Source organism: Pagrus major, chromosome 3, assembly GCF_040436345.1.
Source record: "Pagrus major chromosome 3, Pma_NU_1.0".
Taxonomy (NCBI): Eukaryota; Metazoa; Chordata; class Actinopteri; order Spariformes; family Sparidae; genus Pagrus; species Pagrus major.
In genome coordinates this window covers 10,879,388-10,991,059 of record NC_133217.1, presented here as the reverse complement: position 1 = coordinate 10,991,059, position 111,672 = coordinate 10,879,388, and the positions used below count along the sequence as shown (strand labels likewise).

Here is a 111,672-nt window from a genome sequence, read left to right as displayed (position 1 = left end):
AATAACACAACTTTAAAATCGCACGAAGCACTTACGCCAAAGGCCAATTTTGCACGCAGGTGATAAGCCGCTCCTTCCCATTAAATTCTGTGGAAAACAGCTGGATCCAAAAAGCACAAATTAAAAAAACTTAAAAGGTGACGTATAAAGAGGGAGAAAACAAAGACAGGACTTTCACCCAGAGGACCGGTGTTTGTGTGAAACCAGATGTCAGCACTGATTTGTTTTCCATACATTAACACACGTAACGTATGGAACTTAAGAAACATCATATTTCTCAAAACCTAATTGAATTGGAGTCGGTGTATTCACTGCACACAAAAAGGGTATGAACACAGATTGCACACAGATTTATGAGGCCAGGTTGGTTTTGTCTCCTGTTTGAACTATAGTTTGTGCAGTTGTTTACCCCTGCAATGAGGGATTATTACTGACATTTTCCCTCCAAAACAAGTGGTGTAGATATGCCTGCTGAACTGTTGGCTTGTTTACAAACTGCATGTTCCTCAAGCACTCATGTTTGTAGCCCCATCACCCCGTTCCCAAATCTCTGACTGAAGACTTTGCTGAGTGCAACCCATAGGAATGATGACAAAACTATGAAATTCAAGTTGTAGTTCATCTGAATTATCCTTTAATGTCCCATTTTGCTCTAGCAACAATCAAACAGGGCACAATGCGGGGGAATAGGTGTTGAACACATTAGCATTCATTGTGTTGTGTGCACCATACAGCATATATCGTCTATGTTATGTAGTGCACTATAGAATACATTACAAGTATATAGTATGCATTTCTATCTCTCCTTCTCAGATCCTCTTTAACACACACACTTACATGCTGTCAGTCGGGGGGGCAGAGCGAAGACAGTGTGTAATTGCCATTTAAAGAAAAGCTGTCACGGTTTGAGGTTAGCTCAGGTCCTGTTAAACCTTCATTCTGACTTATTTAAACTCCCTGATCCACAGCCCATAGCTTTCCTCTGAGTAATGAGAAACAGGGAAAGGCAAGAGGAGCATGCTGGGCCCTATGATAACCAAAATGATTGAAATGGAAGGTACAGTATACAGATGCATTACTAAAAGCAATGCGGAGGAGCCTTTGACAAATTGCTGTGTGAAATATTGGTCTATATGGTGATGGAGGTCGTGAAACGCATTTTCCACAGAAGACAGAGCATGTGAGCAGATCTGCTTTCTCCCCGTGTGATGTATTGCTCTCATTATTTCACCATCCTGTAAAAATGACAATACTGTAATCATTTCTGGGTCACTGTTTGGACCTTCTCCTGTCAGCAGGATCGTTTTTACATTGGCAACGTTGCTGCTATTTGATTACATTTGATTTTTCTTTTAATGCAATTAAAGTTGCAGACATCCTTTACCAAACATTTTCTGATGTAAATATGAATGCAATGTTAATCTCATTTAATGTGCAGTAATGGTCGGTCTGTCTGTTTCAGCCTTGAGGTCAAACATGTGTCATGATCACACACAGCAGACTGTTTGTCTAAATTATGAAAAATACGAAAAATCCAGATTGCTAATATTGTCTTAAAGTCTCTCACAAAAGAAACATGTAAGGTAGTCTGAGGACAGTGGTCAGTGTTTGCATAAAGTCGGCGATACACTTGAGTTCACACACATCCCTCTGTGAACACGATTAGATGTGTGAGATACTGTAACTGATGAAAAACAGACTCTCTCATTTGTTATCGGTATCACAACGCAAAAGTCGTCACTCTGTTTTGCGGTATGTCAAAGGGAATGAGATACATACATAAGAGGCCAAGACCCATGAAATTATGTGGAATAATCTTTTCTCACCCTCTTCGTTTGTTTACCAGTATTAATATAAGCCTGCTAGTGTGATTCACACTCTTCCACTGTGTGTTTATAGACCTCATTCATGGCCAACTTATTAGATCTTGTGGATGTCAGTTGTTTGTCAGCAGGAGTGTGAAATTATGCCCATGCAAGAATATTAAATTCCAATGAATACTCTGTTTTGGAAAATGGCCTCGGGGCACTTATCTGTGGCCATTAGACAAATAAATGAAAAAGGAGGAATAACAAGGACACACACTGTCACTGATGCCAAGCAACTGGAATAATTGTTTAAGTGCAGAGATGCAGTACCATCAGTCATCGCTGGAGTTAGATGGGAAGGCTGCCAAGCCAGTGACCACTGTTCGAGACTGAGTTTCAACATGTGTAGGTGTGAAACCACTGGGTAATTTTAAGGACACCTCAGGAATTTGGAATATACATCTCCAGTCCTGTTTGTGGCGACCAAAGAAGATATTTTGAGCCAAAAAATGATCATTTCCAAACCCTAACCAAGTGGTTTTTGTGCCTTAACCTAACCAGACCATAAGCACAGTGCTGTCACAACATAGAATTGAAAATTTACCCCGAAGAAATGTAAAAAAAAAAAAAAGTCTAGCACTGTTCATTTGGGAGGAGAGGAGGGCTCATAACACATTTTATTCATCCACAGGAAAATGGAAAACATTAAGGTGGTGTTACACAGTCCTCATAATGTAGGCTGACCAGTATATTTCCAGGTACAGTTTGCAAAAAATTAAAATTACTCCCCAGCAGGGTGAAGTCATCTTTTTGAGTGCCTAAACACAGAGGCAGTGACCATTTAGATATGTCATTCTTCAGCGCCCTCTGAATGAAAATGTCACAGCAGCCATCATTGCAAACACTGCATTAACAGGCCAGTGGCTCAGGACCGAGATTATGAAACACAGATAAGCACAGAAAGTTTTTCCTGCCGCCAGCAAACTGGAATGAAACAGTATTTTCATCAAAGTCAAACTTGAACACCTCTGTGGAAAAAATTAAGCCTTGACCTCTTTGAAATGAGCGTTCCAAGATACACATCCCCTTTTTGAAACTGTGAAAAACAGTAATTTACACCAAAACACATGTCCAGAGGAGAAAAAACAATATCCATTCCTCAAAGATGGGAATATACTTTGTGTTTTTTATTTGAGGATATTTCTAAGCACCTGGAAGTTCTGCTGATAAGACATACATGAGGCAAACTGGATGAAAGGTTCAATATGGAAGAATTGGCCACCTGTCGAGTACATACTCAAAACAAATAAGGGGCAACATATCACCAGACAAAAACACACCAGCTTCAGTGGAAAAAGCAGATTCTAATGTGATAATGTACGTATTTTGGGGGGAGATGCCCTCAGGTCACCCTAGTTAACTTTCCTATTTACTTCTACTTCACCTGAAACCAATTTAACTTCAAGTTGCACTTTGAATCAATACCTTTTTGCAGGGTAACAGCCGCTAATCCATTCACTCTGCTTTGGAGCCCTAATGTTTCTTGAGAGGTTTCCCTGCCCCGCTCATGTTTACGACCACACACAACATTTGTTTCGGCTCAAGCGCAGCTAGTCAAGCAACAAATTGGCAGCGACGGGTGGAACAAGATTCTCAGACGGCCGTCGTGAAAGTTTATGCAGCGAGGTCTGACATCCAATTAGCTGCTTCAATCTGTAATGCCAGTCTGTAAAAAAAAAAGAAGAGAATTCTGGCATTATGTTTATTAAATACTGGAAAATAACTGTGCTTATTGAATTATTGCGGGGTTTGAATGAAATGTAAATGATCCCTTTAATGCTTTTTGCAAGACATAAAGCTATTTCCGCACACTAAAAAGCTCATATTTGCAATTGGCCTGATGTCATTTTATATTTTGGTGGCTTCAGTTATGACCTGGCTGAACACTTTTGTTAGCATTACCAATTTGAGCTGCATGCCACAAACATTAATGAACTCCTTCCTCTGCACAGACACATCTGCCATTTCTTAATGGAAACAGACCTCTCTCATTCCCTCGCAGGTTTGTTTGGTGATAGCGCTAAATCAATAAGCCCGCTTTAATGAAAAGCTCTGTGAATACACTTTGCTGTCATTATGAGGGAGGGAATAGGTTTGTCTAAACAGTGCACAGTTCCCTGGTTACAGTTTTCGATTTTCTGCTCTTACAGAGTGAGACGCAAGAGATTAAAAGGTCTTCATGTGTGTATGTGGAAAACACCTCGAATGTGTTTTCTACCCCGGATGTCTCTCGAGATGATCCCTCTATCTTTTCCTCTCTTCTCTGTCAGATACGTGACAGCCGACCTGACAGGGAGGAAAAGCTAATCAGCCTTTTTCCCCCCAGCGGGGTCTTCATCTTCTTTTTACTCTTGTTTATGGCTGTAACAATTGAGAGGTCCAGTGTGGAGGATTAAAGAGAGATCTATTGGCAGGAAGGGATTTTAATCATCATATGAATAATAATTCAAACGTGGGTTAATTGTTTGCATGTATAATCACCTGAAGAATAAGAATTGCTGTGTTTTCGCTACTTTAGAATGAGCCTTTTATCTCTACAGAGGAAACAGGTTGTCATGTTGCACCGCCATGCGCCTACACTGGCTTTAGCTATTTCACCTGATGTTTCAGGTAGTTGCAGCTTTAATGCATACATGGAGTTTAATCTCTGTAAATTCTCAGCCTACCTCTCATTTCTGAATTTCTCCTTAAGTAAGAAATTTAACATACAAGTCCAAATCGACTTTGGCTCTTAGATAAGTTTTACATAAGTTGAGGAGATTTTTAATTAGTATTTCAAAGCTCAGTATATCAAAGACTATCCCGTGCCTGAGACAAAAAACCCAGAACTTTTTCTTGGTTGACAACCGCTGATAAAAAGCAGCTTCAACTGATCTTTTTTTAAAAATTAAATAAATACTGACTGCACTTCATGTGGGCATTTCCTACTCAAGTAACAATTTTCTCTCTCAACAGAATCTCCCCTAGTTGCCACATTTACTTTTAATCTTCCCCCATCCACTATCACAGTTTGCCTTGTCAGTCATCCTGCGAAGTAAACATTACTAATAGGCTCCGCCAGCAATTGTTCTCAGTTTCATATTTATGAATAGACATGAATAAAGTGTGTGTCAGAGCTTATCAGCGGACAGTGAGAGAATAGAGGCCATGTAGGTCAGTGATAGTGATTTTAATGGGCTTGGCTCGTGAAATTTGGCAGAAGAGCAGACATGCGGGAGCAGAGAGCGCCTGGTCTTTTATCTGACGGGTAACTGGGCCACGGCATCACAGAAGGGGTCTGATCCAGCTGGGCGACCAAATATGTCACGTAAGGACAGCGGGAACAGTGGTGTTGGGATCGGGAGTGTTTGAGGAACAGCTCTGCAGGAGAAGGTGACACCCAGGGGTCGAACGTTCGAATACTGCCACACAAACTGCTGACCAAACTGTGACTGTGCCATCATGGATACTTGTAATCAAAGAAGACATAAATATCAAGTCTGTTTTATTTTATTTTACACCCTCTGTCCTTACACACTGATTTGCTTTTTTGCGCTGTTTTGTTTCGCTCCCTCGAGGTGTCATTTAAACTGGCAACATAAACCCCCTCAGTGGTGAACCATGAGGGAATGGAGCCCACAGTTGGAGGCTTTGATTGGACCTGTTTGAAGATGATAGCAGCAAATGGCAACAGCAGAGAAAGAAACCATCCATTTATGTAGACCAATGAGCAAACAAATAACTACGAATGATCATCCAGGACATGACGCCACTCGACCTCTGATCTTCTGGCTGAATGAGCTCATTGTCCTCGCTTCATTTACAAAACATTTCATGTGTTTATCTTCTTTAGCGTGGATTGCAAAGTACTTTAAGAAGCAATTATGAGACTATGAGATTATGAGAAAAAGTGTAAAGATAGTAGCAGTTGAATAATGCCAAAAAGTAAGTCTTTAAAATAAGTTTTAGCAAGTCAGGTCACAGTTTTTTTTGGAAGCCCTGAGGGGCAAGTGAGCACACTTTTTTTTCCTAGTGATCCATTTTCTAAGTCTCATTGAAACTGTTTTCTCTGCTGTGTTTATGACTTGAGAACTGGTGAAAAAAAGGTTTTGCCAGGATAATCTTTCTAAACTCTGTATATATATATATATATATATATATATATATATATATATATATATATACATTTCCAGCAGTGTTCAACTCAGAGTTCCAGTGTGGATCGAGTCTTATATTTAAGCTGTCATCGATGAAACATACAAAAACGGGATATTGAGGTAGAGGCTGTTTTGTTTAATGGTTGATTTACATTTTATTGCAAATGTGTAAAAGACCCAGAAGCAGTACATCCTCACTCAGGGTCCCTACGGAAGCCCTGAAGGGCAAGTGACAGAATTATTTTCTCTGGTGATCCATTTTATAAGTCTGAAAATTGTTTTTCTTGTGTGGAACAGTGAAGGAAAAAAAAACCTTACAATTTCTTTTTCTCCTGTCAAAACTTTTTTTTCCACTTTGTTTAAAAAATGGGAGTAGAATTAATAGGTTTCATGAATGAAATTTTTCTTTTTCCACTTGGTTTCACACAAGAAAAACAATGTTGAAACTGAGAAAGAAACGGGAGAGAAAAACAATTTCAATCAGACTTATAAAATGGATCACCAGAGAAAGGAATTTTGTCACTTGCCCCTCAGGGCTTCTGTAGGGACCCTGAGTGAGGATGTACTACTTCTGGGTCTTTTACACATTTGCAATAAAATGTTACTCAACCATTTAACACAACAGCCTCTACCTCAATATCCCATTTGTGTATGTTTCATCGATGAAAGATGGCTTTAAACATAAGACTCGAGCCACACTGGAACCCCGAGTTGAACACTGCTGGAGATGTTTGGTAGCTCAGTCCAAAAAAAAGTTTTGTGTATATTTTTTTCTAGAACAGAAAACAGTGAGTCATCAAAGTTTTGAGTCCTACAGAGCTCTCTCAGTTCAACCTGATCAGTAGGCTCCTCCTAAATAGGAAGGCTGAGGGCTTGTAACCACATAGGGGGCCACATTAATTGCTCTGACAGCATCCTGCTCCTGGCCGAGGAAAGCATCATTAGGATGGACGGCAGCGCTGCTGAAAGCCAACATTTGTGTATTCTGATGACCTCAGGTTAAAGATTTTAAAGGTTGGATATGATTTATAGATTATGCAGTTTGTTTATGGCACTGTTAGAAGAAAACTGACAGTACAGTAGGAGTCCATTATTAGTGTGTTTATTATGTTAGAATCATTTTGGTTCAATCTACAGTTCCAACACTGATTACTGATTTTCACTATAGTGCACTTGACCCTTAACATAACTGGACAATGTTTAAATATTTGCTATTAGCTTCAGTAGATAAGTTACAAGATACTGAGAGGTGATAAATGACAGCACACACCCTGCAATTATCATATAAAAACCCAAAAACAAGACACAAAGCAAGAAATAAATACAGACGTTGTTCAAAACATTCACATTTACAGTATTCTTCTTGGAATAGATGCACACAAAATATGAAACTGTATGAAAACTGTTTTACTTCATTGTTTTTTTTCCCCTTTAACAGTAAATCAATCTGCGCTCTTGGCAGGTCTGGTCAAGTTAAACTAATGGAGATGAATGGAGGGGGAGCTTTAAAGCTTTGGGGGAAAGCTCTTATAGTTGACACAGTTCAACTACTAACTCATGAGACATCACACAATCAGTGCCCGACTGCACGAAACAGAAAAAATAAACCAACATATCCCTACTCAAGAGAATCACAGAGTCTTTCAAAACCTCACCCAGGCACAGTAAAATCATTTCCTCCTCAGATATGACAAATGGCCAACAATCAAATGTAGCTGGTGCAGATTTACTACATTTTAACGCCAACAACAACAATTTATATTATTTTCAGATGATCATTATATTAGATTTATGTCATTAATGGAACAAACAAACAAAACAAAGAAGCAGAACATCCAGTCAGGCACTGCAAATACCCTGAAGTGAAATAATATACAGAAAACACACGGGCTGGAATGATTTATAATGGTGTGACAAATAAACCAAATCTTATCAGGGGGCACATTCAATCATGTGACGAAGTTTAAACCACTACAGACTGTTCTTGGATCTGTATTTAGGACGTATTTACCACAAAACTTAACATACCTATCAAATTTAGCAGCTCATTAATGTTCACTCATTTGCTTTCTTTTTATAATCCCAAGGAGGAAGTCGTATCGGACTCTGACCACATGGTCATGCTACACTTTACACATTACAGTGAGTTCTTGTATCTGAAGTCTGAAAATCATACTCAAGATCTGTCCCTCATGGTCGCTGAAGCTACTGAAACTGTTGTGGTTGTGGAAATTTTGCAGGAAAACTTCATAAGCGGCAAGTTTGTCCAATGAAAATGTGACATGCATTACATCTACTGTATGCATCGAGTAACTGCAGCATGCTCGCGTGAATGTTTTAGTATTTATGTCCATCAGCACGACACAAGGTGCAGTTTGTGTTTCTGACCACATAAGGATAGTAGATTAACAGATAATTAGCATTTGGCTAACATATTTGCTTTAAACTCATGTATACAGTTGCTCTACTTCTGTATGTACTGTACAGCTCCATGAACACACCACAACATGAACGCTGTAAACTGGAAATGAAGACATTCTAACGCTGAGCTCCACTGTGGGAGTTTCCTCTGTTGGGAGTGTCTGTTTCTGTGGCTGGTTGATAGGTTCAGGGTCTGCTCCGGTCATCAGTCTATCTCTTGGGTCTGTCAATGTCGTCGATGGCCGCCAGAAGTTTCTGACGAGCCTTCTTGTTTATATGAGAGCCCAGACAAACATTCACCAAGTTGGCTAGCTGCTTCATGGAGTACTCCTGCACAAAGACACGAGTCGGTCAGCAAAAGAAGAAATGCAGACGGAAAACAAAATGACTGATTAAATAAAACTTTATTTTCAGTGCTTCCTTGTCTCACCCTGTGATTCTTGATAAACTGCTCCATGTCATTCTCCGTCAGGTAATAGGCCTTGATGTAAGTCTCGACGAACTCTTTATCAGGGATGGGTCGCAGGTCGGTCAGCTTCTCCAGCTTCATGAGGAACTGTTGGAAGTCCAGCTGCATCAGGGCCCGGCCCTCGTTGCTGCATTTCTTCACGTTAGCATAGCTACAGTAGAGGACAAAACAGTAGAGGGGAACAGAGGAGATTAGCGTTGCGCAAATTATTCATGTTAGGACATTACTGGAAAGTATGGAGGCAAATTGCTGCCATGCCAGAGAAAGAAAAAGGTGGTGAGTTTGTATTTCGTAATAACATCCTGCATGGTATGTTTTTAAAAACAAGTGTCAAATCTTTTTATTGATAAAAATCACAAGAGTTATATTTCAATAAATGTACTATTTGTATGTATGATACCTATAATAGTTAAATTTGCATGTCACACATTTCATTTAAGCCTATAATGTAGCATAGACAGAGCAGTCTACATTAACTTTATGTGTTTTCCTTTGTATTTTATGTATGATACCTTGTTTGTGTTACATGTTATTTATGGTTTTATATTTTTGGTCCCTGCATGTGTTGGACTAAATGTGTGTTTTTTATGGTTTGTTTTACCTGCCTTTCCTTTTGTCTTATTTCGTGAATATTAAAGTAAATAACGTGTTTATGAGAGAATCAATAAAAGGTTTAGGAGAAGGACATTTTACTACACACACATTCCATTCAAACATCACATACTATCTTTTCCTGGAGTAAATAAAGTGCTTGTATCTTAACATATGCCTTACAATGAACTATTCATATTATTTTGTTTTTGTTTGTTTGTTTTAATGTGATGTCTTTAACATATTCATATATTCTGGAGAGGACATTTGTTGTTTTTAATGTGTACAAATAGGTTATATTATAAAAAAACATACAACTAAAAATGAAAGAAGAAAATGTATGTAAGATATTTATTTTAGACCTTATGTGTGTGTCTGTGTGTGTCCTCTATTAAACATGGTGTCGTAATGGTCCACACAGCTGTCAGTAAACGTGTGTGTGGGCCAGAGTACACATATATTTCAGTGTGTGTTTGTGTTTGTTATGAGTGTGTTTGTGTTTGTTATGAATGTGTTTGGCAGAGGGAACCGTTGTCCACTGGCGGGGTCAGTGTGTGTGTGTGTGTGTGACATCTCTCGTGCATTAACACACCACACAGACAGGTCTGCTCTCTGCAAACTCTGTCTCACACTTCAGCTTTTCTCTCCTCTGTTTCCATTTTCTGCCTCACACTCTCTCTCTCTTTCATCACCTCTGTCATCCACTCCCTCTCTTTTTTGCCTGTCGGGCCTGCCAGAGTTCGGTGCTGAGTGTTTGAGCTTCGCCTCAAAATGCTAACGGAGCCATTTCTGCGACTCTCTAAGGGGAGACGAGCGCTGGACAGAGAAATTGAATAACAGGCTGAGCGAGTCGGAGTACAAACAAACAAATATGACCACTACATCTTGGCGCGCCAGAGGGGTGGGAGATTTGTGTGTGTGTGTGTGTGTGTGTGTGTGTTCGGAGGGAGAGCAAAGAAGAAAGGCTGCAACAGCGGCTTAAATTTGCACAGCATTGCAGTCGTAAAGGGCAATTTGTGCGTTGGAAAGAGTTCAAAAGTTCTCTTACGCAACGGGAAGAAAAGTGCTCAGCAAATGTGTTGGGAGCTAAATACGCTCCCTTTTCTCAGTGGGTAAGGGGCAGGTCTTCCACCTATGCTAAATGTCCAGTGTTCTCGTTACTTCTTAAAACACAAGCAAAAAACCCACTTAACAAACTTTTGTTTTTGACCTTAACCATTTCCTGCGCTTTTACAACCCCACCTACACTCTCACTTGCCTTCAACAGGGAGACAATTTCTTGTTCCCAATCAAATCTGTGTTACCTCACGATAATCGGCAGCTGTTAGCGTCTCCCTTCATCACTGACCGTCTGATCAGATTTTATTTTATTTTTTTAAATCACACCTTCCTTCTAAAAACCCATTTCGCACATTCACTCAACACACTGAGTGAGGAAACGGCAGGGATGCAGGTGCTGAGAAAAAAAAAAACGCTCTGTCGCTCTGTCACTTATCACAACCCACATCTCCGGCTTACAAGGGAGAAAGTGGAAAAATGCATTACAATTGATGTGTCAAGAGCGTTTTACGGTTTGCACAAGGACTGTGTCATGTGATTCCCTGATGGGCGTTTGGTGAAGCTGGAGAGATGCGACACCGATGGTTTGCCAGCGTGAGGAGGGATGGAGATGGCAGGAATTTAGAGTGGTTTTCTGAGGGGATTACTCCAGAACTTGGCAACAGAGTCCTCAGATTTCTCATGTATTGTAGGTTCGTCATGCTCAGGGAAGAATCTTTCTTTTATGAATTTATGATGTGCAGATGTTCACACTGAGGGATAAAGAGACCCAAAAGAGGTGAAAAGATTCCACTTGGCCTTGATCAGTGTCTTCCCTGAAAGGATGCAATGGATGAGAGTGGAGGGGGGGGGTGCCTCAGATCCCTGTGATGCAGTAACTCACGCATGCTGTTGGTACGTGTACACAACACAAGCTTAGGGACGGCATTTACAACTCTGGGAGATCTTTTCAAGCCAAAATACACCATCCCACAGGTCAGCACTGTATTTAGCATGGTTATGTTACTGTTGGAAATAATTCATGATTCTAATCTGATTCATTTCAGCAGTCTTTGTGTTTTGTGCACATTTCCTTCCTCCTTGCAGCACAATATCAGGCAGTATCAACTTGAGTAGTGTTAAATTGCTTCCTGAATAGCTGCTAAAAGATATCCTAAATAAATATTTTATACACAAAAGCTTACTGCTGACAGAGGATTTTACTATACTGAAAAACTATCAATAATTTATAGTTGTATTCAATGGTTTTGGGTCTATATTTAAGAAAAAAAAGTATGTAATCAGGTAGGGGCTGCTATCCACCATGATTAAAATATATTTCAACACTGTACAAATGCATTTATAACAAAGATGTTTACAATACATTTGACCCTCAGACCTTTTACTGCTTGAATTTGTGACAACAGTCCTGCTCAAACATGAATATGTACATGTATTTGTAGATATAAAGAGATGGATGTTACTTGCGTGGGCCAGCCTGGTGTGACAAAATCAACCAAGGGCAAACTGCAGTCTGGACTATCCAGTCTGACACTTTAAGTGCTCTTAGCCGGAAACAAAAAGAAATGCACAAAGTGTCCTAAACAAAACTGACACAAAGTGTGCAGTCCATCTTGCTCAGGTAAAGTTACAGGAACTGCAGTCAAACTTGTTCCAACTCCTTCTGCTTCTAAATCTTACTAAAATCTATAAAAAATAAATAAAAAATCCATTTACTATACAGGTAAAACACATTATTCCCCTTTTCTCAATATTAATATTGATATTTGATTTTGTTGCCTAGTCCTAGCATTTACTATGAAGTGCTATTGTTGTCTTTTTCTGGTTTTAAAGGCTGCATTACAGTAAAGTGATAAAGTTTTCTGAACTTATCAGACTGTGTGTGTGTGTGTGTGTGTGTGTGTGTGTGTGTGTGTGTGCGTGTATATATATATATATATATATATATATATTCAATATTATATTGAGGCCATATCACCCAGCCTTAGGCTGCACACATCCCCTTGATGCTGAAGGGGTTTTATATGACTCCTTACCCTTCTACAAGAGTCCTGTTAGCCAGGCGGATGCAGTGCTCCCACAGGACGTTGGACACAGGCAGAGGGATGCGCACATGTCTGGAAACATCTCCCAGCCGCTTGTTAAATTGCTCAAACTCCTGGGAAGGTGGAAGACAAAGCACAGGAGAACCCATTCATGAGTTAACTAGAGGATAACAAAAAAGTGGCAGAAATAAATGATGTTCAGGAGGTGGACTTTTTCAAATTGGTTTCTTTGAAACTTGTTTTATTAAGACATATCCATAATATCTAAAGGTAAACACATTTATCAGCCGCAGGCAAAAACAGGAAACAAGCCACGATGGGACCAGTGCAACTTTGGTTTTCCCAAGTGGAAGATAAACAACATGAAAGTCTTTATGTAAAACAACATTAATGTATTTCCTCTGACTTGCTCTCAGCTACTCTGTGTTGCTGGATGATGCCCAACATCCCCAAATCTGCATGGAGAAGCTGAGTTAGGAGTTAGAAAAATACCTTATACTGTGAACTGCACAACCCAATTATTTACAGTCTGCAGAACAAACTGCACCCGGTATCTTTATCAATCTCTTTTTATACATACTTTGGTATGTATAGTGGTGGTATAAGTAAATCAGATCAATGAGGCTAAATGATTTTTTCCCTGGAGTAAGCAGCACAGTAAGACATACTGTTATTGTAATGCAACTCTACTTTAACTAAACAAGTTCAATGATTTTACAGTCTGGAATGATGGACACAACATCCTGATGGACTCAACAGACAGGGGAAGGAAATATGAATCCACCAAACCACAAATCATGAGTTACAACAAATCAATTGAACGCTGCTGAATACTTCACTGAGAACATCCAAACCAGATTCTTTCATTTACTTCTTCAGCTCTCACAGTCATCCATACAGCCTATGGGTTCCTTTAATTTATGGCTTTTGACACCTTTTGTAATGAATAATAGATTCATTGTCAACCATGAAATTAATTGACCACTATTTTAATAATCGATCGATCCATTTGAACACTTTTTTAAGAAAACAGAATTAGCTGATTCTGGATCTCAAATGTCGTAGTAGTAGAAGAGGAAGACGAAGAAGGAAAAAAAGAAGAAGAGGAAGTAGTAGAAGAAGAAGAAGAAGAAGAAGAAGAAGAAGAAGAAGACGAAGACGAAGACGAAGACGAAGAAGAGGACAAAGAAGAAGACGAAAAAAGACGAAGACGGCGTAGAAGAAGAACAAGAACAAGAACAAGTCAGCTCTGCTGTGCAGATTGATGCAACTTGCTTGTAGCCATTAAATCTCAAGAAGGGGTTTGAGTTCTGCCAAACATCTGAAATGCACTCACTGCACTCTGTTCAATTATGGATGATATTATACAATTATGATATTATGTTGCTGTGTATAGGGAACAAATTGAACTACATAAGGACTGTACATAAATATGATGGATGTATCTCAGGAGGTGTGTTTGCAAATATATGCCTGACGTCTTTAATTCACACTGCATCTCCTTAAAAAATGAACCTGGATTTTAAGGCGTACACAACTGCCATTCATTTTGCAGCCAAGAATGAAATGGCATTCATTCACAAACAAGTCCCACAATAGTTTCTGACTCTAGCATTTTGTCAATGAAGTCATTCTAAGGGCTGCCGCATTTCCTTGCCACTTTATATGCAAATCAATGCCATTGTTGAATGCCAGTGATCAACTGAATTCATGAATAAAATATTCTCCTGACTGCAGTGCACAATATGTAGCACAGTATTTTAAATCAATGCACATATGCATTATGAGTGTCTGACAAGTTGGCAGAGGAGGCTATTAGAGCCTGATGGGGAAAAGTACATGGAAGTTGTAATTTGCATCATGTCAGTCCATCAGCTGGGACATTTTGACACGGTTCGGCATTTAAACCAGGCCAGTGAGACGCACATTTTCAACTTAGGGAGTTTAGCTCATAAGCTAAATTAGTTAGAATAAACTGTCGAGCTGCAAACAAAGATCAAGTCTTTTCAGGAATTCCAAAGGTGAGTTTCGTTTTTCAGAAGCAGATAACTTTGAGCTATGACTGGATGTGTAGAAATGTATCAATCTAATCCAACAACATCTGTGTTTTAAAGTGTGATGTAATTAACAGCTTTCTAAGACATGCTGATGCATACATGGGGATTTGTTTTGCTTTGCTCCTCGTCTGTTCAGGATTTCACACCGCAGCAAGCACCTGAGACCTCTCTGCCTCTGTCTAGTGCTGCGTGTCCTTCCAGCCCATGCAAAATGTATGACTGGATAAGTGGCCAGCGTGCATAAAGAGACACACTTAGTGGAAAACTTCCACTTCCAAAAATATGTCTGCAACCAGCGGGCGCACGACTTTAACAAAGCTGAAACTTCAGGAGAGATCTGCATTCAACTCTTGACAGCTCAACTATGTTCTAAATTATTCAGCTCATCCCAAATAATTGATATTGAATCATGAATTTAAACTCAAGAGAGGCAAAAAAAGAACTTTAAGTGGGATAAAGGGTAATGTTTTATGTAGATGGCACGGATGTTAAAACAATGTATTTCACAAGTACAACAAAAAAAAAACGTGAGGAAAATCTGTGCTAGATTAAAGTAAGTCTATTTCAGCTGCTTTCTGTGTGTACTACTTTTTAATAATGTGGATATTACATGCCATGAGAGGGCTGCGGTGGACAGGATAGTTAGTATTTGATTGGTACAATTCTGAACTTATCCTCAATGTATAATACACTGCAACAGCAAAAAGGGATACCAATCGTCTTGGTATTATCATTTATATTCAACTGACAAAGAGTTTTAGTGGCATAGATGATGCAACAGTCTAAATGACGGGATGTTTGCATATTATCTCTACAAAATGTGAGGAAAAAATGTCACAGTGAAGTCTCCATCCTTGTCTTAATGCAACACAAATTAGGATTAAATATGCAGCACTGCACACTTATTACAACCCTGGATAATACATTAGCTATAAACATTAAAAAACTTGATAATATTTCACTGCCCCAGAGATGAAAAAAATGCAATTAATGTTGCTTCACTGACTCCATTTCCATCGTCTTCAAAATCAAAAGAGTGGCAAATCAGTTTCTAACTATCAATAAACCACACAGCTCCAGAACAGCACATCACATGTTGCATGGAAAGTCACCAATACATTTCTATGCAGCGTTACCTTTAACAGGACGTCCACATAAACATTATGCTGCGACATTATCTCCCTTATGTCCCATTTGACTCCAGCCATCAGGAGCAACATTTGTTCGTAGTCGATGGCCTTGGCTGCAACAATCCAGTATATTGGTTTTCGAAGCTCACTGGCTGTAGACACCGTCTGAGAGAACAAAGGGAGAATAAATGTTTGTATGTTCTGGAACGTTACATAAGCAGTGAACAGCCATGAAGCAGACAAGAAGTCAGGTTCTCTTCTGAGATAAACATGCTGTGCAGGTAACATGACGTCATCGCTTGCACAATATTTCCTGGAGTGAAATTGTAGGACGTGACATTCATTTAATGTTTGGGGAAAACAGACCTGTCTGTGTACCTAACATTTCAAATGTCAAGCAAAAAAAAAGAAAGAAAAGAAAATACTGGGAGAGAGCTGCCTGCGTAGTTATGAGTGACAGACAATTTTCTGAACAGTTAGGAGAGAGAGTTTTAAAAAGAAAAGTAAACGGCAGAGTGATGGTTACCAAGTACGGAGTGGATGCAACGGGAGTATTTTTTCAGAGCACTTCAAATAAAAGATACTTTGCTCGTCTCACTGGATGTTTTAATTAATGCACAATGACTTCGAAAGATATGCGGATATTCGATTAAAATTAAGCTTCAGAAGTACATAACAAGCTTGCAAAGTAATCGACTCATACATTGGTAATTATACTCAACTGGGCTCTTACACAATACATGTGGTAGTAGGTTATACACAGATTATTAACAGCGATTCGTACAAATTTTGATTGTATGACACACTGACCATAGTCAGATGTTTGGTACAACCCTGCCTTTAGCTGACAGTGATGGCATGATTATCAGATCCTGTAATTGCATAGACTTTAGAGAGAAGGTGCAAGAATACCTGGGAATAAAACTGTTGCAGGAAGGGCTTCTTGGCTGCTGGCATCATCGTGTCCAGGTGGGACTGGAGGGATTCAAACTGCTCAGCCAGAAACACACTGAAAAAAAAAAACCCAGAAACAGCCATTTAATACAGGGCGGTGGGAGCATGTGGTCTGGCGCTGCACACGGCAATTAAAGTAACATCAGCTTTAGTTAATAATCACTACAAAAACGAGACATGATAATTTTGTCTTTGAGATTCTGCGTGAGGGCTTTGAATTGGAACAACTAACAATTAGAGATTGTCTTCATCACAAAACAACACCTTACATCTTTATGCCAGACAGATTACTTGATCCGTTAAGCTTCTAATATTAAAGCAACATACTTGACAGGAAAGAGAAACCACGAGGTGAAGTCTTTGATTCCTTTAGATGTTACCTATGTTAATTTGATCATGTGAATGGAGAAGAAATGCTGCACAACCTGGAGGCATGTATGTACATTCATTACCCTCTGGGCATTTTCTGTTGCACTTGTCCATTCTCCACAGTTGCTGCCATCTAATTTCTCCCTTGTGGGCATTACAGATTAATGCAATAAATAATTAATATGAACCGACTCCAGTGCTGTCACAACATAAATTGTCCCTCGACTCTTTGGACATGGCGCACTTTGTCAAAACCAGTTTGAAATCTTCATTTCTCACCTCACAAGGCAAATTATCATTCATGTCCAATGAATCAGGCAGCAGTTTTCAAAAAACACAGTCTTTGAAAAACACAGAGGCCAAGTCAAAATAGCAGAAAAATAAATACAAAACAAAAAAAAATCAATGCTGACAGAAGTAATACCCTGATTCCTCTGTGAATCGAGCTCTGACTAAATAAAGACCTTCTGACTCGGGCTGATCGATGGCTCTCAAGTGTCACACTAAATTACGAAATAAAGGGAGCAAGTCTGAGTGGACTGAAGTTCAGGGTTGTGTCCGGAGTTTAACAAAGCATGACTGCTGCAATACAGCACGGCTCACAAACTGACTTCTTTACAGATCCAGGTCGAAAACAACACAAATGATGAGACGGTTGACTTTGAGAGAAGAAAACGAGTTAACAGGACCAAACCTTGTGCTCCATGAGTGCCCACCACATTCTGTACAGCCCCTTGAAACCAAATTTTGTTTGAAGTCAACAATAGAGTCACTGGGAGTGAAAACGACACCATCGCTCTGAGCATCTATCCTCCTGTTCCTCTATCAGCCGATACGATCTGGGAGTCATGATGGTATGGTAACATTTTTGATAAAGAGTAGTTTTCACAAGGACATTTCACACTTGTCTTTTCTGGACAAACAATATAATGGCGACCCTGTTTCTACACTACTATAACATATATCTTTTGTATTCCCTTACGAGTTATTGGCTGACATAACCCTTTCATGATTACAATTTCACATGTGAATTCAATATTTTCATATGTGTTTGTCTACTTTGACATGTGAACTAAAATTTTAACATGTAGAAAAAAACTGTCAACTGTATAGTTTCATAAGTTTCACACGTGAAATTACAGTACAATCAAATGTGATTAGCTTTCTTTCACATGTGGATTTAGAATTTCCACATGTGGAAACAAAACATGGCACTTGAAATCAGAGGATATTTGCTCCTTCCCATGTGAATTCTACATTTTCACATCAACCCGGTATTTTCACTTGTGAACTGAAATTGTAACCTATGAAAATAAAATAACAAATTTTTACATATATAAATGAAAATATAGTTCCTCATGTGAATTACATACTCATGAGCAACATTTTATAATAACCATGACTAATAAATGGTTAACTTATAGTTAATTAAACTAATAAATGAAATGTTTTATAAATAATTTATTAACCAACTGTTTATTGTTAAGTAATGCTTTGTTAATGGTTAGTTAGTACCATGCAAGTCATCTATAAACATTATTTGGACACTTATGACTGATGCTTATAAACCTTTACAAATGCTTGAAAAATGGTTTATAAAGCAAGTCATTCTTTATTAACAGTGAAATAACTATTAACTAAAGTTTAATTACCTAAACATTTACCATTCATTCATGATGTTTGTTATACACGGGTACCAAAATAATACATCTTAATTGATATTTTATAGTCAGTTTTTATTCAAATTAGAAAATATATGTTCATTATGAATTTTAAAAGGGAGGATTATATGATTATAAAGAATGTAAGTAACAGTTATAGCTTAATCAATCAACAGCTGTTTTCTCCACATTTCTTTTCCCACTATTTATGACCATAAAAAGCTGAAGTCAGTATTTTTTAAAACTACAATCTAAAAAGACTAAAAATCTGAAAATCATGAGCTGTAGGTAAGGTGTAAGCAATTTTCAATCCCAGCATGGCTGATTTACCTAATACCAGTAATTAAGATATTTGAGTTCAAGAGCTGGCTACGCTGATGCTCCACAAACAGACCATCTGTAATGATGCTGCATGGCAGTGAAAACTGGAAACTCCAGCAGAAATCTTAATATTAAAAGCAGGACTGAATATTAATAAGAGCTGTCCGGTTAACACAGAAAGTGAGAGCTCTGCACTGAACACAGCCAGCACCCCGTACATGAGCCCAGTGGACATTTGTTCTTTTCGTGGAGCAGAGAAAATCACATTAAGGTTAGCTGGAACAGCTTGTGTTTACCTCGGCAACATAGTGCAGTACTGGGGATAAGAGCACATCCTGCAGTTCACACTTATCTGATCACACTTCTATAAATAAGAAAGCTGAACAACAGCGAGAGAGGTAAACAACAGCGAGAGGGGCATCTTAAACAGCTCTAATCTTTCCTCTTTTTGATCGGATGATGTTTAAAAACGGCATATGCTGAAGATGTCAGAAGTTCTCACAATACACAGTAAGGTGAGCTGCCTTTTCTAATAACATCTTTTCAAACGGAAAATCTTTTCATGCTGTTCTGACCTGAATAAAGTCTGTCTCCTTTCACCCCAGGGAATCTTTTCCTTTCAAACTTTACCCAAGAAACATCTTCACCTCCACACTTTAGCTCTTTCACTTTCATTATTCTTCGGAGCTTGTTCCCTGCCCATGATACATGAAAAATCTTTGTGTGAGAGAGTGTGAGCCTATTCAGCATCTTTGCAGCAGTGTCATCTGCGCCTTTCGGTTCCAGACTTTATTCATAAGGCTGTTGTACACTGCAGACTTTACGGGGACCAAGAGTTGTCAGCACTGACAATAGTTGGGCTTCATTATGTAATTATGGATGTATGTAACAGACAAAGATAGAGTGGAAGAATAACCACACAGACAAAGAAAGAAATTCTATTTAGGGCTAAAAGTCTCACTTTCTATTTCAATAATCCTTTTTTTTTATCTTTCTTAATTTAAGCTTTATTGATGTGAACGTTGAAAACAATGATGCCACACAAACACATGCTGCACGTAGCACAAATCTTTGATGGCCAGACTGTGTATCAATGCCTGATGAGATTATGAGCACCTTGAGGCGAGGCAGTGAGCCAGAACCAGCTCCTTAACTTGATCAGAGAAAACGCTTTGATGAACATAACTGCCAAGTTACATCACGCTGCCTGGACACACAAGTGACGACATGAAACAAGCCATGCTGTCATAATCTTTTCCCCCCATATCACACTGATAAATACCAATACCACTGTGTAAGTACTTTTATTATTGCATACTTTATGATTATGTATCAAGACAAAGTTATTTGTTTTTATTTAGTTTTTTACTGGAGTGTAGAGAGTACTCACAGAGACTCAGTCGCCACCACCCTCTGTGCCAGCCCGTAGAGAGTCCCACTGTTGGTGAGGACCACCATTTGGCTGAGATGGGGGCTGGGCACCTTCTCCTTCCTGTCCTCTGCTGGGCCGTGGACACCTGCGTTCTCCCCCACTGCCTCCTGAAAGACAAAGAGGAAGACGGGCAAGTCATCAAGCAGACTGAAAAACGTACATTCAGTTCATTTTTGCCTTTTCAGTTTTCAGAGACAGTTAGTAATTTGGGAATGAAGCATGAAATGGTTCAACTTTGATACCTGATTGCGTGGGTTGCTCAATCTGTTTCCAAGTTAATTTACTTTACTTTAATTTTATTTTAATTTAATTTCCAAGTTCCAATGATTATTATCATTAGAAGCATTAGAGACGTGCAATAACCAGGGATCAGAGGTAGCAATGGATAAAAAACTGAATTCTCTATATTCTTCTTTATTATATATAAAACTGCTGCTGTGGAAGAACTTTGTCCATCTGCTACTGTAACAGTTAACCTGACATAACAAATGTTTCACTTGCAAAACGAAGACAAAATGTAGATGTATGCTGGAAGGTAAGCCTAATCTGAAATTCAATCAACCTTGTGGAACTCGGGTTACATCCAAAGCACACACACTCTCAAATTCTGCTGACCGAACACTCCTCAACAGCAAGCATTTATCTTCCTTTTCATATTTTCCACTACACCTCTCCATCCAGCGGCCCTTTTATCCCTTCATTTGAAAAACAATTGAAATAGAAAAAGAAAGATTTCAACCTGAACCCCCTCGCATCAATCACAGTAATCTATATCATATACATAGAGAGCCATTGAGATTCGAAACAGGAGGGCAGATCATATTAGTTTCTATAAGGCGTGTCTAGATGACATGATGTATCACATTGGCATGTAGAGCTCTGTGGCTGTAAAGCCCCCTGAAACAGCCTCTGGCAGATCAATAGCAATCACACAGGTAATGAACGAATGGGAGCTGTTAATGTTGTACCACATCATCCACTTATATGCTGCACTCCTGTGCAATCTGGGTCTAATATCATGTACGCGCACCATTATTCCACACCACCAGTGGACCGCTTTTAGTGCTGGGACTGCACCAAGTACAGATGAGCTATTTTAGAATAAGAAAGTATGTAAATCAAAGCAAATGGTTACATCACTTCTAATTAATCTGAAAAACTGACAAGAACATTCATACAACATCAAAACTAGTGTGATAAAGGGCCTTTATGTCATCCGTTTATCATCACAGAAAACTAGAGAGAAAGCTAAAAATTGGCAAAGTCTGCTGTAAAACAGGCAGTGATGTTGTGAGAGGATGACTTCTTATGCTGCTCCAACACCAATCTATCCACTAAAATAAGAAATATAAACAGCAAACAGAACAAAAATGCACAGTTTGCAGCCCCGCTGACAATTTATGGTTCGGACCTGCTCGACTGATAGCGCCTCCTCCCATGTGAAAACTGCAACCTTTCCAAATCCGCCAAGTTATCTCTCTGCATTCGATCAAACCTTCACTGTTGCAGAAACCATTATCAGTCTGAAATAAAATTTTATCACATTTAGAAGATTAACGCTTGAATTATATTACGTTGACTGTACAGCAGAGGGAATCTAATGGCTTCCCTATGCAGGGTGTAATTTATCTCTCCCAGGAATGGCTCTCAGTAAATATAAACCCTGTTACTATTTAAATAATTATCATGAATAAAATAAACTATTGGATGGAATGAAACTCCACAGCACAGACGGTAAAATCAAATATCATGAGCCTTAATTAATAAGTGTTGTTTTTTTTTTTTTTTACATCTTAAACCAGAATTCATATCCGAACACAGTCTGAATCAATAGCAGCAAACTTCAAGAACTGAACTGAAAGGACAGGACGAAGAGTATAAATTGATCTTTTGTCCACGGCAGACTTTCTCTCCTCTGGCACGAGGTTGCAGAGTCCTTATCTGCGCTAAAACATCCACACTCTGAGCTTTATATAGACGAGTCTCCTGGAAGTGCAGTAATTCTAAACTCAGGGAGAACAATTGAAGCTCCAAATCAAAAAAATGCATTTTGTTGGTTTAAAAACATATTTATGTAACGATTAAAATGATAAACAAGGACAGTCCTCAACACTTCACCGCACATAAACATGACAAACATGCAGCGGTTATGGACTCAATCCAGAAAGGCCATTACTACCCACATTCAATTGTGACAAATGATTTAAGATTTGGATCATGATAAAAAAAAAACAATTGTTTAACTGCAGCGGCTGGTAGCAATTTGTTGACCGACCGAAACAGACACAAAAGCACAAAAAATACACAATGTAAGCAGGAAATTCTTGCATTTTTTCTTGTTTGTGTAATTCTAGTAATAATAGTTTAATTCAACATATGAAAAGAGTGGTGCTACAACTTTGGTCAAAACATGCAGCTGCACTCACAAATATATCATTCTTTTTACTTTCTGGTATTTAGCCATTCAAAATTCAAGTCTTTGACTGGTTTCTCCTCTTTGCTGCTGCTCGGGGACAATATGTTTGCAGGGGGTAGAAAAAGAAGCATGCAGAGAAATGCCTCTTCATTTGCAAGTGCACCCCGAGGAAGAGTTTTAATATGCCATTAATATGTACATGGTTGCTTTGAGTATTCTGTATTTGAACATGGCTTACAAGTTATGAAAAAGTCATCTTCAACAACCACCAGCACTGCTGCTGAGCTCTCATTTACATGTCTGCTCTATCTAACATTACACTGTGTAAGCTTTAAGTCTGCTGTATCAAACTGACTTATCATTTCTGCATTATGAAAGTCATGCTTGTAGCTGTATATTCTGCTTCGACTTAATCAAAACAATTAAACTTTGGTTGCGTCGGTCTGACATTACAACAAAGTCGGGTTTGGTCTATTTTTAATCACTCCACATGAGGCGTGACCTTTCATTGACTGCGGCCCTGCAGCATAAACACTCTATGCAAAAAAAGAAGGGAAAAAAAGGAAAAGGAGGCTTCTGTCGGGAGAAAAGTCGAGTTTCTTTTCCAACTGTGTACAACTCTGCAGGGATTCTTCAGGTAAAAGCAATGGCTGCTTGAAGAAAAAACATCCATGACATTTAGGATTTTATGTAATCGCTTTTCCAACTCCGAGGTGGGGAGGTGAGTGCAAGAACAATTTTAGACGTGCTACAAGCTTTGGCAGTTTGTAACATCCTGAACAGAATTCATCACCCGTTTGTGGTGACACGCACACGTAATGTGTTTAGGGCAGCAACTAATGAATATTTTCATTGTCAATTAATCTTTCGATCAGTTTCTCTATTTATCGCTTGGTTGTTTGGTCTAAAAATGTCAGAAAATGGTGAGAAATATTGATCACTTTTGTTCAAAACCAAGATGACGTCATACACTGTCTACAGTTGTCCACAACCCAAAGATATTCAGTTTATTGCCATAGTAGAAAATATTCACACTCATGAAGCTGAAATCAGAGAATATGGAAATTTTTCTTTAAGAAAAATTACTCAAAATAATTAATCAAGTATCAAAATAGTCGGCCATTAATTCAAAATGACTAATCGATGAGTCGACTAATTGTTGCAGCTCTAATGTGATACAGCATCAGCCTTGAGCCATAACCTCATGTTTATTAGTTTATTAGATGCTTGATCTACTTACATACTCAAAATGGCAAACACGATTTTGATGGAATCACATTAACATAATTTCCCGTTGTTGTTGCCCTTTGGTGCCCCTGAATATTTAAATGATGTTTGGAGATAGGCATGCAAATCACATTTGATACAGGAGGCGTCTAACGTGTCAATGGATACAAATAGAATTTGAATGCTTCTGTCTGTTCTAATCTGCAAATAAACCTACAAAAGGCTCAAATTAGAAATGATTTAATTCCCACAAATGAGCGACTGAACTTCTCAGCTCAATTGTTTTCTTAACCCTGCGACAGTTATGACACAAGCACAGTAATCGTAGTGGTTGTTGGCAGACGTGCAGCAAAATGCAGCTGCTGGAAACCTCAGATTTATCAGGAAAAACAGGTAAGAATTTAACCTCATGTTTCTAAATATATCTTCACCTATAAAGATGACAGCTCTTCAATCATCAGTACAGTATCAACCTACTGTAATCAGTTGCATTGTAACATGTTGCTTATTTGACATCCTCAAAGATACGACTGCGAAAACAATTATGATTTCACTTTTATGACGACGCTCGATCAAAATGACGAACGACTCCAGGGAGATAAAAGAAGACTGACTCCATGCGGCTGCTGCGGTGCCAAGTACGTGCAAAAGAATGCCATATTGGACAAATTAAGCATCAGTGATAGATTTTTCAAAGTCATACAAGAGCCTGAAAAACTTTCCATATAGAATGACTTATAGTGAAGAGCTCATACATCTTTTGATTTACATCCTGCAGCTGCTGAAGATATTTAGAAGAGGCTCAAACCTCAACAGCAGTTTCTCTGCTGTCCCACTGAGATAAATAGTGAAATAGCTTTTCCATAGTGGAGTGTAGTAGATTTGTCATATAGACTGATGATTATTGTTCCGTGGTGATTTTGCAACATTTGTGACAATATGGCAACTGTTAGAACGACTACTGAACAATATCTGGCTGGCTGAGGGCATGCAATATTTAAAAATGCCTATATGTTTGTACATACAGTATCAATCTGTAATTACACTGTGTACTGTAGTAGCGCATACAAATATTCTAGTAAATTAAAGAATATAACTCACAGGAGTTTTGGAATTAGGAATATTGGAGCTAAAACTTTCTTTTCAGTCACTCTGAGACAAAAATTGTGAAAATTAAATCCACATTCTCGAGTTTCATCTTAATCAATGAGAGGATTTCCTGCTCTTCTCTTATAACTTTGGTTGAAGTAAGGAGACATTTGAAGACAACATCTTGAGGTCTGTTTTAAACCACATTTCACAAACAAAAACAAAGAAAATAAAAGATAATGTGGATCAATTCATAAAAGAAATAACTGTTTGTTGCAGTCCAAGAAAAATATCTGCCAACTGCTTTAAAGGCACTAAATCCTTCATACACCACCTACAATCATGCTCTAGTAAATACTCATTAGTTTAGGATTGACAAGCTGACATTAACATGTGACATTAAGTCCCTTATGGAGTCGATTCATTGTTAATGGTTTCCTGTTCACGACGTGGAAAAGAAAATAGAGGGAAAGAAATCAAATTTTAGACAAACGCAAAATGAACATGAATCCTGTATTAGCAGCTGTGAGACACTGCATTTAGTTTATTATTACAAGCATATGAATGATGTCCTGTGTTGAGAAAAAAAACAAGGTGTGTGCATTCAAGCATGGTAAAACAGTTCGACAATGAAATTCTCTCAGATTGCATTTGTTGCATTCCCCAGAGCCGTCTCAAAGTCAGAGCCAAAGGCTGAGCGGACACACTCTTCACTCAGCAGATATTCATAACACACAGTCAGAGGTGGCTTCCTTTCTATACGCCAGACATCAATTTGGCAGGTTATGGGTCGGAAAATATTCTTGTTTTTATTTCTCACTGTGAAGAGATTCACCTCAGAGTACTTATGTAAATGATCATCAACTCCTGACAGAGTTTAACACACACAGAGAACCTCAGACAGGGAGTGACCTCTGCAAAAATACATGAAATGAAGATAAAAAGGAATCATCATGTGTAAGCAGTGGAGTGAGCCATGGCAAACAATGAGAGAAAAATGACTGTATGGAAAGTAAGAATATTCCCATAATAGGTTGACAGGACCACTTGGTCTCTATAACTACATTAAGCACATCATCTACTATTAGGCTTAGAATAGAATAGAATGGAATAGATATACTTTATTGATCCCAAGCTGGGAAATTAAGGACGACGGGAGCTGCGGCTACACGCTGCCACCTGGAGCGGCGCCATCTCAGCTTATTAATATCACTAACTCATGTCTCACAAACAGTGTTGACTGCATGTTGGTATATGATAATAGTGAATCACATGATTAACATAAATTAAAGGTTAACTAAATTTAAACTTAAAACTAAAACTAGGTATGAAAAAACATTTCAGTCAAAAACTAGACTTCAGAATATGATACAGTGTGCTTATACAACCAAAATGAAATAAAAATATACTGGAAATGGTTTTAGTTTTTAGTCTGTGTCAATTTGGTACAACAAACATGAGGAGGCATTGTTGCGTATGTTTATTGAGACTGGGATGTCTCAAGGACTGTGAGGCCTTCAAAAAGTGTTGAACTAAAACTGAACCTTTTGAAAGAATAAAAACTATGAGCAAAACATAACCGAATAAAAAAAAATAATAATAATAATTAAAAACTAATGAAAAATACAAAACTATAATAGATCTGGCCCCATTTACAATAATTAAACATGCTATTACCGTGAACTGGCCGTTATTTTGAAATGTGATCAGCTTACTAAGATTCAGTAGCAACAGCTGATGAGGCTTATTTCATTCTGTGCTTTCAGTAGCACAATTTTAATCTATTTAGTTAAAAAATAACCAAAAATGTGAACCACATGTTTTGGTTTTGAAAAGGCTGATTATTCTAAAGACCAGCAGCACTGTTAGCAATTGAGGCCAAAAGTTAATTTCAAGCCCTGCAGGTAATAAACAAGGTTGGCATCCTCTAAGGAGGATTCACCGTAGGGAACACATTTGTTGAGAGGAACAGCAACAGTCCACTGATAAAAGATCCCAAATCAAGTTACTGACTGAAAAGAAGCCAGCAGGCCCGCTGAAAGCTGTGAAATGTCAGTGGTGCTTAAAAAATGGCCCTCAATTACAAAAATGTGGTTGCAATTTTATCCGCATTCTCTTCTAATTGCTTTACAGGAGAATAATTCAAGAGGCCTTATTCAAACAAGCTCCTTTAAATGAACTCACTGTACAGGAGCACATTGACGTTTAATTAGTGAATGTGAAGTATTTTCATCAAACAGTTTAAAAGTAATCTGCACAATTATGTCAATTATTTAATCAGGAAGGAGGTAGTAGGAGGTCGTCAGTGATAACAATAATTAAGATTTCTGTTGCACCGTTAGTTGAAGCAAATCTGCCCTCATTTATATTATTTGTTTGAGACAAAAGTAATGACATATTAATGTGTTATGTGTATTAATATAATATCAACACTATAATGTAGTAAATCTATTTAAAGATTGAAAGATTTACTTTTACTGACATTACTGTAACATTTTAATATTTTAGCCAATACAGCCTCCCAGACCAGCTTCAAATATAAGAAGTAACAGTGAAAGCACACACTTATTATCTACTGAAATACAGACATTAGTTACAACTTTACAACCCTAGCCAAGGAGCAGAGACAGCTACATTTTATGTAATATATGTAATATTCATTGCATGAATGATAATGCTAGTATTTTGTCTCCCATTTACTTACTGAGCAACGTGCTGTGTAGATAATCTTGTTTTTTAGTAATATGTAGATATTTGGGGCGTTAATTAGCCAGTAAAACTGCCCATAGCCCTTTAGCCTGTCTGAATGCTATTTTTAGTTATTTAATTGTTATTCATTTAAAAAATAGTGTTGACAAACAACAGTTTATCCATTCATCTAGTCAGGTTTTTACTTTTTTTAATTTTTATTTTTATTTCTTTTACATTTTTGTTTGTGTCCCAGTTAAAGGGGCTCTGAGAAACTTCTGTGTTGTGCTGGAAGCTGGTTGTTAGCTTATGTTAGCAGACTCTGTTTAAAAACTAACACTAGCTACTGTTGCTGTCTGTTAGCAGAGCGGAGAGAGGCACTGGGATGTGCTAAGCCAAGCTAGGCTAACCACATCCTGACTCCAGCTCCATCTTAATGCAGAGACATGAGCTTGGTAACCACCTGTTGTTTTCCAGCCTGGCTGCTATGTTAGCCATTAGCCCTTTATTAGCGTGGTCAAGTAGCAGCTAATAAGCCTCGCATGCTAAGGACTATGAGGGAGTCCATATCAAATCCATTCTCCCATCTCCCCGAACCATTTCAATCGCCAATGTCCTCAATTTCATTACACTTTGAATGCTTGATACGAAAAATGATCTTCAAAAAATAAACTTCACTCATGAGGTTTAAACAAGAATCTACTTCTGCTCCATTGTGTTAGAAAAAAGGAACATCTGTGTGGGTGTCTTAAATGCTCAGTATAATCTGAACTGAACTAACAAAACGTGGGCCAAAAAGCATGACTGGAGGGAAAGAACAATCCTTTTCTTTGTGAGCTCACCGTGTTTTAATTATCCGTCTGCTGCTGGTGCTCACATTGAAGTGGCCCTTGAGTTAATGAACCATTTTGAGACCTTTTTACCAAATGATGAGTCAAATCGAGACTAAAACTTCTCGGTGACAGACAGTTTTAGCGTTGTGTTATTCTTTAGAGACATCTCTTCTAACACTTAAAGTAATTCAAACTTTGACACACAAGATGTTTATACACATCCGTAAGGGCACTTTAATGACTTTACTTACACTTCAGTGTACCGAGCTGAAGAAGAAGACACCTACTCAAAGATTTGTCTCTTTCTATACTGACATATTAACAATGCTGCACTGAACCTCCATGGCTGACATTATGCTGTGAGAAGATTTTGGCACTCATTAAAGACATTAAGTTTGACTCTCACTTTTGTTCATGAACTCTCTTTCTCTTGGTGTGAGTGACAGCAGAAGTTAAACCATCGAGAAAGAAAAGCAGTTAGGATTTACACCGAGTTTAAAATGTTGAAGAAAAAGAAATATGCTTCTCTGAGGCAACTATATTACAAGAAAAGGAAACAAATGGATGGAAAACCGATGAATCACATCAACAGGTCACATAATTTCATGCTTTATTACCTTTTTGGACTTCGGCTTAAGCTCATATTATTTAAACATAATACATTGATACATACTTAAAGCCCTTGACCAAAGTTTGGCCTGTGTTGTTATTAATATTGGCAATAAACCATCATTACAAACCAAATGCCTCTGTCCTAATACTTCAATATATTTGAGAAGTTTATTTGTGCTTCTGTTCTGCTTTTCATTTTTGACCCAAAACATTTTTCTTTCTGTCAGTTAAGGTCAAACTATTCTGATCCAGTCTTTGTTCTCTTGTCATCATTTCTGGCACTTGTAGTCCAGATACATCTGACTTCTTCAATGATCAGTAATTCATTTGAATGGTATAAAAGAGAAGAGTGAGTCAGAATGTGGGAGTAATGGCACCTTTCAGCGAGAGCTATATGCATATATATACATAGCTATATATATTTATATATATATATAGCTATATAAAAAGATATTCCTGGTGTTTATCTGAAATAAAAATGTAATGCCAAAAGAAAAACACAGCTTTAAGAAAACCTAAATGGAAATGCCAGCGCTTCAGGAGACATCTCCTCGCAACTGCATGTATCTGAAGCCAAACTATAATTTGATTAGGTATTTTGGAGAGCAGCATCATCCCAAAGCCTTTGCTAAGAGTTTCTATACTTGATTCTGTCAGCTTCACTCACAGGCAGTCATTGAGAAAGAACAGCTTGCCTAACAGTGCAAACATCCACTCCAATGTCTTTGAGGACGGCTGTATTGGGAAAACAAGCTTCGTTTCTGTGTCTAAGGTATTAACGCCAAAATGGTTTCCAGCGTTGTTAAGTATGAAGACATCAAGCATCAAAGCCAGGGAGCTTATTGACCCTTGTGTAATGATTAGAAATTAATCCCAGGAATTCCCAATGAATAGAAAACGTATAAAAATGTGCACCGAGGGAGGGATTTGATAACAGATAAGAGCAAAGCTTTGAATAAGACTGAAAAACAGGGATATAGTTGAAGCTTGATGAAATGAATCCCTGCTGTTTTTACTCAGATCAAAGACAAGATGCTGTCATATAAACAGTTTTTCTTAATGAGGATAGACAGATGTATGTTATGTATGTACAATTATTGTGTGTGTTAAGACTCTATAATGAGATTATGCTATGCTTCACGGTATTCATATGGGACATGCAGTCTCCATCCCAGCCTTAAGGAGACAGTGGCACTTAGGTTCTGTATCAATCAGAATGAAGAATGCAGGATTTTAGGTCCACAGGGACCAGCTTCCACTCCCAAGTCTCATCTCTCTGTAGTGTATTATAGATCTTGTATACTTGCTTGTCCAACTTAACATAACTTTCTTGTTATTTAGATGAACACAAAACCACCCAACAGCTCAGATCCAGCATTCCCTGCACAACACTCCTGCACAAGCAAAGCAAACTAAAGTTTCTGGCCTCCTCATTCCACTTAAGTGGCCACAGTCTGCATTGCGGGCCATCGGTTTCAATGCCTCGGACAAACTCTGTTTTTCTAAAGTGCTGAGTCAGAGCCACATCTGCTGGAGAATCTATTTTATCATTGGGTTTTCCCCACACGTCTGCTGGGTGATTTGTTGTGTGCAGCTCAAATTTAAGCAAGAGCCTGAGGTGGTTTTGAGGTGATTGTGGGAGGCCCTGTCAGCAGCAGAAGATACCTGAGGAGCGACGGGAGCACCCTCTCTGTATCAAATCTGTCGGATCCATCATTTGAACTGCGTGAATTAAGGTGATATGCACCTGGGGGACAGCAAGAGCTTTCTGTGTTGAGTTTTTGTCTCAACACAGGATTTAGCATCAAAATGTGATGACAGGTTAATGCCAACATGGTAATTTTGTTTGTAATGATGGTCACTGTGTTAGATCAGGCAATTCATTTTCAGGAGTCATTAATTATTGCTGCGACTCGGCCGAGAGACATGTTGGTCCACGACCAAGCGTAGTTTCCTGTCTTTCATAACGTGCAAGATCTCGTCTGGAAGGGAAAGCGCGGGACCGACTTACGGGATCATGAAAGCTCCTGTTGTACCCCGCTGTAGCCATCGGTCACCGAAACGTGAAAGAACTGGTTTGAGAGTACGCATTGGCTCTGAACCAGCCCTCGAATTGCTTTGGTCGAAAAGCCTAGAAAAGACAGAAAGGCAACTGTGACCTTTTCTCTGTTGTCAGCCACAGCATCACCATTCTTCAACTTTAGTTTGCAATTTTTACAGTTGTGCATGGAGAGCTCTGTGCTCCTATTTCACTGTGGAGGGCAAAACATATCCAACATGCTGGTCTTTGCAAGATGCACCATTGGTTGTCCACTATAATACACCAGATAAAATGATCAATCGTCATGCCCCAAACCCATTTTTTTTCCCTGAAACCCCAAACTTTAACTTTGACTGTTGTAATGAACATCTCATGTTGCAAAGAAAGATAACAGCAGGAGAGCTTTAACATCTGAATCAGAGTCTTTTTAAAAGCCAGAATGTGCAGGCAACGCTTTAAAAAAGCTTTCAACTGTTATTCCCTAGTAAAATAGAACTACAATTACCCCCTGATGGCTGTATGCTTCCACGCACCAGTCATGTTGCTGTTCCTGAGCTATGGTGTTGAATAATGGCCAGAAAATCGTTTGCAGAATATTATGATTATGATGATTATGAATAAAATGTCGTAACTTCATCATTTTATCCTAGTGGACATTTCTGTAAAATGTTGTCATTATTAGATATGAAGTGAATTCTTGAGTTAATGCCAAAAATGTCTTTTCAGAGACATCACAGTGACCTTGACTTTGACTACCACAATCTAATCAGTTCATCCTTGAGTCCAATTAAATGTTTGTGGTAAAATTTAAGAAGTTCCCTCAAGTCTTTCCTGAGATATCGCGTTCACAAGAATGGGATGCCATGAGGTCGCAGTGATCTCGATCTTTGACCTTTGACCACCAAACTTCAATCAGATCCATCGTTGAGACCAAGTGGGTCTTCCCTCAAGGCATTCTTCAGATATCGCACTCACAAGAAGTGGGCGGACAGACGGATGGATGAACGACCTGAAACTATCGCTGGTGCGGAGGCATGAAAATAAAGATCCTTAATTTGAAATCTTCAGTAAACTCTGAGAGCTTGATAATTCTGTAATCACCCATGTCATGAAGCGAGCGTCCAGCTGGGGGAGTTGAAAAGTGATCTCTCAGCTGAAGTGTCTCAATCTATCGTGATTGACTGCTTACTCCTCTCCAGTCCATTCCATAGAGATTTATGGCCAAGTTGAGTGGACTGGCTGCCAGGCAATTACCATCAAGTGGATCCTATTGCACCTCTTTGTCACTCTAATACTAGAAATTTGGTTCTCATTAGATAAATGTCAGACGGAATTAGGGTTTTCATTTATTTTGTGTGACACCAACTGACACCTCTATGTCTATCACTGGCAACTTCTTTTCCCCATGAGTGCTTGTCCGCTCACCTGCTTTGGCTTGACAAACCATGCCAAGATACAAGGAAGAAAAGGGAGTTAGGAAAGCTGAACACGAATAAACCAATCTCAAGTGCACAGAGGAGAATGCAGAATACAAAATGAAAGGATTTCAATTAAAAGTGCATAATTTTGCCACGCTCTGCTCGTCACACTGGGAGATGTGATGAGTCATCGGCAGGAATTGATGAGAAGCTGCAGACAGGAAGCAGGAGTTACTGAGTCCACGGGGATCAACTGTCTCCTCAACACAGCTGAGGAGCATGACCCACAGCTGGGCCTATCAATGAAAGTTTGTGCGCGTGTTCACCGACACCCCCAAGAAAACGTCAATACTTGTGATATCCTGACGACTGCAGTATAAACAGCCACACGATGGAGCTTAATTATGATCTATAATCGCTGTCAAATGGCTGCTCCCTCTGGTTGGTAGCACCATTCACAGAGAGGCCACAACAGAGAACCAAGTCTGGACAGTGATGTGCCCTCGTGAGAGATGCAGAACTAATGACTTAGTTCAGTGTGGAAGAAAATGTAGTGTGTGTGACACTAGTCAGTGCCTCTCATAGGAGGCAGCTCGAGTAAGTGTGTGTGTGTGTTTGTGTGTGTGTGTGTGTGTGTGTGTGTGTGTGGGTGTGTGTGTGTGGGTGTTTGTTAGCTGTGCCAAGCCAGTGTGGCAGACCACAACCACAACACATGTTTAGAGATTATCACTCTGCTACTGGGAGGGAGACAGGAAGAGAGCATTAAAAGTGTGTTGGAGAGCAAGTGTTAAATGCATTCAACTACAATTCTGCATGTCTTCATTTTAGTAAATATGTGTGTTTTCCTGTCCGTCAGTGTGTGTATTTGCGTATGTCTCTGCAAGCACCATCCACTGCCAGTTTACTGGTGCCAACACGGAAAATATCCTCCTTCTCATTCTTGTTTCAATGCCATGTCTAAGAATGCCCCACTGAGTCCTACGCTACACTAAAGCAGACGTATGGTATGCACACACACACAAACACACATCTTATCAGCTCATAACACAATTGTCGGTTGATTTCAGAATTGTAAGGCTCAAATCAAGAATCAGAATCATGCCTGGGCAAATGGTGAACACTGAAAAAAATACACGTAGAAGCACACCACGGTGAGCACTGTCGGAAGGACCAATAAACTGGGAGAAAGGACACAAGCTGCTGTTTGTGCCGAGAGTTGAGAGGCATATAATCACTTGCACACAGCTGCTACAGAGAGGGAGGCGATAGGACAAACGGAAAGAGGGAAGAAATGTGAGGAATGAGAGAGAAAGTGTCAGAAAAAACAAGTGAGAAAAATGTGCTGACCGATTGAAGGAGTAAATACTGCTGGTTTCAGTATTGAGAGGAGTAAAAGGACAGTGAAGCAGAGGTGGCCTTGCAACTGCTTCTCTTCACAATGTTGCCGCAGCAAAGGCTCACAACAGCTGTCACAGTTGAACTTTATGGCAGCGACAATATGGCAACAGACGAGGTTCATGGCATTATTTTGATAGGGTGCTGTCATCTAACCTGCCCCGAGCAATACCACCAGAGGATTAGAACTTTTTCAAGCAAAGGACTGTAAGCCAATCCTAATTTAACATGACAGCAGATTCCTTTTAAGTAAAACAATTCAGTTCAGAGCCTCACATTCGGCGTCGCATTTGAACTTGGGAGCTGCCGTTGATGACAGCGTGTATGATTAAACATGATGTAAGTGTTTTGTAGAAAAATCTTGAAGGCAATTACGTCTCTGCCACTCTCAGAAGTTTTTTTTCCCCAACCTCACAACCTTCCAAACACTCTTGATGAAATATTCAGAGTCAAAAGTAAGTGAACTTGGAATGGAGGCCGTCAAACCCAGACGAACGGCAGGGGTTTCGGAGAGGTAATCAAGAATAACGGAGGCAGAGAAACAGAAAATAAACGAGCGGATGATCTTTTACTTTTATTCCCCAGTGGAGCTCCCAATTTGAGCTGAAGCCACTCGGCACCTGAGACGAGATGAGATGGAATCTCGCCGCCGTTCATATGGGACTCGGAGTCATTAGCAGCACATTGGTTTCAGGATCAAACAGTTGTGACGGCAAATCAGGGGAACAAAACCGCAAGGATTCGGTGGCTCAATTGAAATGCAGTGTGCAATTAACTTTATAATCTGTTTACAAATGAGGTCTACCCTGCTGCAATCTCTGGAGTGTGTGGGTGTGCATATTTGTATGCAGGTGGAGGGAGTCCATTTGTGTACTCGACATGAATGCATGCGCATTCTTGCTTTGGAGTGAAGTCACCTATATTAAAAAAAAGGGGGGGTTCATAAGCCATATGCCTCCACATTTAATCAAATCCTGGAAACTGCATATAAATTGTTCTAAATATCCAAACAGCAAATTCTTCCTTTACATATTCAATATGTATCAACACTTTTAATGGAAGAGTGCGTTTCGGTGAGATTTATCTGCACAGATCATGATGCGAAACACAGAGGAGCAGAAAGAGAGCGAGACAGAGAGGGGGGAAAAAAGTGGGAGTGCTGTATTAGTTTGGAAAAGAGGGCATTTTTCCAACATTGAATGATTTATCGAGATGAGCTAAAATAGTTTTGCATATGAGAAAGGGCAGACTAAAAGCATTTGCCAATACATTAGAGACAGGATGTGTGTAGCTACGAAGCCAGAGTGTGAGGACACAGCCTGTGATGGCCACAAAGTGATATAATTATGCTTGTGTGTGTGAGCATGCACATGTTAAAGGTTTCACACACATCGCAGTGCATTGCACTCTTCCGTTCGCCATCTCCGTCCATTTGTCCGTCTGTGCCCATCTGAACAGTTCAGAGGATATAGACATAATTTTCCTCAGACGGTAGCCGAGCACCGAGCTTCTCTGACATTTGAAAATGGCTCACAACTTAGCCAGAAAATCACCGTGGTGTAAATAGTTTCTATAGTGCCCCCCTGAGGGAAGAAAACATGTCGCTGTATCACACTGCTTAATACAATTTAAAGTTTGGATCATTTATTATTCTTTTATGGGTTTTCAAACTTCTATCTGTTTCCGTCTCTCTGCCTTCCTGCTTTATTTTGCTTTAGTTTTTCTCCTTCTCCTCAGTCCGACCCATAAACATCACATCTAAGTAGTCAGCCTCACAGTCAAAATGCCATTATGCTGTCATATAAAGTTTTGTTTTTAAAAGGTGCTTCAGGTCAGTGTGAAAACAACCAATTATATCTGTGTGCAAAGGTGATGCTGGTTGGAAAACAATTCACTCCATTAACATTCTGATGAGATATACATTAAAGGTGACACTGGTGTTGATGGCTAAATTGGCCGCTTGTCATTGGATTATTAGCCTTGACAGTCACTTAAAGGGGACCTTCTAGAACTCCACTAGAGAAGCTTTGTATGATTCAAACTTTTAAAATAAAATGCTTGTTTATCTTATACTGACCATTCATGCAGCCCCTCAGTTCATCCTCTGTCTGAAACAAGCAGTTTCGGCTCCCATCTGTCTCTCTCCCAAAAAGCCTAATTTTTCATGAAAAGTCAACCTTCCAGAAGCCTGCTAAGGGGCAGCAAACAGTGCTTGTGAGCAGAGGGAAACCAGAAAATATTTTCTCTATAACAATATGATCCAGATCAGAGTCTTGGTCTGAACTACTGTAAATCACTTTAGTATGAAGAGACGGACTCAGCAGGTGGACAGGCGCTTCCCTGTACTTTGGGGGCATGCTGTGCCTGGAGCAGATGACCAATAAAAGAAAGATTTTGGAGTTCACAGGGCTTCCTTTTATATACAAAAATGTCATTATGTGAAACTTTGGTTCAATGTACAAATCTAAGATTGTGACATTAAATATATATGACAGAAAATAAGGGACACATCAGTCATCAAGTGACTGCGAGCTCTTTTCTTAAAGTTTAGAAACTTTTCAGACCCAAAAAGAAAAACACTAAATGGCACATTTAATAGTTGTAGCCTGGTCTGTGGTGTTATGTGAGTGTACAGATGAAATTAGCAATGATATTTGAGTTTGACGTACAGAAAGCCCTACAGATTCTCAGAAAATGAAAAATGGAATACATTACTCAGGAACTCACTGTGGGAAAAGAATACATTTTCTTTTTCATTTTCACAGCTGATGGAGTATTGTGAGTCACATTTTGTGACATATGATAAAAATCTAATTTAGCTACGCATAGGCAATATTTGCCTCTTTGTTTTCCAATACAGCAGCTCCGGGCTTAATATTAGTCCGAAATCAAAGCTGAACTACTGTTGTTTGGTTTATGGATCTTCAGGACCAGCCACTTCTGAATAATAATGTACACGACAGACATACAGTATAGTATGTAAATTACATTTTTGAATTAATAAAAGTTGAGTTTCCATATTTGAATTCAAGGCAGAATGACTCAAATTCAGCAAGCATTCACTCACACGTCTACCATAATTAGACTCAAGAGACACAACTCTTTTTTTTTCTCACTAAACAAGCCAAAAACATCAACAGAATTTCATATTCGCCTGCAGGGGAGCCAAACTTCTGTGGCGTTGCAGATTAGGGCTGCATTAAAGTCCAAGCATGGCTTCTTTGAGCACACAGGCCAAAGACAGGCTGTCTGATATGGAGACAAATGAAAGGCAGAAGCGAGAGATGGCACTTGTATTACCACGCAACAGACTGGGGACAGATACACTATCAGACAAAAGAGCAGAGTGTGTGGCCTGCACCGGACTAATTGTCACTATGTAGTATTACAGCAGAGAGTAGTGATTGAGGCTAATGGAATAACACACATCCAGCCTGGTGTGGCCACTTAAACAGAGGGAGGTGTGTGTACGTGTGAGTGACCGCCGGCCAGATAATGATGACCCATAATGCATTTTGTGGTGACACGGGCCGTGGGCACACATATGGTGGGGATGGATAAAGTGGATGGACAAAAAAATACAGAGGCATAAAGAGGAGAGAGGCACATAAGGATGGAGGGGTTGGAGGAGAGTGAGCATGTTTGTGTCAGGGAATGAGACAGGTGATGAGGTAACGAGCGATGGTTAAAGAGAAAGAAAAAGTGCGAGGAGAAGAAAAAAGTGAGACAGATGAGGAGAGAGAGAGTTTCAGTCTTACCATGTCAATGAGACTCTCCTGGATCCGGTTCAGTGTGGTTCTCAGTCTGCTGCTGATAAGGCCCAGACCCGATGACTCATACTGTAGAATACACACACACATACACATACACAGTTAAGTGTCTGCACCGTGCACAAACCGTTTCCTTTATAAGAACACACACTTCAGAGGAGTGTGAGAGCAAGCACACGCATACACACGGCAAACATCTGCTCCCGTCTCACGTAGTCAGAGACGGGAGGATTTTTACTTTACTGCTTCTAGTCAGTCGACTCTAATCCAAAAAAGGAGGAGGAACTGGGAGGAACAGACATCAAATATCAGACAATCACGCCGGCTACAGCTGATGACAGATGAGAGGTAAAAGAGGAGGGCGGGGAGGGTGAAGGCACAGCAAACTCAACATCGAAATTATTCTGAAATCGCTTTCAGATGTGCTTGATGTCACTTGAAAGAGCATATCACACACACCTTGAAGGCTTCAAATCAACCACACCACAACAAGCGCTGACTATATTTTGGTCTCACAAGGTGGGGACAACCTTGCATGTTAGTCATATTAATTCCAGAGATCTACTCTTACCAGGCAAGCAGGGCCAACCACCCTGGTAGTGCCCGCCTCTCTGCCACCATGAGCTGGCAAAGATGGGCTTGGGACGGGCTATGGATGACAGATGGACAGCAGAAAGGAAAAACAGGAAGCAAAAGTGAAATACAAGACAGTGTAAAGAAAGAAGCAAACAAACAGAATTAGATTTAATGGAGGTAGTGGGTGGGATTACTCTTGTACTCTACACTACGATTGCCTCACATTTAAATGGTCTTTAATTTGGGAACACTGCTCATCAGCCAGGTAAAGTGAGGAAATATCTGATTATTGGTGTATCCTTGTAACCAGGATACGTTAAAGCTTCCTTCTTTGTGTCCACGCAAAAACTTGCACTTTTCCTGAAGTTGAAACACGCTTCAATGTCACTTTTACATCTCTCACATGTGATACTAAACTCGAGATGTTTGAAAATGAAGTGTCACTAGTGTGTTTGTCCTGATTGCCTGCGTTTCAGAGCCTCAAACAGTAAAAAGCAAAGAGTTCAAAGCTCCTCAAAACTCAACTTCAAACATGTTCCAAAGCTTTCTAGTTGGACTGACTATTTTTAGAAACATCCAAATTAGCTCTTGAAACCTTTGATATAAATGGGGTCACACTCAACTCAATGCATCTTAAGCAGTGAAGGCCATTCAAATTGACATCAGTATATACAAAAGGAAACAATACAATAGCTGTTCTGTCTACCACAATAGTACAGTTGCCATGGAGAAGTTCACTTATGTGCACTGTACAGATGTGCACATGGTAAAATGGTAAGACAATTGTTAACAAATGAACACATTAAAGAGGCATCCCACAGATTCTGCACACAAAGTTCAGTTTAATCATCGCCATTACTACTTGACAGCCTTTGAAATAAGCTGTATAATTTATTCTGTGTCTAAGAAGGGAGTTTTGTAAGGTTTGGAAAAATTAGCACAACAATGTCATCAAGGATAACCCTGCTGATGACATCAGGTTAATCTGAGCAACAAAATGTAACGTCCTGGAGAGAGATTGTTTCTGTCCAGTCTCATCTCCAGGCTGTCAAATACTGATGCTTTGAGCTGGTGTCCGAACTGATCTGCCAACCCAAAGCGTCAGTATTTGATGACCTGGGGGATGAGACTTTAAGACTGAAAACAAGCAACATGTGAGATGTGCCTCATATGAGTTAATGCAAGCCAAACTGAAGGAGTCTGTGTCAAAATCTGCTGATATGAGTGGTAGCTTCCTCGGATTTTGTATTGGTGGGGATCAATGGATAGCATTATTTAATAGAAAGTCTTAAGACTGTGGATGTCACGTAGATTGTTGTGTGTTGTGGGGAAGGGGAGATGCTGTAACATATCAAGCTTTTGTGTTTACTTTCAGTTTTTGCTTTTGTTCTCACTGATATTGTACGTACTGTATAGACTGCCACCCCAAAAGTAAGTTTTATACTGTAATGCCACAGGGTGTTTGAAAAAAAAAAAAGGTTGGACAGGTTGGAGGAAGGAAGCGTCTAATGAAAGATGCCACTGAGCTGCATTATGGGAGATGTAGGATTAAGGGGTTTTCGGGTATTTTACCTTGTACTAGAGACGAAAATTTAAAATATCTCCACCTCTGCTGCTTCAATTTTGACGACTCACTTTTAAATCTGTTTCTTTTATGTTTGCAAACTTTAGGCAAGTGCAAGACTAAATACTGAATTGCTGGAGCACCCCTTTAATTGCCCTCATCCTAAAGGGCATTTAAATTTGAATCTCTCTCTCTGTCTTGCTCTCTTTTTCTTACAAAATCCTTCTTCTGTCTATTTATCACTTTTCCAAAAAACTGTTAAAAAAACTGTCCGAGGAGCAAAAAAGCCTGGTTATTAATGGTGATGGACAATCCGTTAGCATGGCACATAACGCATCTTTAGCACGTGCGTGACAGAGTCAATAGTGCAGCTTGACTTGACAGGGCCAATATACACAGATAATGGGGTATTTACCCTTTTGAATATTAATGTCACCCATTACTGTTCAAGCGTATAAGTTGTGCAGCTCTATCTCGATTCCAGCGGTGTAAAGAGAGCAGATCCTAGGTCAAAATACCAGCATATGTGCATAGTAATTTCCATCAGCTATTTAAAGATTCATAGGGACATTAGCATTTTTCCTGTAGGTGCCTCTTTGAGCGAGACTGTTCATGAAATGGGCGGGTTCATGAAATTACACTTAATGAGGACTGGTGGAAAAAAGAGAAAGCGAGAGTTTAAGAGAGATGCAGACAGACAGATAAAGAGTGGCAGGGGAGTAATGAGAGGAGAGAAGCAGGAGGGATGAAAGACAAGCAGCGCTGCATGAAAAGAGCAGTAAGATTAGGGATACTGTAGAGCACAAAGGATGAGGAAAAAAAAAAGGTTAAAGAGCAGGCTTGACTGAGAAAAATGACACACGATATATGTGTAATGTAGACGGTGATATAGACAAAACAGTGATATGAATGATGTGATAGAAACACACACTCATACTGTACATGGACCCACGGTAGGCAGATTGAGATGAGAAAAGTGACCACTTGACAAGTTGTCAACTCACCAGTGTGTCACCTTCTCCCATCTCCCCATGACACACACACACACACACACACACCTATTATGTGTAGTGTAGCGGCCCCCGCGGAGCGTTCAACCTCTCTATCTCTTCCACCTTGATGGGACAGAAGTCATTTTGCTGCTATCATTACCACTTCCCCGAGGGCGATACTGACACAAATGCTGTTTTTTTTTCTTTTGTGAGGCGCAGTATAAATGACATGATAGTCTTCAGATGGAGTGGGGGCGACTGGGCTCGCTAACTGTAACCTATCGTTCAACTGAAATCTTTACTGAGGCAGACAGCAATGAGAAAAGATGGAAGCAGCTGTGAATCTCCGTCTCACTGTATATCATCTAATAAACATAAATAATTCAGAACTCCAGATTTAGAAATAAACGCAGGCAGTTTAAAAGCACCAGAAGTAATATTATGTAACTGCAGCATTGCAATGACAAAAAAACAAAAACAAAGACAAAAGTTATGATGACTTGTGGGGTATGGCTGTCTCACTTCTTTATTTTTAGTCACACTGTACGGGACAACACACACTGACTTTTATTTTTTGTTTTGTTTATCATATTTTTGTTCAATATTTTATGGCTTTACTTAAAAAAATACAGCACAGATATGATCCAAAATGAGTGGACAGAGAGATGTGAAAAGCTGGACCCTGGTGGCACCTTAAACCTGTAGGTCACCAAAGCACTCCAGCTGTTTCCTATGTCAGCCCACACAAAGGCAGCATCTCGACGCCTGTGGACATGACGACATCAGGATATGCCAATGTCCTGTTTCCCGACATCAATGTGTCAACTCTCCAGAAAAGCAACAATTTTATCACCTTCGCTGGTACACATTTATTAAGCAAGTGTACAGGTTTATAAACATGAATTGCAACTTTACAATAAATAATTGCTTAATAAGTGTTTATAAAGCATTCCATTGTTTAATAAAGTGAAATAACTAAAGTGTTTCCCATTTACCTCCCAACCACCTCTGTCTATACAATGTACTGTATGCGTTGGTGTATTTTATAAATGTCAACAGATGCTTGTGAAATAACATGAAACTGTTGTATTTATGGTGGTCGGTATGGTTATGAGTTCTGTCTGTTTTACAGTTTGATGAAATGCAGCTGGTCGCAAATGTCAAAACTGACAATAACATTTGAACAGTTGCAACAGAAATAGCAAAACCTGATTCAGTCACAAGGAGCGAATTTGACTCTAAAGAGTAACTACAAACAGTCTAAAAAATCTGATTATGCCTTGCCAGCCATTGTTTCTTGTGTAGAGTTATTTGTTTTATAATCTCTAAATTTTGCATAAATTGCATTTTCCTCTCCCATTGATTCAGTGTGATTTTGATTTGTATTTATTTTATTTAGGAGGATTAAGGACTACTCTGTAGAAGCTTATGGGGATCCTATTAAACAATAAAGAATAAAGCTAGAAGTGACAATACGCTTTTTTGTCCAGCAGTGATGTACCACAGCACTATAGCAATAAGATAGATGCAGCTACTTGTGGTCACGCTCAAGAGACACGTACCATCATCACGAACAGGCCAGTGCAGCTGTGTTTTTCTCTATATAAAATCTAATGGAGAGTTATTCTTAATCACACTATGCTTTTGTGTGTGGTAAGCTGTCTGTGTTTAACTCATTGGTCTTCAACATAAATATACACTGTGCAATCAAACGGAAGCGTAGCGATTCAAAAATACTGTACCATGTCATTGCGTCCAAAGAAGGTGTAGACGGCGTACAGGTAGTAGTCGAAGAGCTGTGACACACAGTGGATGACGTCGAAGGCGATGGGCTTCAGAATGTTCATCATCTGCATGTACTTCCCTGTGTGGAGATGAGAAAAAATATACAGCCACCAAGAAGTTGAGAGATGGCCGAGTGGTTATATATACTACTAATATGCATGCAACAGTTAATGGTTAATATGTGTACCCCAATATAAAGTGTTAGCAACTACATTGATATAATAATAATAATAATCATAATATAATGTAAGGCAGGCAGAAGTTATTGTTCTTTTTTCCAAGTTTGATAAACGAGGGAAACTGGTCCTGTCAAAAGTATTTCTGCGACAAAGATAGGGAGTTTGAGGAAAGGGAATTTTTCGCCCCCATTTTAATCACATCACATCTGTTCTTAAGTACATCTGGTAGGAGATTAAAAGAGTTAAACTACAGTTACTTAATCACGGTGGAGCCACATGCTTTAGGGAGGAACTTTCACAGGAACACATTGCATTTGCATACACTTGAGGGCAAGGATTTAATTTAGCAGCAAGGTAATAAAAGCAATGAGGAGAGAGGTACAGGGCTGTAATAAGGTTATCATTGACTCAGAACTGATGAATGGAGGCAAGAAAAGGAGAAATAAACTCAATCTAGCTGGCTTTGCCACTGAGACAGCACTATTTCTCTCACACTCTCATTTTTCACGCCCCTTCGCTTGAATTCTGCACCATGAACTTGGGGAGCAATCTAATTCCATCAAAGAGCTGCAGAGAGTGAATTAGAAGTGATTGCTTCGAATCAAACTTTGGCTTTTCACACAGTTTTGCCACATGGCTATAAATCAATATTACCAATGGTGTGAAAAAAGAACAAGGATTCTTCTTTATCCTGTACGAGCAGGAAAGTTTTAAAGTATGACAAGAAAATGCTGGGAACAGGTTTTTTTTTTTTTAGTGTTTGAAATCTTAAGAATAGTAGCAGATCTGTATTAGCCTGGCTTATAAAACCAATCCATGCAGCATAAGATTTATTCAGCCATACAACCCACACAGGAGAGATAACTGCCTTGTCTAATTCCTTTTCACACATCAAATCACATCATAAGGGCCACATTGCCAAAGGGCACACCATGCCAAGGAAGGGCCACGACATTTTCATAGACTCGTCAAAGAGATGTGTAAGCACCCCTCGGGAAGCGAAAGGTCAGAGCAAAAGGCGAAAGGCTAACCATTATAAGTGTGGCTCAGTCACACAGGTAGCAGTGGACACCTGAGCGTGCTGATTGTGACTACCTGCTTGCGTCACGTGAATAAATTGAATTCTCAGCAGGCTAGAGACACCCCCACTGAGGCTGCCTCTCAAGGAGAGCTAAGTGGTGGAGGTGTGTATGTGTGCGTGTGCAGGACTCACCGACAAGCCGGATGACGTTGAGGGTGGTGTTGGTGAGGATTGGTGCGTTGGTCTTGTTTAAGTTGTAGTCAGACTTTTTCTTGCTTCTTATGGTCTCGCGGGACACGCTGGAGAGAGAAAATGGGGCAGAGTCATGAGAAATGAAGAGACTCAGTAATATATGTTAACATCACTAATCCTCAGCAACGATCGGCCAGGTTCAAAACCTTAGTGCGGGTCAGAGGCTTGTAATTGATCAATCAGAACCCATTACACAATGCAGGAGACAAAGAAGGACCCAGGTGGTGATGTCTCTGAACTGGTGATCCTGGAGCGCCAGACAGCCTGACTCTGATCGTCGAGCCATATTAGCCAGCAATCATTACATGGGCCTTCTAATTTCTGGATGTGACCATGAGACCCATTCAATAATTATCCATGAGTGATACCTGCTTATAAGAATGGGAAATTAGCATTTAAGTGACTATAGGCTAATGTCAGGTTAATATAAATGGCGAGCAGGAAGGTGAATGCGATGAGAGTAAGAACAAAAACATCAAGTACGTCAGACCGGTGAAATGATGAGGCTCGACACTGAACATAAAGATCACAATACCAGTAATAAGACACTGGATGACAGGAAGTGATTATTTTAACAATGCCTCTGTAATGAGGAGCTACTGAATAAGTAATATTACTGTATGTGTTGTTTTGAGGGCAAATCTTCAGATATGCACTAATACAAGCACACGCACAATCCTAGGTTCTTCATAATTCAGTACAGCACACACACACACACTGTCACTTTGCTGAAAAAAAACAAGAAACTGAACAAGGAGGGTTATAAAATTCAAAAATCCACCATGCTGCATCAAAAGCATTCATGTTTATGGTTATTTGTAATGCACAATATATCTATTTGAGAGCAGGGTGTTAATAATTACAGCCACTGATAACCCACTTACCCGATGAACCTAGTGACTTAATTCAAAAAGGCAGCGGCACAATGAAATGGAAGGTTCCAGAGGCCTTCTTTCATTCACTCTATGAATGATTCTTATGTCGCAGTAGTGTGTAAAATGTGTAAACTGCATATTTCTTTGACAAATGTGTGTTTTTCATATTTATTTATTTTTCTTTAATTTATTTGGTTTATTTATTCATTTATTTATTTTACTTTCTCCCTTTTATTGATTTACTCTGTATCTGTTTATTAATCTGCCAAGCTCAGGCCTGTAACAAAAGATAGCAAAAATGATGAAAATGGTAAAAATATATTTATTTAAAAAAAAACTAAAAACTAAATTACAGCTTTAACATGTTAATTGTTAGCTTTAATTATACGATCAACTACTAAAAAAAAAAATACAACACTTTCCCCAACTGTATTCAAATTTCTGTTTCAACTGAAAATGAATCCTTTTGCACAAGGTGCAGAGGAGCATCGCCTTTATTAAACTGCAACTAACCTTCATTAGTCACCCATTATGTAGGCGGAGGTGGGAAGAAAGAGAATTTTTCATTGGTAGATAAAAAGCTTTATACAAGCTTTCTGCCTGCTTTGCAAGATGAGGCAGAGGTGAGCTAAAATTATTAATGCAGATAATATTATTTTGTGTCTGTGATTTACATGAGCTACGTCATTTCTGTGTCTTTTCATGTTATGTTTTATAAAAGAGTGAAGGTGCAGTAACGAGGGACACTTGGACAAACTATGTAGCTGTGTGTCTTCCGCATTTCGTAAAACAATTTGACCTGGTACTGACCTCTTGAGGGGGACATCGCCCGTCTGCTCATCAACGAAGTCCTGCTTGAGCTCCTCGGGGACATCGCTGTCGCTGTCGTAATCTTGATACACACTCTTCTCCAGTTCATCTGACTCGTACTTGAGAAACGGGCAAGAGAAAGATCAGATGAATGTCACGGGAGAGAGAGGCCAATGCAGGATACAGCACGCATGAATTGAGTAAAAGGGATAAAACAAAGTCAAAGTCTCCCCAGTTCTGAAAGGAAAGTGTGGAAAATTGATGCTGTGGGGAAATCGTGTCACTGTTGTTAATCAGATAACACCCTTTAATGAAAGGTCCATGAAGGTTTTAAAATAACGGGAAATACAAACCAGAAAACCAAATTGTGTTGAATAGCTGAGATTAAATCATTTTATTAACATTTTACTGAAAAGGAAGTGTCACATCTCAATCTTTTATCACCAGTGGGCGCATTAACCATGAAACAACTTTCTTCAGGAGGAAAAACAGAGTTTGGTTAAACCTCCCCCGGAAGACAATATTTTCTTTGTCCTTAACTTCAAGCTCAACATAACAGCCATATAGAGAGGATTACAAGCTTAAGAGTGATCCAGGCTAGGGCTCCTGCATGCCTAATAGGTTAGATATGTTAGATGCAATATTGCGTTTCATGTTGAGCCTGAAAGGAAAACATACAGATAGAAAAAAAAGAGAGGGCAGTGTGTTGCACCACCTTTATTATTTATTTATTATTAAGAGTAATACTGTTTCAAAAAACAGGCCTTGCAGGAAAACCTAACGGATTTGGGACTTTTCATTGGTTTTCTTCTCTCTCTTTTATTTGTGGTGTGACAACATGTCAGAGCTGAGGAGTGCCATATGAGACTTACAAGCATTCATACAGAAGTTGTTATTTCATGTCGACCCTCGACTCAAGACCATGAAGCCAGAGTAGTTAGTGCAACAGTTTCCCGTCAACGAGGCGAGACATTTGTGTGTGTGATGACGAAGACTCGAAATCTCCTCAAGGAACAAGAGGACCCTGACTTTAGACAATCGTAGCTGCCAACAGGGCCTTGCTAACGCACAGACTGGGATGTTTGTAATTCTCCTCAAGACAGCAGCCACTGTTGGTGTGTTGTTTAGTATAATGGTTGCCCATTATGTTTTCACACATAGATTTTGTCAGGCAAGCAAAAGTGCTTGTTTTTCAGGTGTTGGACAAGACAAGAGGCTTACACTCCCTCCCCAAATCAAGCTCATCTGGTCTCTTCTTGGTCTGAAGATGAAGTTGCACAAAGTATACTGATTAATGTGCAATGAAACCGGCTCTCGGAGACGGAGAATAGCGATTTCTCTTCTCTGTCAATTATGTATGGTGCTAAAGTGGCAGGCCGGGTAGTTTTACTGGACAACATAGACTGCCGGGAGAAGGGAACGGCAGTAAACGTTTCTTTTCAGGTCAACTGCTGCCTTTTTATATTTAACTCGTAACAGAGTAGAAAATGTGCTTCTAAGAAATAAAAAAATATTCCAATACTGGAGTGATGGATTATAAATGCTCCACAAAAAGAGCATACTAGGGAGTGATTCTTTGGTGAGAAAAATGACTTAATGACATCGATGCTTTGTTATTACATACAACTCTACTCTTAAGTTATAATTCATCCAGCTGCTTGATCTACCCACACAGGTTACATTTGCTATATAACAGCTTTTATTGCACGTCAGACAATGTGTCAAACTGCTATAATAATCATGGCAGGTTCTGCACTGCTGGCCCTACAAGTTGTTACGGCCCTGGTGGGGACAGCTTGAAGGCTCCTGTAAACCACTTAATGACCCACAGTTATCATGTCTCAATTGATCAACTTGTCTCTTTGGAAACTCGTTTGGGGACAACAGGCACCATGTAGCCTTGATAATTAGAAGTACTTGTGTATGATGACGTGATCTGTACACAGTCCACATTGTATTTGATGAACAATAATAAATCAACACAAATCCCACTGTGCTTGAGCTTTAATACGCTTTTGCAGCTGTTTGAGTGACTGGGCAACACACATCTCACACTAACACAAGTAATTACACATTTTTAAGCAGGAATCAATTGGAAACATGGTTCTTCGTCACTTACCCCGTTAGATGCCAGCACGTCCTCCGTTTCCTCCTCTCTGTGCTCGGCGGGCATCTCAAAGGGGTTTCCCTCCTGAAGGTACTGCTGGAACAGAGACAGCTCCTCCTGAGCCGGGCCGGTCGAGGACGTGGCCTGTCTGCTCGGGGAAACGGACGGAGAACGACACTGACCCATGAACTTAAATTCCTGGATTGGAGAGGATGGGAACAAAAATTTGCAAATTATTAATGGCTGCACCTGCAAATTAGCAATCCTGAATGGGCAGAAAACATGTTTTGCTTTGGGCTAAAAGGCAACAAACACAAGCAAACTGTCTGCTTGCAATGCCAATTGCTTGTTCTCATAATTTTTCTGTTTGTTCCCTTTCAAGTCATTGACCTTCAACAATGGGCTGTCCTTGAGGCTGTTGATGTGTAGCTGTATCAAACCACCCTGTATATTTTATTATTCATTGGGAAATGCTCCAAGTTCATTAACTGAAAACACTTCAAATGGATCGTCCCTGCACTGGGATGTAGTTTTGAGAAGAAACTGACAGAGCAACAACATTGATAGGAGACAGACTCAGCAATCAAAATCTGGGCATGACTCCCAATTTAGAATATAACGACAACCAAATAATAAGAATTTCAAAGTGGTAAGAATAGTATTGCTCTGATATCAGCACATTTTAATCCATTTTCAGTTGTATTTTGTACATGGTAAATGTTATTTTCAAGAGAGGTCATTCTTTTTTAAAAATGATGAGTCCAATCCAATGACTACATGTACTACATATCTATGTATGTCTCATAGTACTAGCAGCATGTTAAAATCCTATACAATGTCAGTGCCCAGTGGGATTTAAAGGGTTAAAGTCCCAAAAAAGCAATGTCTCAGCTGGATATCTGAAAAAAGCATGCATTCAAAAAAGCAGGCTTTAATGTTTTTTTGTTTTTACATCAGCCAGGCCTTTATGCACAGCGCCTATTTACCATCAAGTAATGCAGACCTACAAACTTCTCATGGCGGTGGGTTTTATTATGAAGATTCTTTGGCATGTGTGTTTGCTGCAAAATGTTCCCAAGCATGAAGGGAAAAACAAGACGTGTGAGAAAATGAAAAATCAGACTTTGAATTAACTCCATTTATCTTTCTGACATCTCTTCCTTTCCATTCATCATTTCTGCTTCTAGGTGAACTGAGCATGAACATGTGGTGAGCACAATGATCTTTCCTTTGAGCTGTTATAGTACATATCCAAGGGACACCTACAATGATTTGGCTTGGATGTACTGTATATTATCTATTTTAGGTTGTGATGTTCAGGGTTTTATTTTTAACTGCTGCTCATCCGTGTGTGAAATAAAATCCTCTAACATACACACCACATGGGAAAAGAGCTGTTTTATCGTCTTCAGTGTTATATAACTTTCTATGAACTTCCCTCCTCCTATGTTGATACGCAGGTTTGCACACACACACCCACATACACAGAAATCATTGATTAGGATTCCCTGCGCTTCATATCCTTATGCAAATTTCACAGTGGCGGGGTGGGTGATGAGTGACAGTGTAGAATAAATTAATGTTAGGGTCGCTTCACTCTCTCGCCTCAGTGATAGGATTCTTACTCACATGAAGCTGGGCGATGTTAAAGTTAGACTTAACCGGGCACAGCTCCCATGTCTCGTTTTCCAGAAACATCCTCAGCTCTTCCAGTCGGGCCCTGAGAGGTCGAGAAGAGATGAAAGGGAATGGGGATGACGGAGAAGAGTAAAGAGTTAGAACCCAGAACATTAGTCCATTCCTGACCTGGTGCCATTTCGTATATTCGGCATCTCCTGTGTTCTGAGAGCCCTGATTAAATGTGCTGTAAAGGTCACTGATGCGCAGTGAAAAGGAAGAAGTGTCTATGTGTGGTGTGAGTGTGAGATGTATCACAGCTCAAGACAGCCAACCTGGTCATATATTGGGCCTTTTTCTGTGTGAAATGTCTGGGGGTGTGTTGACGTCAAACACAGTGGTACTTTGTCTTACTTGTCTTAAAGGTGCTTGAAAAATGAGGAGTGACAGAATGTGAAACAACATTGAGAGACAGAGCAGTGTTGTGGTGCAGAAATAAAGAAGGGATATCAAATGACTGACTTCAACGTTGTACATTAGGCTCAGTGAACTTTATTCAAGCAGTCCATTTTGCGTCAATTCTCAGGAGTTATGTTGCTCCAATGTGATGCATCAACAATTAAAGGGACATTAAAACTTTGAAAACATTTCAATCGCTCAGAGAAAATGAGCACTGATGGCACAGCTCTTAGATATTTATCATATCTGAACCCTGACAATGTCATTATGTCCTTTGCACCCGCAGGCCAACAATACACCCACTGCGATGACTGAGTGTGTAACTGCTGGCAGATGACAGACAAAGTTCACTGATGGGTAATCTCTTTGGGTGTGACACCCGGGTGGAAAATGAATCAAACGTAATGTAAAGATGATGCACACTGGAAGCCTCCTGGCCAACAGTGTGGATGTGTATGTGTGAGCCTTCATTATGTTATCTGGTGTCAACCCCCTCCTCTCCTCTCTTTCTGTCACCTCTTACCCTCTCTTTCAGTTCTGATAACTATCTCACACAGAGATCACCTTTAATCTAAATATGTATCCCATCACGCCTCTGTGCCCGCCTCCTTTGCAATTTTGTGTCACAGGAATAAAGCTTGTCAGGACTGTGATATTTAAGAATCTTATCAAAGATTTTTGACAGGCAGTCACAACGGTGATCAAGGCAAATCACCTCAGATGATGTGTCTGTGTGGGAGCATATGAATACATATTCATGTGCTTGGCAGGGGGTTATGTAATCAAGAAGTCATGTGCTCCCAGTTCAGTGAGTGTTACAGTATAATTATACGTCTACTCAAAGCGGGTTATGCTGTGATCAGGGTACAATCAAGGCAGCCAGTGGTTGTGACTGTGTGACAACCTGCTGTCCAAGAATCAGCTTCATCTACCATATGTCAGATCCATGTACTTGACATGTCAACCCTATCAGCGTAGTGAAAGAACAGCAATGACATTTAATTGTCACATGACCTAGGTAATGATCCAGAAGCGATAGAAACATTTTACCTGTGATAGTTTTTAAAGTAGTTGACACTCTGCCGTTTGATGGACTCCTGCAGGACCTCTGACTTACTGCCACAGAACTCCTCACCCACCTGCATTAACCTGGAAGAGAGAGCGAACACAACATGACAGAGACACATTGAATCAAAGTAATTTTTTTAGCCAATTACGCAAGCATACAAAGAATGTGTCTTGGCATTTGCTGCACAAGCACAACATGAAAAAATACAAATAGAAACAGCATAATAAATAGCTAAATTTAACTGCAAAAACATTAAAATTACATAAAAATTGGTGGTCACTATAATCAAAGTGTGACGTTTAAATGAGTTTAGTTTGAGCGTGCATGTGCTGTAAACAAAATCAATGAAAATTGTCTTTTTGGACAGGAGAATGTGTGTATGTGTCTGTCTAAGTGCGTTTGCATAATTTGAGTCAGCGAGTAAATGACTGAGTGAGAGTGTATTGTGAGAAACAAGAGGGGCATAAAAAGAGAGCCTGCATGTGAAAGTAGATCAATCTGAAAATGAAAAGACAAGAAGGAAAGAGAGACAGCAAAGATAATGAAGATCAATTAACGGAGAAGAGGATGAGCTGGCTGCCCGGGTCCTGTGGCGTACCTGCTGATGACATCCAGCACCACTATGAAATCGTCGTATTTGAAGTTGGACATGTCTGTGCCCAGGATGTAGGCTTTCACTTTCAACTGGACATCCTGAGGAGAGAATGGTGAGGTAGAGGGGGATTTAGGAGGAGAAATTGTGATTGAGCAACTCTAAGTTGAACAGGAAACTAAAAAAAAAAAAAAAACTGGCAAAGGAAGGCAGAAGAGACATGCTCAGACTAGGGAAGTGTGTGATACGCTGACTAGTTGATTATAGATTACACTGTGCTCAGTTTTGACTGTTTTTTCAGTTTAAGCTTATGTTTAAACAGCAGGACAGTTACTTGTTAGGAACATCCCTGACTCAGACAGTGCAGAGACAGACAGAGAGAATTCTTTCTGACCTGCCAGATCCGCGTCAGTCCGTGCTCTAGCTTCTTTTTCACGTAGCTGCGGTCCACCACCGACTCATCAGACTCAGCGGCTGCTGCTTCATCTAGGGAGACAGAAGGATTAAAATCTAACAAGAAGAGTGGAGCCCAACAGATATATCGGTCTGCTGATATGCCCTTTCACAGATATATCCCTATATATATATCAGTATTGTGTCCGGTATTGTGATATGAAAACTATTTTCACAGATTATAATGTTGGAATTGCGTGTTTTTCAAAAATTGTCTGACAAAACAAAAAATTATATGTAAAAAATGTCAAATACAATGATTTCACAGGCTTTAAATATTAATATATGCTGTATAAAGGATATCAGCCAATACATCAATATCAGAATTTTTACAATTCCTTAATAGTTAGTATTAATTAATTAGTATCAGCCCCAAACATCCAGTATCGTCAGGCACTAAACAAGACTGATAAAATTCTATTTCGCCTTATCCATTTTATTCCTCTATTGTTTGACAGTGGCCATTTCAGCATGAACGGAATGATTTAATCTACCCATTTCAATGGATATATGCACAATGATGCATGAGCCGACTGGATCCGAATATGTACCAAAGTCAAAAAAGACCATTCTTATGTTTGATGAGGAAGCAAATGAAAAATATCCCTTTGATAATGGTAAAATGTGATTCCTCAGGTGTATTTTAATACGAACAGGGGAATGTGGTGTAGTTGATCTGCAGATTTAAAACGTTTGAATATTGTCAGAGACCAGCATTGTTGATTGGACCATATAGACAGGCTGAGTTTAGCTGGAGTCTCTATGAGACTTTCTGCACAGAAGTGGGTGTCAACCAGCTCCTGATGGGAGAAAGACTCTTTCAAGTGAGGAAAGACTGACAGCGACCTGGATCACAATAGGACAATACTGGAAGCCACTTAAATAAGGTATTATGGTCCTGTTCACGGTCAGGCAGCCAGAAAATGAAACCAACATCTCCAAGTGAACGCAGTTCCTCCTCTAACATCAACTCACTGTCCTCTCTTCTCTTAGTTTTGTTTTTTTTCTTGTCACCGGACAGACAGAATACCTGACAGTACAGACGCTGCAGAGGCTGTAATGTCATAGCAGCTGCAATACTTTCCCTTGGCTGAAAATTGCTTCAATCAGTCTCAGGCTGCTCGCTCCGTTTGAAGTGAATCTCTAGGAAAGCCGGCAGCAGTGAGTCGCAAGTAAACTAGCAGGTGGCTTTCAATCCCATAATAAATTCCTTCAATGTATTGGGAAGAAAGATATGGGGACTCAGCTTGGTCATGTATTACCTCACTGGTTAATCTTGGTTTGTCTTTTGTTATTTGGCATAATATACCAAGAAAACCCCTTTTTTTAAATGAGTAAGTGCCACAATTTTTACATTAACAGCAACACTATGTAACTTTCTGCAGAAAGATTTGAGTTTCTTTCCATCTATCCATCCATCATCTGTAACCACTTATTCTTGGAGGGTCGCAGGGGCCTGAGTCAATCCAAGCTAATATTAGGCGAGCGGCAGGCTACACCAGTCTTGTGCCCAGGTCATCAAGCAATCAAATTCAAATACCGAACTGGGTCTTTGGCATAGGTCCTGAACCATTAACCCAAAGCACTGGTATTCAGATCTGGGAATTAGACTCAATAATTAGCTATCTTTCTCCAGAATTACTTTAAAAGTTACATAGTGTTGCTTTAAATATATGCTCTATATACTTTTTCCTTGTTTATTTTCCTACAGGATATCAATAACATCTTAGATGTAAAAATTAAATTACTTGTTCCATGAAAAAAATACTGACTCTTGTATAACGTGATGTTAATTTTGTTGTTTGTGTTCAGGAAATGAAATTATTTTCAATTTCTCCACTCTACAACAGGGCAAGCTGCCAGGGTCAGCTGCAGGGCAACTGTCCTCTAAGGGATTTAGTGTCTCATGGAGTGTTAAAAGGATGGATGCTTGCAGATATGACCTTAATCCTGGCTCTCTCTTTAGGAAGAAAGGCCTTCCTACCAAATGCAGCACCCTGATAACTACCTAAAACTTTACTGAACGACATTCACCGCAGTTCCTTGCATAATACCCCAAATGTCAAGTCAAAGTTAGGGCTAAATATTAAAAACAAAGGATTTAAATTGATTATTTTTTGACAGATATTGCGAAATGAGTCACAATTTTAGTGAGTCATTTTCACTGGAAAAATGAAAAATGATGGCAATGTTACTTTTCCTGCAGTTTATATCAAACAAGCATGTTCCCTTACGTCTGGAGAATGTGAGTTGTAGGCTAGGGCATCTCTGCAGCACCACAATTCTACATTTATATTGATATGCTAGGACACATTTGACCTTTATCAAAGCACTGCAGCGGCTGCGATTTGGTTATGCACTTGACCATATTGCAATTTCGATAATATTTTTGATAAACTGCTGTGATCAAAATACATAATCATGCCTTTGTAAGCAGGAGGAAAAACATATAACTCTGGTCAAGTCTGTATAGACAGAAGCCAGAGTAACAAAATGCTTAAATTCTGCTGCAGTATCTGTTATTCAAGTTCCTCTTCACTTCTGGTGAAAAGGCATTCTCTTCAAGTATTGGACAAGAATGTATATTTACAGGCAAACAAAACAATTTGTCGAATTCATCTCCATGTGCGCAAATCACGGACAGGAGCACAGATTACTGATGAGAAAGACATTCAAGAGGCAAAAATTTCCAGGATTCAGTCTTCAGCACGAAACATAAATGTGTCACTGACAGAATACGTGTGGATCTCGTTGTGTTTGAGATCACACACACTGCCCGTCATTAACCATTAAACCAGATGATGGTTAGACACATTAGTCAGAGAAAACAAGAGAGACGGGCATGAATCACGGGTAGTGTTTTTCTTACTCCGAAGCAGCGGGATGGTTGAAAGACCAAAAATCTTAAACACACAAACACATAATTTAACTCAGCTTGTCCCAGACATCCCCAAGCTGTAGTCAAAACAGAGTCAGTGTACACAGATCCTGCTGGGCGAGACGTTGGTCTTATGAGCGTTAGCCATTTTGTCTGTTTTTAAAGCAAGTAAACTATTCAAATATGCCACATTTTTCAGAAAAAGGAATGATATTCAATCACAAGACTGCATATCAAATATTTAAATTCTTGGAACCGACAATCGATGGCAATAGGGGTGTTCTCATAGTCGCACACCGCAGAGCAAAAAGCACACCCATTAAAAAAAGTACAAACATAAATTGTGTTACACCCACACACTATGTACTGCATATCTAATTACATAAACATAATGAGAGAGAGCAAGGGAAAGAGCAGGACCAGTTAATGAAAGTTTCCAAAACCAAGATGCTGTGAGTGAGGAGTTAGTGAGCCCAGAGAAAACCAAAAAAATAACAGAAAATGAACAAAAATGCTGTATAGAGACCTGAAATAAAGAATTTTTAAAAAGAAATAAATAAAAGAAAAATCCACACCCCAAGACTTAAGAAGTGCTGTATTCGTGTTCAGTGGGGATCAGTGAACCAGCATCAATCAAAGCTCCTCTGAAACCTTTGAGTCTGCGCAGGGATTACTTTATAGTGATACAGGCGAAAAAAAGGACAAAAAGAGAAGCTGTAAAAAGCAGCGGGGTGTTCAGGTGTGACACAAATATACGGAAGGGGGAGCACACAAGGAGGTGTTTGAGCCGATATTTCCGGAGGAACTACAACCCTGATTCCCAAAAAGTTGGGACGCTGCGTAAAACATTAATAAAAACAGAACCAACCCAAGCACATGTAGCATTATCCTTTATACAATCATGTGTTTTACAGTGGTAAATCTCATCCCATCCTTGCTTGCTAATGACTGAGCCATTCGAGGTTGCCCCTTTCATAACCCAATCATGATACTATCACCTGTTACCAATGAACCTGTATACCTGTGGAATGTTCCAAACAGGTGTTTTTTGAGCAATTCATAACTTCACAGTCTTTTGTTTCTGGAATCAAATTCAGAATAAGCATATAGGTATTTACAAAAAGCTGATGCGGTGAAACATTAGATAAATTGTCTTTGTACTTTTTCCAATCGAGTGTGTGTCAAAAAGGATTAGCAAATTATCACATTCTGTCTTTTCTATGTTTTACACAGCGTCCCAACTTTTTAGGAATCAGGGTTGCACATGACGTTCTTGACATATGACACATCTTTCACGCCATGCTCACAACACAGGCTCCTACGACTGTTTACATTTTAACAGTGCAATTACATCGACTGTATTCTATACAGGTGATAGATGGAACAGACAGAAGTGTTGGAGCCAATATCCATGGGTTGCTACCTTCATGTATTATCAAATATACCTGTGTTCAATTGCATTCTCAAAGGGCTCCTAAACCCATTTAAGTGGATCCAACAATGTTAAAAGATGGCAATAATAACTTTGGTGAGTAGGGAGTACTGCTGAGTACTGTGCTCCACAGGGAAGGCCATATCCACTGTCTTCACACACCTTGAGAATAAAAACAACTACAGCTACATCAGCATGCTGTTTGTTGACTTCAGCTCAACATTCAATACAATCTCATCCATTAAGTGAGAGATCTGCACAGAGCCTGAAGGATACTGAAAGGCAACACCCATACCACCAGACTGCAGAGCAGCTTCTTTTCTCAGCCTGTGAGACACCTAAATACATCCTCTGCACTCCACTGTACAAAATAGTGTGTTTTCCCTTTTTTTCTCTGTCATGTTGCATAAAGGGACACCACCCTGGTGTCGCAAAATTACAACAAAACGAACATTTACTTTTACCTTCATATGTGAAAAAAGTTGTATAACACCTATTAAGGCTCCAAAGGGAGCTGCACGAAATCTGATAAATTGCCTCAATTGATATCACTTGAGTCACAGTTTGAAGACTGAAGACTACAAGTTTGAAAAATCTAGGGCTTACCTGGGTTTACCAGAACTCGGCAGTCCGCTTCATCTCAGCTTGAGGCTAGCGTTACATTTGCCGCTAATAGCATAAAACACTGCACTTGCATTGTGGGCAATGTAGGTGCCAAGAATGTATGGAAAACAAAGACTATGTCTGGTTCTGTTACATTGATTTTGATTGTTTCATTTTTAAATGTCCATTCGATGTCCAGCAATGTTAAGCAAGTGTGGTAATAAATTGCTGGAACACTTTTAGCCGTGGTTCATCAATCATCATTTAAACGTTTACCTCACTCGTAGCTGATCACCTCTGTGAAAAAGTCCTCTGCAGCATAGCACATCTTACTAGGTTTATCTAATCTGTTGTTCTTTTTTTAATACACTCTGCATGTCGGACAGCACTTTACCCACAGGGTTTGTGCTAATCATACTGCGAGACAGACAATTAGAAGCAGAGAGGATCTGCTCAGCCTTACCACGGATCCTAACAGATGGCTCAATACACCAAACAAGAGAAAAATCCTCAAGAGGAATTCATGTCAAGTTTTATTTGCTGCAACAGCTCGGAACAATGGGTTTCCCTTCCACATCATTAATGGGTAACCCCATGCTTCAGATGGTCCACCATAATTATTGTCCCTCTTAACAATAAGTCTAGCCTAGCATGAGTTCAAACAATGTATCCTATTGAAGTGAAAAGAAAACTGCTGACTGGGTTATTAAATCATCTGTTTCAAGTCAACTTGCTTAAGATGTTTTCTAGAATCAAGTACATTTTGAAGCAATTTTCTCACTGAATTTGCATTATTTATTTTAAAACCATATTAATCATATATGTTGAATATGAAATTACGTTTAAAGACTAGTGTCAAACAGTTTTACGCCAACTTCAACGATACAGATTCATATATTAAGTTGAGATGGTCAAGTGTGTCTTATCCCCAGGGAGGGGGACAGCTTCTCCTGTCCAAGAATGGATAGTGGTCGTTTAGAGCACCAGACCGGTAAGATTATATGGCGGACAAGGAGATACCACTTTCATAACAGTGGATCGAATTTAAATTCTGGCCAGCACGAATATCTCTGAACCAAGCCTTGTCAAGGACGTTTATCTTCTCCTCCTACCAACTGATTGTAATCATCACACTCAGAAATGGATGTGACCCTGAATGATACACCTCAGGCTTTTCCTTGGTGTTTCGATTTGAAATATATGGTGTTCTCATTCATCTCAGATTCCTCCCTTCACAGGGCTCGTCCTCATGACGCATTTTAAATCCTAGCTCTTCCCATCTTTGCAATTTACCTCCACAGCCACTTATGTCATATTATAGTCATTACTAGCCATGAGCAATAATTACATGGTGGAAGGGTTTAATCAAACATGTGTGGGAATTTCACTTGAAGTTTTAAACTGGTGTATTTCAAAAACTGTCCTTGAAACCCCCGTAACACTGGTTGTAATTTGAATCATTAATTGGGACGGAACTGGTGCATATAATTGCATCATTCGCTAAAAGACAAAAGAACAGAGGGTTTGAGAAACATTGTGACATGGTGACTTGACATATCTTTGTTCCATTTAATGAGCACTAGGGTAGCGAGAGTTAGGGGGTGGGTGGACGAGTGAACAAATAAATTTAGCGAAGACCAAGTCAAACGGAGCTTGAGAAGCCTGGGAGCCCTGACAAAGGTGAGACAGTAATGATTGTGACCGCTGAATGGCTATGTAAACAGAAAGTCAAAGAAGATCAACAACTAACTGAATAGTTTCTTCCTGTCGCTTCTGCAGTTAGCAATCCCCTCCCTCCTCTCTACCTCACAACACTTGCACGACTATTTTCTTTTTTCGAGGCAGCTCTTTGCCTCTTTCTTTTCCTTATGCATTTTTCATCACCTGGCCTGTTTGGTAGTATAAGCTGTCACCGGGAGCGCTGGAATTTGTAACTTTACCTATTCTGCTATTGCCGTGTAGGTACCAGAACAAGAGGATCCTGCTCTCTTAGCGTTCCCCGAGCACACAGGTCTCTTTATGGAGTTCTCTGTCCTGATTGGATAAAGTGAGCACGGACACCACAATTTTTTTTTCACCATTTGTCCTCTTTAGCACCAAATTTTGAAATGTTGAAATTAATTCCCTGATACTCTGCAGCTGTTGTCAGTGCAGTTTGTGTAACTGCCAACTCCCACTGTTGAACCAGTGAGGGTGTAGACAGCCTCCCCAGGTTAAACCCATCCTCGATAATGGTTATTAAAAAAGTGGTACTACAGAGAGGGAGGAAAAGAAAAATGATAGGGAAAGTCAACCCCTGCCATCCGTAGGTGGTAACCAGTGTTGACCTTTGGTGGCATTGTATGTAACAGCCGTCTCAGTGACTCACAGGACAAACACGCACACAGGCCTTACTTCCCTGCTGGTTTTAAATTATGACTAATAAAAGAGCAGCATGTGCATGACTTTGAATAAATCTGTAAAGGTTTCGCACAGAAAAGCCAAAACACAGCTTGCAGTTTCAGGATGTTATAATACAATCTAAACAGAAGCAAATAGTGGACAGTTTAAAGGATAAATGACTGATTTTGGGGGGTTTTAACACTGTTGGAAATATTTGGGCTCATGTAAGTATACAACTCAATAAAACACAGTATATAACACAGGTTTAGTCATTTTCAGACATTTTAATGCAGATATGTAATATATAATGTCTTTAACCTGTTCTTATTCTAAAATGTATGTAAAATGAATGAAAGGTTATAAGCTGAATTTTTTTCAAGCAGTCAAAAGCTCTGCAAGTGCTTCTGGTATTAATCTATAGGAGATTTAATTTTCTCGGCTAAAATTTCCAATGCAAAAAAAAAGCCTGCAGATGACCTGTAACTGCCCCAATTAGCTGCAAAACACAAAGGGTCCACATCATATAGTCTTACATGGTCCAAGTTAGATAACAATATCACTGATGATGGACACTTCACACCTATTTTTCTGAACATATATCCAGGCACCTGGCAGATGACATTTCATGATCTCAAAATACCCGTCTGAGAGTAACAGGGGTCAAACTTTGCACATATAAAATAGTTAAAAAAACAAGGGATTATATACCGTATTTGAAATCTCATCGCTCCATGATACATCAATCACCATCGACAAATTCAGTTTTTTTTATTCACATGCTAACCTTAATGTGCTGAAGGGCTTGCAAATAAATCAAATTACTGTATACATGTGATCTGTATGCAGACTGAAAATAATGAGAACAAAATTGGATAAGATTGGTGCTACCTCATATAGACACAGGGGAAGGGAGTATGCATGTATAAAAAGTATGATTAAATGGGTCAATCAAAAAGAAAAAATTGCAATATGTACTGGGAGAGGGGTTATTTCACATCTTGCTCTGCAGGTTACTTTATATGCTATGTTACCGCTGAACATCAATGAGGTGTGAAGGCCAATTCTCACCGCTGAAAACAGATTCTTTTCTTTATCATAGCAGAGCAGGCAGCCTCCATACAGCTCAATATTAGCCTCAGTGGTTCATGTCCATGGTCTGTATGAGCATGTTACAGATACACAAACTGGCTGTGGTTATTTACCCCTGTGCCTGACAGCCGACAGTGATGATCAAACAGGGCAGGGTGTGTGCTACAGTACAATAGCAAATCTATTTTGTCAGATGGGTATATAACCCTGGCCCATATTACTTCCTAAAGCAACCCATCCTTTCATCAAGTGGCGAGATTAATTACTGAAACGATACGCTGACCAGCTCAATATATCAAGTGGTTACAACCTTAAATTCAATGTGATGCTCTCTTTCCACTGTCTGAATGAGGGGGAAGGTGAGGTTGTGTGTGTTACAGAAAAATAGGCGATCTTCATTGGGTGTCACCAGGCCTCTGTTGTGAGATGGGGTCACAGCATGACACTGTTCGACAAATGAGACTAAGCCTGTGCAGTAAATCACTACTCTGATGGACCCCCACCACCCACACACACATTAGGATTAAGACAGAAAGGTGAGAAGCAGGACAAAGCCAGGGTCAGGGACACCTTTACACAGAGGACAGAGGTGACAGCCAATCAAATAGTGGGATGATAGATGGGCATAATGAAAGGAAAAGTGGTGTGTGTCCTTTCCCCTGCGAGGAGGATGGCATCTAATGAAGGATCCTGAGGACTTAGCATGTCACCAACCATTCGGGACACCCTTGTGTCCTCATCCATTCCCCCTAATGAATTCTCTACAGTGTGGGAAATGGAAATGAGCTATCTTTCGATACGCAGCAGGATGGTAGCAGTTAATTTGACAGTTGTGTATTTGCAGCTAATATCTAACAAAGCCTTTGGCAAGATGAATGATATAAACAGTGATGAGGGGAGAAGTGCTATAAACCAAATCCAGTATGGTTTCTTTTTCTTATACTGGTAAGATTTTCTAGTGGAGCTTACTGCTAAAACCGCAAAGTATGTATCGCCCTGACAACTGAGCTTTCCGAGGCTGATGTTTTCACATCTGGTCGAGTGAAGGCGGGATGGAGAGACGCAGCGACACAAGCAAGATTTTTCTTTGCTGATCCAGACCTAAGCTTTGGGTTTGGACAGATGTGGTGTTCAGTCAGCTCGCTGTTCTTAATGGGCTGTAACTTAAGCGCGGCTATACTGAGTTTCCAGTGGAGAGTCGGTGTACTTTAAACTGTTACCGTCACACAATGTACCAAATGTACAAAAAGAATGAATTTGAACATCTGTTCCTTTTCTTGAATGATCAAACAGGTTTGGGACCAAAATATCTTGAAAGGTGAAAAATGTGACTGAAGACAAGACAAAAACAACCTTACATGTGGAAAAGGTCATCATTTTTTAACTTATCTCAAAGATTATTAAACAAATGTGCGCCATATATAAACAGTACATGATGCAGTAATAACAGCTGGATTTGAAAGTCTTGTTTGTATCAGCATGAAAACAGAGCACATTCAAAGTCATGGATGACACATTTCCATAAGAAAGAAATGCATCATTCATGGTTCATCACCTGTGCATATATTTATCCTTGAGACCATACGACTGGGTCATATCAATTTAACAGTGTAATCTCAACAAATTGTGCTTATAATTTATAATCATGAAATTAGGGCAGACTGTCAAACCAATTCAAGATTGATAATGCAACAGAATTTAATACATAACACTTTTTTTATTATTGCACCACAGGGCTGCAGTATTTGTATTGTTGCAGAGAGGTTTTTTTTTTTTTTCTAATGAAAGTAATTATTTTTCTATTGAATCATTCAATGGCCCCTCCACCAAAGGGGACTCAGTAAATGCTGAAAAAATATTTGCCACTTCAGTACCACTTCACTGCGCACTGTGCTAATATACCGCCACACATTCAATACTCTCATCTCTTTTCATACACCGAGATTTAATCATTCCTTTCTGTGAGCTACAAAGCTGATAAACCTACTGTATGTTGAAATCAAAGAGCCAGGAAAGAGTCCTGAGAGTGTGGAGAAAGCGAGCCTGTTCTAACCAAGTCTTTGGAAACTGAATATGTGACTCACTTTTTCATCTTGGGGTATATGGAGCAGATTTGGTGTTTTATGAGTAAATCTAAATGAAAAACTTGAGCAGGTGACAAAGAGATTTTTCAGAGTTTAATTAAAAGTAGGAAGAAGAGTTTGAGGCACCAAATATAAGCTTACGCATGTAAGAATGTATACCACTCATGTGCTCCCTATATGGGTTGTGGTACATGTGAGAGGCCATTGTACTTTTATTTCTAAATCTGTAACTGCACCTAGATAATATGCTTGTACAGGAAACTGCACTTTTTCGCTGCATTTTTCAAGTCAGAACAAATATCATATTGTGGCTGAATATAAATAGATTCTGGGAAAAGGTCATATAGTCATTCAGGTATAATCTCTTACCTGTGGGTGAGGCCTCCTGTTTGTCATGCTCCTCGTGCCACTGCATGGTGCGGTGATAGCTCAGCATCACCTCCCACAATGCCTTGCACAGGTCTGTCAGGCAGGGAATGTAGCTGTCCAGGGTGATATGCTGCAAACGGTAGAGCGATGAAAACAAGGTCACTGATGCTCTTTTCCGCAGTGTATGAATTCTTTGTCATTTTGTATTTTTTATCTTCGTGCTTGTATTGCATTGTGTTTGCCTAAAAGAAAAAATGAATACCTCCAGAGTTATGAAACACACAGTGCTGGACTACTTTGAAATAAATTACTAGATTCAGCAAGAGGAAGAAAAAAAAATCAGCTGTCCTCCATGTTGCATCCAATTAAAGTCTGCTTATACCCATCATTCAAGGACAGCATGCTGGAAAAAATCCTTTTTCTGTGTCAAAAGAGAAGCTTTCATCTTATATAAGAGCTAATTAATGTAAGAACTGATGAATTACGGATGTCATTAAGATGATGTCTTACTAATACACGGGATATAAATGTAAAAATATCACTGCGGGATGATGTTCAGTTGTTATAATAGCATTTAAGTGACATAAGACTCAGTTTTTAGGTTATCTGTGAGGAGAAACTGTCATATAAAAAGCAAATGGATCTCTTAATGTATTATTGAATGTACTGTATGGTTGTCGTGGTAACAGCAGCTGTGTAAAGTTCATATTTTTAATGTACATTTTCTTATATGAGATTTTTTTATAGAATAAAAGTCACAACACCTGTTGGAAAAGCTCAATAAGGTAGCTATAATATGTATATTCAGGTGATTCATCAGTCGATGTCTGTGCAACATAAAGAAATACATCAGCTGTGATTTAATGTTCATATATCCAAGGCCTTAAGTGACTTATTGCTTCTATAAATTGGCAAATTTATTATTTCTGCACATTGTGAAACACTAGCATACAAAAGAGCGGGTGAAGAGAACAAATCAATGATAATTCTGCCACTAACATGATCCTATGTAATGGTGACTTTTAAGAGACTTCTAACGTTGACCTTTATCTTTGTTTACAATAAATAATAATAAGAGTAGTGCTAAATCGAAAAAAAAAGACAGCTGAAAATACATAATAGAAAGTACTCTAAAGATAATCCACACCGGGTTTTTTTGTGCATGCATCCAACAGATGAACACATCTGATTCTGAGCTCTGAGGAGTCCAGACAGCCTGGAAAAATCTGTGTGTCAAATTAAAATTTGGCACGTCTATGAAAGGTGCATCTGGCACAATAGTAGCCTCTGACACAGTTCAAGGCTCCCCAGCCCAGCTCGCCTGTCAACATGTTCAGATACAAATTAATCTCTGCCAGATGAAACAGTGCTGTGGACAGCAGCCGCACTTTACTTTGGTTAAACCACTAAAATGAATAAGTGTTTTGTAGAACCCAGCTATCTTTCATGAAAGCATTGTAAATTACACACCACAGGCCTCACACACTGATGGTTGCTGAGAAAGAAAACAGTGCATTGGAATAAAGACCCCGACTGTGCAAAAACTAACGTAAGTGAAGTTCCACACTTTCCTCTGGCTTTTTCTTCTGAGTCTCTGAGTGACAAACCACCAGGACAATCTCTCAACAGAACATTTCTTACTGAGACATCTGAAGTAGGTTCGTGACTGTTAGCCATCACTAAAAGATGTTAATGACTGAGCTGTTGCCAAAGGCAGCTAAACTGCACCACAGGCATGAATCCACTGCCCTCAAAGCACTGTCATGGATAGTGTTTGTCATTAATTCAATGGCCATTTTTCAGAAATATATCATAGTCAACATAATTAAAATAAAGAAGTTGTTAATACATTATATTGTATAAAGGCACAGATTATTGAAGGTAATGTGATGCTTTTCACTGTTAAATACATCATCCATCCATTCCCAAAAGCACATTAAACCAACATGGCCTGCAAAACCTCCAAAGATGACAAGTATACTCTTACTAATGTAATAGATGCTCATTCAAATTTGTTTTAACTGCACTCGAACTTGAGAGGTTTATAATACTTTTGTTGCAATGGACATTAATCACCATTTTCCTGTTGAGGATGTTTTTGCAAGCACACACTGTCAACTCAGCTGTAAATTAGCATTTCTCATTAGGTAAGACAGGGAACAATTTTGCATATCATCTTCACAGTATTTTGCCCTCTGCTGGTTCAGCATAGAGCTGAACAATTTGTTGTTTATGACTATATATAGTAACTCTATACATCCTGATACTTGAACAACAATATCAATCATAACACTGGGCTGCTAGATAATTACACCAAGACAACTCTAATTTATTTCAATATCAATAGCACTTGTAGAGAATAATTCTGTATCCGTCTGCATTTACTTACTTTGCCTGTATCCACTATTGAATATGACATAAAATACTTGCACAAAGAGCATAAGAAGAAGAAGAAGGAGAAGAAGAAGTTGTGGTTTGATTTTGATTTTTACAGCTTTGGTCCCCCTGGTATGTTTGTGATAGTAGACTCTACAGAAGATGTTGTTTACCTGCTGTGTATCTGTTTGAATAAAGTTTATTTTAATAAAAAAAGATGCCATATGCACATAAACAGTAGGGACAGTGTAGGGTCAGTTTGGGATATTACAGGGTCAGGGGTCAGTTATCACAACAGCAGCAGCATGCAAACACGGAATTTCTATACGGACATTGGTGTCCCATCTAGTTGTGTCCTCCAGTAACACGCGTAGTGCAGTAAAGGCGAGTAAAAGAACAACTCTGTTCTCAACACTACGTGAACACATGGTTGAAAGCAAGTATTTTTCCAGCCAAGTAGAAGAAGAAGAACTACTACTGTACAGTACGCTTTCTACAATTGATATTCATACGAGAATTCTAATTTTCTTTTACAGACACAGACAATAACTGTGCTTATGAGACCAACCTGAAATAAATAAACATAAATAAATATAGCTGCAGTTGCAAACAGGCTTCAGCACCAGCGGTCAGATAGGAAAGCTAATGAACCAGCACTAACAAAACAAGGCTTACATTTGACATTCCATGTTCTCCACCAGCCAACTGTATCACAACAGCATGTTGCCAGGCAACTGGGGTGAGGCGAGACGACATGGGGGTAAGAGGTGTGTGTGTGTGTGTGTGTGTGTGTGTGTGTGTGTGTGTGTGTGTGTGTGTGTGTGTGTGTGTGTGTGTGTGTGTGTGTGTGTGTGAGCATCTTCAATGGGTTTGATGAGAAGAAGTAACCTCTGCTACCTTAACTACCTAAATATAAATCTATTGCTGGAACCAGCCATTGCAAAAATGAGAACTCACAGGAGGCAGGCTCAGGATCTATTTTGGAACAGCCATTTGGTTTTCTCAAGACAGTTCCCAATCTTTATGCACATAACATATGACAAGTTGTGTCAGAGAGGTTATAAAAAAACCAAATCACTGAGTCCATTTCCATTCCACTGTGTGTGTGGATGTGTGTAGGAGTATGCATGAAAAGAAATGCCACACATTTTATTAAATAGATGTGGAGGAGAGTGCAGGTACCCTTCATTCGGCTGTTTTACATTCTAGGAATAGACAATCAGACCCCCCTTCCTTCAAAAAAAAATTTAAAAAACAGATTAACCTGCAAGAGATCAGAAATGCCGTCAGCAATCTGTAGACCTGCTGTGCCAGCAAGGAAGCAGAGTACAGTAAACTCTGCGAAAGAAGACGTCACACACACTGTTAAAAACAACATGGTGCACAAGTTTGTAAAAAAGAGTCTGGTTTAACTTTGAGCCAACGAAAATGACACATTTTTACAACACATCTAGACAATTATGTACAGCAGGTCCCTATCACAAAAACCTCTGAAAATAGCTTTGTGAACAATAAATCATATCATCACCCTGCTCCTCCCGAATTATTCAATCGGACAGGAAATGATTATTCTTTGTCAGATTAAGGACTAGTTTCAGATACTTTGTAGCATTCTGGGTGGCATAAAATCAGTCTAAGTACATTGGTTATATCTGCATAAAAGTGAAGAAGTCTTTTTCTCATGTATAATGTAACGTGCACAGGACCGAATACAGAACCCTGTGGCACACTCTTAAAGAGTAACAAAACTGGATTTCCCCTTCTGCTTGAGTTCAGACCACTTACTGATGCTACTAGCAAAACAACAGTACATACAGTACAATAAAGTAATAATTGCTGACACCATGAAATAAAAGCAATACTGCTTTTCGTCATCATCATCATATGCACCAGTCAAAGTGCTTTAAAGGTGCAGTATGTAGTTTTGGTTGAAGAAATTTTAATCAGAAGATGCCTAAATGCCTAAACAAACTAAATAAACAAACATTCTTCATTTTCATGTCTGAATAACCCGAATAAACAAACTGACCTTAAAGGTCAACACAATTTCATACTGTTTTACTGTTTATATGTGGCAGACCCTGCCTAGGGACCTTTTTTTCCTCTGAGAACAGCTTGTTTATTCAGTTATGGAAAAAATAAATATTTCTGAGTAGCATTTAGTGTTGGTTTTATTCAGTGAGTTTGTATAATTACCTTTTTAATATTGTAAATGTTAAAATTCTGAGTGTGAATTTCTTCTTCAAAACTACATAATGGCCCTTTAAGTAGACTAAGGGTGGACTCACACTATGCCATCCGTACCGTGCCCAAGCACGATTGATCCCCAAAGTCCAGTTTGTTTGACTAGTGTGAGCGCACCGTACCTTTCTTGGCTCTGGCACAGTTGGAAAAGGTGTGCTTCAGCACGCTAAGGTTGCTCATGCACAAGCACAAGCATGGGAGCGCAACGTAGACATGAAGTATAATCATGTGTATTACACCGCCTTGCATAGTCAAGAAATCCAGGAATGTGAGAGGGCAGTCTATGAACAAAACGACACAAAATAAGCCACAAAAAGTCAGTAAAGTAAGGCATGTTCTCTGTGTTGTTCTCCATTGTGATGCGGCTGCGCTACGACGTGATGACATATGTACAAGATGTAACCGTGCTCAGGCCGGTTATGGCCGAAGTAATGTGAGTGCAGGGCAGCGGGGGACTGAAGAGGAGGGAGTGCGCCCTAAAATCCACATTACACAATAAGGAACGAGATTGACATTTCATACAGGAACATGTGTTCAATCATTTGTTGCCTTGTTCATGTTGTACTTCATTTGCATCATCACAAAAAAACTTGCCATATTCAACCACAAGTTTCACTGCACATGCCAATTTTGAATAAGACATTGACTAAGGCTCTATGGGATTCAGAGGGAAGCATTTTTGTTGCTATTTAAACCAGAGGCACAGAGGCATGATCCAGGAAACTAAAGGGAATTTTTTTAATGAACAACAAAACATTTCTTTGGGGGGGAAAAAACAAACACTTGTCATGAGAAATAGCTGCAGTCTTCAGATGTCTAACACTACAGTGGCAGAGCAATAACAACAAACTACATGAGACCAATTTCCATCCATAAGAGCTTGGATGATAAGACGCACACTGTTTGGCAGCAAATTAGTTTCATTTTGTAATGAAGCTATCTCCAACCACAGTAACAGGGTACTGTTTAACATGAAGTGGCAACAGTGTCTGCATCCACTCCACAGCCTTGCAAAATGTTCTATCCTCTATATACAATTGAACTAAAGGTCAATCTATTTCAAAATAATGGGGCACTGCACAAAACAGGGTGGGATGGATCTCTCTGGGTTACTGATGAGCAGTTGTTTGATATTGTTGGGGTGATTTTTCTGTCATCAGTTGAGCTAATGGCTTTGCATAACACAGGTAAAAACAATAATAAAAAGGGTAGAGCCACACTAGCAGCTTCCAGCCGTGAAACAATATTTCTGTAAGCATATTCAGTAAACATCATTACTATAACTACTACGGAATATACAGTATGAACTAGAAGTTAATCAAATTACCAAAGTGTTGGCATGTACAGTACATAATCCAGCCTTTACAGTCACTTCCTCTTCTATGAGATCTTGATTCTGGGAGTGAACCATCCTATTTCCATCAGGAGAAATGTCAGACAGACCAGGGGATTGATAAGGAGGGGGGCCGGCCAATAATGATGAGATGTTGATGTAAAATTAATAAGACCCTTTCACAATCAGAACTGACCTTTCTGAGTGTTCCCATTTCCCTTGAATTTTAAGTTGCATGACTAACAGACAGGGTCACAGGGTGCAAGGTCCTTAACCTTTATTTATCAGGGGAACAGCAGCTGAATAAGTTTTCTCTTCTCAACAAACACCAAGTTTGCCACTGATACAGCCACCCAACATGAACATATTTTCTGCTGAGCAGCTGCACTGGAGCAGGTACTGTAAGGGTTCGATGCCCTGCTCAAGAGCAAATCAACTGTATTCACTAAAAGAGGAGAGAGTACTGTTTAGCTCATTTGGTCTTATGATTTGAACCAGGACTTGTCACTGGTATATCTTTTATACCAATCAGAAAGACCTTGGAAACAGTCAACGAGTGCTCCGTGCTGCAAAATCGTAAATAACCTCAGAGGGGGACACAAAAGGACACTTTGAATGGACATCTAAGAAAGAACATGTCAAGTGCATCTTGAGCTTTTTAGCTCTGCAAAACAACCTCACTCCAGTGTGTGTGCTCCACATAAACAAGTAGTTTTTTTCACATGATTACTTTGGTTAGTTCCCCTTTTGATATTTTGAGACCGGCACATGCAGCATAATAATCCATATGGCGTAAAAGCAGGCAAAACATTTGATCTCCCCATAAAAGTGTCTGCACACAGCTACACAACTGAACTGGGTGTTCACATACCCCTTCATTTGAGTGAGCATCTGTGTGTGTGTGTGTGTGTGTGTGTGTGTGTGTGTGTGTGTGTGTGTGTGTGTGTGTGTGTGTGTGTGTGTGTGTGTGTGTGTGTGTGTGTGTGTGTGTGTGTGTGTGTTCTGCCCTATCAATCATGATCACACAGCTGAAAGTCTAACGACACATCCCATCAATCTCAAGTTGGTAAGAGTGTTTGTACAGTCTACGTGTGTGTTTGTGGTACGAGTGGGATCATCCAGGCAACACGGCGTGCTGAGAGGGTATCTATCAAACACAAGTAAACATTAGGATGTGTCTGTGACCATTGTACAGCTCCATACACACAGTAATTCAAGCGATCCATGACACAGATTTCCAGTAAGCCCAATAAAAGTAAGGTCAACAGGAAAACATCTAAACAGTGAGTAGTTAAGTTACTTCAGCTTAAGTGAAGAATGTTTTGTTTCAATGAATAAAGAATATACTACATAAATATACGACATACAACAACACAAAAACGTGAAAGAGAGCTAAAATATGAAAGTAGTCCACTCATTTCTCTTCTAAAAAACTTCAAAGAGACGTATCAGCAGAATTTCTAGTGGAAAAAATAACCTTAAAGCAAAAAGAATCTCAAACATCCAATTTCTGTGGGACTGTGTTGGTCCGATATCTTATCTTTTGAATTGCATTGAAGATGACAGATTAAAAACAAGCATGAGTTCTATATGGAGCAAAACTTTATTCTATATTTGATTTTTTTCACCATAACTCAAACTCTACTCCCTCACAATCTCACATTACAGAGTCTATAATAAAGAAATCCCAATTTATTTAACATGAAAGGTCATATAATCTTGTTTATCCAGACAAATATTTTTTTTAAATAATACATCTACAGAGCTTGTAGAAAGGTGTTGAATAAAGTATCACTTTTCTTTCAAGACATTATTCTGAATGTTTATCAATAATTCAAAATGTTTTCTGATGGAATGCCTCATTTAGTGGCTGAATGTTATCAATAACACCTTTAAGAGATGTCGTTCATCCAGACACTTTCCAAGAGGCACCTGCCCTCTTATAAATCTTAATATGATATCATATGGTATATTCAGTAGCTACTGGTCAAGCTAACAAGTTAAACTTCCTGCAAGTAAGCTCTGACCCCAAAACAGGGAGAGAAAGCTCCTCTTACCGCAACTGAGTAATAATTAACATTTAATTAGCATCACTCAATCACACCACTCATTGCTACGTACAAGCCTATCTTGGTCATCAAAGTCCGGAAAGTAAATTGAAACTTTTAGAAGTCCCAACCCAATGTTTGATTCAGCTCTTACACTAAAAAGAGTAGATTAGCATTAAACCCTCTCGATCTAAACCTAGGTCCACAAAAAAGGAATCTTGACATGGAAATTCCAACTTTATAAATTTAATATTGCTCCTTCCAGGCCACTTACCAACTGGGTTATGTAGGAGGAGAGGCAGCACCAAGGTAAGAGGTAAAGGGCAGGGCTTTGTAGATATGAGCACAGTGGGAAATGCCTCTGGTAAAAGCTGTGCAGTCAAACAGCAAGACGGAACATGGAGCTAGAGGTCTGGGAGGAAAGGAACTATGACAGTTGACATATCGGGAGTGACTGCAGGGAAACAAACTGCCCCCTCTGTTCAGCCAGGGGTAACCTTTACCTATACCTCTATGTACCCCTCCACACTGTAGGTCACACTGTAACACAGCCCCTTAGGGTAGAACACTCACTCTCACAAAGTTCATGATGAATTGGCTATGTTATGGCTTGATGGCTATGCAAATGTGATTTATTTTGATCTGGAGGGTGAAGAAAAAGACAGAGGGGGACCTGGGGCGTGTGGGCCAGTCAAAAAGTGCTGCTGCTGCACTGCATTGGTTCTGTTTCGTGAGCAAGATTAATTATCTCATAGTGAGGGGGCTACAATACACTTTCTTTTCCCCTTCTCTCAATCACTTTCTCCACGCTTGACTCACCTCCTTCATTTCACCCTATTATGGAGAATCTGTAGAATCCCTTGTCATGAAATAAGGCGTTTCTCACTTGGCTACAAGGCAATAAGAAAGCTCGAGGGGTAATGAAAGTAACAAAGTGTGTGAGTGTGGGCACAGCAGTATGGCATAGTCCTTTCAACACACTGCAGGTGGTGTTTTTATTAAAATTTTCACTGGACCGACGAAAGAAGTCTTCACACTGGCATCTAACAGAGGACTGAACCTTTTCTGGTCAAAAAGCCGCTCTATTACAGACAGAATGTGTGAATACTGGTGGAATAAATTGACTACGCTCATCTCCTTACCGTGCACAAATCCTTGTACTGCATCTTCTGGAACTTGGTATCAGCATTGCCAGCACACAGCTCCACATATCCCAGCACCACTTGGAACACTGTGTTGTGGATGGCCTGGGTGAAGTGCATGTGCAGCTGGTCCATAGCAGTCTGCGGAGAGAGCCAAGTACATTGTTATTAAAACTATCATGTCAGGATGTCAGTGACATCTGCCAGTGTGGATCTGTGCAAAAGAAAACAGGAGGGAATTTGTAAATTTAACTTCTTGGAAGACACATGCTGTTCCTGATATTTTGAATTATTTGCATGCAGACATATTATAGCAGTTACACAAGATGGCAGGATGGAAACAGAGGATCACTGTCTACCCTGAGAAGTGCAGAATTCAAGTCCAAGTGAAAAATGGCAGTTTGGTCTCCAGTTTCTATGATTCACACCTCTGAAACAAGTTTGGTCTGCTGTGGAACGTGCCATTAATAAAGCAATAAGGGCACGAAACAAACAGAAAAACACTATGGCAGAGACATATTAGTGACATGTTTGGTACTGTAGCACAGCTAATTGCCTTCAGCTCTGTTTACCTACAGCACCATTTATCTCATAAGGAACACCCTAACCATTTAATTAAAATGAGTCATTATCAGGGCACCATGACTTAAAGGAAAATTCCCCCAATTACTCTTACACTGCTAAACTTGGCATACTGAGCATCGTATAATAATTACCCAGCCAGCTTCTTCCATTTCTACTTTGGCTTTGTTTTATTTCAACTATTAACATGGAATCTCCTCATTAAATCTGCATTATTTAGTTTTTGGCAACTTGGGGTAGCGCAACACGCTGTAATCACAACATTGACTCATTATCACCTTATAAAGTTGCTATGGTTAATATGTTAGCAAGCAGTGGCTCTCTGAGACATCAAGCAGACACAGAGCAACATTAGCATTAATTTGGAATCATGTCGCTGGCAACCTGATGAATTTGAGTTTAAGTATTTACTCCTCTTTTATCTATGTTACTGTTTCCACAAAGTCCTGAGCTAGAAATCAGTTATTTAAAGCTCCACTACAAGCTAGTCGCTACTTTTGTCTGTTTGATGTTTGGTTTGAGTGATAATTTTCTGTGGGTTCATCGCTAGAAGCGACCGCTTTTAAATAACACAAAATCATATCATCATATCATGAAAAAAAAACTCTTGACTAGAGCAGCAATGATGATGAAACAATGATTTCACAAAAAAAACATCTGCAGTGCAATCCTGCAACAAGGCACTTTGCACTGTTTGTGCCTTTGCCATTTCAAGTCTGCTATCCCTTATTTTCTTTCAAAGTCCAGTTACATTTCCCATCATGTTCTGTTTAGCACCTCCCACCCACAGCCTCACTATGGGACCCTAGTGAATTGGGGACGTGTGGGCACAGCTTTGAGCAAAGCCCTATTTGTAGGTAATGCATGTTGCAGTTCAATTAGATTCTGTCACCGCTAGCTCATGACCATAAATGTTGCCCCCGTCCATTCTGACAGCCTGCTGCCACAAAAGTAATTTGAACATTTCTTCCCTCTATTCTGAGAGAGTCTCACTTCATCTTTCCTGAAAACAGCAAGAAAATTGCTGGCTGTACAAAGTATGGACAAGAAGAAGGAGGCAACTATGACAACTAACATCACAATAACCATTATAATCTCAAGCCACGAGTCTTAAGACACAATTGTTGATCAACTGCTAAAGCAAACAGACTCACACTTCTTCAGCTACTTAAACCAAACAAACAGATGTTTCACACAAACAAATGTTGGAAAAGCAAACTTGATGTTAGGCTCATTAGGCTGTGAGCTACCAGTGCATCCGATATATCAATGTAAGGAGAACGAAAATACAAATGGTCTAAGGTGTTGTGCTAACAGTGCCTACTGGATGACACAGCTTATTGATGTATCCAAGTGAAAATTGTCAGATTACAAGTGTAAAACTGTGAGAGATGGATACAGTGACAAAGAATGATGAAAAAAACAACAAGCACAAGAGGCAGTCAACAACAACGCCTTAGTTTGCTTTTGAACCTGAAAATGCTCATTATCACAGCTATAAGAAAAGCATTATTCATTCCACGATGGTCATACTGGGAACTTCAGACTCCACGTCTGTATTAAAAAGGGCCCAGCAGCAACTTCTTTCCTACGGTTTGATAACTGCTAATGAATTTATTTTGACATTCTAGAAGAAGGAAGTTTATAAAATGTGGCTCAATTTTTACTACTACCATTATTACTTTTCATCTTTTGTTTTCATTATTTGCCTTTATTAATTTATACTACCCATTGAGCAGAAAGGAGGAAGAATGAGTGTCTTAATTGTGTTTTTTTTTTTTTTCTCGCTTGGTTTGTGTTTATATATGTTGGATACTATTTTTTGTATTTGCCTGCTTAGCTTTCTTTATTTGATAATATAGAGCATATTCTCATGTCCTACGTCTTGAAACCTATCTTTAATGAAACATACTTGACAAACATCAACATAGGCTCAGGTGTACAATGTGCTATTTTTGTTGTTGCTCAAGTGACAGGATGAGGACGAGGCTCATTTGGTTGCCATGGTGATGTGATGATTAACGACTACACTTTGACTTTCAGTTTCTACTGAAACTTGCAAATGCCCTTCACACATCAGCAGTGCAAGGTAATGTGGAGACGGTGACATGATTTTATTCTTTAATGTCTATCCCTTTAATTAGCAGGATTTACACTGGCGCTATAACAGCTGTATGGTTAAAATGCCATGCTTGCAAAACATTAATTCAGCCAATGTAAATCAATTTAAAAATGGCAAGTATTCACACAACGCTGAGTACAGTCTGGCCGGAGTCCAACATCCACCATAAGCCTGAATCCTCACAGACTTTAATTACCATCACCAGGAGGCCCAGTGAAAATGTGTGAGTACAGGAGTTCGGAATGCTGGATAAGCAACCGAACAGCATTTGATGAATCACAAAGGCCATACAAACTTGGCCAAAAGGTGTTATGAGCCATTTTTCAACATAGCAGCCTCTTCACTGTTTATCATGAGCGTGCATAGCTATAAGGCTTCTCATTTCAGCAATTTTCCTACTTGTTGGAGTAGGAATGTAACAAATATTTCAAGGATGACAATGATAATGTAAGCACAAAGATTATAAGTCCTTACAACTTAAGCCTTGACTGATGATTATCCTCACCAGAGAGAACTGGTACAGAGGAGTATAAGGGAGTAAAAGGAAAAATGTTGTTTTGTACCTAAGTGAGCAGTGAGCATAAAGTCAGGAGAAAGAGAGGAAGGAATGTCAGTAAAGGTGTGAGAAAGAGATCAGAGTTGATGATGGTGGAGTGCACGGGTTATGAAAGAGAGGCCGTAGCATCACGGATCAACATTTTTTGACAACAAATAAGATGAAGGAAATGGGACATGTGGAGAAAAGGGTGAGACATAAAGAAAAAACATGCTCAAAATAAAATAAAATCGGGGTCATTTGAGCTTACAGTCTATGATATTTCTCTGCAGCTACTAAGAAAATACAGTATCTTTTTGTTGTTGTTTTACAGCTTCAAATGAACTGCAAAAAAAATGTCACATACAAACGAGTTGTGACAGACTCGTCTCGGCTGTTTTGATGTGCTGAAATCTTATTTTATATCATCCAGGGATTATTTTGCAGAACTGTTCTTTTTGTTTGCACATTTGTTGGCATCAGTTGATTGACAGTAAGCAGAGAATAATCACAAATGATGGCATGCACGCCTTGTAGCCTAGAGTATTTTCTGCTGCCAACAGAAGACCCTGAATTCACTCACTGGAGTGAAACAATCCACTTAGGCAAGACGGAAGGAATAATCATGACAAAGAGAAACTCGAATATTGTTCGAATGTTTTCTGCGATGGTTTAACCAGCCTCACTATGGAGGAATTTTGAAAAATGTTCTAATGAATGTGGTGAGTCAGGGGAAGGGGAGTAGGGAAACAACACCGCCGACTGAATGCACACAGCCCTGAAATACTGTTAAGGAGAGGAACAAATATAGGTACATATGAAATGAGTACGGGCAACAAGCAGATCATAACAAGCAGTAATGTTTAGCCATTCCCCGTGACCCTGTAGACGAGTCGAACCACTGACCTGTGTCTTTCCCAGGAGCGTGTAGGCCAGCTGGACCTTGGTGTAGTGCGAAACATCAAAGTGCTTACAAGTCTTTGACAGGGCGACATCAAGCTGCTCCTGGAGCCAGAAATAGATGGATGACAAAGGAAAAAGGGAAGAGGAGGAGAAAAGAAAGGGATTATCAACGTTAAGACCAGGGATTTAGATATAGATGTGCAGATGTATAGCTACCACACAAGGCCAAGGGCAGGTAATTAGATGTGGATGTGGGTGTATATATGCGAGAGTATGTGTGTAAGGCTTTGACCGAGATTAAAAAAAAGAGGGGTAAGAAAGTAAGACGAAGTTAGCAGGAAGTAAGGAAGTGTAACCCTGACACATAAGCCGACCTTAGAGAATATAGCTCTGGCAAAGGCTAAGTGATGAAACAGCTTGCATCACCAGGCATTTTTTTTTTACACCAAAGCTACACTTGAACATAACTATGACTACCACTAACAACACAAAATGCTCTATTAGTGAGGAAAGACAAATAAAAACGAATTGGTCTGATTATATTATATGTTGTGGAATTTTAACAGTGCTATGTCATGGGTTGATCGGTCGTTTGATAATTAAATCCACCGCAGCACAGTCTTTGCTGCCCCCTACTGCTTGTATCAAAAACACACTGCGACAGACTGCAATACCCACCCAAGGACACTGAGAATGAATGAGCAACGCATAGACTGCGCTATTTTTTAGTGGGATGGTCTATTGTTCTACAATATTCATACAGAAATCCTACACATATGTACATTCTGGTTAAATAGCAGTAGGAAACCAAGCTGAAAAATTATTAGCCAGTAAATAAATGTTTAAGTCATACTGTAATTTTTGGTAATCATGACTAACTTAAAGCAAAATTATGTGGCTATTTTACCTTAAAATAACAGCTTCAATGGTGAGTAATATTAGCTGGCTTGTTAAGATATACGTCTTGTGTTGTTGCACTTGCTTGATGTTTGGCTGTGTGAGCGAAGTTGTCAACTCGCTAGTTTCTGAACATAAGCCAAGTCAGCCCATTTCAACAGAGGTTGAGCCAGTAGCATGCTACAGCCAGGTGTTATTGCCTCAGGACAGGTTAGATTAGCTTGGCATTACGACCTTGGCCACCGCATGGCAAAGATGCCTGAGCATGCATGTTTGCTTCAAGACATCAGTTTTACACACAGAATACTGTTATGGTGTGCCAAGTTTTGTTTGTAGTTGGCACGTAACGTTATGTTACATCTGACAAACTGGGATTTGCATTTACGACTACGTGTCGCACTCAGAAACATGACGGGCGCTAAATCACGCAAAATACAAATTACTACATAGTGTTGCTTTATTTTATTGGATATTTTATCTTCATTTGATGTGTCAAAAAGTGTGGTAGCATATGCCCAATAGCGAATGCATCTTACTATAGTGAAAACTGTACAACAGCAACAAAACATCACTGATAACACATCCTCTGGATTTCTACTTTGACTCATCATGCCAAGAGAGCATTATAGAAAAATAGCTTTATTCGTTGTCTGGCTGATTGCTTTTCTATAGACAGTGTTAACAGTAGGGGATGGTAATGTTTATATTTCTGGCATGGGTACATTAATACGAGTGCTGTTGACTCTTGGCACTCTTAAGATGAAGGTGTTAGATTCCAAAATCCTTTGTGCAAGTGTTTACGTTTATGATTTTGGAGGATTTTGCTCTGCTTAATCACAAACTCATGCTGACAGGAAAACAAACAAGCACCTTGGTGCATAGCTACGTATGTGTGTGTGTGCACGCATGCCTGTTTCTTGTGTACTGACAAAACTGTAAGTAATTAATCAACTGAGGCGCAGCGGTGGTGGTGCGGAGAAAATTGCTTTGCATACCATTTATCACACACAAGCATCACGACACAGCTAGAGATGAAACAGATATAATTTACTTTGCTTGTACACTCACAGTAATGACTTTCTGAATGTGTCAATATTTGGCAGACCAAGAATGAGAACGGCAAACTATCAAAATGTCAAAATGAAGTTTAAATTGCTTCTTTCAGATGGGGCTTCTGGAAAATTACAAGGTTAGAACAAAATATTATTCACTGCTGAGGGTCTTTTTGCTGATATTGGTCTCAAATAATGGAATTAGAGATAAAGCAGGGAAGCACGTACCTCTATTTGCTCCAGAGTGTCTTGTAGTTTGGAATTTAATTCGCTGTGGGGGACAAAAGAAGAAATCAAGGGTTAGTTTCTCGTTTTTGAAGCAGAAAATGAAAAGCACTTACTTTTAATATCAGTTAATTGATTGATTGATTGATTGATTGATTGATTGATTGATTGATTGATTGATTGATTGATTGATTGATTGATTGATTGATTGATTGATAACACAGTTAACACAGTTATCTAAAAGAGCACCACTTAATCAACAAGCTGTCGCCATGTGTCTTACGATTCTCTGACTTCTTATAAACAGGGCAAAAAGGGAGCAAATGTCTAAGCATTTATTTCCAACAAATATTTTTGGAGGGTGATTTTTAATTTTTTTTGTATGATTCAAGTGTTTCAATTTCTTAAACTTAGACAGTGGAATCTGCTGCACAATTTGTGAGAACCAGACTGTCACAGATACAAAACGCCTACACATCCTTGGAGCGTTTGCTTGGATTTTTGCCTCATCCTGGGAAATGCTTTCAACTCAAAAGCTGAAAAAGTAGCAACTGAAATCACAACTGTTTTGCCCATCCCAAGACACCACCAATTCCCTTGTGACTCCCCCTGCACTGCACCCATTCATAATCATCCTCTGTTCCACCGTTCCCCTTCTCTCTGTCCCTGCTTTGCTTGGGGTCTTTTTCAGGTCAGTCCCGCTCTTATGTTGTGCCTTGTGAGACCACAGTCGCCCAAGGGAGAGAGTGTCCTTAACAAATTGCTAATTAAGCATCTCAGCTTCAGTTGGGGAAGGAGTGAGGAGGAGGGAGCAGAGAAACTGAGAGGAGACTGCAGATTGATTCCCACAGGTCGTTTGCAAAACAGGTAACAAAATGAGCGTGCCATTTACAAAACTCGATGCACTATAACCCTTCTTTATCTGCCTGTGTGCTTGCGTGTGGCAAATATTATGGACGAGTAATAGACAGAAAGCCACACCAATGGAAAACTGACAATTAAGAAGTAAGATGAAGAAGATGTAATGAAGTACAACCACACTGTAACTGAATCCAGTGAGCTGGTATGCACCAAAGCAATGATAACAACATAAATTCACAAGCTTAGTAAGGCAAGTCACAGTCAGTATCCTCTATGGAAACCACGATTGGATGCCAATATAAAGAGAACACAAAGAAGTACGCAAGCTGGCTCAACTACAGACGGGTGGGAAGATCAATGTCAGGTCCTGGCTACTGAAAACATACATCTAAAACGTCCATATGCAGCGCCCAGGAGAGTGCTAACAAAGGCGTACAACTCTGGCAGCCATACTAAGGAGATGCACCAGAGGAGCAGAGGCCAACAGGATAAATGCCCTGTTCATCACAGATTGTTCTAGTATACTCCCCCGCTGCAGTGTCATAGAGTAACAGAAGCTAAACCACAAACTGAACAGTATTGGAAGAGCGTATGAGACAAGACACACATCCCACAAGACTAGCACTCAGGGGAAAACATACCTGAGAGTACTAAATTAGTTTAGCTTAGCAAAAAGACCTGAAACAGAGGGAAACAGCTAGCCTGCCTCAAGGCTCACTCATTAACTCGTTATATCTTGTTTATTTAATCAAAAGCCAGGCCAAGTAAAATGGCAAAATGTTGTTTTTACCTTTCATTTGTATTAAACAAACAAGATAAAACATATTAAGTGAGGCGAGCTGTTGAGCTGCTGAGCTAAGCTAACCATTAGCTGACTCTAGATCCATATCTAGAGACAGACATGACAGTGGTACCTATTTTCTAATATCACTCTTAGAAAGAATGCAAATTAACCTATTTACCAAAATGTCGAACTCTTCTATTAACACGTAAAAGAACAGTTTCTGGACCTCATCCTGACTAGCTAACACAAGTTAATGTAGAACCATCCAACTGTCTACCCGTAGCCTCCCTCTTCATATCATCAAAATTGCTGTTGCCGAATATTACTAATGCACAGTTGTAAATCAATGTAGCTCAGTGGTTAAGTTTCAAATGGGACTGGAAAACCAACCAGAGCAATCAATGCTTGGCGTAATACAAGATAAGCAACCCACAAAGACCCTCGATCTTCTTCAAGACCTCTGGGCTTTTGAAGAACACCACAAGAGGTCAACTAAAAGCTAATAACGCAGGGGACTAATTCAGTCCTTCTGTAATTGTGTCTATATTACTATAAACGTTGCTGTCCACTGACTGTTTATGCACGTGCTCCCTCCAACATACTGGCACCCTTTCCACGATCAGATAGAATGCATAAATAACAGATGAGGAGAAAAAACTAATTAACAATCTGTGCCCTGCGGGGGAACACAAGGATTTAAATAGAGTTACGTGGAAATCAGGGTTTTTTTTCCCACCACGTTTTCAATTACCACTGGCATTCAGTGTCCACGGGGCCTTGAGGCTAGTTCCTCCACAGTGACTGCTGACTTGCTAAAAAGGCAATGTGTGGACTTTCAGGGTTATGCCGGATGCTCAGATTTCGTGAGAATGCCGTTTTTGCTGTCGTCATGTCAGCCACGGTGCAAGGGAGCCAGAGAGGCAACAAAGTGCCGGGAGAAGGGCTTTAAAGAGTGAAACATGGTTGGCTAGGGGGGAGCTTAAAGAGGAGAGTTCAAAAAGAAAAAGACTCAACAAAGAAGAGAGTTTTGAGAACAAAAAATGTAACACCTGACCAGGCACATGAGCACTTACTGTTCTTGTGTTGGACAAGTGCAAGGTTTGTGATAACAATCAGATATTTGGCTCTGGCTATGGTCCTTTCTCCAAGATTACATGGGCTTTTACACGAAAAGTTCAGCTGAAGCTGGCTCAGGAGGGACACTTTTATACATATCCAATACCCCTCTTGTTTTTGGTTGTTTTTTGGACCAGAGTCCATGTAAAACTTGGATACAGTTAAGAAAGTCAAGAAATAGAATATTTACAGCAATCTCTTAAGGTAGGTATGCATCAAATATCTTGCAATGCTTTAGGTTTAGGCAGAGTCTGTCAATGTTTTTTGGGCCTAATAATAGAATAAGCAGGGTAATTAGTCTGTCTGCTATACTGACTATTAAGTCCAGCAGCTTATGTGAACATCCAATTAATTCCACAAATTCAGAAAAAAGCAGATAACATGTCTGACTAAGGCAGGTTTGTTGGAGAATTAAATGCATGCAGGCATAATTGGAGCTCATCATGAAAAGGACTGTAGTTGCAAATAAACAAATATAAAACCTTCCTTCTTCCAAACAAACAAGCATAACAGAAAAAAGTCATGCTGCTGACAAACACAGAGAGACAGATAAATGCACTGCAGTTCAACTGATTTTCTATGTGTGAAACCAAACTCGCCAGAGAGAAAAATACAACCTCGAAACATTTTTGTTCACTTCAAAGTACCTGACCAAAGTGCTGAGGGGCCTCTTTAAGGCTAGCAAGTAAACACAAATACAAGTGACACACTATGGAAGCTAATACACACGGAGATCCTCTTAAAAATTTGCACTGCCAGGCAATCAAACAGCCTCCAAAGAAAACACAACAACCACGAAGGAGGCGCTGTCATTCTGAATAAATTGGTAAACTGCTGCAGTGCTTGTTGTGTCATTAGGGGCAGCCAACACACAATTATCCTTGTATCTCAGACACAGGAATTAACGTAGGAGCCCTCTGGCCTTCCTACACTTGGCTCCTCTTGAACATGCAGCTGAACCGCCCTGTCCTTGGCCTAGATTAGCACCTCTAAACAAACCATCTCCCTCAATGCTAAAATGGCAATTAGTTGAAGTGGAGATTTGGAGGGGCTTCACCTAAAATAACCCATTGATAATTTGTATGACAACTGGTGTGGGAGACCCAAAATTGTTTTGAAAATAAGTTATTTACACCATCACCAGGTTTTACGCACAGCCCATCCAAAGTTGGTGCATGAGTTGAGTTGAGTTGTTTTTGTTTATGTTTTAAAAACATCGACTTCAATTGCTTCGGAGAATGCTGCAACGCCGTTTTTCTGTGAAGCTCCAGAAATGTTTTGTGGACTACAAAACTTTACCTGACTTTCCATCACTATCTATTGGTGATTAGATAATGACTGAATTTTCATTTTTGGGTGAACTGTTCCTTTAAGGCCTCTAAATCAGAATCCCGACTATAAGTAACGATATAGATGATGGAGTAAATGCATGTTTGGGTAGAAACCTCAAGTGTTCTGCTACAATACACTCACACTTGATAGCTCATTACCCCAGTATCGGCTATAACCACAAAGTATAACATCAAAAATGAAGTTCTATTACAAAAAACCTCCGCCTGCTGTAAACTTGGGCACTTCACTCTGCGAGCCATAAATCGTTTCTATCTGACTTCTCACTAAAGGTCTCTTTTCTTTATGTAGGTCATATAGAGGCATCGGTATTAAATTGAGACTGTTTCATAACCAGTTACAAATTCTTTGTCGTTGCTTTAAACCACGTAAAGGCAGAAAAATGTAGATTGTCAATACATGTATAGTATGTATCTTCATTGATAGCAGCCACATGCCAAAAATTAACTTCTTTTCCCATTCTCTTGTACTTCTGAGGCTAACAATACCACAGAGACACTCCAGGCTACATTAAATCTTTGTTTGTCTAAAGCCACAGTAGAGTCCACAGTTTATGAACACCGTGCTGACATATGGGGGGATCTTACATCCCAACAGCTGCCCATGTGGATCGCCTGAAAATGGACTGAGACGGGGCATGAGGCTGATTAAGTGCCTTCTTGGGAAAACCGTATTGGCTTAAGGGTTGGGGACAGGGACAAGGAAAGGGCAGGCATGAGGCAGTGCCTCCATGTAGGACATTCAGCGGGGCATGGAAAAGCATAGCTACAAGGTTGAATCAAAGAGCAGCAGACCGGCAACTGGCTGCTCAGGGAGGGCGATGCTGCAGTCAAGGTTCCAGCCAAAGTACAATGTGCATGCTGATGCAAAGCGTGACAGGTGTGTGATCAATGCATCAGTGTTAAAAACTACGACATTCAGGAAGCGGTATTAGCATATTGCAAAGGAAAGCACAGGTGAAGAGGGCAATCGAATTTCTATCCAGCTGCCACAGACACATTCGATTACACATCCGGTCTGCGTGAGTACAGTGACGCTGACAATTATAGAAGAAATCTATGCATTTTTCTTATTGATAGACTGGTTGCAATATGTGGTATCATTGGGAACCACCATCCCAGCATATTCAAGGTTTATTTACTATTTACTGTGGACATTATTAATGTCACATTAACTGCACTGTTTGGACACTGACATGGAGCTCACTGTTTTGTGATAAACAGACCAACAAACACGTGTCTGGTGTCTGCCATACATGAAAAAATAGCAAAAATGACAGCAGCAGCAGTACACCACGTGTTGGTGTTACACTGGTGTGAGTTGGGAGCAGCGAAACGTTCATTCCCACACCCGTTTTCATTAAATACTCTTGAGTCTGTGCACGTCACAGGAAGAGAGAGAGCCGGCAATGGCGTGCATCTCTGATCAATCCTTAATCAATACACAGAAAGGAGCACTGTGGCGCCCACCTACCACCACAAATTGAGCACAATTACATAGGAAATCAAAGGGACAGAGATGACTGCCCCTCTGGTACACAATCTTCAACATATCCTATACTTTCAATCTTAGATAGGAGAAGAGAGAGAAGAGGGTTTATCTTGATGGTCATGTCAAAACATCCGCAGATGCTCTCATGTGTCTCATTGAATTTGTCTGCGTGTCTGTTCGATGAAGTGTTTTTCCATCTGACCATCTGCATGGCACGACTCCCCAGATGCCTGCCTGTCTCTCTTCATCTTTTAGGTGGGTACCTTTCAATCCAAAAAACAATTTTCAAACTAAAAAAATGAGTGATGATATGGTCAAAGCTGGCAGCTGCATTCCATAAATGCTTCTTAAAGACAACAGTAAATGCAGCAAGCTTACACTCACTGCAAATGTCCTGGTTTTGCCAAACTGTAAGCCCACTAACACCGACTTTTTAGAACCTGCATTGACGTCATAGCACAGCCACAAGGCAAAGACACTGAGCAAAACAAGACAAAGTAAAAAGCCTCTTAAAAAGAACGATTACATTCCAGCAGTCACAATTTTAAGGGAGACCAATTTCCTAGTTTCATTTATCGAAGCAGAGTTGACTTCAGATTATTCTAGAACAACACTTCTCAGAATCATCATATTTATATCATGTTTTATTCTACCATGATCGGAAAACTTTCCATCCAACCTTACAAAATAAAGTCCATGCCTGGTTCCATTTGGATACAACTAGATATCACTTAATCTGTTCGTACTGTACCTGATGCAGCTGTAGTGTTTGAAGGTGCTGGCAGCCTTTTGGCATTCCAGACAGAGCTGGATTGCACCTGGATAGTCTTCCTCCTACAGGAACAGAGCAGTGACGACATGTAAAAAATACTATTTATAGGCTGGGGTTGTATGTGCAGTATAGACTGTGTCATTTAATACAAAAAAAAACTATTAAAAAGGTAACAAAATATCACAGAAAGAGAGTTGAGATTATTCTGAATGATGACAGTTTTAGGTGACTTCTTCTGTGCATCAGTTTTATCGGATCCATTTTGAGCTTATTAAAAATGGTTGTTACTGCAGATACTCTGCAGATAACCAAGGATTACACTCACTGTTAGTCAAATCTATTCAATGTGCCACAGCTGACCTTCACAACAGATAGGCATTTGTCTCATGTTTGTGTGGGTTTGGCTGTCAAAGCAGAATCCCTACTGATGTTTGACCTTTTGAGTCAATTATAAACATATCTCTGCATGTGTGTTGGTGTGTGTGGAGTGGATTACAATACCTCAAGCATCTCGCTGAGTCTTACATCTGTTCTTTGCTGTGAGGATAAAAATGCCAAGAGGAAGAAAATTAATACAGCGTCAAGTCAATAACAGGACACAATGTTAAGTGATAACTAGTTCAACACTAATTACATGCTTTCCTGCTGTGACCATGGCAGTGAAATCTTTTAATGATTATGGTTAGAGCGAACGATCAAAGCAAATTATTACAACAGGGTATGTTTGATTAACTTTCATCTTCATTTTAAATCATGTACTATACATAGGCTACATAGATTTTTGTCTCAACAGTGGCATGATTGGTATGTTTAGCACTGTAGGACATTTACAGACATAAACAGCTCACTGGTAATTACAAATGGCCAAGTTTTACACAAGTAATCCAAAAGATACCTGGCACAACTGTCTGAGTTTTCATTTATTTAAACTGACATCTCACTGGATGGTGTGAGGGGCATGGCACTCATGCTGGCAGGTACTAATTTGGTCCTGAAAGTAAACTAAATCAGAATGACAATCCATGTAGGGGTCTAGCAAAAACCCAATAAAAAAACATGCAATTATTTGGGAGAAGGGAGAATTTTTGAAGGAAGGTCAGAGTCGGAACTCAATTGTCGACCAGATGGTGCATGCTCAGGGTGGTAAGGCTGCAAGCGTAACTGCTGGAGCCTATACAGATTTTACTCATGTACATTTCAGCTGTTGGTAGCTTTTCTGGTCTTTTTAGGGGTGGGAATCTCGAGGCACCTCACGATTGGATTCGACTCAGAGGGCTGAATCAACATCTCTGATTTCTTGACATGATTTGTTTTTTCCAACTGTGTGACTAATTGCTACTTAAGAATTAGCATATGTGAAATGATCATAATTAAAAACAAACATTAATTTAATTCTATTATCTTTGCTCACGCTCAGCCATCCTCCAAAAGGTACAAGCGTTAGGTCTACTAATCAACTGGCTAATTAGCCTACTAACAAAATGATCTAAGGGCTGGAATGAGGTTGTTAAAAGGGCCACATTCGGCCCATCGGCGCCCACTTAATGGTCTGCTTTACACTATATCTTGATCCAGTCTAGAAGAAAAATACAGTATATTGTGTTTAAACTTTACCAGCGTCTTGATGGTCCTCAGCGATTTAAGCAGGCCTGTCAGCAGTTGTCGTCTCCTCTGATTGGCCAATAGACCTAGGCTGGCTTCCGTGAATCCCTCCTTTGCGACGCTCAGTTGCCTTCACACAAGACGTTGCAGTAAAGAGAAAACACAACATCAAAAATGTACTATATTTGGTCTTGATGTTTTTAATTCGGTAATTATTGCAATTAGCGAGGAATTGGCAGCACTAGTAGCCTATTTTATTGAAACTTGCGTATTTGGACTAATCACTGGGACAAATAATCTTGTTTTTGATATTTCAGGTTCACCAAAATCTGTGCCCGACACATACATCATGAAAATGGAATATGTCTGAAGGAATTACTGTTACAATATACAGTATACTATAACCACCAAAACTTTAACCAACACTAAGACAGAATTATTGCAGAATCATGTATGGCGGCATGTTTCTGACTTTATTTCAAGGTCAAACAAGACAGAATGATTATTATAATACTTGTCATTTGTGACCATATTAACAGGCTGAGAATATATGAAGGGAAGGACTGTTATCATATCTCAAGTTATGAGAAGAGCACTTAGTATGCAGATGCAATTTGAATGGGCTATTTCAGAAGCTACTTCATCTAGTGAATAGATAGCATGCAATAGAACACCATTACCTCCTTGCATTAGTGCAAATGACTGCTGCCAGCTGCAGGTTAGTCTGTAACGCTGTCACTCGCTCCAGTTCCTGGATTTGAAGCAAGTTAAAAAGACAGTATATAAGGCATAGCAGCATCTATAAACAGTGGAACATTTCATCCAAAGAATTATCAACTATGCTAGGAAACAGCCCTGTAAGATTATTCTATAATGTTAAGGGCTTATATGACACAAAGATATTGTTAGACTGGATCATTTGCTGCTGTCAGTGAAATATGCCTGCAATAATGCAATTTACCAAGCGAATCACTTCCCCCATTAAGTACTGTGCTGACTTGAACAGCAACACACCCCAACACACACACACACACACACACACACACACACACACACACATCGGGGTGCTCATCAGTAAGATGTGTCCTGCTGTGAGCCTTTTATGAAGACAGATATTATAGATTATGCTGTTTTGGCAAGACGTGAATCATCCATGCCAATGTGAGAGGTAGTTCAAGAGAACAAATTTCAAAACATACAGAACATGAGAGAAAACCTTCCTTTCTTCAGAGCTTTGACATTCAGACAAGGATCAATGAGCACCCTGCTGTGAGAGATCAGTTTTTAGGCCACTTCAACGACTTCCGTGAGCACAAACACTCCTCGAGCCAAAGTGCACCTCCGTTATATTTTCGACTTTTCTCTCTTTCACTCTTTGTTTTTGATTTTCTGGATCTGCCAGATGTCATGCCTGAGGTGGGAGATGCTTGTTCTTTGAGCTGATGTTTTTTAATGTGGAATCTCCCTCCGCAAAAGAGGTCCAGTGTTCACAAAAATGCCCTCGCAGCACTGTCAAATGACCTTTCACCAGCAGAATATAGTCTGGAGAAATCCATTTTCTACGGTAATAAAAAAAACAACAACACTATCAAAGTGCCACTTCAGTTGTGGTTATGTGATCAATGATCCTATTCAAACTAATCTGCCCTCATGATCTTGAGTGCTGACGAAGCCCTTGAGAAGTCCTTCGAACAGTTTGCAAGAGCTGATTCAAGTTTTCTCCGAAGGGACATGCACCATGCGACTGTTATGCTTTTCTGCTCAGGGCCTGTGAAATTTATGAAAACAAGTATGTTGACATCTTTCCGAATGTTCCAGTTAATGTTAACACTTTATTGGCAGAGATCAATATACTGCTTACAGCTTAATTTACTTTATCATTTATTTTACTTATTCTATGAAGTTTTTCTATCATTAATCATTCACTTTCAATTTGATACCACGTTCATATATGTGTGCTTAATATGAAGCTACAACCAGGTAGCTCAGCTTAGCTTGTGTTTTGTTTTTTTTGCATTTTTTTGCATTTGTGTTTTGTGTTTCAACAGAGACGGGTGAGCTGTATCCCCTTGTTTCCAGACTTTATGCTAACCTAAGCTAACCACCTGGCAGTAGCTTCATTTTTAACATAAAGATATTCGATTAGTATACATTTTTCCTCTAACTCTTGACGAGAAAGCAAATAATGGTCTCTCCCAAAATGAAAGGAAGTGATGTATATAATATTAGTAATACAAATACTAGTAAATATTATGAACAGCACCATCGAAATGTATTTTTAACACAGTCAAGGAAAATATGGACATAATATTAATCACTCATGCAGAATGCAAATTGCAACCAACTGAACACTCCTTGCCTCATTCTCGCCTGCGGTGGCTGCTAAAATCGCAAAAAACACATAAAGCCCTCTCTAAAGCCAGTGTTCAGTTTGTCCAGTCTGGGCTACAGTCTCTGTGGAAGAGGACAAGCTCTCTCTGTGGATATAAATTGCTCATTCTAAGATGACAAAAAGGCAACGAATATGCACTAGTGAAAACTTAATTATGAATATTAAATTCCATTTTTGGCAATATTATACACTTATTTCTGCCCCCAGGTCCTCCTAAATCCTACACACTGGCACAGTAACTTCATTAGCATTGGTCAGAACAGTTTCTTAATACATGAAAGTGCCATGGTGGCCTTGGTACATTCACACGCACATTAAAATTTGTCCTCAGGATCCAGCAGATTGATTCACATAGTGGGAGTAGCGTAGCCACAACTGAAAAACCTCTGCTGTGTCTAGTCTGAGTAAAAGAATGAATTCACTAAAGCCAGACTCATCAAAATGTTCAGAGTGAAGGCGATCGAGCTGTACAGGAAAATCCAAATCTCCAATTTTTCTTTCCTGTGTTCGACAAAGATGGATCTTTCGCTTCACAAGATGAACACACACAGGCTGGCTCACACTCTCTACCCCTGGTAAAGACAGCCATTATCAACACACAGGTAATACTGTGCATAGCAGATGAACAGATACTCAAGCATCCAGTTATGTTCTAAACAGAAAAAGACAAAAAACAGCTTGAATACACTCTTGCAGCTTCAAACAGATTTTCTCTCTATATCTTTTTCACACACACACACACACACACACACACACACAGGTGGTCAACACACTCAGTGCACAGTACGTAGCCTGAGGCACCAATTTGTTGTTATTCCACTGCTCTGAGCCATCTATCCTGCCTGTAAGCTACAGTTAACCTGACAGACAGAGGGCTCAATCAGCTTAGCAGGTTTTACTGGAGGGAAGAGGTTAAAAAGCTGGTATGCATGATGGAGGTAAAAAAAAAAAAAAAAAAAAAACAATAAATCAATAAATGGAATAAGTTCAAATAAAGGCTGAATTCCACCATATATGCAGATCTACACTGTACACATACAGAAAGGTAAGCCCACACAAGTACAATTAAACTCTCCAAACCGACTCCTACAATGTCCACACACATACAGGCAATGTTGTGGGAAGTGAAGGTCAAGGAGGAGAAGATGTTTAGTCGCAAGCGAGACTTTATTCCAAGCTGCTTTATTCATATATTCATAAGAGGTCCTCCATGTGACCCCCAAGCACATTGACTATGCACTAGCTCCATGTTCCCCATCCTGCCTACACATTGTAATGATGCTCCTGTTTTGGCCCTGCCCCAGTCGCTTCTTTTGTAGAAGTGAATGAAAAATAGAGTTGAGTGAATATTTAAGACACTCAAGTGAAGAGATTCACAGCTGGAGTTGACATTTTTTTACATGTGACCATGCCGCACATATTAACAACCCTGCTTCCTGTCAATCTCTAGCATCCCCAATGAAACCACCTTGAGACCCTCATGTAATTGGCAGGTAGGAACACAAAAGGTAGCACAAATTACCAGTCTCACGCAGAGGAGCCAACTGGGGAACACAAACAAAGGCATGAGCAGTAACTGTGATGAATAAGTGTTTCCAGTGGAAAATAATTGAATACCAGTCCAAGACCATTCCTTTACATTGGTGTTGAGTGACCCAGTCAGGGCTACCTGGTGCAAATTCATTACAACTCGAACTCCCACAAGGCAATCCTTCTTCCCTGACAAGTAAGGGTTGTGCAGTTGGCCACTCAATTTCTAAACTGGCAGTTACTCACAGTTGTTTTAAATCGTCATACTACCTTACCCTTTGATTGATCCAGCAATTTAACAGGATCGCGCCTTGAACTAATGGAAAATATGTCACATCTGTCAACAAATTCAAATTTAGAGATAGACAAATAACGGGAAGGGGAAGCGATATGTAGGTAACTGAAAAATATACACTAACAGCTGTAATTCAATCAGTGATGATGAATCTTCCACACGATAGAGCCCGATCACACTTTTGACCCTTTCTAAGCGGAGGCCACGTGTCACTCGAGGGCAGCAGCAGTGATCAGAAACAGCTCCCAGCAGATGAGAGGCTAGTCACTACATAGCTATGAATCACATCAGACGCTTAGCGGGCCGTCCTTTCAAGCTCTGAGGCATGAGTGTACGTGTCTGCACAATTTATGTGTTCACCGATGTGTTATACACAGCACGTGAGCACTAGGGGAGAAGTGGCATTTTGCCCCGTGGCTGTGTTTGTGCAGCAGGATGTGTTTCTGCGTACGTGTTTGATGCAGTAACACTCAGAGATAAGGAAAGTGGGGGAGAAACAAATTGAGAGGAAAACCGGTGAAACTCCTCCATATAAAAGCAGGTACACCGCAGGAAACACAGAACAGTGAGAAGAGCCGCAAAGATGTTCCCATTTCTCAACCGCCTTTCATGGTCGAAGGGAGTCGTATTTACCGGGCCGTACATGATAAACAAATTTGCAAATCAAGACAAAAGTAGGGATGGGTATTTCCATATTTGAGTACTCGCATTAAATTATTATCGAGAACTACCAAAAAAAATAGAAATACTGCCTCAGGGTTGAATGCCTCCACGCACCAGCCAAGTTGCAGTTAACATCCATGTCTGTCCAGAATCATAATATAGCTTATGTAGTGAAGAGTTTGAAGAAATTTCATACAATGTTATCAATGTAGCTCCTGGTTACTGAGTCATGGCCAAAAGGTATTTTCAAAGATCACAGTGACTTTTGACCACCATTTCTAACCAGTTCATCCTCGAGTCCAAGTGGACATTTGTGTCGAATCTGAAGAAATTCCCTCAAGGCGTTCCTGAGATATCATGTTCACAACAATGGAAAGGCTGGACAGGCACATATGGACAGACAGATAACCCAAAAACGTCCGGCCACGGCTATTAGTTACATTTATATTTACTATACGATGTGTACATTTTTTTCTCAACTACTCATCCTTAAACACAAGCACCTAGTACGTCATTGGTCTTGGATTCTTTAGGCCTCTAAGTCTTTCTGAATGTGAGGAAGTGATGCAGTCAAGCTCTGCCCTCCTTCTCACTGTAACATTAATGCAGCAGATGTAGAAACTGAAGAGCCCTCTGAACCCCACAGGGCATTTGTAGACCAAGTGAATGTGGGCCGGGAAGGGTCAGTGAAAGTGCCCCCGAAATCCCTAGCAACGTCTACTAATAAGCCCAGGCGTCATTCTGACTCTGCAGAGTCACACCGAGGGTCACGGAATAATGATCAATTTACTATTCATAGATCGACCTTCAGACGGTTTAACAATGATGGTAATTTCACTGCAATTTCACTATATACCAAATTTGTTAAAGCTGTCAGTCATCTTCTGTGTCTTGCTGAGATTAAAGCTTCACTGACTAAACACAAATTTGACATCCTCTACCAGACTTCAATGGTGATGTATCTGATGGGACGAGTGAAGTATGCTCGCTAAATAAAGTAAGTCGAAAGACCTACAGTTTCTGATCTCCTGCCAAAATGTGCTTTTATCTTGAAAACCGCTCGATGCAGCCACCGATCACATAAAATGCACACAGAAATGTTTACCTACAGTAGTTATCTGACTTAAAGACGCTGGTGTTGTCTTCAGCTGCTGCTGCACCAGCATCTGCAGAGTTTACTTACTCACAAGCGTTGATATCCAAGAAGATTAAACCTCCAAAAAAGGTCAGAATCAACTAACTTCCTTTCTATGTAGCAGTGTGTTCAGTAAACTACTCTACAGTAAGCTCATAGTTTTAAGGTTTGAAGGGTGTCAAGAATGTTGCTTAGGCTGCAAGGTGCATTTTAAAACAAAATGAGATGAATGAGGCCTTACTACTGTCAAAAGAGTCATTCTGACTCATTACTATAGCAAATGGGATCTCTTGTAACCTCAGTTCCTCCTGGATCTGATCAAAAATAGACTGAATGTCTTCTGGCTTGATATGAAGACATCAAAGATGCTGGTTCATTTCAGTTCATTGCACCATCACTAGGCCATCAAAGAAGGGATTTTATGGACTGATGTTTTGAATGAAACCCAGATTATTGCCCCCTTTTCCTTATCCATGGATGGAGTCAAAATTCCCATTGCCATGGCTACAGAAATTCTATCTTATCCTGCTGCCAATCACCAGCTGATGCAGGAATACATCCACTGACACCCTGATGGCATCAAAACAACCTGGTGTCCAATCGTAACAGAAGTGATGCCGAGAAAAAAAAAACACCAAATGGCAAATATGATTCATATGTTTTGGTGTGAAATTTTAGCAGCTGAAATATTTCCTCTTCAAGATGAGTGGCTGGGCCAAGATGAGACAGAAACAGTTGTTTAATGTGGTTGTGTGTTGGCACTGGCAGCTTACCTTCACATAAGAGGGCTGTTTCTCCAGAATGAGATCTGCGACCTTTTTAGAAACCTACAGAGAAGGAGAGAGAGATATTGTTTTTTTAAAAAAAGAGTGAAACGACACTTTGATGTTCTTCCTAAATGTCACAGCACAGTTTGGCCAGTGTCATCTTGCTATCTTGGATGGAGCAAGAATAACAATCACTGACGTCTGTATCGAAAGTTCAATTTGCCAAAGCCTCTCTCAGTTTCATCCCATTCAATGTCTTTCTCAATAGCATTACTCTGAAGTCGCTTTTATCAATTTGACCCACAGCCGAGGTAAAAGTCTAATTTTCAAAAGAGTATGTGTCCTCCTGATGGCATTAAGCACCGTCAGCATGATCATGAGATCGGTATGACCCTCGGCTATGAGTGTTGTCCGATGCTGCTGTTATGGGAGAAAGAAAAAGCTGAAGAACGCTGAGGGTTAATGGAAATTGAATGAATCGTAGCCTCAGCCATGCTGAAGGACAACACAATCAAGGTTGTTCAAGGTGGAGGTTAACTCCTACTCATGAGTCTCATTCAATACCTAAAACACATTTCCAAAAGGTCTGTAAGGACTGTAAGCTGTGTGTGGGATTGTTTTGTTTTGTTTTTTAAGTCTGTCTTGGATATTATATGAATGTAATTTTGCCTGAACACAGTTGAGCTGATAATCGCTTTCCAGGTTACCTCCTATTGAGACATTTGTGTTATTTTTGCCATAATAATTTTAAGACTAATAGACATTCAAGGGGTTGTCCAGTGAGTTAGTATTGGACTTGATTTGGGTGGGAGACTTGTAAGAGACAGATAAAAACAAATGAATGGCAGAATTAAGGCAGCATAAAACAAACAAAAATCCATATCATGGATCTATACAGTGTCAGAGGCAGAGCTCCATTTGTTCCTATGTCAGCTGCTCAGAGGCGCATAAAGCCAAAAAAGTTGGACTTCCTGGGTATGGAATTATCCACGTCTTGTGCTTACACATTGTGCGTGGCCCGTAGAGCGTGCACACTTTGGACTTTCGGCGGTTGACAGGTTAACTTGAATTGGGATGAAAGAATACAATCTCACAGCTATTCTAGACTTTGCGAAAGTTATTGGGCCAAAGGGATCACATTCTGATGTGAAAAGAGTAATTTCGAAGGGCTGTGACGCTCAAAAACATTATCCACCATCCTACTGATGCTTCTTTCACATTTTAAGCTTTTGAGAAAAAAGCAACACTTGACGTAATTTTGCTTATGTGGTCATTGCTTTCGTCTGCCCTTGCTCATGCCTGTTTTTGCAGTTAATTTGTTTCTTCTCTTTCTGTTATAAATGAATTGTCTCAAAACCTAATTGGAATTAACCCTGATGACATCATGTGACATCATCAGGATAATTTTCTTATTTTGCCCATTTAAAACTGGATTCCCAGTTTTAGAGGAAGGGCTATTTCATAAAAAATGTACAGACTCATGTATTTTAAGTAAGTGCTAATTCTAGAACTCAAGGACTGTATCAATTGGAAGAAAAAACTAATAATTTCAACTTTAAAGTGAAGAGCGAAGGAAGATTAATGTTATTTTTGCTTGTGCAGGACAACGACTACTCCAAATGTAACCAACTAACTATCTTTCTCCCACTCACCCTCTTTGCCATTTCATTTACTGTGTAACTATGCACAGCAATGCATACACACACCAAGTAGACTTGTTAAAGTAGCCGTGTTTATTCAGAATAGTGAGGAGGTGTTCATGTCTGCTAGTATGCAGTAGACCAGGCTAGGGGCGGGGATGACATTTCAACATGTGTTAAGTATGCACGGTGGCAGACTAGAGATCTGCACAGATGGCGAATGCAGCTCAGCTGAAACCGTTCATTTCAAATGTATTAGAGTTAGATGGCTACAGAGAAAACATATTCAGTACTTGGAAAGAGTACAAGAAATCGGAAAGTTAATGGCAGAGTAACTAAAAGAGAGTGAGGAATCATGTCAGAGAAGCTCAAGACAGACACTCAACCATTCACAAAGATGCTGCAAAATTAGTCCATAATGCCACCTATTGGCAACTTGCTGACTATAACACATAAGGAGTGAAAGAGTCTAAACACATAGTGGAAACCCAGCAGTGACTAGCTAAACCCTCCTTCCTGAGCCCAAAGGCCAAAGTCATTAGCTCTCAGCTCGCCCTCACATAAAAAAAAAATTGGGGCTAATTGTGCAGTAGCTGGGTTGTAAAACCAGAGCAGTGCATGTAATACTAAGCAGAGTAATTGTTATCAATAATGCAACGGAGAGTCATCAACTCAGACACACAGTAAGACAGTAACATGTGCCATGAGGGGGATAAAAAATGAGGAAAAATGAAGAAAGTCACAAGAGAAGACAGATGCCATATGCAGCTCACAGACATCATCTATCAGAATGAAAACAAATACAAGCATCGATAACAGATACTGAACATGTCTGGACAGTTTATCAAGCACTTGCTCGTTAGCAAGAAGGTTGTACACCATAGATGTACTGTATATACGGTCTTATAATAAACGTGCATGAGCAGGGACATGTTTGCTACTTCTGGCAAGTGTTCACCGAGATGTATGAGGCAATTAAAGCTAAATTAGCTAGCACTAATTAGGGCTGGTAGCAGTGGAGCAGCCAAGTAATAGTGAAGGTCAGTGTTCCTGATTAAAAGAGCTACGAGGCGAGACAGAGTAAACTTAACAGTGAGTGTTGTCTAATGCACTGCGACTGCACTTGTAACAAGTGGTCTTGTTTGTGATGCAGGAAAGACTGCAAAATGAAAATACCATCCAGAACATTTATTTTAAAGGTTCAGCTTCTCTCATGTCGACTTGACTGACTTCTAACTAGGACGTTACTAGCGTTTTCAAGCTGTGTGCGTTTCTCAGGCAGTGCTGTGATCTCTGGTGTAACATTTTCAATCACTCACACACTACTGGAAACTTCCTCTGCACAGCAGGACGACGTTTCAGCCTGATTTAAACACAGGGAGAATTTCGGCAGCCAGGGAGGCAAAGGTTGCGTAAGCTTTACTAACTTTAAAAAAAAAAAAAAAGGAGCGTAGGGAGGGAATTCATTATTGCTGCAGGAGGGGCAGTCATCTCTAGCTTTCAAGTTTCATTAAAAATTGAATATCTTCATCCACGTTATTAACGCTGCCTCCCACGACATCTCAGCAGCTAGCGTTCCTGTAAAGAAAGTCACTTTGAGGTAGATGGGATTTGGGAACTAAAATGCAAAATGTTGTGATACTGATCATATGTTGTCCCTACAAAGGCATCAAGCACCAAACATGCATGCAGTAAGTATAGCTGGTAAGGGCAGTCCAGGTTTTGGAAGAGATGACTTTGTCATTGTGTCAACATTAACAAAAGCTTTTTCACATTTTGTGTAGATCAGAATCAAGGCAACAACACACAAATGAACATTGCATCTGGACCCTTGAATTTTTCGCATGAGCCGCAGTTTTGCTGCACAAAACAGCCATTTGCCATGAGCCTCTCCCAGCAAAAGTCAGAGATGCCAATTAAGCTTGGATACTGTGGCGGAGACATAAGGCAGTTGGTCTCTTCTCTTATATCAGAGAAAATCTGTTCTACTCTAAAGCAATTGACTCAGGAGATGGGAAGAAAGGGAATTGGGGGAATATTTATGTCAACATGTGTCAGCACAGCAGGAGTGAAGCAGGAGTGAAGAAGGAGTGGCAAACAGCGAGTCAAGCACATCCAGTACACAAGGTACAGTACTGTACCTTTTCTCGCTTTTATGTCATTTACTCACGCCCCCGCCAGTGCACACATACCTACTGTACATCGACCTGCTTTAGAGCTTTACTAATGGCATCACAAATTAAATGTGTGAGACCTTCTACGTCTTCTGCCAGGAGGAAAAGCCGACACACGACAGCCCCATGGTGAGTAATTTGAGTACCTTTTTCAGAGGGCTCTGCTTTATTTCACACACTGACGACTATGTGCCTCTGTAGGCTTGCGGGTGTGTGTGTGTGTGTGTGTGTGTGTGTGTGTGTGTGTGTGTGTGTGTGTGTGTGTGTGGGCAGCAGGAGACTGGCATTTGTTTGGTTAACCGCAGCACATACACACATCATACTGTACACACGTGGTTTCACAATAAAATATCTGATTTAAAAAAATGTGTGAATTGTCAAATTAATTCTGACTTAACACCTACACAAGGTAAACATTCAGCAGCCCCTTGAGACTGTGCTCTGCTAGTGTATTTCAAACTTACTGGTATCTCATTTGTGATGCCAAAGATAACATTGATTTTGACCAGAGAGGAAGAACTCTCCATACTGAACCAAATCAAAGAGTGAAATCAATCACACAGGCTCCCTGTTAAGGAAACAGTGTTGTTTTGCTAAAATAAAACAATAAATATTTTCACCAAACTTATTTTACCAATGAAACAGAGTCACTTTTTTAACCAGATGGGGTACATGTACTGTACATGGCAGGAAGCTCCAAGCTAACCAACATTTTACACTTTGTGTAAAAAAATATAAAAAAGGCTGAGTCACAGTATGTGCCTTGCATACTGTACTGCCCCAGCGTTAGCTAACTAGTGTTACTAGTAATGTTAATGTTAGCTAGCGTTAGCAATGTCAGGGTTATTAGCTTGAACATAACATGAAAAGCAACACACACACATTTAGTGGCTGAATGTTATCAATAATACCTTTAAACATATTAACTGCAAAATAAAAGAAAGTCATTATTCATTAATGGCAACATTAATTCTGAAAATGTCTGACTGATGAGTGGGATAGTGAGAAAAACACAACACACGCTTTATTTGTTGGTCTTTTCTGCTATAATATGTTCATACCATACACAATGCGGATTTGAGCTCACATTATTTTAGAGACAAGATGATGATTGGCAGAAAAAAGGCCAGTTTAAAAAAATTATGTAAACAAATCAAACAAGGTACTGCATATATCGCAGGCAATTTACAAAAGCCTCAGGGCGTCAGGGTAGACAAACAGGTAGAGGATTTGCTTTTATAGACTCAGGATTTGCAGGTTTGCATTGATGAGATTTCTGAGAGTCATAGCTGTGGATTTTCTGGTCTACGGCACACTGGACCATTTATCACGTCTATTTCAATGAGCCAGAGAGAGAGAAAGAGAGATAGGATATGTGTGAGCATACGTTTGTGTACTAATAGGCTTTACTAACTTGTAGGTCTCACCATGCCAGAGGCCACAAAGTCCTCTCAAATAAACAGACAGCTCTGTCGGCAACTGCCACAAATGTCAGAAGAAGGGATGTGTGGCAGGTATGAAAAAGATCTATCTTGGAGGAAATAAATGTAGCAAAGCACAAGGAAAAACAAAAGTAAAAGCTGAGGGATGGACGGAGACATAGGTGCGCGAAACTACAGAAGCTTGTCAGGAAAAAGTGTGAGAAATCAGCGGTGGACTGGGGGATCAGAAAGGAGCTGCTTTCTCTCCCCGCGTGTTTCTAAAAATAGAATCTGTTGACAGACCAGCTCTCCAGCCTGAAGCTGTGGGTACCTGACTAACCTCAGAACGACGGCTTTGCTGTCGCAAGAGTCTGATATCAGAGTTCTGGCACAAACTGTGGCCATGGGGTGTAGGTCAGAATCAGTCATCTGTCTTTTCCCATATCCCCATCTCCAAAGTTATACTGGTAGGCAAAATGTGGTCTGCACATCACAATATTCAAACGCATTCAATACTTCATACAAAATCTAATAAATATGGAACTAAGGCAGCTCCCAGGACATCATAATGGGAGCAGTTTTATGTATTATTGTAAAATATGACATTTTGCATGCTGTGGTTGTGGATCAGAAGGCACAGTGGATTTGCAATGGCAACTTTCTTTCTTTCTTCCTTTACAACGAGCAACCATGAGCATGTTGTTCTTATGTAGCTGGACAAAGACACTATGAAAATCTTCAAATAGTCTGTGAAAAAAATAGTTTTTAGTCTTTACAGCGATGACCATGGTAGTTTTTTAAACATCTTTTCAGAAAAAGTCTCACTGGGCACACTCAACACGTTGTTGTTGACTGTGCTGAGACATTACCTGGCAGGCAGACGGGATTTTTTTGGGCCGCCGGGCAAATTTCGATGTTACAATGAAATAATGGAGCCAAGACAGATATTCAGAGCTCTTATCTTAATGAAAACAGGCTTTTAAGTATTATTTTCCAGATGTATTAGTGTTTCATACTGTATGTCTGCAGTGTGCGCCGGTGTGTTTTTCAACGCACTTTTCATTACTTCCATTTTCCAGAGATGCCACTTAATGGTCCTTGAGGTGGCGATGTCTGGTCTGTCTGGTTTTCAAGCATAAGAATGAACTTTGAAGTTCAGTTTTTAACAGCATAAACAAAGTCTTTAAAAGAATCCATCTATGTCAAACTGGAACTTCTGCCTTTGAACAGAGGAGGGGGCCTACGACATTACTGTAAACAATCGCGCACTATACGCTACATATCTATAGTGGAGCAGCAGCAAAACAGGGAAAAGGTTTTAAAGACAGAAATCTGTATTTACAAAAGGAATAAAATGACAAAACAATTTTAAACGTAAGGTCAACTTCTTAGGTTTTTCAGATGCCCGCCCATATTAAACGGTCTCTTTGGCAGATAGAGAATTTTGGCTCATAAGTACATGAATGAATGAGCTTTCATGCCAACAAGAACAAGAAGTCCTAAAAGTGCTGAAGATGAAATTACAGCACCTACTGAACTCAAATCAACAAATACATCTCCACAACAACTGAGCATAAAGGACTGTACATATCAGGAGCCAAAGTCACATATGATGTTTGGTGATTAAAAACATCATTTTTCAAATCAATAAAGTTGTTGTTTCTCATAAAGATGTCAAATATCATCTAGTTTTGTGTAAAACCGCTCAGTGAACTACATCATCTCGAGATCAAGCGGGATCAAAAACCTATTGTCCTAAAAAAAAAACCTATTTGTCTGTCTCCATTCACTACCATACATGTCTTTTCCAAAATAAGGTCCCATGGTGGTCCTGAAGGGGCAAGACTCTCGCCTCTCTAAACCACACAGTTGAAAGCTGTGAAAAGAGCTACTAAATGGACTGCCTTGATTTTTATTATTTTAGTATTACTGAGGTCAGGATTGAACTTAATGACTCAAATAGTGTCTCTTGATTTTTACATCCATTTCCAGCTGGAAATGACACTAACATACACTTATACTTACTGCTGCCTGTTGTCTCTTCAGCTTGTCTCTGTACTCCTCCAGCTCCTGCAGGTTCAGCTCAGGTGGGAGTTTCTATAATCACACACACGTACACACATAGAATCAAACAACCTTATTGGTTGTTTACAATATATCATCCTACACTGGTGAAAGCACCTAAGACATTTGCAGACACATCCACAAAGACAGTCCGTAAGCCCCCCCTTACTTCTATACAGCTGCATGTCTACTGTTCTGCATAGTAAAGGTCACTGCTGTGTGTGTCAGACAGAAAAATAACCAAACCAGAACTATGACTGTATCCAAGTTCTGGTGCTCAGGGCCATAGCAGAGATTTCATTTATCTTGAGCGAGCTAATCTTCACTCTTGAGCATCTTAATTTTTCAAAGATATCTCACCAGGTATTTCAAAGGGCTTAAGCTGGTTTAACTGGTGTGACTGCAGATAGCTGCAGCTCTTCCTCCATTCAAAAAAGCCAAAAGAATTTGCTCAATAAATACACTTTGCCAGATCATAAGTCAGATTAGTCAAGAAGGTGGAGGACGTTATTTAGCAAACAGCAAACAAACTCTGCGAGGGAAAGAAGATATTACAAATCCATGGCCCAAAGGATGATAGGTAATTACTTTCCCCTTGACTGAGAGTCTCATTTCAGATGGTGTAGCAATACCAAGATAAATCTAATGAGATTTCACACCCTCTCTCTGTTGAGCGGATGCAATCCATCAATCGGGACGTCAATGGCACGCATGCGGCTCAGCAGAAGTGTAAGAGACAGCAGTTCAGGTGAGAGAGAGAGCTTTTAAGTCTGTCAGTCAGACGCGGTTCAAAGCGTAGGATGCCACATTTGTCCACATTAAAAATGCTTAATTACTGAAATGTGGTGGGTGTGATTAAATTAATACATTTTATGGAGGGAGCGTGGGAACTCAGGAGTCTCTCATTCAGTCAAAAATGTGTTCATACAGAGAGAATCTGACCTCCAGTTCGTGCTGCACCATGTCGAAGGAGTCGCTGGAGAAGTAAACCTCCTCGATGCTGTCGATGATCTCCTGCTCCGCCTGGGGGTCGATGGGCTGTTCCCTCAGCTCCCGCAACTCCTCCTAAGAGAGCGACACAAAAAGAGAGAGAGCATGAAAAGATGTCCTTGAAGTAAGCACTTTAGAAAGTTCCAGACACACTGGGACACAAACAGAAAAGGTCCAAAACAAAGAATTGCATCATTTCCGAATGAAAACAACAAACAAAATCTGTTATATAAACGTCAAGGAAGACGCATTAAAACTGGGGAAGATAGAAAAAAGGGTAATACAGGGGAAAAAAAGAGGAAAGACGCTAGGGGAGAGAACAATAAAGGCAAGAGAGATAGGATTAGAGTAACAAGAGGTACAGAGGAGTTTAAGGACAAGGGGAAGGGTGAAGGACAAAGTGATGAGAGAAGAGAATAAAAATTAGGTAGTGAACAAGCGGCAAGGGAAAGAGGTGGTGTGGAGTGGGAAAAAAAGTGGGAAAAGAGAACATTAATCGCAGAGTTTGGGAGAAGATTGCAGCATGTTTCGTTGGACAGCTGTCACGGGGGACGTCAGGCAGCCCTGAGAGGAAAAGACGAAAAGAAGGGAATGACCCAGGAAATAAAAAGGAGATTTCCCTTCAGAGGAACATCAGAGCCTTATTGATTAACATGCTGTGCATCCGTCGAGGCTTAATGCTGGAACGAGTCTTTTAGATGAAGGGTTTTTAACCCACATTCCTAATGAGCCGAGATATCGTCACAGCTCAGTAACAAAGCGACTGTGTTTGCAGTCTCAAACAAAGTTACTAAACAATAAATTAATACAAGAACAAGGCTATAGCTGTGTCAGTAATCCCTGTCTTTTTACCATATACATTGAGTGCAATCATGTGGTGTGGGAACATTTACATAAACGCTCCCTTAACAGGGCTGCAGGGTGCGACTATATTGGTCTTACGCCAAAAAGTCTGTGAAGTGCAACATTTTCATTTGTCGCGCCAGTGTGCCTGAAATTTTGTCACGTACTTGGATAGTTTATAAATACTACTAATGTGGTAGAATTCCATATATGAGCAAATGTACAAGTACGATAGCCATCATATGGTATACCTTGAAAACAGTACATTGCTGCAACCCTACTTTGTAGCGTCCATGTTATCCCATATTGCGACTTAAAACCTCATGAACACAAGGAAGTTGAAAGAACAACTTCCCAACATGCGAAAGAGCCCATCCAAGGAGCAAAATATGGCATCCCGTGTACAGAAACATATCATGCTAAATGGCTTCACATTGGAAATCCTTCATTTAAAGCAATTGCTGAGTCAAACAACTTCTTTGTGAGGAATCAATACATTCAGGCATTAGCACTAAAAATAGACAGCAGGCTTGGGAACAAGTCGAACCAGAATAGATGTGGAATTAGCGGACATATACGCCCCTATATGCATCCACAGCCCTATTAGTTAGATGTATATAAACCTCTATTAATCGCCTGCACACATCATCTCATATAGACTTCATGGGATAGCAGACGCTGATCAAGAAAACCTTGTTACACACCTGCCTAACCACTAATATTTTCCCAGCTCCTATCAGTGAGAAGCGTGCAGCAAAGCGATGAAGTGTGCCATCCACCCATGTAACTGAATCTGCTCCTGTGGGTGAGAGTGTCTCTCGCTGAGTGACGTTTATATCAGGCACCGCTGCTGTGAGTAAATTTAACATCCACAGTCAAATATAGCCTTGTTTAATTCAATTACACAAAAAGAATCCCTTTTATATACCATACATAAATTTAAACGAGGCAAATAAAGAATCAAAATGCCTGCAAGGGTCCTTCTGGGCGTGTGTGCTTGTTGCCACGTTTGAATCAGGTGAAGAAGTGAGCAGGAGCCTTGCGGGGGGAACGCGTGGGCGAGTGCGTGACATTGCAAAGGAGGGGAGGTGGTAGGAGATCACGCTCTGCCATCAAAAGGGTGGGTGGGAAAATCAGCTCAAATGAGAGAGAAAGCAAAGAGGGGAGGGGGGAGGGGAGGCTGGATGACTCATTGATAGCGAAAAGTTAGAGCAGAAAGAAGAAGACAATGATGTGGTCTCTCCAGTCCGGTAGGAGCAATTCACCTCCCCTCTGTCTTTCTCTTTTCCCTCCATTTACCTCAGTCTCCCACCTGCAGTGATGTGAAAATCCTCTGAACACCTCTAAGTGAACACTTGAATTGAGAGGCTACCTGGGGTTAAATAATTCCCTTCCTCTCCTGTCGCTGTGTGGGCACAAAGCAAAACAGACGCCCCCACGCGCCCCGCGTGCAAATCCCAACATCAGCCGCTGTGAGGCTTTGATCAAATTTCACTTTGAAGGATGAGGGACACACAAACCACCCTCCGCAAATTAATGAAATTCTCGCCTCGTTGCGGAAATTAGAAATCTATTTGCGTCCAAAGTGTGATTCGGACGTTTAACGAGCCTTATCAAAAAAAATCAAAGTGGATATTTGTCCGGGGTGATGATTGAACGTGGGAGAAAAAAAGACAGGCGCAGAACAAAAAGGTGCTCAACAACATGGGGGCCCTCGATGCAAGGGGAAACTAAATAAACAACAGGAGGTTCATGGAAAATCCTGCGAGACGTTAGGACAGAAAGACGGCTGAGAGGAGGGCCAATAATTTCCGCTATGGAATCATTCATTAGATGAACAAATCAAAAACCCCTCATTGTAATCAGTGTTGAATATTTATGTGAGCCTAACTGGGTGTACGGCCTCATGTGCTCCTAAACAAGGGTTTAACACAGTTGTCTTGTGGGACATTAGGACATAATCACAATATCCAGGCTGCGACACTGCTGTCAGCTGCTGGGTTAACAGGTAATAATACTATTGAATTTTTTACTTGGAAGTCTTTGATTATTTTTTCCTCCACGGTCATTTTGCTCTGAATATCAATGAGCCAACAGCAAGCATTCTCTGTATCTGTGTTGTCGTGCAGTTGTTTCATTATGCGAGTGCATTATCAGGCTCTTGGAAGAATAATTAGACAAAAGCTTATCTCTGATTGGGTCACCTACGGCCACAGCACCTGTGAACTGTCAAAATGAGCTGTGTTCCCCCCTCTAGATAGCCTGTGTGAGCTAATGAATGGTTATCAAACATGCCATCTTCACAGCTCTAGCCCCAGTCCCCATCTTCAGAAAATACATATTGCACAGGAGGTACTCAGCCAGTCATATTCATCCTTAAACTTTAAAGGAAGTGATGTAATATTGAGCAGGTGAAGCACTCAGTCTGTCTAAATGAACACTTTTTTAAGACCAGAGTTCTATCCTCCTGATAAGACATAAATGGGGTGTTGAGTAAACTGAGGGTGACCCCTGCTGGTGGAAAGTGGTAACTGCATGTACCTCTAGCACCGACAGCAGGGTTGTAAGAGAAGCACCGTTTGCCACAGGGAAGCTGAAGCCTCCGGGGAAGCCTCCTGTTCTCAACATTCAACAGCTTTTTAGGTAAATATAACACTTTGCAGCATCACAGAGATATTTTGTACCAGATTGATGCAGAGCTTCACTGAATCACTATCGCACTTACATATGGGGCTGCATATAACAATTATTTCATTCGTGATTGGTCAGTCTAACATTTTTTTTTATTATTATTGAAGTTAGTGAAGAAATACCCATTGAAACCAAGGTGACTTCTTCAAATCGACAATATTCAATCAACTAGAAATTCAATTTACAATGATGTAATAAAAAAAAGAAAGAAAGAAAGAAAGAAAAGCAATAAATCTTCACATATTAGAGGCTGCAACAAGCAAATGATTTACAGATGCATGATAGACATTAACAAGAAATTGCATATATTAAATTATGTTATCGGCTATTTAATGGTACCAGTGAATTATAGCCAATAAAAATAGACAAAAATACAAAGACAAATTGCTTTCATGGACACAGACAAGGACAGCATTTTTACACAGAGGGGGTGGAGGTGAAGGAGGAGGAGGAGAAGGAGGAAGACGAAGGAGAAGGTGAAGGAGAAGAAGAAGAAGAACTGTATCAGCTGAATAACATCCACATCATGCATCCATAAATTATTGGGCATCATTTGTTTGAAAAATGACTGAAACTACTCAATTAATTGACAGATTGCTTCAGCTCTCCTTGTATCTGTGAAACAATCAGGTCCAAGAAGCTTTTTTTGTGGATACATCATTACATTGGTTGGAAAATAGAGGATATCCTGAGCCTCACTGGAAGTCGATACTGGACTTGATATTTATATGTTGAATTTAAAGATTTGATGATTGAGCATTGCTTTACCACACAATGCAAGATTGTAATTGATGTGGTTAAGAGACATATCGAACCACAACACCTGCTAAGAAAATCCTTAAAGTGACTAGGAGAGGGACGACAGCTGTGAACAGAGAGGATTGAAAGGGGGAAAGGGCGTGTCTGTTTTGAGTGTGGACCCACAAAGCAGCTTATACCACCTCAGCAACCCAGAGATTAACACAAGCAACAAAAACATCCAAGTGAGCTAAAATAGCTCAGAGCCATTTGGAGTAGTTCAAATAAAAAATACACATCTCAAGAATCTACCAGGATTGTGATTTATTTAAAGGTTACAGTGCACATTGGCTTTTGTTAGACACATGAAATGATAACACTTTCAATGTATTTCTATCAGTTCCCCAAGGGTTTAACTGCAGTAGACCTCTGTTTTATCATTAGCTTTGAGACTGTATCACAGGGAATTCTTGATTGAAGTCATACTTTTATTAAATCTAGGTCTTTGGCTCACCTCCAGATTTGCATGTTCGTTTGTAGAGGGCATTAGGTACACAGCAGCAGCAGCAGGGGGAACATTGGGAATCAGATTTTCTTTGAGAGAATGGTTTCACCTGAGGGTAAACTGCTGCTATAGTCAAGAGTCTGAACTCTGCATGCACATATGACCAGCCCGACATCTGTGAAAGGAAACTAACCAAATGCTCCACTTCGCCACAGAAACACGACATAACAGAAACCATATTATGCATTTGCATTCATATGAGTTCATTAACTTCCGTAGTCACCCAACAGGGCATACAGGAAGGCGTTTTAAAATGACTACTTCAATTAGACAGCAGCACTAGCTACACTTCTTCAAACAGACATCATGTGGAACAAAACAAAAGCTTCAGAAAATGTCAGTCACCACTTCCTGTTGCTGACTACAGTGAACCAAGGGAGGTATCTCCGGTGATGTCACAAGTAGAGCAGAAAAAAAGCTCACAAATAAATCAATAAACCCATGATCAATTAACTGATGAATCGTGAATAGATGGATGATTAATCATTGAATGATAATTCAAGCCAAAATGCCAGAAATTAACTGATTCCAGCTCTCAAATGTGAATATGCTCCACCTTCCTTTGTCTTATATGATACTAAATTAAATATTTACAAGTTATGGACAGTTTGCATAAAAAGACAAGACATTTTGAAGATGTCCCCTTGGGTTCCGGGAGATTGTGATATCTTACAGGCCAAAGAATTAAATCAGATCTGTTGTCAGAGAAATATCGTCAGATGAATAAATAATGAAACAAAAACATTACTTGCAGTCTTAGTCACAAAAGCTTCACATAACTAAAATAAAATTTCTGAGCAAGTCGGTCATTTTCCTTCTTTTTCTAGAAGGATTTTGACAACCACCACAGCATGGATGAGATCTTCAATGCATGGTCATGTGGCTTAGTTAGGAATGCAGTTTGTTTGTTTGTTTGTTTGTTTGTTTGTTAATGGAAGCCGTGTGCTTTACTCAGCACATAACATGTCTTACGGCTGAACCGTATTATGGACAATAATTAGAGTTTAGTGTTTAGGCTATAATTGTAGGACTGCAACTGACATTTATTTTTTCATTGATTAATATCTTGATAATTGTTCAGTTTATAAAACGTCCAATTTAGCGCAGGAAAAAAGCAGCATGACAAGGCTCCACGGTGCTGTTTTGGTCAAACATGCACCCGAAAAAAGTGCAACTAAACATTTTCATTGGTTCATGATGATGTGGCATTTCTCCTGGTCTCTTTTATTACATCTGCCAAACAAGCTTTGTAGGTCAGAGTACACTGCAGCCCTACAAAATTTCATTAAAACGCTGTTTTGTGACACATTTTACCTTTATAAAACAATTGCCGTTCTTTGTGATTTGGATCAATTTGCCATTAATTGTGCAGCCCTACTGTGAATGTGTAGAAAAATTGCCAAGTGCTTTGAATAAAAGTACCGTATAAATGCAGACTTCCCACTCACAAGATTCTACTCTACACTTACAGGCTAACTAGCATATGTTTATGTAATCCCTGCTTATCACTCAAACACCATCAAACCTTCAAGTCATGTCCAGATAATGTCTTGACGGCATCATTTGTCAATCACCCCCCTCATCAGTCCTCCCCCCTTATAGTGAGCCAGATGTTGCTGTCAGCTCCTGCATGGAGGATGATAAATGATGTGAGTCACGGCTACAATGGTTGTAAACACAGCGATGGTTCAATCCAGTGAGCATCAGATGAAGTATCATAATGACACACGCACGTAGTCAAGCACATTGGTCTCACTCTCCTACACGGAGCAGCGTGTTAAGTAGTGCAGTGTCATGGCATATTGAGAGGATTATTCAAAAAGGACAAGAGGTTTCGGTGCATATAAGGCCAGGCTGGCGTGGCTCCCATTTCATTTCCCTGAAAGCTGAAAGGCCCAGCAGCACAGTAAATAAAGTCAGCGCATAATATCACCAAATAATAAGCCCTGTGTTTTGGTTGAGCGCACAAAGGGCAGGTGTTTGCAGTACACACAGAAGACGCAATTCATCGCTGACTGTCAGTAGGCTGAGGCGCATATAATAAAGGCAACCTATACTGTGCTGCCTCATATCACATAAGCTGAATGTAGCAAGTGTAATAAGATTTACAGTAATTCCTGGGGCTTCAATTCCAGTGTGAACAAAGTCCCAGGCCTTAAACCAGGGTGTTTGATGTCTGCATATCCATGTTTGGCTACAGGGGAGACATTCATCCTATGAAAAGAAATCTTTCTTGAGACACTCCCTCTGCTTTCATTCAGGCTCTAATTACACCAGGCTGCTTATCTTATCTTATCTGACCTGTGTCATCGGCCTGTTTTCTGCAATAACAGGTCTGGCAGCAGAATTGTGAAATTGTCTACTAAGTATTAAAACAATATGTTACAATGGTCTGAAATCATTTGATTATTATTATAAAATGTTTGTTGTCAATCATGAGCCTGTGTTTGCCTTTTTATTGTAACAATAACCACAAGCACAAAACATAATACTTGTTGTGTACGAGCCTTTCAAAAGAGACAGCATGTGTTTATCACACACTGCTCTGTCTTTATCTTCTCTCATGACGACAGGACATGAAATAAGCAGATGAAAAGATATTTTTCAAAATTCTGTCTGCTTTCGCAAACCCTGAGGGATGAGTTGACAGAAAATCACTTCCTTTTAGTCTTATATTTTGTTTTTCAACCTGGGTACTGGCCACACCAGGGAGAAAATCCACTCACATGAAGGCCAAACAAGGGACGACAATCAAAACAATGTCAACCGTTAAAAGCCAAGTCGTCCGAGGGAGAGAAATTAAACGTCTAGTTGAATCGACCTGGCTGATATCACCGAGCACCGCCGATAAATAGAGTTGGTCACCTTCCAAATTGTAGTCAGCCCCCTTAATGGAAGGTCATGACGACAAGGCAAAGTCAAAGCAAAGGCGGCAACTAGCAGTGCATTGAGGCTTAAGTAAGTAAGTGGCTTTAGATTATATAGTGCCACGCTGCGACTTCACTCCATCCGCTCTTGACAAATTGAATTTGTACAAGCAGACGATGACAAATGCTTCCTGTGATGAAGTTTGACGGATTGCATTTTCAAACGCTGCCATGCCAAAATGCTAAAATACTGTAAGAGCAGACCGTATTTCACACTCCTGGAGTAAGGAGTGATGTGAAGGGTTTCCTTAAGTGAAATGAATGGGAGACTTCAGTTATTATAATTTAGTCATTACGGTCTAGAAAGGCCAGTTGGTGTGATTTAATTATGGTCATTTACAGGAAGAGGTTCAAAATGTAATACGATGCAGTCTGGCTCTTATTTAGAACCATCCTAAAACATTCAACCATGGTGCATCGCTACATTTGATATAACTGTGTCTGAGTTTGATTGAACTTCGCTTCTTTGAATGATATGCTTGGTCAAGTTGCTCAAAACTTCAAACACGAGAAGCAGTGCAGAGCATAAGATGACAGTCCATATATAAATGTGCAGATTTTGATGAGTGCCACTGTGTATTGCAAGGAATAAACGAAAAGCAGCAAAGATGTCACACAAAACTGTTACAGGAAGCATTCGGCTCCTCACACCTTACTACAAAATAAAATCAGTTAAACATAGCACAGGTAGCTACCTTCTATTAACTACCTGAATACATCATTAACTGTAATGAAATACAGTCAACTTTTATTACAGTGAGAGAGGTTGATTTTGTGGAATATGCATGCCAGCGCATCAATCACAGTATCATAGTTTACCTTGCTGGGGATCCTCAGGTTCTCCACAGGACTCAGGTCTGCCATGCTTTCCTGGGGGCTTTTCAGACCCTGTCAAAATAAGACTCACCGTTAAACCCACAAAGTCAAGGGAAACCAACGTTATTTCAGCTGTAACCTGGTCCTGTTGTCGCGTAGCTTGCTACTGTCCAGCCCACTGGTGCATACAGTAAAAAAGAAGAAGCGACAGGCAGATTTCTGAAAGCGATATGCTCTGTTGTGTCCATTGGTGGGTCTAACATTACTGCAGTGCAAGCTGAGAACTTCCCTAACCGCCCAGTTTCCACTGTGGTGCCCTGTTGTTGTGCTTGTCTAATGGTAAACACTTACAGCTAGGACGTAGGTATACCTGCCCCTACACGTGTACGTTCTTTCATGTGGGGTAAATAGTTCGTGGCTGTGATACGGTCGTTGAAAAACTGCCGTTACTCGGGCTGAATGTGCCCTTTAATGAGCCAGCACGATGAGCTGTCAAATTAGCCAGTTAGCTTAGCACGCTAGCTACCAGCAGCTGTCAAGAGACAAACGGCTCAGCAGCTCAGTCTCTGTGGACCTGCTGTGCTCACCTGCCGGGCCATGAGAGACTTGATCTTCTGCATCCTAAATCCGACTCGTGTCAGTGGACAGACGAATGAGCAAAGTTACAGTTTTGTTTTGTTGTCAACGATGCGCCTCCATCACTACGAGAAGGAAGCCATAGTTGACCGTCACGTGACTGGTACGGCGAGAATCGGAAGGTGCCAAAGCATCCTGGGAAATGTGGTTTTATTCAGAGGCTTGCTTGTTATTGTTGTGACAGGTGTAAAAGCTGGAAATAATTTGATTAAATTAAATAAAAAAATATAGAGGTTGTTCTAAAGAAACAAAAAAAGATATATATTTAAAAGTGGTGTAAAGCATTAACATTGTGTTACATGTATTACTGTCTCACACCACTGGATGGTGGTAACTTACCATCACATCACAGAATGCAAAGTAAAGCATGGTTATCTTGCCTCCCTGAAAACTGTTACTCTATTTCTCTAGTTTTTAAGGTGAGACATTTGAACTTTTTAAGTCATTGTAGGGAAAGCACATGGTCCTGATGTGGTGCACACCGAGATCCTTGCATGCTGTCATGGCTTATACTTGAATAGAATGGATAATTAATGTTACTGGCAACACGTATCCTGCTATGACAAGTCAAAATGTCTGTTGTGAAAAAGGCCCATAATTACTGATAGTTATAGTAGAATTAACTTGACTTATTTCTCTACAGAAATGTATATAATTTTCAATATTTACAGACATGTTGAAAACATTTGACCATCTTAGCAAATGTGATACATGATTATAAGTTGCAAGATGTATGAATTTGCCACCTGTTGAACTCATA

General features: G+C 39.8%; 1 protein-coding gene across 1 annotated transcript; it reads right to left on the bottom strand.

Annotated features, from left to right (window-relative positions):
• Window positions 1–7,090: 7,090 nt before the first annotated feature.
• Window positions 7,091–110,945, bottom strand: vps50 (VPS50 EARP/GARPII complex subunit). Its single transcript, XM_073463481.1, has 28 exons — window positions 110,864–110,945; window positions 110,280–110,348; window positions 101,649–101,771; window positions 100,668–100,739; window positions 93,414–93,467; window positions 87,306–87,376; window positions 86,638–86,755; window positions 85,525–85,560; window positions 85,003–85,085; window positions 78,653–78,695; window positions 76,479–76,577; window positions 72,334–72,474; window positions 63,191–63,320; window positions 52,295–52,386; window positions 51,907–52,001; window positions 51,290–51,388; window positions 49,793–49,883; window positions 48,176–48,361; window positions 46,057–46,175; window positions 44,312–44,418; window positions 42,877–42,998; window positions 37,991–38,071; window positions 20,472–20,620; window positions 16,689–16,785; window positions 15,783–15,941; window positions 12,581–12,702; window positions 8,856–9,045; window positions 7,091–8,755 (listed from the first exon to the last, which is right to left on the bottom strand). The coding sequence occupies exons 1-28, from the start codon at window positions 110,894–110,896 to the stop codon at window positions 8,636–8,638; spliced, it is 2,901 nt and encodes a 966-aa protein (XP_073319582.1). The 5' UTR covers window positions 110,897–110,945; the 3' UTR covers window positions 7,091–8,635.
• Window positions 110,946–111,672: the final 727 nt, after the last annotated feature.

Coding starts and splice junctions, on each gene's coding strand:
- vps50 (XM_073463481.1), bottom strand. CDS start 110,896: ATGCAGAAGATCAAGTCTCTCATGGCCCGGCAG. Junction 93,468..100,667: donor TGAAGAGACAACAGGCAGCA/GTAAGTATAAGT, acceptor CCTTCTCTGTAG/GTTTCTAAAAAGGTCGCAGA. Junction 85,086..85,524: donor GACTCAGCGAGATGCTTGAG/GTATTGTAATCC, acceptor CTGTTCCTGTAG/GAGGAAGACTATCCAGGTGC.